The sequence below is a fragment of the Stigmatopora nigra genome, chromosome 9 (genome assembly GCF_051989575.1).
Source record: "Stigmatopora nigra isolate UIUO_SnigA chromosome 9, RoL_Snig_1.1, whole genome shotgun sequence".
Lineage (NCBI taxonomy): Eukaryota > Metazoa > Chordata > Actinopteri > Syngnathiformes > Syngnathidae > Stigmatopora > Stigmatopora nigra.
The window spans coordinates 2,346,135-2,461,134 of NC_135516.1; the positions used below are offsets into that span (position 1 = coordinate 2,346,135).

General features: G+C 42.1%; 2 protein-coding genes across 3 annotated transcripts; one reads left to right on the forward strand and one right to left on the reverse strand.

Moving 5' to 3' along the window:
• The first annotated feature begins 6,351 nt into the window (after positions 1-6,351).
• On the forward strand, positions 6,352-34,645 carry LOC144201987 (ras-related protein Rab-18-B-like). 2 transcript variants are annotated; one of them, XM_077724887.1, is made up of 7 exons: positions 6,357-6,560; positions 6,903-6,958; positions 8,246-8,307; positions 8,565-8,637; positions 16,295-16,413; positions 16,567-16,633; positions 33,668-34,645. In XM_077724887.1, exons 1-7 carry the CDS (start codon positions 6,493-6,495, stop codon positions 33,838-33,840), a joined length of 618 nt encoding a protein of 205 aa, XP_077581013.1. In that variant the 5' UTR covers positions 6,357-6,492; the 3' UTR covers positions 33,841-34,645. The 2 variants fall into 2 exon arrangements, with proteins under 2 accessions (XP_077581014.1, XP_077581013.1); XM_077724888.1 differs by lacking the exons at positions 8,246-8,307; positions 16,295-16,413 and having other exon boundaries at positions 6,352-6,560.
• A 12,841-nt stretch (positions 34,646-47,486) lies between these two features.
• On the reverse strand, positions 47,487-112,126 carry LOC144201947 (MAGUK p55 subfamily member 7-like). The gene is made up of 14 exons (XM_077724819.1): positions 111,996-112,126; positions 101,011-101,092; positions 97,345-97,430; positions 90,017-90,091; positions 88,320-88,516; positions 88,191-88,249; positions 85,073-85,126; positions 78,546-78,719; positions 77,923-78,003; positions 77,736-77,829; positions 77,471-77,579; positions 63,775-63,918; positions 49,509-49,700; positions 47,487-47,950 (listed from the first exon to the last, which is right to left on the reverse strand). Exons 2-14 carry the CDS (start codon positions 101,036-101,038, stop codon positions 47,897-47,899), a joined length of 1,347 nt encoding a protein of 448 aa, XP_077580945.1. The 5' UTR covers positions 101,039-101,092; positions 111,996-112,126; the 3' UTR covers positions 47,487-47,896.
• Positions 112,127-115,000: the final 2,874 nt, after the last annotated feature.

Sequence of the window (115,000 nt, forward strand, 5' to 3'; positions counted from 1 at the left end):
CAAAACATGTAAAGTGGTCGACTATGACGAGGATATATTCATATCCACCTTTACATCTATCAAGATGAAGAAAGTCAATGCAGACCAGCTCAAAGAGCTGTGTTGACACAATATTTGTCAATGGTACTCTCTCTTCCTGGCATGGTTTCTTTTGTTTTAGACAATGGCAGGTTTTAGTCAAATAATGTTCAATATCAGACTGCATATACGGCCAGAAGAAACGATCACGCACAAGGGATACTGTGCGGTCGACGCCCTGGTGCCCCATGTTATTATGCAACTCTTGCATTACTGTTCCTCGATATTGTTCTGGCAGGACTAACTGGTTACGGGTTGTTGTGGTTCTGTATAGAATCCCGTCACTGTCTATTATCAGTTTCTCCCACTGCCTGAGCAAGCATTTTGTCTTTGGGCTGAGCGACTTCAACTCCTCAGCTGATGGCTTACCACCTGACCGCTTATAATTCAAGACAGGACGAATGAACAGTTCCAATTGTTGTGTTTTTATGATCTCTTCTTTTGGCACAGGGTTGATTGACGCAGCAGCTGCCTCATCTACATTTGTCACTGAACAACAGATTTGAAATGAAGGCAGGATCAAAGGGGATATTTCCTGTACCTTGACTGCTTGGATTGTGGCAACGATAGCATCGGGTGGCAGTTCCTCAGAACATTCTTTCGTCGATGCCTCAACATCCAGCGGCATCCTTGACAAAGCATCAGCATCTTTGTTTTCCCTCCTCGTATCATATATTTTCTCTTTCAGTTTCAACAACTCAGACATACCTTTATCCTCTTCGTCTTCGAGTTCTTCCCTTTCCAGGTGCGTCACAATGTGAGCCATCAATGCCATATGACAGTGTTTTTCAACCTTTTTTGAGCCACGGCACATTTTTTTACATTGGAAAAATTTGTGGCACACCACTAACCAAAGATTTTACAAAATGACACTCTGTATAGTATATTTAATTACAATATAATTTCTCAATTTATTTATACTCAGTCAGTGTGAAACCTGGGCCTGTTTAGATGAACACAAAGCCGATATCCTGGCAGGAATAGTAGAAAGACACACACGAAGCTCTTCTTCAACAGCTCTCAGTCTCTCTCTGTTTTTAGTTTTTATAGCAGTTAGGCTTGAAAAGCTCAGCTCACACAGATATGTTGTGGAAAATGGGAGCAATGTCAGAACAGCTTTGTTGGCCAGAATGGGGAACTCCTTGGCAGCAGTCAACCAAAAACTGTCCAAAGGAAGATCAGCAAATCTTAGTTTTAAACCACGATCCTGTCTCAGTTCAGTTAGTTCCTCCTGCTCTTGTAAAGTCATGTCCTTTCGAACAACTGATGCCGAGCTGTATGGGTCCCTAACCCAGTCAAAGCATTCAGTGGAGGCTGAAGAGAAATAAAATGACAACTTCTCCTCAAGACTTTTCAAATGTTTACCTATTACCTCAGACAGTGCAGCAGTGTTGCTTTGCTGTTTGTCTGTGAGTGGGAACATCTCCAGGTTGGCACGTTGCACATGTTGTTGCCAGAGGTGCACCTTTAAACGGAATCCATTTATTTTATCTGTGCTTGTAAGCAGGTTTTCATTTCGGCCCTGCATCCTTGTGTTCAGTTCATTAAGATGATGAAATATATCAGCCAGGTATGCCAACTTTGCGCACCACTCATCACTTGCAAACTGATTTGAGTAATCAGACCTCTCATTTGTCAGAAACATTTTAAGTTCCTCTCGCAGCTCATACACACGGGTCAGCACCTTACCGCGCGACAACCATCGGACCTCCGTATGGAGCAATAAGGCTTTATGCTCCGCTCCCATTTCCTCACACAGAGATGCGAATATACGGCTTTTCAGAGGTCGTGTCTTCACAAAGTTCACCATGCGCACCACATTGTCCAACACAGGAACCAGTTCTACTGGTAAAGTCTTCGCAACGAGGGCCTCACGGTGCAAAAAACAGTGCGTAATAATCAGATCTGGGTTTCTTTCCTTCACTCTACTCACGAAGCCTTTGGTGCGCCCGACCATGGCTGCAGCTCCATCAGTGCACACACTTGTGCAGTTTTCCCACGTAAGTCCTCCCTGGTCAAGATATTCCGATGTGACCCGAAAAATTTCCTCTCCAGTTGTTTTTTCTGGCAGTGTCTTGCAAAATAGGAAGTTTTCTCTAATGGCATCACCATCCACAAAACGCACATTGGCCAAGAGCTGAGAATGTCCACTAATATCCGTAGACTCGTCAACTTGCAACGCAAATTTCCTACTGATGCGTATCTTTTCCAAAACATGGCTTTCGATGTCTGTAGACATGTCATCAATACGCCTGGCAATTGTGTTATCAGAGAGCGGGACTTTATCTATGTCTTTAGCCGCACCAGGGCCGAGCATCTCGTTGACAATGGCTTTACAGGCAGGTAGTATTAATGTCTCTGCCACAGTGTGCGGCTTTTTTGATTTAGCAACAAGTTCGGCGACTAGGTAACTAGCTTTGAGCGCTTTCTCATTTACCTTTGTGGTTTTTCTCATAAACGTTGCCTGTTTCTCTGTGTTTACATGCAGGCGAACAAAATAGTCTATCGGCTTGTTTTGAAGCTACGGGTGTTTCGTTTGGAGATGGCGTTTAAGCTTGCTTGGCACCATGGCGCTGTTGGATAGCTTCTCGCCACACACCAGGCATAACGGAATAGGTGTCGTCTCATCCCCGGTGAAAGTAAATCCAAACGAAAGATAGCTTTTACTATATTGCCTTGAGCTCACCGTCTTTGCTTTGTTTTCTCCACCACTCATACTAGGGCCTTTATCCGGGTCAGAATCTTGTCCAGGGCGCAGTTCGGAGTTTGCAGTTGTCCTTTTTAAAAACTTCTCCATGACTGTCACCACGGTGCATCACTAATTTTCTTGGCGGAACGTGTCAATCAACTACGTGTTGCCACACGGACAAATATTACATTACGCTGCCAGCCTTTGCAGCACGGACATTGGACAATGACATCATATTTGCAGAAATCTATTAATAAATGTTAATTTAAAAAAAAGGATATTGGATAATTTCTCACGGCACACCTGAGGATCTCTCACGGCACACTAGTGTGCCGCGGCACAGTGGTTGAAAATCACTGCCATATGAGTATAGCGTTTCACACTTCCTATTATTTTAAGAAAACAACATATTCCTATCAGGTCATTTACTGTCAGATCCTCCAACATTCCTTCCACCTCTTTGTATAACTGCTCCAGTTCCATTTCCATTTCCTCAACGGTGTAGAAGTTCGGTTTACTGTGCAAAAGTGAACTCTGAACTGGCACGTCTTTACCATCTCTCTGATGATCTCTGCTTGGCCTCAGATGATGAGTAGTCTGCCAACTTCAAGTTCCTCTTAACAGCGACACTTCTCCTCACTGCCTTCTTCCTGGTTTGTAGTGTAGACTTAGCTGGCTCAGAATTCAGTGAGCAGGTTGTGAACACTGGTCATCTAAGTAGCAATCCCAGCAGTGCCTCCAAATGTAGTACAGTGTTTCCTCGCTTATCGCAGTTAATGGGGACCGGGACCCCCCGCAATAATTGCATTTCCGCGAAGTAGGGGTGCCCCTTCAAAAATGCTGAAAGAAACGTCTAACACGTGCACAAAAGCACCACCAACCAAAAACATCATAGTAGTCCGTATTGAGGATCTTCTGCAGTTTTTTGCACATAAGAAACATCGTGATTAGGAGTTGTGAACATTGTTTTTTTGGGCGGTGAAGATGCACCTGTAAACAGCCATGACGTCATCAATGCAATTCCTGAACTCTCACCATGTTATTGACCATTTCTTTGATGCAATTACTAATTCTTATTGAATATTTTGTTTCCACCTCTTGTAAAATGATGTAATTTAGAATTTTAACTTAATATCTTTAAAAAAAAAAAAAATCCTGAAAAAAAATCTGCGAACCTCTGAGTCCGCGATAGCTGAAGCGCGAAATAGCGAGGGAACACTGTACCCCTGAATTCAGCAATTTATTTGCCTTTAAAACACAGGGGGAAATAATCAGACAGGTCAGTTGTTGTTATCTTCAAGCCAACTTTTACTGAAAATAATAATAATCAATTCACACAAAAACATAATATACAATAACATATTTACATATAAATATATTAACAACCCGTTATAACCCAAACAATGTACTTGTTGCATAAACGGTCATAACTTATGACTATTGTAACTTGTATTACCTTTTGTTTTCCAACTTAGCAAAGTCCTTAGCTAGTTAGCAGGGCAAACAAATGAATCTCAATAGCATAGCTTAGCTTCATTTGCTACGACCGTCATACACACATACACATCACAATGCTAACGCTAATGGCGGCCGAGGGGACGTTGCTAATGCTATTACATGTGTTCTAATCGAGGCTCGGCAAATCTCAATAGCATAGCTTCCTTTGCTACGACCGTCATATACTGCACACTCATGCTAACGCTATAATGGTGGCCGAAGGTAGCTTGCTAAAGGCTATACATGTCCTCCACCTGAGACTTGCACATTCACGCCCAAACATAAAAAGTAAACAAACCTTACTAAACATTATGTTCTTTCTCACATGCTAACTATTGTCTCTTGCAAACCCCACACTCAATCGGTCTCTACAACAAAACAACATACCTTTAAAACACAGGGGGAAATAATCAGACAGGTCAGTTGTTTTTATCTTCAAGCCAACTTTTACTGAAATGCCTGAAGATCTCCCCGCGTATCAACTACATGAGCCCAGACATAAAAAATCGAGTAGCGATCCATACCCTTGCTATTTGGCTGGAGGCATCAATAATCAAAGAATGATAAACACCGAATCCCAAAACTAGTTTTACATCTGTTGGGTTTATTCTGTATTACTATTATAAATATAGTTGTATTAAGTCATTTCTTTGTTAAATCATTCTCTTATTATTCTCAAAGTGTTGCAAGGTCATGAACTGCCGCCTAGTCCACTCTCACATGGACTTCTCCAAGGATTGTTGCTACATCCACATACCCAGTATCGGGCTGAGAGGGTTGTTGATCGGGCAATGACTGGATATCTGCCATTTCCAGCAATGGAGCCCATAACAAAGATATTGTTTCTGCCACGTCCATAACACCCGTGACGCACTTCGGGTTTTTCTTTATGTAATTATTATATGATTCTTAGGTCAAGGAAGGCATAATTGTTCTAATCTAAATGTTGTTTAGGTCTAGTCTCCTGTTTTTGTTATTGGTAAAATACTTTGATTGTTATTGTAGTCCCAGATGTTGTTTTTACTCATACGTGATGGAATGATCAAAAACTCTGTAAATTGTTTTGATTCATGACAATAAGAGTCGTACGAGAATGTCTATTCGGGGAGACGTTCCGAAGTTGTAAGCAGAACTTGCTGAAACTCTCCCCTTCGGAGGTTTTACCTGTTGTTATCCATTTCTACTTAATTAAATGTCAATAATTGAATAAGATGTCTGCCTGCAGTTATTGATAATTACGGACGAAGGTAATTATTAATGAACCTAACAACATCACATCAGCATGCACTCATTTATAATTTAACTCACTTTACCCTGTCACACGCGCATCCTCGATCTTTGCCGTTAAACTGCAAGGATGATGACAACTGAAAATGAACCGCGGCTGGCTTGACTCCGGAAAGAGAAACTGCCGCTCACTTGACCTATCTTCCCCCAACGAGGTAGCCCAACTTGTCAGTACAGCAGTTCAGTTTTATGAACTTTTGCAGTCATTTTGGAAAATGTATCACTACAAAAGAAATTTGAGGTTTTATATTAGGTATTTTCAGTAATTCCCTGATTACGTCTACATTTTTATGTGGAAATCAAACATCATCATAACACAGGTGTCAAAGTGGCAGCCCAGGGGCCAAATCTGTCTCGCTGCATCATTTTGTGCGGCCTGAGAAAGAAAATTATGATTGCTGATTTTCTGTTTTAAGATCAAATTCAAATGATTATAGATGTGCATTACATTTGCTGTTTTCCCCCTTTTTAAAATCAATCATTGCAATTTTTAATCTTTTTTTTTCTTTTGTGTTTTTATTTTAAATATACAAATATCTTCCGTTTTCCACTTTAAAAAATATTTTTTTTCTATTAGAAATAAAAAAAAACATGATAAAAAGACATTTTCCAATACTAAGGAAAAAAGCTAAAATAAATATTGCTTTAAATCTATTAAAAACGGACTATTTAGGGCTTTTGATCCAGTTCTTTTAATCTAATTTAGAAAAATCCCCCAAAAAATTAGATACTAGATCTAAAATGGTTAACGTTAATGTGGCCCGCAAACCAACCCGAGTTTGACACCCTTTATCCATAACTTTCATGCTGGGCGGAAGTTACGTACTCCACAGGCTCTCAAAAGTCGAGCAGCTCACAGGAACTTCAAAAAAGGAAACAATCAGCGTGTATGTTGTTTTTTAAAGCGTGACATTTGGCTAGATAACTTCTTACAACGGAATATGGATGACGACGTGCTAACAACTCTGAAATTGTTGATAATAGGCGAAAGTGGAGTGGGCAAATCAAGGTTTGTTTAACCCTCAACTTCGTGTGCTAGCTTAGCCAGTTTGGCATGTTGACAGTGGTTTGTTAGCACTGTTTTTCCCCACAGACGTTTCCACTGTCGCGGGCGGGCATTTTCAGATTCGTTTTCATTTAAAAATGTCAATTGTGTATTTAAAGTGTAATGATATCGAACATCTCTTCTAAGACCTTATTAGTATTATTGCTATTCTTTTTTAAGGGTTTGTTTTAAGCAATGTTTCCCCTTGTTTTCAATCGTCAACGTGTCAGAATACTTCTTGCTACTTTAGACATTTAAAGTTTTTGTCTATTTTTGTCATATTATCACAAATTTCCTTCCTAACAGCCTTCTGCTGAGATTCACAGAAGATACATTTGACCCAGAACAGTCAGCGACAATAGGTACAGTTTATACACCCACGCTCAAGTTCCCATATTTATTAATATTTTTGGCAGTGGCTCCTTAGCCGGTAACCGGTCAAATAGTCCCAGGGCCTATTTAGCTGTTAACCGGTCAAATAATCCCAGGGCCTATTTAGCTGTTAACCGGTCAAATAGCCTATATGACCCCATATGGCTATTTATCCAGTAAGAATTCTGTGTGGGGTAAATAGTAAGAAACCACAACTACGCAGCCACTGCCTAAATAATAGTCATTAACACCTCCACGTGTGTAGAAACAAATAGTCTACATGAGAGTAATACCTAATGTGTTAGTACAGTGTGAGTAGAAACAGCTATAGGCACAGTCAAATCCATTTTGGGAATTGGAATTTGGCAACAATTTTAATAATTCTTAACAAATACTCACAATATTTGGCAGTTATTTATTTTATTAGTAGTAAACTTCCTACCAAATCTGATAAAGACCAGATGGACAGTTAAAAAGCTTTCCTGTTTACCCAATTAGCATGCAATTGATAGATTTTAACATTAGGTGAGTAAATATTTAATGACTATTATTAAACAGAGTGAATAGGGGATTTTCTAAACCATTCAACCAATCTTATTGAAATGCATGTGTTATTGCCAATTGATAGATTTTAACATGAAGTGAATAGAGATTCAATAACTATTATTTCACATAGAGTGAATAGGAGATTCACGTAATGTTAAAATCTATCAATTGGCAATAACACATCAAATTTAAATAAGATTGGTTGAATGGTTTAGAAAATCCCCTTTTCACTCAATGTTAAATAATGATCACTAAATCCCCATTCCCCTAATGTTGAAATCTATCAATTGCATGCTAATTGGGTGAACGGGAATCTTTTTAAACTGTCCATCTGATCTTTATCAGATTTTGTCGGAAGTTTACCACTTATAAAATAAATTAAAACTGTCAAATATTGAGTATTTGTTAAGAATTATTGAAATTATTGCCAAATTACAATTCCCAAAATGGATGGACTTTGCCTAGAGCTGTTTTTACTCACACTGTACTAACACATTAGGTATTACTTTCATGTAGACTCTTTGCTTCTAAACACATGTAGGTGGCTCCGTAGCCATAATTTCTTACTATTTACCCCCCACAGAATTCTTACTGGCTAAATAGCCATATGGGGCCATATAGGCTATTTGACCGGTTACTGGCGAAGGAGCCACTGCCAATATTTTTGTAATTATATAAAGCCGTCTGGTTTCTCTCTCTTTTTTAAAAATCTATATTTCACAATGACCAAGGAGTGGATTTCAAAGTGAAGACACTAGCCATTGATGGGAATAGAGCTAAATTGGCCATATGGGTAAGCAGGACCCATCTTATTAAATATCTATTTAACATGTGCCCTCGTTAAAAACATGATGCATTGTTACACGTGTCCACTCAGTAGCGACATCGTACAATTAAGGACACATAAATAAAGCAAAATTTATCACTTAGAAATGAAGATATTCCGGCTACTAGTATTTTTTATTTTGTTAACACCCAAATTTAAACTTCACCATGTCACTCCTTCAATATAATAATGTAATCTCTTTGCCTTTATCTTTTTTTTTTAAGGACACAGCTGGACAGGAAAGGTTTCGTACACTAACACCCAGTTACTATCGTGGCGCCCAGGGAGTCATACTTGGTAAGTATTTTAGGTTTTACTTGGAACTTATCAACGCCTCTCCTTTATATTTGTTTCTTAAATTTAATATGCAGGTTCTGTCAATTCATCTTTTTTATCGCTTATCCTCACGAGGGTCGCGGGGATGCTGGAGCCTATCCCAGCTACCTTGGAGCAAGAGTTGGGGTACAATTGCAGGCCATATGTAGAAAAGCAACCTTTCACACTATCCATGGGTGATAAAACAATAAAGATAATTATCAAATATTTTTGTTAACAATGATAAAAACTTTTGATAAATAGAAGCTCTAATTATACCACTAAAACGACAAAAGAGTGGGGACGCTGATGCGACGTGAATGCTAGTGCCAGACCAACGTTCACAAGACGAAGATGGTGCGGAATAATCATTTGGCAGAGGTAGCAAAAGCGTGAGGCACACAGAGTAAGGTCGGAAAAAAAAAAAGGTCTGTAACACTGCCAAAATGAGTGATTATGAGATGCACGACAACACCAAGCCCACTTACTACAAGATCCGAGTGAAGTGCTGTGTAGTTTATCCTTATCAACACACGTGAGGCATACTGAGAGCCAACACAATTGACTGAACCTTGGCAGCACACCGCCTCATATCCTCTACTGAACAAAGACATGGATAGGGTTTCTGTCTTTTTTAAAAATGCTTCATAAATACCTGTCCATAAATACTGAACATTTCAGTAATCCATTTTACCCACTGTCCTCATTTGAGGAAAGTCTGTAATTCTTTTCTTACTTGATATCAATTTTATGTAAATGTTCTGAAAATGTTAAAAAAAATCTAAACTGTTAACTTGGATTAAAATGGGTTAAATTCATCCAACTTCATGTTTTTTTGTCTTTTTAAATGGCCTTGTATCAATTGACACACGGCAGTACATTGACATTCGAGTGCCCCAACATACAAGCAATTTGAGATATGAGTAAAATTTAGAGTAAATATTTGCGTTGAGATACGAGACAAATTTTGAGGTACGAGAAAACCATGTGGCCGAGATGTGAGAGGCTTCTTATGATCATTACACATCTCCCTTGTGTAAAGATATCTAAGAGCACTGGGTGGAGGGTTGCATTTTTTCCGCGTTTTTTGTTGTTGCTTTAGTAGGGTATAGAATAAAGGGAAAAACAATGGGTCCAAAGCAAGCAGGTGCAATGAAGGTTATTGCGAAGAAAAGGTGTATGATGACAATCGATGACAATTAAGCACAAAATGATCGTAAAACATGAGAATGGTGTACGTGTCACGGAGCTGCCTCGTCAATAAGAGAGGAGTACTTCCCAGACAAGTTGGCAAGTGGTCGTGGGTATCCTATTGTGTGTGTGCGCGTCATTTTCGTAATATTTTGAAGGAGAGACAAAAACAAATAACCCTAGATAGGTTCCTATTAAAAACTCTGGCTACAAGTGAAGGTCTAAGCGAGGCAAAAAGAGCCAAACCGGAAGAAAAAGAGAGTAAACTAGATTTTAAATGTCTTAATTTTAAAATTAGAATTAAGTTTAGTGTGAGGTAATATTAAAACTTATTTTTAAGTTTTTAGGGTAATTTAAGTTCATTTAAATTAAATTTGTTTATGTTATGAGCGCATTCTATTACTTGCAGAGACCGAGTGACCGTTTAAGTCAAGGATAAGTTCCATGGTTGTTGTAGACATTCAGCGCAATAAATAATCACTAAATAGTAATGATAGAGAAATAATAATGAAATAGTAATAGATTGAATAAGTGGTCAAAATAAAAAAAACAGTTGTTTAAGTAGTAGTAATAAGTCTTGATTAGGTGCAGAACTCGAGTTGAATATGGTGACAACTCTTGGGAAGAAATTGTCCTTGAGTCTATTTGTCTTTGCAGTTCTAGCTCTGTAGTGCCTTCCAGAGGGCAGCAGGTTGAAGTGGTGGAAGCCTGGATGCATATTGTCTTTTATAATGCTCTCTGCCCTTCTAAGGCACTGGGATTCGTAGACTCTGGACAGAGTGGGTAGGGAGCGGTTGATGATCATTTGTACTCACCCTCAAATGTAGCCTCTGCTGCGCTTGATGAGTGCCGTAGTGTTTGCCGCCCAAATGACATCAGTAGAAATGTGGACTTCTAGGAATTTGAAACTAATTGCTTAACACATTCGCCGTTAATATACATCAGCAATGGAGCAGCCTTGTTCCGTCAGAGGTCCAGGATGAGTTTTCTAAAGACCTCATCATCTCTGTAGCCCGTCTCATTCTTCTCTGTGATCAACCCCACTACCCTTTTAACGTCCACAACTTTCACAAAGATGTTCTCAGGGTGCGTGGGTCTGCAGTCGTGTGTGTAGAGCGAATAAAGTAGTGTACTCGGTACACCAGCCTGGGGGAGAGCCGGCGGTGAGCGTTCGGGTAGATGAGATGTGGGGTCGATTGACCTGGAAGGCATGTGGAAGTTGAGGCTCCCAGGTCGGCCGACTTGGCTCGCTCTTTTTTCAAGGTGCAGTGTGGAGTGCGGTGGTTATTGCATCTCCGGTGGATCTGTTCGGTCGATATGCAAACTGATGTGGGTCATGAGTGATGGGAAGATAGGTTTTGATGTGTTTCAGTTCCAATTTTTCAAAACACTTTGTGATGATTGGTGTGGGAGCTACTGGCGGGAGTCGCTGAGACTGTTAGCGGGTGACTTCTTGGGTACTGGAATGATTGTGGCCAATTTCAGGCAGGCTGGGACGAAGGCTTGTTCCAGTGAAAAGTTGACAATGTCAGCGAAGACTGGTCCTATTTGGTCAGCAGAGGCCTCAAGTACGTTGCCTGATATTCCATCTGGTCCTGTGGCCTTCCAGGGGTTGACTGCTCGAAGCACATCTTAAATTTACTACCTCCACAATGAGTGGGGCGGGTCCTGTCAACAGATCTGAAGGCTGCATCATGGAGTGATCAGACCTGGCTGGTCATCCACGGTTTCCGGTTTTTGTATACCTGTATGGTCTTCTCCACACTGACCGTAGCCATGCAATACTTGATTTAAAACAGCACGGTGTCTGTGAAGGTTCGCAGGTCCTCATGGTTGAAAGTTTCCCACTGTCTGTTATGGTTCCCAGTTCCTCATAGTTGAAAGTTTCCCACTGTGTCTGTTCAAAGCAGTCTTGGAGGGTGTCGTCAGGCCATGTGAGGATGTTTCGTCTTTGTGGCATTGACTGTCGGCTAAATGGAGTGCGTAAGTTGGGGTCATGAACAAAGAGGTTTGATCTGACTGTGTGCGAGGTATGGCTCTGTATGCTCCTTTGATGTTCGAGTAAACATCATCCAGAGGCTTTTTCCCTCACTTGTTGGACAATTCACATTGGAAAGGACCTAATTAAAGATTTTTTTTAATTCAAATTAATTTTGTTAACCACCTAAACAATGTTTTGATGTCATTAACAAGATTTCTCTAACTCTATATATGTATATATCCATATTCCATGCGTGACTTTCATTGTGCAGGTCACAAACTTAAAAGCAACAGCTGACACGTGAACCACGGAGGAGTTTGTTAGTCATGTGTACATCTTAGCACAGGCAAAAGTGACACAATTTCTAATAGTGGTTGCATGTTTTTTTGGAAATGAACGGAATATGATTTAACAAACTTCAAACCAACAGTCAAGACTTGACCATCTTTCAGCTTGTCCGAGCTGCTGACCTACGGAAGGAACGGAACCATCAATAAGTTGCAACCAAGTGTGATGGACAAAAGTGAAGAATTACCCATATCTGCTTCTTCGAGCTGCTAAAATATTGAAGGAAAACGAAACGTCAGTGCGTTGCAAGCAAGTGTGGTCGTGAATGGTAACATACTAAAGACAACTACGAGCTGAAAAATAGATGACATTAAAGAACTGAGAAATAAGCTACAAGTACAAATAGATGATAAACGGTTGCTAAATGAAGAATGTGAAATTTTGTCTAGACATGTATTAAAGGAACGAATTGAAAGCAATGAAAAACTGCGAACCGAACTTCAAGGTGAAATAGAGGAAGATGATCAAGGTGCAGAGATACTGCTAAATATGCCTTGTCATATAGAATGCCTTTCCAAACCTACGGAGAAAATGTAAGAATCTCAAGTGGAGGAAATAGATGAAAAGGAAGGGCGTTTCATGAGACTATATGAACAATGGAAAATTAAAATCAGAACAGCCAGAGAAACGTCAAAAAAAGACATTTCTGATTCAGAATTATCCTACATGGTAGATGACATGGAGAACATTGCTCCAGAGGTGACTGTGTAGTTCCCTTCAAAAAGAGTGCATTCAGACGAAGCAACTTATCTATCCGTGCCAAACATGTCTGGAACTCAATACCAATTACCATACTTGAACTCCCGCCTGGGCACAGTGGGAGTCCTGGGTTCAAATCCAAGTCGGTTCACCTGTGTTGAGTTTGCATGTTCTCCCTGGGGCCTGCGTGGGGTTTCTCCCACGTTCCAAAGACACACCTGGTAAACTGATTGGATACTATAAATTGCCCCTCGGTATGCGTGTGTGTGAATGGTTGTCCTTGTGCCTTTCAATCAGCTGGCGACAAATACAGGGTGTCCCCCTGCCTCTGGCCTGAAATCAGCTGGGCTAGGCTCCACTCCCCCCCCCCCCGCAACCCTAATGAAGATAAACCGGTCCGGAAAATGAAATGAGATGAAAGCCTCTTCGCCAAGTCTTACATTATTATATATTTGCTTGCAATGAAGAACGTTGCTTTACTTTGAATGTTAGGGTTATATTATATATCTGCTTGCAGCCGTGTAAATGCTCACTCCTTAGTTAGCCTAAACAACACCTCTTGGACCTTCATTTATTTTATCTTGTATTTTTTATCTCTCTGCCCTTCAAACCGGGATTCGTAGTCCCTGGACAGGGCAGGTAGGGGGCAGTTGATTATCTTTTGAGCTGTGTTATTAGCATTGTTCTTTTTCAACCTCGTACACATCCCTGCATGCTTGTTTTCTCTTCTGAACACTTGTTGGAAGATAGACAGAGACATACAAAACAGACCGAGACATTTTAGGTCAATTCTCTCACCAGCATGCGATATTGCAAGGATTACACCTTAATATCTTATACCCGGTTATATTCTTTTCCAGCAGGCAATAGTCGGCGTTTATTTGAATATCAGTGGGGATGTTGCAGTTTAGAAGGAACATCCGGATTTCAGGTTTATCCTCCTATGCCCTAGCTGGTCCGGGCAATTTGACCGTCCTCTTCACTTGGGGTCTAGAAGAATTTTATGATACCGGTCCCTACTAATAAAAACATTATAGAGCAAACACTCAGATTACATCCAGCTCGTCACGTGCAAACCGATCAACAATAGAAGCAAACACTTTGATCAGCGTGCATGAAACCAAATGGGCCAGATGCTTGCAGGAATGGACATTTTGAGTACTCAACAATCTTTTTCGGACATCTCATCTCATCATCCGCTTATCTGAGGCCAAGTTGCAGGAGCAGCAGCTTCATCAGTAAAGGCCAGACTTCCCTCTCCCCAGCCACTTCATCCACCTCCGGGAGGATCCTAAAGCATTGTCGGGCTAGCTGGAGGACATAGTCTCTCCTGGATCCAAGGTGGCGGTGCGCACAGCTCTATGCTCTCCAGTTTGCTGTTTTGTTTCACACAGACACTGCACAGACAAATAGACTTAAGGACAGTTTTTTTTCCACAGCCAACAGGACTCTGAACTTGCGTTAGGACGACACCCAATCTCTTCTGTGCAATAACTTTGTGGTGTGCAATAACAATATGCAATATCTTATACTGTGCAATATTTTTGAATTCACCTAGCCAGGATGTGACTTTTATAATACTTTTATGTTTTTTTTTTTTTTTTTTACTGGGAAAACGCACTTTGTGGAGTAGTACCACAAATTCCATTATATGCACCTGTGTATGATGACACTAAATGCTTTAGATATTTGATTTGATAGCAAGTCCGCCCCGTGGCCTCTTTCTGGTGGGACCTACCTCCCCAGGGAGGCATCCAGGGCACATCCTAATAAAATCAACGAGCCAACTCGTGTGTCTTATCTCTATCTGTAGGAGCAGCGGCTCTACTCCGAGTTCCTCCCTGATGACCAAGCTTCTTACCTTATCAATAAGATAGAGTCCAGACACCCGGCAGAGGATAATTTATCCTGTATCCGACTAAATCAGGGAGACCGTTCTTCCCAATTATGTCCCTCCAGAAGTCCCCCCAGCAGAACGAGGGAATACCCTGATAGAGCATTCTGCAGCACTCCTTCCAAGAACTCCGAAAAGGGTGGGTCCTCTTAACTGCCAGTTACACACAAACAAAAGTCATGTCCCACCCCAAGACGGAGGGATGCTCCCCTCTCGTCCTTCTGGGTTAAGCCCAACATACAGGAGGGCGCAGTGCTTAGAGATAAGCCCGACTAAATCGAGCCGGAATCTCTCAACCTCACGCACTAGCTCAGGCCTTTTCCCAACCATAGAAGTCAGATTCCATGTCCCAAGAGCCAGTTTCTGCATCCGGGGATCAGACCGCCAAGGATCCCTCCTGCTCTCGCCCGACTGTCTTCGCACCCGACCTCTCACAGGTGGAGAGCCGATGGGAAAGGAAACCCACAGTCTCTTCAGGCTCTGCCCGGCCAGGCCTCATGGGTTTAGGCCCGACACAGGCGCCACAATCGTGCTCCTCCTCCAGGCCTGGCTCCTGAATAGGGCCCTGGGGGCCCATGTATGGGTTAGTGAAAATGGTGTTCAACAGTGTTGCTTGTCATAAGAGGTCTTCTGAGCCATTTTTTGTCCAGTCCCTCACCCTTAGACCATTTTGCCATGGGTGACCGATCAGGGGCACAAGGCCCCAGACAACATAGCTCTAAGGATCAATGGGACACAAACCCCACCACCATGATAAGGTGATGACTCATCGGGGGCAATCGGAAGAAAAAAAACGTGATACCAGTAGAAAACCTATTCAGGCCAGGCATTTCCTCTGAATAGCTCTAATATGCTGTTTCTTTGAGTATTGGGAGTTTTTTTGTGTTACTCCCACTCCCATTCACACCTACATGCTGTCCTCAGTTCCGTCCCTAGTTTCACATCAGCGCATCAGCAAGAAATGTACCCTGGCAATTTAAGCGGTCAACGTCATACAGCGACATCGGGTTGCGCGGTACACTTTGCTCGAGGCGACGCACCCATGTAGGTGGATGGTCGGCTGAATATTCGTCTTTTTTCGTCTACGGTGAAATTCTTCTTCAGCACGTCATTCTTCTGGTGTGAAATTATTTTTCTTTGGCGCTGAGTGCAATCCAATTCAGCGCCAAAGAAGAAGCGGAGCCTGAAAGCCATTTTTCATCACTCGTCTGTCGGTGCCGATTTCAGCATGAATTTTGACATTTAATGAACTTTTTTAAAACATACTTAATACAAGCTCCAATGTACTGAATGACGGCTACTCTCAGTCGATCTACCAGTGGTGCCTTGTAGGTCGACTTGATGAATACCCCTGTGCTAACCACTCGACTCAATACCCCTGTGCTTACCACTCGACTCAAATCCTTTTAATCTCCTATAAATACTGTTACTTTATGTATCATAAAACATTTTAATAATTGGCAAAAACCTTTAACACAGATTTAATGGTATGAATATGCATCAACAGTTTATTTTCTTTCTGACAGTATATGACGTTACAAAGCATGACACCTTCACAAAGATGGAAATTTGGCTCAATGAACTGGAAACATACACGACTCGAAATGATATTATAAAAATGCTTGTCGGCAACAAGATTGACAGGGTGAGTACAAACAAAATTTACTTCGACTGTTGACTTGCATGCTAGATGCTAGCGAGCCAGCACGTTGTCAAGACGACTTTTATACCTGGAAATATTTTGGTGCTACAAACTTAATGGAAAAACTAATGTGGATTTTTTTTGTTTGGTTTGCAGGATGACCATGAAGTGGACAGAAATGAAGGCCTTAAATTTGCTAGGAAACACTCAATGCTTTTTATTGGTAAGTCCCAGTGGCGGTCCATGGATTTTCTCGTAGCGCCTTCAACGAATCAATCCAATTCTGAAAAACGTATTTTTGGGCTATCAAACCTCGACAGCAGTTACAGCTGCGACACATAAAAAATAGCCAATAAATCAATGCACAAAGTGGGCTAAAATCCACTTCCTAGCAGCATTTAATGATTAAATACAAATACTGGAGCTTTGCAGAGATTACCAGCAAACATTGCCCAAAAATGGGGTAAAATCCAGCCGAAAACAGCATTCTATTAGATACAAATACTGGAGCTTTTTAGACATCAGAATCAGCCACAGCACCGGAAAAGCTCTCCCTCTCCATGAAAGAGGCAGGAGCACTTACAATACTGGTCAAAGATCCGCCAGAAGGAGCTCCGATGGCTGAGACAGGACCTGAAGGACCTCATCCACTAAAGGCATCGAATACGTCGAGACCCTCAACAAAATAGGAAGGCATGGGTAGCACTCTGTCAACAGATCAAAGAGAAAAAACACTGAAGCGAAAAGAAACACATAGCACTTACACCTCGCCAAGATCGCCGAGACAAAATCTACGGGACAAGCCTGGTCTCTAGTTAAATCTCTCAGGCACAAAAACGCAACAATCTGGCGAGGCCTTGGTCTATAACAGTGCTTCTCAATTATTTTCTGTTAGGCCCCCCTAGCAAGAAGAAAATTATTCGGGGCCCCCCCACCCCCACTTCCCACCGTGACTATAAATAAAATCATTTTATAAAATTGTTAGAAGTACAACATTTTATCCTTATTAACATTAAAGAAAAGGAAAAAAAGAAAGAAATCTAGTCAAACTTACAAAGAATAACTTTATTACATCTTGTTTTAAGTCTGCAACAAAAAAGATTTTAAGTGCATCAATGCCTGAAATAAAAAATAAATGAGCGCCACTGCCAGCTACTGTAGTGGATGCGCTATTACACTTTATACTAGTACGGCCAAATAAAATCCTGTTCCCCAGGGTTACACGCGCCCCCCCAGGTATCGCACCACGCCCCCCCAGGGGGGCGTGCCCCACTATTTGAGAAGCACTGGTCTATAAGAACAAGGAGTACGTGAGCGACCGAGCCAAGGCAACAGCATTTATTAGGAAGTATGCCTCGGTCAGCGGTAGCAAGAGTGACAAGCAGAGCAGACGAGCAGTGAAATCTCTACGTACAGTTACCCGCAGACTATTTGTCTCACCGCGACGAGTCCTCGATCTCCCGTTCACCGATACTAAACTGCAGACAGCGCTGTCCCAACTTAAAGCGGGTAATGCGGCTAGACCCGACGACATAGCCCCGACCTTCTAAAAAATCTCCCGGCAAACATCTTCCCTGAACTACTCCATATCGTCAACACCAGCTGGCTAGAGGGCTGGTGTCCACAAGCTTGGCGAGTGGCCAACATCATCCCTTTCTTCAAAAAAAGGGAAGTCACCAAAGGACCTAGGGAACTACAGACCCATCGCCCTCACCTCTACGTTCAGCAAAACGATGTAAAGGCTCATCGTGAACCGTCTCGCCTGGTGATTGGAAGACAAACACCTCCTCAGCCATTGGCATGCCGGTTTTCGAAAGGGAAGTAGTACAGCGGACCAGACTCTGCGACTGTCTCAGTTTATCTCTGACGGCTTCCAGTCGACTCAACGACAACGCACGCTTGCAACTTTCTTCGACTTCAGCAAAGCATTCGACCAGGTATGTAGAACAGGTCTCTTACAAAAAATGGCAGACCTGGGGGTCCCCTATCGCTTCATCTGATAGATCGCAAACCAGCTCACAAATCGCACTGCCAGGGTCAAGATCAACAATACCTCCGGCAGGAGCAGAACCTTCAAAGAAGGGCTCCCCCAAGGCTCGGTTCTGTCGCCCCTCCTATTCATCATCTCTATTAATGACTTCCTCGACAAGTTCAACAATTCCACCCTGGTTTGCGCCTACGCAGACAATCTGGCTCTTGCTTGTCGGGGTGGGAATAAAGAGGAGGTGGTAAGCAGACTTCAAACGGAGTTTGGAAAAAGTCTGCAGGTGGAGTTCCAAGCCACACCTAACCCTCAACACCACAAAGTGTGAGGCATCATTTTTTAGCCTGAACTCGGCTGAGGCGAAATGGCAACCAAAGATCTGAATAAATGTCGCCGCCCTCAAGCATAACCCCAACCCCACTTTCCTTGGCGTATCCTTCGACCGACAACTCACATTTGCGGAGCAGGCAAAAAAAGTCAGCCAAAACATGTCCAAAAAAATAGATCTCCGCAAACTCAGTGGCACATTTTGGGGTTGGCAACCAAACAACCTTAAAAAGGTGTATAGTGCCACCCAAAGAAGTCTCGCAGAGTACGCAGCGCCGGAATGGGATCACCTGAAATCCCTCGAAACTGCCCAACTGGAAGCAGCCCGCGCCATAATCCACCACCTCAGGTCTACCCCCACCAAATCAGTCCTACATGAGGCGCATCTTACACCCCTCTCATCCCGCCTCAATCTACAAGCACTTCTTAAAGCTGATGCCTGGAACCAATTGCCTCTTTCTGATCCCCGACACCGCCTTCTCCATGAAAACATCAAAATGCTGTTACAAAAGAAGTCAGACTGGCGATCTTCGACCCTTCCCCGTCTTACAGCCCTTGAATTCCATACCCCTTCTACATACTCTACCCACCCCTGCCCACCTTGGCTATTATCCACCTATCCAAACAGCCTTTACTGCACTCTCTCAACAAATGCCGATCGTCATCCAAAGAGAAAAGGCTGAAGAGCTCATCAGAAGCTTGGGTGTACCGGACCTACCGATCTTCACAGATGGATCCAGCGAAGTAGGCACTGTGGACGGTGGTGCAGGTTTCATTGTCATCAAGGAGAATGCAATCATCCAAAAATGGCATGATGCCACTGGCGCCCGCAGCAGCTCCTACCACTCTGACAAAGTGCATTGACCGAGGCATTCAGCCGGCTGAATAAAATATAGCAGACTGGCAGAATTCAATCACCCTCAGTGACTGCAAATAGCTGGTCCAGGCTATGGAAAACCCCCAAACGCAAGACCCCGCCGTTAGGAGACATCAGTTTGACATCGCCCTTTTCCCTCCGCCTAAGCGACTACAGCTACTGTGGCCTGGGCCACTGCATCATACGTGGTAACGACCTGGCCAATGCGCTAGCTAAACTTGGCTCGTCAGATGACGCAGTCACAAGACACGGCATCATCCAACGTGACGATCGCTCTCCCCCTCTCCCACTTCCGCCTTTTGCAGACCTACACTACGAAAGTCACAGAGGAAGAACTTGCCCTACCGAAAGAAGACCGCACGGACCTGATTAGTTTCCGCAGTGTACCCCACCCCCCTGCTCCGCTGTTGGCAATGGCAAAATGGCAAAAAATGCATTAAAATGGGGTAAAATAATTTATTTACAATTGAAATATTATTTAGGAATAAAGCTATATTTTACTCACCAAAAATCCTTTTTAACTGTACAAAATATCCATCCTCCTTTCTTTCTTCTCTTATATTGTCATCCAAGCTAATGCTGAAATTTCGAGCCTATCCTGTTGTATATCTGGCATAGTCCATCTTGAAAATTGCTTTAAATCAACTGTTAGGTCTGTAAAAACAGCTTCAGGAGCATGTTAAGAAAGAGTGAGACCAATTTAAAGAAAATATGTTTATTACCAGACTGTAGAGAGTGAGCTCTAATAGTGGAGAACCGCTCAGCCTGGTGTCCTTTGCAACTCTCCCCATGAACAGCGGGTCAGTCTTTGTATAAGAAAACAGTAAAGTGTAGTCTCCATGACAATGACCAAACTTGGGGCAATGTCTGATGAATCGTTGTCAAGTTTCTAGGATGACGATGTTTCTATACTTACAAAACGGATACAATATTAACAAGTAATTACCATGTGTCTTTGTCATCTTATCTTACAATATTATCTAACAATTCCCTCCTGTTGTGAGTATAAATACTTCAGAACATCCTTTGTTAGTGACGCTACTTTTGAACAAAATACTTCACAAATTACCTTGAACTGGAGTTTGGACCAACCAGAAGGGGGCGAAAAACCATCACGCAGTTGAGGGAATAGGAAAGACGTATTACTCAGTGTCAGACAGTAGCACAACATCAGGGTCAGTTTGGGATATGGATTAATGCATGTGTATACGAGTAAGCATTAGCTGGGTTTCAACAATCATGGTACGTTTGATCAAAGCTGAGAAGCAGGGTAAACAATAGGTTAGGATAACAAACACGAGAGCAATAACAGTTACAAACGGTACTAGGGATTTCAAAAGAGTCTGTCCATGAGCCCGAGAGGAACCAGTCAAGCCATCCTCGTTGTGGAACCAGATCTTTGGTCATATTGTTCTGTATGTTCTTCATAGTTTGTAGGGCATCAAGGAATGAGTAGGATGCATTGGCAGGGATGAAGGTGCAGCATAAGTGTCCTACCATGGCAAACACCTCACTGCTAGGCGGTTATTCTGTGAAAAGCAAGGTGGTTCTGAATAATCATTTCGGTCATAGCGTTATAGTTGTTTGGACTTCTCGGTCTTGTTGGTATCGGATTGATGCGTTGAAATAGGCCTGGAATCAGTCGTCAATGGTTTCAAACATAGGCTGTTCTTTGCTGTTCCTACCCAGGTGAACAAAGCTATCAGGATTTTGGAGGAGATCGACCAGTGTTTGTGTTCAAGGGGGACATCCGAGCTCCACACTGGATCATGGAGGTGGAAATCGAGGCTCCGGTGTTGATGTGGGATGGCGTCAACTGTGGGGATTGAATCTGTTGTAAGGATGTATGTGGTCGGAGACAGATGTAGGGACACAGACGTCAGCTGAATTGGCGGGGATGATCATATACACTCGCCATCTGCAGAGTCTACATACTTGGTCCAGAACTGTCGATGATAGGGAAGGGACTTGTCTGATCTCGGCGCACCTGGGGATGTGAACGGGGTTGTGGTCTAACGGGGTCTTGGGATCTGGTCCACTGAATTTGAAACAGGATGGATAACAGTCTGTTCAATTTTGTGGAGTAGCACCACAAATTCCGTTATATTCTGTGTATGATGACACTAAATGCTTTTGATATTTGATTTGATAGCAAGTCCGCCCCGTGGCCTCTTTCTGGAGGGACCTACCTCTCCAGGGAGGCATCCAGGGCACATCCTAATCAAATGCACGAGTTCAATTGTTGCACCGGACATACTTTTCGGGATTGACTTTAGCTGTTAATGGCACCACGACCATGTTATGTATGTATGTGGTCGAACTTTGCCGGACAGTATTCTTTCCGTTGTAGGTGTAGTTGGCGAGTTCTTTGTTCTGGAGGTTGAAACAGCTGTGGTTGGCTACGGCAGTAGGCATGAGGAAACAGACATAACAATTCTCATTGGTTGTGGCGGGGCTGTGAGTGCGGTGTACAATGTTCCCTCTCTACTTCGCGGTTCAGCTATCGCGGACTAAGAGCTTCGCAGATTTTTTTCAAAAAAAAAAAATACAAATATTACATTGAAACAACATATTTTAGTTATTTTTGTTATATTATGAATTTCACTCTTTCTACCCATATTCTATATGGTGTACTGTATACAGGGGGGTAATTTAAAAAAAAAAACATTTTTTTTAAAAAACATTAAAAAAAATTTTTTGGAATCAAATTCAAATTAAGCATTTTTGAAGGGGAATCCCCACTTCGCGGAAATCCACTTATCGCGGGTGGTCCCGGTCCCCATTAACGTGATAAGCGAGGGAACACTATCTGTACCAACTGTTCCTCATCATCGGGTGTTAGTCGTTTTGGGTTTGGCCATGGGCGAGGATTGGGTGTGTCTCCTCAGGCTTAGGTGTTCCTGCCGGACGGGTTTCGAGTTGGCATATGCCTGATCTTCTTACGAAAGGGTTCACACAAATCACTTTGGGGACTGTGGCTGGACTAGTAGTGTGGATGGTGATAGTGTGGATATGGGTCGTGAGCTCCAACACTCTTCCCTTAGCTTTGATGGTGGTGGCAAACTTGGTGAAGCTAGCGGTTATGGTGGTAGCTTCTTTGGAAAGAAGCCATATGATGGTTCTGTAGCCTGTGTGGAGGGGGACCTGGTCCCAGGTGTCTGGTCAGACTCCTCGGACCCTGGGAGCTTGTAGGTACCAATAATAATAACTGAAGTCGGTCCCCTGTATCCCTAAGTGAGTAAACTGTAGGGTGATCAATGGGACTTGGACAACGTTGGGTGTTTGGTTAACGGGTTGCAGATCTGGAGGGCCCCTGATCGTTTCCGGAATCAGCTAGTGGGGAATTCTCCTCCAGTGGGATTGTTCCATGGTTCCGGTAGGTTCCCCCATGTGGTGGAGCACAGAGCGGTGATGATAAAAATAAATAAAATCAGACATAGGCATTGTCGTCATCATTGACTTGACAAAAAGCCCAATTGTGATCATACCCAGCCCTGTATGACGAAATTGGTAGTACTTCTCCACAAGTGCGTCCTCCCAGGCAAGGCACAATAAATGACATTTGATGATGACTAACCACTTCATTCTTCCACTTGTTTACAGTGAGACTGATGTATGTGTCCCTTCCTTCGATTTTGACGGCGGTGGGGGTGGCCAAAATAACACGGTGAGGTCCGCCCCAACGTGGAGAGGACCAGCACTTTCTTTTTATCACCTTGACGAGTACAAGGTCTCCTGGGGGCAGGACCTCCTGTGTGAGAGACAGAGAAAATGTCGGCAGATCATTTGCATTAATCACAGTTCTTTCTTAGAACATTTTGCATAACAAGTGAGTAAGGGGATCTGTTGATCCTTTCTCTTCTACCACCAGATCTTTTTCCCACATTGGTAAATGTAAGGGTCTGCCATTCACTGCCTCAAATGGTGTGCATCCCCGTGCTGTTGGAATGAATCTCATTTATGTTTCTACCAGGCTCAGGCATTCTGGCCATGGTTTTCCCGTGTCTTCCATGGTTTTTCTGAGTTTTAGTTTTACTGTTCCACTGGTTCTTTCAAGGAGTCCAGCACTTTTGGGGTGGTAGGCGCAATGATATTTCAGGTTGATTCCAAGATGTTGCCCTATAGTTTGGATCATGTGGTTAACGAAGTGAGTACCATTATCACCTCAAAGGACTTGTGCTATTCCATGGCTTGGAATGATCCTATTGCATATGGCTTTTGCGACTGCCATGGCGTCAACTTTCTTGGATGGGCATATCGCAACCCACTTTCTAAATGTGTCAATGATCAAAAACAGTACTTGTATGTGTCAATTTGTTTGAGTTTGATGAAATCCATGTTCAGAACCTCAACGGGATATGTCCCTGTTTGCCTTGTTCCACGCTTGGGTCTTGCCTTGAGAGTTGTGGTTGCAGTAGTGGAGACAGTTTCTGCAAACATTTTTAAAGTAGGTTTGGAGACCTCTGGGAACATGCATTGTTTGTTGTACTATACTGATCAGCCCCACTGTTGAGACATGGCCCCTCCCATGGCTCAATTTAGCAATTACAGACGCTCCCCTACTTACGAACATTCAACTTACGAACAACGGTACATACGAACATGTCTGCAAATTGCGCTTATGTTGAAAAATATTGGTAAGTTCGATTTTGTATTCTGCGCCTTTTTCCGAGTAGTGCTTCTTTCCACCGGTAATTCCGACACCTGACGCTGTGAGAGCTCAGCTCACCCAGCTTCCACCTTCCTCTGCCCAGTTTGTTGCAGTGCGGAAGTTGCCGAAGTGCGTGACGTATCTCAAGTGCGCAAAGAACCTTTTTTATTTTTATCCTTAAATATCTTGTGGATCCATTATTCAATGTGGTTGGTGAAAAGCGAAAGCCTTCTAGTGAGGGTGGGGCCAGGAAGAGGCTAGCCATTTCATTTGAAACAAAAGTGGCAATAAGAAGCCGGATGCGCGTGAAAATGTGAGCGTTGCACGGGAATACAACTTGAATCGTTCGACCGTCAGAACCATTCATAAACAAGGGTTAAGCAGCAGGACCCAAATATTGAACGTTGCACAAAGGTTGCAAATCAATTGAATGATGTCATACAGTGCTACCGCATTTATGATGAAAAAAAGAAAACTGCAATCGTCATTAGGTACTATATTTATTCTCTCCATTTTATTAAATGTTTTTTAAAAACCAATGCTGGTTACTTATACAAGCCTTAAACATAAATTATAATACAAAATATAGCACTGAATCAACTTCAATTTGAACAATTTCAACTTATGAACAACTCAACTTATGAACAACTTCAACTTATGAACAACTTCAACTTATGAACAACTTCAACTTGTGAACAACTTCAACTTGTGAACTACTTCAACTTGTGAACTACTTCAACTTATGAAGAACTTCAACTTATGAACAACTTCAACTTATGAACAATTTCAACTTATGAACAATTTCATTTTATGAACAAGAGCTCGGAACGTAACTCGTTTGTAAGCAGGGGAGCGTCTGTACTTCAAACTGATTGTGGGACGCATGGTTTGTCTTGCAATGCATAGAGGCCGTTCTTGTGTTGAGTGATTCCTTCTGTTTCCTATTGTAGTTTCTGTGTTTCTGTGGCGTGATTTTGCATGTCTCTTAGGATTTCGGCAGAGATTGGGCTGGATCTTTCCACCGTGGAGATTGCCGTCTGGATGTTTGCAGTGTGCAGCTTCTATTGCGGCTTTGTCTGCTCGCTTGTCCCCAATGAGACGTGGTCTTGTTCCATTGTGTGCTTTACATTTGCAGATGGCCAGCTTCATTGGTAGCTGTACCGCTTTGCGTGTTTGGAGATCTATTGGATGTTTTCATTCCTCGTTTGAACCACTGTCCAGCGAATAAATGAACTGTAGCGAATGCATATTGGCTTTCTGTCCAAACCATCACATCTCGTCCTTGGAATAGTTTACAGGCCTCTGTCAGGGCCACTATTACTGCAGGTTGTGCAGACCAGTTGCCAGGGAGTCGTCCTGCCTTCAGGGTCTTTTTGAGTCGCCACAGCATATCCAGGTTTTTTTTTTCCATCCAGGGTTTTTGATGATTATCCATCCATATAAACAATGTGGGCGGTGGGTTGTCCATTAGGTCAGCCCTTGGTTTGTAATTCTCTTCAATTCTTAGTTGACAAGTGTGTGGATCTCCATCTTCTTCGGTGGGAAACAGTGTGGCTTGCTTCAGTGTATTACATCTTTGAACTGTGAGATGTGGTTGTGTGAGCAATGTCACGGTGAGGAACAGGTGTCGAGCTGGAGATAGAAATGCCATTTTGGTCTGGGTTAATAACATGTCAACTGCATGATGGAAGAGTATGAGTTCAGTGGAACTTTGGAGGGCCATGGCTGCAGTACATGGCTTGCATGCATAGTGGAAGGGTTTGTGCTACCGCATCCAGTCGTTTTGAATAGAAAGCGACAGGGCATAGTTTAGCACCATGTTGTTGGAGAAGGGCAGATGTCATGAATCCTGATTTGCAGTCAACTGTTTGAACAGTGGCAGGCCCATGACAGATGAGTAGTATGGCCTGTTAAACAGTGTTGAAAGCTTCTTCAGCTGGAGTCCATTCTACTGGATCTTACAGGTTGAGTTCTTTGTCACTCATGAGGTCATAATGGCTGGGTGATTTGTGCGAAGTGAAGGATCCATCTTTGACAGTAATTGGCTAACCAGAGGAAAGCCATGAATTCTTAGTCTTTGGCCTGGGGGCATCTATGACGGCCTTCTTCCTGTTCTCTGTTAGCCTTCGCCCTTTTATGACAAGTGATTAACTTTGTTTCCAAAGCCGAACCATTCTTGTGCTGTCGCATCCAGTGGGTTTGAGAAAAACGCATTACTTTGATCAATGACCGGGAAGTATTTCTGTCGGTTTCAGTTTGTTCAGCAGCGTGTAGGGGTCTTGGACGTTGGGAGCACATTATTTCACTGCTTTATTGACTCGGCATAAATCTCGGACAATCGTCCATCCTCCCCCTGGTTTCTTTACGGGGAAGATTGGCGTGTTGCCTTCAGCACGATCACTTCCAATGAGTATGCCTGTGTCAAACATTTCCTGGATGACTGGGAGAATGCCTTCTTTTTGATCTAGCTTGAGTAGGTACTGCCGTTTCTGAGGGCGGTAAGAGGTTCTGGCTTTGCTGTGTTCATCCGTCCGACAACAGTTTTGGACTTGGACCATAGATTCTCTTGTACAGTGGGGAAATATTTCTCTCTGTAGAGTAGGTCCACGGGCTTGCCTAGTCATGCATACTTGTGCGTGGAGGGGATGGTTTCGATGACCCAGTCCAAGCTCTTTCTTGTCACTTGTCCAAATTCGGGGATCTCACACTACTGATCCCCTTCATTGGTGTCTTGCCACTCGGATTCTTTGGTTTGCAGCAAAACGTCGGTGAAAGGTACAAGATCCTTCCATTCAATGATGAACAACTTGTTCAGTCAGACATGAGGGCGGTATCCCGTTGAGCTCAGTGTTACTGATGCCGGTGGGAGGGTCACAGTGGCAAAACAGACTTTGGTCGGTTGCATATACGTGGTTAGTTATGATTCGTTCAGTGGGAAACTGTGAAAATTGGTTTAACCACTTGTCGTCCGGTCTCCCATGAACTTCAGGGTGACATGTGACAGCCATGTTTGTTGTTTCTGTCCTAGTTCTGCCGGGCAGATATCTATAGCCTGTTCTCTCAGACTTTCAGCTACCTTGACAGAATCTTTCTTGACAATGTCAAGAGAGTAGAAGGTGTTGGATGTGGTGGTGTGGAAGATGTTTCCGGTCTTTAATTTTCTGGGTTGGAGGCCATTTTGGGTGGCTACTAGGCTTAGCCTAAGCTGGACCATGATATCTCGTCCCAGTAGGTTGATCGGACATTCGGAGCATAGGATAAAGGGGGCAGTGACTCTGATTCAGTCCTCATCTTCTTCTGGCTTGGAAGTGGATTTTTTTTCTGTGGGACGTCCGCTACTCCTATAACCTGGAGGGACAGGGGTGGGGGTTTGACTTTCCACCGCAACTCACTCGTAGCAGAAGAAACAAATTGAAATTAACTTGGATAACATATACAGACACACTCAAACACGTTTAATATAACTTAACATAGAACTATAATTTTGTTTTACATTTTTATACCTTCTGGCCGGGTTATCTGTTTACGACGCTTCCACTCTCACGTTCGCAATCGATGGGCTATTTGCTGTTGTCTTCCCCTATCAAAATATTCCGAAAATGATGCACACAAATGTCCTCACAATAGGATAACGCTCGACCACTTGCCAACGCGAAGTAGTCTTGAATTAGATATTTCTCCGTTGACAGGAGCTAATAGGCTAAGGGGGGAAAATCACTGTCAAAATTAAATGCTCCGCTCAGTGCTCGCAGAGACATGACGTTGCAAAGAGGTATAATTGAGACCAGATATTACACGAGGAGTTAAGGAGAGAGAGAGCAGGTGCCCCTGATGTTCTTATGAGCAGCCAACAAGATGTAATATACTATACTGCTCGTATTAGCAATCTCTCCGGCATTCACGCTGACTGACGGAAAACAACACTGAAGAAAATGCGACGCTCCGTCCGCCCAGTGCTTGTAGATATTGGTTATACACAAGAGATGCGACAAGAAAGACAGCTACAATGATAAACAGCCTCATATTTTGGCCACCTTGCTTTCTCACATCTCAAATTTTTTCTCGTATCTAGAGATAAATATTTTCTCGAAATTTTCCTCGTATCTCGAGCTGCTCGTATGTAGAGGTACCACTGTACCGTGTTTTCACACATAAAACGCATCGTGATAGGACGCGGTGTCATTTGCAGGTATATTTTACATTTTTTTTTGTCAATACATTGGACGCCTCGTCCGATAGGGCACTAGCATGCCACTAAAATAACATGTTATGCTAGCTGCTAGCATATGTTATGTTAGCTGCTAGCATATGTTATGCTAGCTGCCAGGGTATGTTAGGCTTGGCACTAGGGTGTTTATTTAAAGACACCACGAGCAAAACTAAGAGTGATAATGCTTTGATGTAAAAGGTACACTTGGTCGTCATAGAAACTATACTATACTCTGTTTTCCAATATAAAGACTGACCTACTCTTCATCCGGGGAGAGTTGAAAAGGACACCAGGCTGAGCGGTTCTCCACTGTTAGAGCTCTCTCTCTCCACCTTGCAGTCTGGTAATAAACCTATTTCCTTCAAATTGGTCTCACTCTTTCTTAACCTTCTCTGAAGCTGTTTTTTACAGACCTATGATACTTTGGTGCCGAAACCCGGGACCCAACAGCCAACAATTGCCGGAGCGACGACGGAACACAACGACAGCATCCTCCATTGAAACGGTCAACCCGACGAACGTTCCCTCGCCGCTCCGGTGATCTGGTGAAGGGTCCCTCTGAACCAGGGAAGGTTTGGAATGAGAAAAATCATGAGTTCACCCTTTGATTTCTGTCTCCGTGAAGTGTGATAATTTGAGTATTGTTACTGTTAAACCCCGCTAAGATAATAGAGTCAGGGATTCCGCCAAGAATATGCCAGGCACTTATAGTCTTGGTGTGTCAATTGAGTCAGGGACTCTGCTAAGACAAAGTCAGGGACTTGTGGTCTTGGTGTATTCGGAGATTTTGGGTGAATCACAAAGTATTGAGATCAATTTTGCGAAATTTAGAACATAATTGTTGTATAAACTATTAAGTAAGTGATTAATATAGGTCAGAAAGTGACAAAAGGGGTGGGTTTGTTGCCGGACTGCAAAATTAAAATCGGAGTTACCGGATGTAAAATATACAGTGAACCCTCGCTACTTCGCGTTCCACTTATTGCTGCCTGCAGAGCTTAGCAGATTTTTTTCAGGAAAAAAAAAAAAATTAAAGATATTAAATTTAAATTATAAATTACATCGTCCTACAGGGTGTGGAAACAAAATCTTCAATTAGAATTAGTAATTTCATCATTTTATTAATTCTAAAACACAAAAATTCCACGTATGCGCAAAGCATCATGGGGGATCACGGCCGCGTCACTTCCGCATCACGGCGTTTCACTTCCGCATCACAGGCATAAACGCAAGCTGATTGGCCAGCTGAATGCTCACTGAATATACTCGACTCCCCATTGGCCCATTCACCACGGATGCCCATTCTCAGTCCACGCCTATCTCGTGCTATACAGTACGCTTGTCGCCAAGTTAAGCGTAAGTTTTGTGAAGCCCTTCGTGATGCCTCCCAAACACTCTCCATGCACTGGTTATTTGGATCCGTGATTGTAGGGCGAAGCAAATCAGCCTGGACGGAAACTTAATCCGAAGTAAGGCTAAATCTTTGTTTGATGCCATGGTGCATGCGAGTGGTGAGATGAGCAAGTCGGCGAGTGAGGAGGAAGAGGCGCCTGCTGCCGACGACGACGCTGACGAAGGTGGCCTTACTTTACATGATTTGCAAGACCTCTTTAATACAGCCAAAGACCTCCAAAGAAATGGACGATAACATGGTGAGGGCAGTCGAGTTCAGCAATCGCATCGATGAGGTCATGGCTGTTTACAAGCGCATCCTCACCGACCAAAAAAAACAACGTTCCCAACTCCCCATAACAATGTTTTTTATGCGCCAAAGAACTGCGGAAGATCCATCCTGACTACTAGTACGTATGATGTTTTTGAATTTCTGAGTTTTCTGAATAAAAGTTTACATTTATTACATTTGCAGTAATTTTTTGTATGCACTAACATAACACCTGCATTCTAATGTGGAATAAAACCTCTGAATGAACAGCATATTAGCCTGGTGGTGGTTTTGTTCACGTGTTATACGTTTCTATAAGCGTTTTTTTTTTTTTTTAATGGCGCCCGGCTACTTCGCGGTTTCACCCTTTTGCGGGGGTGTCCCGGTCCCCATTAACCGCGATAAGCGAGGGAACACTGTATACAAATGCAATTTATGAGGAGGTCTGTATCTGAAAAGATGGGTGAAGAAACTTGGTTTATGTCCCAATTTGAAGGATATAGAAGGTTTGATGAGCTTAGAAAGGGAATTATTGAAGGAAATGGAGCGAAAGGGAAAGAAAAGTGAGGGAGTTGAGAAACAGTTGTTGGTGTTGAAAATATGGAAAGAACAGAGTGTGAAACGTCTACACGACATCACAGTAAAGAAAAAGAAGAATGAGCGAAAACAAGGTCTCATCACCACGGTTCTCGGACGTTTGGTCGTCGGTCTTTTGGTCGCTGGTGCAACGGTGAAAGAGTTTACTGTTGAAACCAGCTCTCAACATTATATTCATGAGTTTAATATCTAAGAGAATTTAACATCTAAGTACTGTTTAAGATCCAAGTACTGTTTAAGATCCAAGTACTGTTTAAGATCCAAGTACTGTTTAAGATCCAAGTACTGTTTAAGATCCAAGTACTGTTTAATATCTAAGTACTGTTGAAAACATTATATATTTAAATATTAAACTCTCATGAATATAATTTCAAGACCTGGTTTCAACAGTACTTAAATATTAAACAGTACTTAGATATTAAACTCTCTCTCTTAGATATTAAACTCTCATCATGGATATAATTTTGAGAGCTGGTTTCAACAGTGAACTCTGTCACTATTTGACCAGCGACCAAAAGGGACCAAAAGACCGGCGACCAAACATCTGGTCACGCATTGCCACCATGAAAAGCAGCCCTGAAGAGGAAACCAACGTTTATCGAAGACTGACATAACCGGAAAACGCCCAACGACACCATTTCGTCACCAGCCCACACCAGACCCGGCAACTCCAACCGACCTCAAAACTCGGGAGACTATTGGAACGGAAGAGGAACCCCACAGTCCCCAACAAAAACAATGGAGGCAGAAAAGAGAAATGTCAAAACCTACCCAATGATGGCTGTGGCGAATTCAAGGTGGGGGGAAAAACAACAACCACCCACCCTATTGGTCCACCGACCCTGGACCGAGGCTGAATGCCTGGAAGCATGCAAGGAACTCCGAGATGTGGAAGAAAATGCGGAACAATGGGCCAGAAACTCCCGTGAGTTAGTGGCGTCCTATCACCTGAATGGAGCAAAAGTGGAGAAAGCGTTAAAGAACTCTCTGAAACATAGATTGGCAGAGTCAAAGATTCACACGGCGTGATGCAGGGGGAAACGTATTAGCCTACGACTCCCAAGCCCTAACCGGAGAAATAGAAAAGCTAGAAAAAACTCAGGACCCCAGAGACAACGGGAGTGCAGGGAACACCAATACAATGAACCAGTGACGCCAGAAGTCCGTCCAAGAGGACTCCCTCGCACCATCCACGAGGGGATGAGAGGACGAGGAAAACGAGGGGGAAGAAGAAATTAACCTAGGTAACAAGGAACCCCTCCCCTTCCCAGTTATGGACCTGTCAGGCAATACCGTGGACTCCATTTCTTGGAGAACCAACCCCGAGTACAACTCTTGATAGGACCTCATCGTACACCAGTTTGGTTCCTGGTGGATTCAGGGGCCGATCGGACCTTCCCGTCAGACAAGGTTCCAGAAGTCAAACCCCCACCCCTGTCCCTCCAGGTTATAGGAGTAGCGGGCGTCCCACAGAAAGAAAAACCTTCTCTTTATGTCCCTCCCTGTACCCTCCGCGAAATCTGTCTAATTGTAGTTCTATTAAACACAATTTATTACTATTTAAACACTAGTTGTGTGTTACTTTGTTAATAGATGGCAAATTAGAAAAATTAACAAAAAACATTAAAAAATATTTTTCCAATCAATTAACCTGTTTTTGGTGTTTTTTCAGAGGGTTGGAACAAAATAATTTGTTTTTAGTTCATTTCAATGGGAAGCGATCATTCGAGTTACGAGAAGATTGACATACGAGCTCGGTCCTGCAACAAATTTAGTGCGTATGTAGAGGTACCACAGTACTTTTTTTCCTACCTCAGCATATCAAGAATCTTAATTTTTTTCAGCAACGGTCATTGTTAGATTCATCAATAATTATACTTGAATATAGTTATAGAACACTGCAGGCAGACATCTGATTCAATTATTGACATTTTCTTAAATTGGTATCTGATAATCAGCTTGCAAGTGAGAACATTCCGACCTCGTCTCCGCCGCCAAATGGTTGTACCGTGCGGTCATTTCTCCTGCCCCTTTAAGGCCATAAATCAAAACAATTATAAGATTATTGATTAATCAACTACGTAACCAAAAGCAACATCTGCAACAATCATAGCATATCAGGTATTCAATAATAACAATCAAGGGTGGAACTCAAAAACAAACTCCATTGGAAATTAAACAAAAAAGCCTCAATTAGAGAAAACAATTACACAAAGACGCGGAAAGGGCGTCACGATTGCTGACAATATACGAAGTAAAGACGAAGGTTGCTTGGATAGGCTGCATAAACATCTTTAAGCGTCCTTCCAGATTTGTTTTCCCTGGATAAAAGTTCATTAATCAGTCCTTGGAACGAGGACTCGGTGACTTATGATCCCGAGTTCTCTTCAGACAATTTGAAGAAGCTTTCATACAAAAATGATTAAATGTACACATGTATATAACAGAATCCCAGAATAACCCCAACAGTCATCATCATCATCCGTTTTTGCTTCACATGCGATGAAGCCTTGGGTAGTCCTAGATGCTTGGGAGCCATTTTTCATAGTGTAATAGTAATTGTAAAATCAAAACAAAGAAAGCTGGAATTCCCTCTCCGTACGTGATGCTAAACGTTACAGGCGAGAAACAGGAAAGACCAACTCGCCTGTTTAGAGAGGCATTTATACTTAAGGTTTATTCTTCTGTGGTATGGTTAAAACCAATCATTGCTGCGCAGAAGAGGGGGCTGACCCTGACTTCCGCCATTTTCTGCCGCCGCAATTTTCATGTCTTCCTGTTGCAAACTTTTTAATTTAAAAAAAATATATAAATATATATATAATTAATGGCAGATACAACTGCCAATAGTCAATTCACGATAATTGAAGTCGCAATATTAGAGGGATTACTGTATAGGTCTCTTTTGATTTGACTTTTTTCTTGTTTACGTTCTTCCTTTTGTTTAGAGGCAAGTGCAAAGACTAAAGATGGCGTACAGTGTGCTTTTGAGGAGCTTGTGGAGAAGATCCTCCAAACTCCTGGCCTATGGGAAAGTGAAAGCCAGGGCCAGGCGCTACATCTTGGGGATCACGACAGAGGAGGCAGCAGGGCTTGTGGAGGATACTGCTCAATACCTTGAAAGTTCACAAAACAAAACTAAAAAAAGCTTGATAAAAATTGTTAAAAGTCCAGAATGGCATGGGAGATTGATAATGTGAGATGTTAATCCAAACAGATGGACTCTCTGCACAGTGCACTTCTTCCTGTTTAATTAATTGTAGTCTTTAAGCCCTATAAGTTTAAGATAAGTTAGTATGAAACATGTATGATGTAATTATACAACTGTGAAGATAATCGTGAAGCCAATGTGAAGCAACGTTAGGCCATTCAACTATCCTATGCGTCTAGGGGCACTGAATGTGACTTAATAACTTTGAATTTAACACTGGTCATTTTTTTTTAATATCACTGTGCATCCATACAATAGTTAGTTACACTGTTAATTAGGTCTGCTCATCTACCTTTAATGTCCTCAACATGAAATTGAGGGTTTCTGAATTGATTGATTGATTTCTGACCACCATACCCATACAATACAAGAATTGTAATAAAGGAATGTCATTTAACAGCTCAATTAAAATGGTAAGCTTGCGTTTTTTTCTCATTCACCTTTATCATTGTACATAATTTCATTCTATTTTACTGTTTGCATGTGATGTGGTTTAATCTCCAATCTGATGGTTTCATACATGATGCAAGATCCTTCCAGATTTTTATTTGTATTGTCATAATTAGTAATCTTGTTTCATGTATATACTTCTGTCATTTATCACTTTTGGGACATGTTGTCTCAGTTGTATTTGTTGAGTAACAACAGATAATATTCACTCTTGTTTGCAGTATTCTAACTATTTAAAACAGAAATAAACGAGTGTCAGGATCCATTCATGCTAGGCTGTTACTTTTTGTATGTAGTTTTCATCCACTCTTCAGGCCAACATAATGAACAGCAACTGGGAGACAGAATAGCTCTCCAGAGTCAAGTCAGTTGATAAATTGATGGTACAGCAATCACTCGAAAATTGTATACCAAACCAGGCTGTGCTAATCATAAAACCGCAATGTAGGATCACCCCTATTATTACATACCATACTACATTTTTGCGCCTATACAAAAACACAAGTACACAGATATTATATTTATTTAATATTACAGTTATAGGCTTATGAAGACTAATGTACATCTGTACTTCTACTTACAAAATTATTAGACTTTGTTGTAACGTGACAATTTTGGAAGTAGAGGTGTACTTTATATGTAAATTTTCTAATTCGTTCCACAGACCTCACAACTACCAACTAAACCCTTTAAAATTGGTCAGTGTCACAATTTTGCATGGAAGATGTGAAGAAACACAAAGAGAAATTATAAGGAAATGAGTTATCAATACGTGAAAATAAATAAAGCTTATGAAAATGTGCCCTGCTGAAATATCTCCCTCTGCGGCCATCATAGATGTAATACCCGTGTTTGTCCAAATGGCGGCAAACGCACATTGTACCCGTGCCGAAAGCCGACCACTCTAGTACATTTTAGACTTACTTGTGCCCTGTTTGTGTGTGAAGATACGTGCTAAGTTGCATTTGTAGTTTTTAATCACTTAATAAGGAGAATTCAAAATAAAATATTGGATAAGGACATGCATTAACTTTTTGGGGGATATTGTAACTTGTATAATTTTCATATTTCGAGTCATTCATTTATATATAAAAGGTTTGTTACCTGAAATTTCGTACCTAGAGGCATTCGGAAGTAGATGTATGACTGTTCACGTGGGCTCTCCACTTGAGAGGAGAGCCAAAGAGGTCGGGTGCGCCAACAGTTGGGCGGGAGCTAAGGAAGGATCATTGGCGGTTTGATCTCCAGCTGCAGAAACTAACTATTGGGACGTGGAATGTCACCTCTCTTGTTGGGAAAGAACATGAGCTAGTACATGAAGTTGAGAAATTCCAGTTCGACATAGGTGGACTCACCTCTACACACAGCTTGGGTTCCGGTACACCTCCTCAAGGGTGGGTGGACGGTCTTCCACTTTGGAGTTGCCCATGGTGAGAGGTGCCGAGCGGGTGTGGGCATACTTGTTGGCCTCTGGTCGGTATGTTGGGTTTACCCCGGTGGACGAGAGGGTGGCCGGGACCTGGTCGTTGTTTGTGTGTATGCATCAAACTGCAGTTCAGAGTTCCCACCCTTTTTGGAGTCTTTGGAGGGAGTGCTGGAGAGTTCTTCTTTCGGGTACTACCTCGTTTTCCTGCTTACGTGGGCAATGACAGTGAGACCTGGAGGGGAATGATGGGAAAACGGGACCCCGATCATAACCCGCACGTTCTATTGTTGGATTTCTGCGCTTGTCGTGGATTGACAACCTAGGCCGCGCTTCAATGATCGACTTTTTGGCTGTGTCATCGGACCTGCGGCCACATCTTGGACACTCGAGTGAAGAGAGAGGCGGAGCTATCAACCAATTACCCTGGCCCGGGAGACCCAAACGTTTCATGAGGGTCTGCTGGGTACGCCTGGTGGAGTCCCCTGTCAGAAGGAGTTTCAATTCCCGCTTCAGGGTCGAGGCGGGGTACATTAAGTCCGAGTGGACCATGTTCCGCGCTTCTATTGCTGATGCGGCAGTAAGGTACACTTTCGGGCTGAGAAAGGAGTCCTACCAGGCCCTTCTGGCCCTGGGGACTCCGAAGGTAACTAACGGGCACCAGGTGACCAAGCCGCACGCGGCTCTGGTCATCTCTGGGGCAAAAAACGGATGATGTGGTTCTGTTGGCTTCATCAGGCCGTGATCTCCAACTTTCGCTAGAACGATTCCCAACCAAGTGTGAAGTGGTCGGAATGAGTATCTGCATCTCCAAATCTGAGACCATTTTTCTCAGTCGGAAAAAGGTAGCTTGCCCTCTCTGGGTCAGGGACCAGGTCCTTCCTCCGGTGCAGGAGTATAAGTATCTTGGGGTGTTGTTCACGAGTATGGGAAGAATGGAGTGGGAGATCGATAGGCAGATCAGTGCGGGGTCTGCAGTGATGTGGACTTTGCACCGGTCCGTACTAGTGAAGAAGGAGCTGGGCCAAAAGGCGATGATCTCAATTTACCGGGCGTCTCCGTTCCCACCCTCATCTAAGAACGAGATCCTGGATACAAGCAGCTGGAATGAGTTTCCTCCGCAGGTTGTCCGCATTCTCCCTCAGAGATAAGATGAGAAGCTCGGTCATCCGGGAGGGGCTCGGAGTAGAGCCACTGCTCCTCCGGATTGGGAGGAGCCAGATGAGTTGGCCCGGGCATCTGATCAGGATGACCCCTGGACGCCTCCCTCGTGAGGTTTCCTGGGCAAGTCCCACCGGGAAGAGGCCACAGGGCCGACGTGGGACGCGCCTTGGGATACTCCCGGAAGAGCTGGATGAAGTTGCTGGGGAGAGTGGAGTCTAGTCTTTCCTGCTCAAGCTGATGCACCCATGACCCATCTTTGGATAAAGTGGAAGAAAATGAGATGAGGTATGACTATTAATATCTAAATATAATCTATCAATACGAATTATTTAAATAAAGTACTGTACCGACAGTGAAAGTCGTTTTTCCCTGCTTGATTGAAAAAACAGGTAATTGTGAGTTTTAATTCAAGTCCTCTTCATCAGATTTGAGAGGCACTGGACCACTGATGATATCTTCAGGGTGACCATAGGAGCAGTAGGGCAAGCTTTTGGGAGAGGTTTTTAGCACACAAGGAACATGGCAATTACCATTTTTTTACATGACACTGTCCAGACGATTGCCAAATTCAATGGCTTCTACCATGTTGTCATCAATTTCCTGGGACCTTTGTTGCAAACTGCATCATATTGAACATCTGCAAATTTCTTGAAGACCATGTTCTTCACCCTCATCTTTTTCCGCTGCCTCCTCCTCTGTACTCCATTGTTGACGTCCTCTTGTCATGCCAGCCTCACTTGTCTACCTAAATATAACGGTGACATAGTAAGCATAATCGACCGGAGGCGGTCGATCAGGTTTTTTTATTTTATTTTTGTGCCTATTTTCATCGTTTTTTTTTGGGGGGGGGGGGGGGGGGTCGCGTAGAGTTACGTAGACAAATATTTTTGTAACTCCTTTTTGTAAATCTGCAATACTAAAAATATATTTTTGTACTCCCGTGATTGAGTAAGATTCCAAATTCATAAAAAGAACCATAAACCACTAAAAATGGACCAATTGATAGAACCATTCATGCATTTTATGATGACGTGCGCAGACACTGAATCCTAGCAATGTGAGAGTTCTGTTGATCGTCAATGTGATACCGTAGTAACGCAGCAGGGGGTGCGGAGAATTTCGTGACATTCGTCATCTAGTGACCAGCCAGTCATGAAATTTACGACGCGCAGACACTTACCGAATCCTGACTATCAACAACATCCGGTTAAATAAGTTGGGAATTTAAATGTTAAATCTTGACCCCAAATAGATCAAAAATCCAAAGCCTGTATTGTCATGCTACACAGCTGTGTTTAACAAAATTGGTGGTGCTACTCCACAAAGTGCATTTTCCCAGTGAATAAACATAAATAGTAATATAAAAGTATATATAAGTCGGGATTCAAATGTTCTGTTAAATTTCAAAATTTAAATATTAAATCTTAACCCCAAATATAAGTCGGGAATTTAAATGTTATATCCAATTGTAAATTAAATGTTAACACTAAATCCTAAAAATGATAAATTATGAATGTTAAATTCAGCTGCCGGATGGTGCTGGCGACAGAATGAGTGCAGCCAGTGATGATCAAGTGGGGCACGTTACCGTGTATAGACCTGATGAGTCGATGTGTCTTGACGTCCGTGGCAGAGGCTCCACTGAACCCCTGAGACCAACTCACTGAACCCCTATGGTTTGATGGAACCCAGAGTAAGAACCACTGGTTTATATTCACACAAGTACTCCTTTGTCCTTTACATTTCACACTTTTTATGACTCAATTATTTCATGTTATCCCTCCAGGATGGCAGGAGATATTTCAACTATGTTCCTGCCATGGGCAGCCGGTGGGGCGAGTGGTTTGTGCGTTGGCTCCACAGCCCTGGGGTCCTGGGTTCAAGTTCAGGTCGGTCCACCTGTGTGGAGTTTGCATGTTCTCCCCAGGCCTCAGCAGCCACTGAGATTTAAATAATGCCCACTTTTGCCTGCTGTAAAAGGAAAAAGATTTGTGCAGTGCAGTGCAGTCAGTATCAGAAGTTGGTGCTCTTGTAAAAAAGGTTTGCAGATTATTTTAAGAACCGACCCCGGGTCTCAGTATGTCTTGTATGTTTCCGTCTGTCTTCCAAAAAACCCCTGAAAAGAAAACGATCAACCGGCGTTGTGGGTGTGAGGTCATAAAAAAGCAGAGGCGATATTGTGTATACAAATTTATACTTTTACTAGTCTTTTGACTTAACTTACTCTGACCATGTGTCTTGTTTGTATTATAAATCAAATCATGTATGTATTAGCACTTATAATCTTTGTAGCAGCAACACAGTGATCTTTCTGCAAATTCAACCTTGTATCGTAGGACTCATAATTCTTCTTTTGGACCTCGAGTTGTCTCAAGCTTGATATGGGGTGGAGCGTGGGCCGTTCCAACTCTGGCCTTGGTGCCCTATGTCAAACTTGTCCAAGAAAGATCCTAGCATTATTCTTAAGCACCTAAGCGATAAGATTTCAAACACTGATGTTAGCTGTGGAGAACAACTCCATATTTGGAAGTTCCTTCTAAACTGAAACACGGCCACTAAGATTCAAGCCTGCTGGGAATAATATATACTGAAATTACATGTCGAATCGTGTGCTTTCATTAAAAGCCTTGATGTGTCTGAATGGACCCTGACAATCTCAGTTTTCTTTGTTGTCGCCTTTTATCTATCAAGATTCATAAAAGCACACACACAGAAAAAAATAGGAAAGATCCCCTTTCACTTGCAAGGAGGACGGGCGTTGAGGACTGCTTGTCGCAATTCCCCAATGGCATTCTGACCTTTTTCTTTTATCTATTTTTTTATTACATTCAGAGGCCCTGATTGGATGGACATCCCAACTGTAAAGGTTAGATTACACAATTGGGATGCCTGAGTTTTCAAAACATGTTCACAATCTCATCACTGTGGTGACCCCTCACCACATCGTGGCTTCAGTACATTTTATTTTTTATATTACGAGCAGAGTGACTTAGTTTCAATTGTTGCGCTATTTGAAAAAAATATCTTGAAAAATGGACGTTTAACAAATTAAAGATAGTTTATACACTTCGAGAAGGTGAAGAAATTCAATTACTTAGCGAGAGAATCTTAACATGTACGCACCCTTCCATAAATCACAATTCATAGGGATTATAGAAGACCGCCGAGTATGCAAAAAATAATGTATAATATATACAGAAGCAGGAGTACAGGAAAGTAAGGAAAACTGACGGTCACTTTCAAAAGAAGGGCTGACATTTTTTTCCTATTTAAGTAATTTTTAGGTATTGTTTTGTTAAAACATTGTAAACCAAAGTGAAAATATGACAAAATGTAAAACTCACAATAGCAGCACTGTTGTGTAGTTCATGCAACTAACTTCAAGCGATAATGACTAAGCGTTGGCACTCCAGTGGGCACTGAGGAAAGTATGGGTTTTTGGAATATGCAGTGTCATGCTTAAAACTACCACATGAGAGCAGCAAGTTAACATATTTCTGGTCAGGCAAACACATCGATAATCCTTGCAAATGGTCAAAGCTTGATTTTACACTTAGAGAAGGTAAAGAAATTTAATAAATCGTCTATTATGATCTGATAGCCGTTTCTGGCGACCATCATGTCAACTTTCCATGTTGCAGTGAGAAACAACGTAGCAAGAGACTCTTAACATATACATGTGTGACAGGGTGAAGTGATTGATGTTAGACATGAGTGCAGGAGTTAAGTTAAAAAGGGACTCATGCCGCTAGTGTGACAGGGTTAATTAGTTGATGTTATATATGAGTGCAGGTGTTAAGTTGAAAGGGGACTCATGCCGCTAGCATGCGAAAAACAAGGGGCGATGACGTAATGACTAACCAATGGTCATAGACCTTGGTAGGGTATAATAACGGGCTATTCAGACAGTTATCCAAGTTGGTTTTGGAAAGACAACAAAGAGCCTGTCTGATTATTTCACCCGTCTGTTAAAGGGCGACCCACTACCACACTTCTACCCGTGAAAGAAAATCACGGGTACAACATTTTTGGAGGCACCGCTGGGATTTGCTGCTTTGATGTCCAGTATTCACAACCTGAGTACTGAATGCTGAGCCCGCAAAACCTAAACCACAACCAGGATCAAGACAGTGAGAAGAGGTGTTGCTGTTAAAAGGAACGTGAAGTTGGCAGAGTACTCGTCATCTGAGGCCAGTAGAGATCATCAGAGAGACGGTAAAAACGTGCCAGTTCAGTGTTCACTTTTGCATCATAAACCAAACTCCTACTGTGTTGAGAAAATGGAAATGGAACGGGAGCAGTTACGCCTGGAAGTAGAAGGAATGTTGTACAAGCTAACAGTTAATGACCTGTTAGAAATATGTGATTTCCTTAACATAGGGAGTCCGAAACGCCTATCAGAATTCAGATTGGGTAGTCACATTAATGAACACCTGGAAAGGAGCGAACTCAAAGATGAGGACCAAGGTATGTCTGAGTTGTTAAAATTAAAAGAGGGGATAAGGATGTTGTATGAAGACAGAAGACTGGGGTGGCAGAGACTTTTTGGGGTAAAGCAGGCAATAAATAGTGAACACTTGGCCTCTCTTGAGCGTGAAAAAATCCTCAAGAGGGACCTTGAAGCCATGAAACAAGAACAAGCTAGGCATAATGGAGAGAGCGATAAGCAAAGAAGAGATTTGTTGGAGCAGCTCTCTGCGAGAAATGAAGCTATAGAAAATCTGCAGTACGAAAATGTAGAGTTGAAGAACCAGCTTGACAAAACAGTTGGCCGTTTAGCAAAGGCAGCAACAGATGTGGAGGCAAAAGAATTGAAACTTTTATCTTATGAAGAGGAAATAGCCCAACAGAAAAAACTCTTGGCGCTAGAAAACTTGCATACTGATGAAATCGTTCAATCTAAAGATCACATCATCAAAAAACTGGAAGAGGACATATCGCAACAGAGAGAAGCCTTTCAGAAAAAGATTGACCATCTTGAACTTCAGTTTGAACAAGCTGAGCAGCAGAAAACTGATGAGATTAGCGTACTGCAAGAAGAGAAAATGGCTCTGGAGAAACAGGTGGACATGTTTGTTGTGGAGAAGGAGAAACTTTTTCAGACCAAGCAAGCAACAGAAAGAGAGATTATGGCATCTCTCCAGAGGGAGGGAGAACTGAAAGAGGAGCTTGAATTATTGAAGCTGGAAAAAGTTACATTCTTGAAAGAAAGGGAACAAGAACAGGCGAATGAGAGGTTAAAGATAGAATCAACTAGAGCTTTGACCCAATATGGTAGAGACACTGACAAGTCTCCCCTTGAATGTCAAAAATCTAGTGAATCAATTCCTACTCAACAGACAAAGACGAGTAGATTCCCAAAGGTCAAACCAAAACCAGACAACCTGACGCCAAGAGGAGGACCTGGGAAGCTCCGTGACTTCTGGGAAGATACAGTTCACACAGTGGAGAAGCAAATGGGATCTGACCTACCAATTTATGAAGTTAGGCCAGGAAGAGGTAAAGATCGTTCCAGAATTCTGTACAGAAATCTACTAATGTCTTGTGAACATTTGCCCGTTGAGATAACACCAGAAGAAGGGAAAATCGGCACGAGGACGCCGAGAAAGAAAAAGCAGCCGGCATCTCATCAGGAGTCAGAAAAAGAAGGCGATGACGAGGATGACTTCCACTGTGAGCTGCGCCAGCTAAATGAGAGAGGTGCCCAGGAGATGGAGCCGGAGCACAGGCCACTGCCTGTGGACCAGACACACGAAGTGAGGGGCCCTGCTTCCGGACCGGTACAAGTAGAAGAGGACCATCAGCTGGAGGACCTGCCTGGTGAGGGAGCAAACCCTCCTCTTGAAGGTCCTAGTGATGAGCAGTTCTCAGAGACTTCCCCGCCAACCGCCGTGACGGAACCTGAGGCGCTGACTGATGAACGGCCGAGAAGGGAGAGACACCCACCACGGCGTACGACCTATGACCATCTTGGAATCCCCTCCTGTTATAGTACACAGTCACCGCAGGAGCGGCTAACTGTTTACCCTGCACCAGGAGTGGCCCCATGGTTAGTACACCTGCATCCATATTACCTGCAGCCACCTTTTTTGTTTGGACTCCAACAAGCTTGAACATACAAGGACGACTGTCATGGACTGTCATGGACTGTCATGGACTGTTATGGACTGTCATGGACTGTTATGGACTGTTATGGACTGTTATGGACTGTGATTACTGTGCCATCCAGTAAAACGTGGACCGTACGAGTTGTGGATTATATTTGAACTATGGCCGTGTCGCCTGGACTGTAATGAGCATCGGCTCACCAAAGTGGAAATGTTTGGGAGCATATTAATGTCGGGACGACATTTGTTTTTGTGGGGGAGAGTGTGACAGGGTGAAGTGATTGATGTTAGACATGAGTGCAGGAGTTAAGTTAAAAAGGGACTCATGCCGCTAGTGTGACAGGGTTAATTAGTTGATGTTATATATGAGTGCAGGTGTTAAGTTGAAAGGGGACTCATGCCGCTAGCATGCGAAAAACAAGGGGCGATGACGTAATGACTAACCAATGGTCATAGACCTTGGTGGGGTATAATAACGGGCTATTCAGACAGTTATCCAAGTTGGTTTTGGAAAGACAACAAAGAGCCTGTCTGATTATTTCACCCGTCTGTTAAAGGGCGACCCACTACCACACTTCTACCCGTGAAAGAAAATCACGGGTACAACACATGCACACACACACACACACACATAAATCACACTTTATAAGGGTTATAGACAAAGTATAAAAAATGTTAATAAAAATTTTCAAATTCACGCTTAAACTCGCAAGCGGAAGACGAGATGTAAGAGCACCGCTTCTTCGGCACTGAAATGGGTGGCACTCAGTGCTTAAGAAGAATGGAAATTTCAGCAACGAATAATACAAACAACCGAGAACGTCGTCTTAGCTTTTCATATCTTCGGATTACATTTCACATCGTGCACAGAGATGTCGCTGAGCCTATTCCGGCATTGAATCATCGTTAAGATGGACAATGCCCTAAATTATAAATGAACCTATCAGTAACCAACACGGGGGAAAGCGGGCGGGTGGGGAAATGCAAAGTCCGCCCAGTGGTCGTAGAAATTTTGACTCACCAAATTTTAATTGTATCTCGGGCGAATTATTCGAAATGTTTGTTGTAAGACAAGATTGTCGTATGACGAGCGGTCGTATCACAATATTCGACTGTATGAATAATGCATTAGCTGATTAAAGGTATGATGTTGACTGGACCATGACTGTCTTGAAGGGTGCCATCCTCTTTGGGATTTTCTACTCTCCTCTCGCCTCTGTATCAGTTGGATTTGGGTGTCCACTCTGCTCGCCTAAGGAACCCGTAGGCCTTCGGTGAAACTGTCTGTAATCAACCTCAAAATAATACCTCATACTGAAAGCCTTTATTTATTTTGCAAGCAATAATATAAGTTCTGTTCGCGTGGTAATCAACCTGAAAACAAGTGTTTAATCATACAGTAGTAATATATACAAATAAAACCTTGTGTTTTATTGTAGTGAACCTCAAAAGAATATCTAATACTGAAAGCCTTTATTCATTGTGCAAGCATTAATATAAGGGAACATTCTGTTCGCGTGGTCATCAACCTGAAAACACGTGTTTAATCATATACCCCCCCCTCCCCCCCATCTATGTGGAGTAATTGGAATAACCCCTGAAATGATAAAAGCAACAGAATTGGCCGAATTGTGTGTGTAGTTAGAAATATTTTTTATATAGTTTACTTCTCAGTTGTATTCCAATGTTACATGTGCACCAAATGAGAGCAGAAAGCTTTTTTCTTGACAAATTTTCCTTTTTCAAGCAGTTTTTGTCTTTTAAACTGTCTACCTAGTAACAAAGCCCTTTTTATTTCAGTTTTCATTTTATTATTTTTACAAGCTATTATTCTCTATTGCAAGTTGCAAAACAAAACAATTAAAAAAAAACAGAAATGAGAGTGACCAAATATTATTTCACCGTTACCTATATAATGATTGGGGACTTATTTTCGCAGTGCCAATATGCTGAGGAGAAAGAGGATATGGCCTATTGAAGATAAAAAATCCTATATTCTTTCAACGGACAAGTTACAAAGGTTAATGCAATCAGTCCCATTCAGTGGCACCATTTTCAATTCATTTTTAATACCTTTGATTTATGTTTATTATTACAACAAATAAAATAGGTGGGCTATATGTCAGAAAGATGTTGCAAAGACAAATGATTTTCAAGATGCTGTTTTTGGAACATCCAGTTCAACTAAGTATAGGCATCCATACAAAAACTGTTAAGTTCATTTTTACTTATCTTTAATATAATAGAAAACAATGAAAGGAGACATCGAGCACATCTGGCATGGAGAATCCATTCTTAACATCGTCCCCGTCACAGATTATTCTAAAAGATCGAATTCATCTCCTGCCTATTGGAGACATCCAATCAAAACAATTACAAGGTTATCTATTCAATCCAATTGCATGAGCGTTGACCATAAGGTCAAAAAACAACTACAACAACAATTGCATATCATGTCTTCAAAACAACAAGGTCGGAAACTAAAAACAATTGCATAAGAATATACAAAACAATTTCCATATTAGATGAATATATCGACATATGAGCTCAGTCCCAGAACAAATTAAGCTCGTATCTCGAGGTACCACTGTCCTAGTCTTTAAATGACTAATCACTGGCTGAAATTATGGCTCGTTTGCTCTTTATTTTTGCGCTTTTTAAACATAAATGAAATATTTATAACAGTAGACCCCAACCTTTTTTGTCCAAAGAGATATTTTTCAAGTATCCAACCACCGCGCGATTTACCTGTCTAGTGTGAACATCGTAAACCTCTCGATCATGAACTGTCCGTTTTGCCATAATCATGCAAGTTACACAGTTTATTTTTCAGTCTTGGTGCATCCAAAGAAGATGGATCCCCAGGAAGAAAAAACTACGGTGATTCTAAATAACCCTGGCGTAAAAAGATGTTTTGGTTTTGTTTTTTTTAAGATGTGGAATCTTAATTTCTTAAATATAAGGAATTTTAGCTGGTTTTCTGTTCCTTAATATATAATACTGACATAATATATTAATGTTTTAAAGGCTGGTATTGTTAAACTTTATATGCTTGTGTACAGCAGTTAGTGCTATTTTAATTTGTGTAATTCCGTTTTTTTGCCATGTATCAAAACCAATAATTGACTGGGTCTTTCAGCATGACAATGATCCCAAGCACACAGCCAGGACATCAAAGGAGTGGCTTAGTAAGAAGCATTTCAAGGTCCTGGAGTGGCCCAATCATTCTCCAGACCCAATAGAAATCTGTGGAGGAAGTTGAAAGTCTGTGTTATCCAACGACAGCCCCAAAACTGCTCTAAAGGATATCTGCATGGAGAAATAGGCCAAAACACCAGCAACAGTGTGTGAAAAGCTTGTGAAGAGTTGCAGAAAACGTTTGGCTTCCGTTATTGCCAATAAAGGGTACATAACGAAGTATTGAGTTGAAATTTTGGTATTGACCAAATACTTATTTTCCACCATGATTTGCAAATACATTCTTTAAAAATCAAACAATGTAATTTTCTGTTTTTTCCCCCTACTTTCTGTCTCTCATTTGTTTACCCATGCTGACAATTATAGGCTTCTCTATTCTTTTCAAGTTGGATAACTTGCACAATTGGTGGTTGACTAAATACTTATTTGCCCCACTGCATGCATTCTTGTGATGGTCAATGGAATTGTATTGATACCTTTACCTTGATCTAACTGTCTTTAGCTAATGATACCAGATTCAATTGGTGCAGATAAAATTTTATGATTTTCTGAAATTTGGTTCACCATATGTCAGATCTTGCTCCGTGAGTAACCTTCTCTGAATAGCCTCCACTCTCAATCACTCGTAGTCTTCTTGACATTCCTTGTATATGCCGAGACCTATGTGAAACACTTGTAAAACTTGATGAAACAAACAGTTATAGTATCAATATACTACATACGTAATGATCAAACGTATCATTAGCAGTAGAGGGTGTATCAGTTTTGGTGGAAGATACTTGTGCACATTCATCAGGAGGAAAAAGTATGATTTGGCATGTTTCTCTGTGATATCAGCAACCTACAAATAATGAGTGTTAGGAATCGGCAAGCCGATTAAGGATGGATCCACAACAATTTCGGAAATGAAGGAATCAATTCAGAGAAACTAGGATTTATTGAACAGAAAGGGCATGCTAAAAACATGAGTGTCAAAAGGGATGTAGCAAAAGCAGCACGAGCCAGTCGGCAAATAAACTACGGGTCAAAAGTACAACGAAAACAACACGACCGATTTGACAAATAAACTATGGGCCAAAAGTACAACAAAAAACACCACGACCGAGGAAGCGTAAAACCATGGGTCAAAAGTGTAACGAAAACACCACGACCGAGTCGGCAAATAAACTACGGCTCAAAAGTACAACGAAAACAGCACGACTGAGTCGGCGGATAAACTGCAGGTCAAAAATACAACGAAAACACCACGACCGGGTCGGCGAATAAATTACGAGTCAAAAGTACAACAAAAACAGCACGACCGAGTCGGCGGATAAACTGCAGGTCAAAAGTACAACGAAAACATCACGACCGAGTAGGGGGATAAACTGCAGGTCAAAAGTACAACGAAAACACCACGGCCGAGTCGGCGAATAAACTACGGGTCAAAAGTACAACCAAAACAGCACGACCGACCCAGCAAAGAAAATAAGGTCTTTCAACGTACAAAATTACAAAATACCAACGAGAAGCTCTCAAGAAGTCTCAGTAAAGTGTTGGGCATGCAAGGCGGTAAGCAACGGAAATGCAATCAATAGTCCCATAATCAGCTGGTTGTATCTGGTGTTCTTAAATGCAGGATATGTCAAACAGCTGCAGCTCTTGTAATCCCGCATCCTCTCGTTGAGTTAATCAGCTGCTGAAATGACACGTCAATGTAAGAAACAGAGAGTCTGACGATTCCGTATTTGTACAGCAGAGAGCAAATAACATGCAGCTGCTTTGGCAGTGTCGCCATTACCCTTAGCTTCAAATTGAGTCATTTTTGAATAGCCAATGCATTTGTTGATTGCCGTAGATCTGGGGTTGTTCAAATCTTTGTCTGCCACAGATTTGCCAGTTGCCGTCAACCATCCATTAGATACCCAATTATGAAGAATAAACATAACCTCATTCATAAGAACAACATAAGAATAATCTGAATAGATTATTATTAAAATTTCACATGCTACGGGTAAAAAAAAAAAAAATCCGGTAATGAGCAGTTTGGGGATCAGAGTGTCCTGTATGATGGTATTTAAGGCTGAGCTGCAGTCACAGAAGAGGAATCTGGTATAATTGTTTTGGTGTTCCAGGTAGCTCTGTGGTGAGTGGTGACGTTGGTGTCGTCTGTTGATATGTTTGACTAGTGTGCAAATTGGTATGGATCCACAAATTGAGAGGGATCTTTTAATCATTTAAAATTAAAATTTAATGTTTTGTGGAAACAGACTATCGAGGCACTTTGTTATGATAGTGGTCAGATGCTGGTGCTTGTTAATTGTGAAAGTGCAGTGCTAACATTATCCAGTACAACCGAGACAGCAGTGAGGATAACAACAGTTAGCTCTCAACGTGAGAAAAAAAGGTCTTGTCGACATTTACTCCAGGCAGTGGATTTCAAAGAACATACGGTTTCTACACCTACATGCGTTCATGGACATTGATGCATTTTTTTATGTTCTGTCTGCCGTCTATGGCATTGATCAGACCTGATAACAATCCACATGGATCCCGCTGGTCATGCTATCTCTTCTGGGATGTTAAAAGCTCGGTAAAAGTTTCCAGAATTGGTCAGCTTGTGGAGGAATCCAATGTCGATTAAGTTTTTTTCCATCGTGCCATCTAATATTTTCTTGTTAATATAAAGTGTAGTCTATATGCCTGCTACTAATGATACATATTTATTTTGAGAGCTTTGCATTGTTTGTTCAAGTGTAGCAGCTTTCAGAATAATTCCAAGGTAATGTTTGCATCTTGGCAGGGATAAACTACACTCAAGCTTTACAACCCAATCCCGCCATACATGCATGCACGCACACACTCACGCACACACACGCACAGACAAATGCGCATACATGCACGCACGTGCACGCACACACACACCACATAAACCAAAAGCCCATGGCTTCCAACTTTTTTAAATTAAATAATTTTAATGGTTTGACCTGTTATTAGAGCTAAATATCGGGAAAAACTGGCACTGACAAAAAGGGAGTTGGACTCTGATTACCTTATTAACTTTACATTCAGCAAAAGCTCATCCTGCAGTAATCTGAGGCTTTCTTCAAGACAGTAAATAAATTTGAAAATATGACAAATGAACAGGGTTCCACCAGCATAGTATTTTTACTTGGCGGTGTATATATTACTGCGCATAATCGTCTTTAGTGTTCTAAAGTTCTAATCCAGCCGGTTAAAAGACCACAACTCCTTGCCTTTGTTGGTGAGGGGCAAAGCCAATCTGCAGGAATCCAGCGGACATGTGCCTCCTCAAGCTGTTGGAGGTCTGCTTTCAGCTCCCTGAAGGCCACTGCAACGTCTCCATTAACGATAACCTTGTCAAACATGTGACCGTGCTGTGCTTCCATGCTTTCAGCTGAATAAATCATATCTTCAAAATCTTCCTCCTGTCAAGCAAAAATTAAATAACTTGATCTTACACTTAGAGTTACTAGGGGCACTCGGTCGAGTTGCCTAAAGACGTTTAGGCGACACTGACGTCTGGACAAAGGCCTTCTCGCTGAGGCGGCATCTGGCCGAACGTAGAGTTAGCCGAAGGACTAGTTAGCCGACCGGAGTGCCAGCCGAAGGACGTTGCGCCGATGCGCTCGCCCTGCCCCCCATCGTGTGTGTGTACATTTTTTTTCAACTTCGGCCTGTGGGCCATATACAGCCTGTTACAGATAACAACATTCATTTAGAACAGGGGTTGGGAACATTTTTGACGAAGAGAGCCATAAACAATTCATATTTTCAAACATTATTCCTTGAGAGCCATACTCAGAATTTAAAAGTAAAAACAAATGAAAATCTGAGCATTTATTATTCATTTCACCACTTTGAAAGTGAGGAAAGTCTGATTTATTTTGAGAACATTATTTCACTGTTGCTAATCAATGAGTATCAATGAGAGGATGCATGCAGAAGAGTCTAATGAAGAAAAATTATGATCTAAAAAGGCGCTAGAGATAGTTTTGGTGCCACAGTGCCGGCGTGACACTCTCATTGGTGCGTCTGGGACATAGGTCTCTCACCAGCGGTTCCCATAATTTACCACACAGGTTCGCGGAGAGCCATGTGCACCCATCAAAAGAGCCACATATGGCTCCCGAGCAATAGGTTCCCTACCCCAGATTTAGAATAACAAGGGCATTTATTCACGACCAAACACACGCAGAACAGTATGTGACAGAAAAAAAAGAGTAGTTATAACAGGAAATTGTAATCCTACTTCAGTGCTAAAATCACGCGGAAAATGGCATTTAATGATTAAATGCAGATACTGGAGCTCTTTGGAAGCTTAAACCGAACCCAGGGTAGTGATTTCCCCGGTAAAAGACAGCCATGGGCGTCAATGGCGAAAAACCACAAAATGCGCAAAAATGTGCTAAAATCACATGGAAAACAGCATTTAATGATTGAATAAAAATACTGGAATTTTTCAGACAATCGAATCGAGCCCAGGGGAGTCATTTCCCCGTTTAAAACATTCATAGATGCACCAAAATACACTAAAATTGCTTTAAATCCGATCTAAAACAGCATTAAATGAATAAATACAAATACCGCAACATAAATAAAAATACTGGCTGATTTTTAGACACTATAACCGAGTCCAGGGTGCTTGCTTTCCTGGTAAAAAGTGCACTTTTAACCCGGTACCAGACCCAATTGCAGTAAAATTATTTGTCCAGCAGGTAGAAGAGTTCTGCCGATTCAAAACCAGTCTAGAGTGCGTACGGGTGTGTATTAAAAGTGGGTCCACTAGGTTCTGGTGTGCCATTTTGCACAGGGGAAATACAGACTAGAGGGCTTAGAGAACAATACCTGAAGATACTATTGAACACACTTCTTCTAGTGATGTGTGCCAATAAGAACAATATTTTAATGTGTGCCAATAAGAACAATATTTTAATTTTAAATAATTTCCCATTATTTTAGGAAATATATATTGAAAGATGGTTCAAAATTCAAAGATTAATCTCAATGTTTTCTATGCTGGTGTAAATTTTCTGGAGAAGGATTACAATTTCCTGTTATAACTACGTTTTTGATTCTGTCATTATAGTACTTACTAATGTAACTACTTTTTCCTTCTGTCACGTACTCTTCTGCATGTGTTTGACCGTGAATGAATGCCCTTGCTATGCTAAATGAACGTTGTTATCTGTAACGGGCTGTATATGGCCCGCGGGCCGAGGTTGAAAAACATGTACACACTCACGACCGGGGGCGGGGCGAGCGCGTAGGCGAAAACGTCCTTCGGCTGGCTATCCGGTCGGCTAACTAGTCGCTCGGCTAACTCTACGTTCGGCAAGATGCCCCCTCGGTGAGATGGCCCTCGCCCAGACGTTAGTCGGCTAAATGTCTTTAGGCATCTCGACCGGCCACGGTTACTAGGATAACATTTTTATTAATCAAGTATGTATATTTGTCTATTTAGCTTTGCACATGATAATTCCTGGTGCTGGAATAACAATGAAAAAAAATGTTGACTGATCATGGAAGCTGTAATGGATCCATACAGCACACCAGTGACACAACCAATAGAGCCAACCTCCCAAGAGAAGCCTCTGCAACATGGCAAGACATCAGGGACAGTGCCTCTGAATTGGCATCGGGTGGTTCCTCTTTTTAAAAGGGGCACTGGAGGGTGTGTTCAAATTGTAGGAAAATCACACTCAGCCTCCCCGGGGGGTTGATTCAGTGTAGTTTGCAATAATTGCGTCCCTTCTTTTTACAGATAATGCGGTTCCGTTGGCTTCACCAAGCCGTGATTTCCAACTCTTGTTCAAATGATTCGCAACTCGGAGCTAACCTTGTCCCATTTCCGGAGTTTTATGTTTTCGTCAGGAGTGAATGCGATTCGCGCAAAATCAATATAAAATGTAAAAAAAAATATCAGACAATTTTTACTCAAGGACAGTTTCTACTCAAGAGCTGTCATCATACTCAACTCGAGTTCTGCAACTAGAATCTAATAAAGTGTTATCACTACTCGACATACGAGCACCCTGACATACGAGCCTTTCGAAATACGAGTAAAATTTTGAGCAAATAATTATCTCTAGACACGAGACAAATTTCGAGATACGAAAAAGCCTGGTGGCCAAGACATGAGAGGCTGTTTATGATTTTAGCTTTTAGTCTTTTTTGACGCATCTCTTTCGTGTATAACAGATATCTACAAGCACTGGGCAGAACATTGCATTTGTGTGTTTTTTTTAACTGTCACGTAGTGCAAATGGCAGAGCGATCGCTAATACGAGGAGCATATATTAGTTCGTGTTGGCAAGTGGGCGTCCTATTGTGAGGACATTTGTGTGCATCATTTTCGGAATATTTTAAAGAGAATACAAAAGCAAACAGTCTATCGATAGTGAAAGTCAGGGTAGAGGCGGGGCAAATAGAGCCAACCCGGGAGAAGAAAGGTATCAAAATGTAATATAAAATTAGAATTAAGTTTAGTGTAAGGTTAGATTTAATTTATTTTTGAGTGTCTGCATCGTAATTATAGTTCATTTAAATTAGTTTGTTATGAAACAAGCATGTTGCCGTGCAAAAATCGTCCCCCTCTCCGTCAGGCCCGCTTTCTCTCCCCTTCAAAATCCGTATAATTTTATTGCTATTTATCTTGCAGTCTCGTTCACAAGTGAGGAAAAAATGGGAATGGGAGATTGACAGGCAGATCGGTTCAGCCTCTGCAGTGATTATACTGAGCAGGGATTTGTAGTATTGTGGAATAATGTGAATAATGTGATAATCTAGATGAGTCAGAACTTTTTTGACATAGAGTCGTAAACAATTCATATTTTCAAATATTATGCCTTTATCCATGCTAAGAATTTAAAACATGAAAAATGTAAACCTCTTTTACTCATTTCACCCCCTTTGAAAGTAGAAAAAGTTCAGAACTCCATATATTAACTGAAAGTTTAGCTAGGAGCCGTATAAGGCTCCCGAGTTCCCTACCCCTGGTCTAGATAACACCCATTGTGGAATTAGCAAGCGGCCGTGAGTCGGGGAGAATGTTAAATGCTGTTTGCTCCGCACACACCGTATTATTCTACAGCCGTAAAAAATATAAGATTTCTTACCATTTCACTGGCCAGACGGTGTATGTGTGAGTGGCTGGCATCAACGCTGAAGTTCTATTTATAATACCGTATTTTGTCACATATGAGTGCCCCAGCGTCTCAGCGGCACCCTTAAAATTGTTGAATTTAACAATTTCTTGTGGATAAGACGTCCCCAGTTTGATTTCGTGACAGAAAGTTTCGCCGAAGGATGTTTGGTTGACGGACGTTTGGGCGAAGGACAGTTCGTCTAATGGACGTTTGGTCGACCGGAAGTTTGGTCGAACGGACGTTTGGTAGAACGGAAATTTGGTCGAACGGACGTTTGGCCTGCGGGCCATATACAGGCCATTAGGATTTTTAATCCGGCCTGCCGTCGGCGTTATCCAATTTAAATTCCAATTTATAGTAAAAATCAATGAACTCATTCATTTCCCTAACCGCTATAAAAAGCCAGTAAAATGATTATCTTTGTACTGGCTCTTGACTAATTCGTCTGAACCATGTCTATTTACTCTCAAATCATCCATTATTAAACTTGCATCCAGGGGGTGGTACTCTTTGCCTGACGTGTTTTGTGTCAGTTGACTTATATAGTCTAATTCATATTGTTTACATCTGACTGTGAGCAGTGTTCAGTGAATTTGTTTTGTGATCCATTTGTCACCCAACTACGATAATCATTTTGGTGACCCTTGCTGACCTACAGGACTGGTAAAAACAACCTAAACCACTTGCCAAGATATGATTCAAATGTAATAGCCAAGAGCCAGTACAAATATAATCATTTTACTTGCGTTTTAATATTAAACTCTATCAATAAGCTGTCATTCTTAAAAAATATTTCATTAAAAAGACAAAGCAAATTCACAGATGGTGTTTTTATTAAAGCAGTAAAAAACTTACAAATTATGTACAAAAGTTAAAAATACAATACAAACTATTTACAAAAATTACAAATAATACAATATAAACTATTTACAAAAATTACAAATAATACAATACATACTTACAAGACTCCCAAATGTGTGGGAGTTTGGAAAATGTTTTTTTATTCTACAGCCTGTTCAAAATCAACAGTTATGGAACTAGGCTCCATAACACGGCCTTCTGTAATCTTAAAAAATATCAGATCATACAGACGCTCCCCTACTCACGAACATTCAAGTTACGAACAACAGTACTTACGAACATGTCTGCAAATTGCGTTTTTGTCGAAAAATGTTCGTAAGTTTGATTTTGTATTGTGTGCCTCTTTCCGAGTAGTGCTTCTTTCCGCCGCTAATACCGACGCCTGGCGCTGTGAGAGCTCCGCTCACCCAGCATCCACCTTCCTCTGCCCAGTTTGTTGCAGTACGGAAGTGCATGACCTATCTCCAGTGCGCAAAGAACCTTTTTCATTTTTATCATTAAATATCTTGTGCATCCCTTATTCAATAAGGTTGGTGAAAAGCGAAAGGCTTCTAGTGAAGGAGGTGCAAGGAAGAGGCAAGCCATTTCATTAGAAACAAAAGTGACAATAATAAAGAATCTTGATGCGCGTGAGAAAGTGGGTGAGTGTTGCACGGGAATACGACTTGAATCGTTCGACCGTCAGTACCATTTATAAAGAGAAAGCTCGAGCAGCAGACCCAAATATTGAACGTTGCACAAAGTTTGCAAATCAATTCAATGATGCCATACAGTGCTATCGCATTTATGATGAAAAAAGGAAGAAAACTGCAATCGTCATTAGATAGCTTCTTTTGGCCAGTTTCTTGTAAATCTCTCTCTTTCTCTCTCTAATGTATGTATACAGCGCTGTGTGTATTCTCTGCATTTTATTACATTTTTTCAGTACAAACCAATGCTGATTACTGATACAAGCCTTAAACATACATATGTACTTATATAAACCTTCAATATACTTATATAGACCTTAAACATAGATTATAATACAAAATATAGCACTGAATCAACTACAATTTGAACAATTTCAACCTATGAACAAGCGCTCGGAACATAACTCGTTCGTATGTAGGGGAGCGTCTGTATGTTCTTTGAGTTTTAGCTTTTGGGATGCAGTACTAAGACCTCCCACCCCCCTCCCCCCTGGACATATTTCTAAATATTAAGTGCTTTGGACCGACCGGAGGTGGCTAGAGAACAATAACATGCCACACTTTTACTTCAAGTTTAATTTTAAATAATTTCCCATTATTTTAGGAAATATATATTCTATTTCTGGAGTAGGATTTCTATGATTTATTCTGTTCTGAATGCCCCTATTATTCCTAAATGAATGTTATCTGTAACGGGTCGCATATGGCGAAGACCGAGGTTGAAAAACATGTACACACACAACCGGGGACGGGGCGAGCACGCGCCGCGCAACGTACGATCGGCTGTCTATCAGGTCAGCTAGATCTCTGTTCGGCTAATTATCTGTTCGGCCAAATGCCCCCGCGGCGAACTGTCCTTCGCTCAAATGTCCATCGGCAAAACTTATTTTGGTGCACAATTTGAAATTCCAAAGAACCATTAACAAAATAATTGGCTGGATTGACAAAGGTTTCTATATCTCGTTATGAAATCACCGCGCCTACAGTTCAACCAGACAACAACGTATGAAAATCGCCATTATTCACTGCACGATTGGAACTGGATTATGAGGCTAATCTCGCTGCCTACATAAAAGAAATCTTTAAGGAAATGCATTGAATTTGGGTTAGCAGAAAGAGACTGAGCTTCTCAACAGGAAACAGACTAGCGCTGGTGCCAGGAGCCTGGGTGCTCAACTTACAGTATAAAGAAGAACCACTAGCCCGGCCAAAAGGGGGAACGTCCATACTAAGTGTTTCCGACCAACCAGCAAACATGAAAATAGCCGAGAGGGGGATGTGGATCCACCTTTTGCACTGTAAGTAGGTTCTCTAGTTGAATCGTTTAAGGAGACAGGAAAGAACAGCTTTCTGATGTAATAAAATACCATCAACCATAGGGAATTCGTTTATATTGGTTTTATTGCCTCCATATGAAAAAAGGTGAAATCGTTTCAAATGAGACTAAACCTTCTTACAAAAGGTTAAAACAAAATACCAGACAAGGGAAAATACGATTATAATAACAACAACTCCCTCAATCATCATTCTTTGGGGAAAGTGTTTTTACAAAAGAAAAAAAAATATGTCCTGCTTGTAAAGAAAAGTAAATATATTTAAACAGTGTCTCCCCTGTTGCGAAAGCAGTGAATGGCAAGCCAATTTTTCAACTGTGCTAACTTTACCTGTTTAAACCTTACGTTTTGGCTTATGGTGGTGAAGTGGTGCAAATAAATTATATAACTCCTGTCAAAAGGAAACAGGACTACGTACTATCACTGTTTTTACCAGCATCTCTTTTACAGTTGAGGTGTTACCATTAGCGGCTCATGATCCGACTTATGGGTTGATTTGCCAAATTACAGCAGGAGTCTATTTTTCTTTGGTTTACGTCAAATAAAAGTATGAAAAGGGTGAACAACATCCATCACAATGTCCAAATAAAAGAAATTGGAAATTATGCTGGGCAGGGATTTTCTGCAATGAAGGAACAGCTGGCAGCCACCAGTCTCATGGCTTTCCAGGACCGCAAAGTTGTTGATATGCTTCTGATGGTTGATATGCTCTTGGTGGAGCAGGGGGTGTGTGCAATGTTTGGAAAACGGTGCACTCAACAGCACGTCACCCAACGGGTCCCTAGCCAGAGCCAATGAAGGACTGCAGACCCTGAACCAGAAACGAAGATGCACTCTGGGGTGGAACTGTCTGCCTGAGCTGAGTGGTTGGATAAGACCTTTGGCAAGTGTAAAAAAATGGCCTTCATCGAGTTGATATCAACGGCTGTTTTCTAATACTTTGACAATGTGTGGATGTTGTCTCATCCCCTGCTTACACTTTTTGCTAAACCGACTTATGGTTAGTGCAATTGCTCTAACAAATTCCAAATTGCGAGAATTGTATCTGCTTATTAGACAGCTTACAGGTGACAAGATTGATGTCCAGGATTATGCTAATTATGAAAATCAGTTGGACGAGAATGATTTTGTACTCCCTTTTTCAGACATGCAAGTGAGGCGAATTCGGGTAAAGATCGAGACAACGGACTTCCCCCGAGTGTATTTGTCAAAAAATTGAATTAATAGAATAAAGCCAAAAGGAAGTTTTATTAAGGAGCTCATGTGCAAATATTTAATAACGGGCGAATGTTAGGGTTTTTAGAAGAACGTTTTGCTTCACTTAGAATGTTAGGGTTATTAGTCTTACATTCTTATATATTTGCTTGCAATGAAGAACGCTTTGCTTCACTTAGAATGTTAGGGTTATTAGTCTTACATTCTTATATATTTGCTTGCAATGAAGAACACTTTGCTTCACTTGGAATGTAAGAGTTATTAGTCTTACATTCTTATATATTTGCTTGCAATGAAGAACGCTTTGCTTCACCTAGCTTATTAACATTAGAAAGGTATTATAGTACATGTGCCTGCAGCCATGTAAATGCTTTGCTCCTCAAAAGGAAGGTCAAATCCTCTCGGACAGCCGGAACGTGGAGAATATCTATCAGAACTACATGACCTTCTTGAGGATTGTTTCCTGTCTCTTTTATTTGTGTGCATTTGGGAATGCCGATTGGTGAATCTAACAGAAATGTAACTATATTTTTATTTGTAACTATTGAAAAATCATTCATTAAGAAAGTTTTACAGGAGACGCTAAACAAATTTACCGAAATGCTACTAAATTGGGATATTTTTATTTCAAACAACTGGTTTTAATATACAACGTGATGAACATTGTTGGATGAATTTGGAGTGCTTGATTTGCATGCATTTTATAGATTACACTGTTCCCTCACTGGGGACCGGGACCACCCGCGATAAGTGCATTTCCGCGAAGTAGGGATTCCCCTTCAAAAATGCTTAATTTGAATTTAATTCCAATTTTTTTTAATCTTTTTTTTTTACCCCCCTGTATACAGTACACCATATAGAATACGGGTAGAGAGAGTGAAATTCATGTTATAACAAAAAAAACTGTAAAATATGTTGTTTCAATGTAATATACGACTGAGGGAGGGTAAGTAAGAAGACTGTGAGAAGTAAGTGATCCATCTTATTCTTGTTGGCATCGGTGAGGGAACTAGCAATCGCCGGATTGATGGCGCTCAAGGAGGCGGAGAGCTAAAAGTATGAATATGTCATAAATAAATGTCAAAAAGGGGTCTTTGCCTGGGAAGACGAACTTGTGGAGTAGCACTATACAATTTCGTCATACGCTGCTGAGGGTATGATGACTCCTAGGCTTTTTGTCAAGTCAATGATGACGACAATGCCTATGTCTGATTTTCATTTTTTTTTTTTATATTTCTATTTTTATTTATTTTTTTCAAAAAAAATCTGCGAAGCTCTGAGTACGTGATAGCTGAACCGCGAAGTAGCGGGGGAACACTATGTGGCTTAATTGCCTTAAGGTGCACAGGCTCAAGATATCAATCCTTGCAAGCAGTGCCACTGCCAGTTTCAGCAGTTTCTTCTTGACATCCAGGCTGAATATGTAGATATTTTCCATCGCAAAAAGGTACGATGGCTCAGTCGGGGGTCTCCATTGCAGCGTTTCTTTGCTCTCGGGGAAGAAATTGGACAAAAAAGAGACAACTGATGCCATAATTTTTTGAACCTGTTTGGCTGGCTGATTTAGGATTTTTGGTTGCCATAACGAGACGTCTGAATGCGCTGAACACAAGTCTTCAACGGCAAAATGCAGTGGTAAACCAACTGTATTCACACATCAAGGCATTTCGGACCAAGCCACTACTTTTCCAAAGGCACCTGTCACAGGCGCAGGCCAATAGCACACATATCTCATCGCTGCGGGGAATTATGACCAGTCTCTAACAGAACAACTATAAGTGCGCAAACGGCAAAGTACGCAGCAGACATTTCATCTCAAGCTAATGAGTTTCAAAACCGTTTTCGGATCTTTGCAAAAGAGATCACACTTTTCTCCACTCCTTTTCTCTGTGGATCATGATGACCCTGCAGACGACCTGCATTGCTGCAGTGTGACGTCAAGTGTCGCAGTTGGCACTAACAGCTCCCTCTTGTCAACTTCTACCGCCAACTGGTTGTAGGCAGGTTCCAAGAAATGTGAACATTTGCTAAGAAAATGCTGAGCTTGCTTGGATCCACATACTTGTGCGAGAAGACATCTACCTATATAAACATTATTAAGAGCCGCGTGAAGACGAGACTAAGTGACTTCCACCTGTGTGAAGTCTTGCGCATCAAAACGATTGTTCTTGAGCCAGACCTAGACTACATACTGGAGTCGAGGTCCCAGTATCAACCTTCCCATAAGCGCAGGCAAGATATTTGTTTATTCCCGATTTGAATAAATAATAAATCAAATAAACAAATATTTTTCCCCAGACTGGCTTTTTGTTCGTTTTATTGTAGTCTGTGATTTTGTTAAAACTATTTTAAATGAAGTTTACGATTTTCAATAAATATATTCTTTCATTCATTTTCTTGACCCGTTTATTCTTTATTCCTGTGCCGCCCACAATGAATATATATAATCATAAAATAGTTAATTTGTATTTAATGTAAATGGTTCCAAGAATGCCAGTCTGAATAGTCGGCCCTCACACATTTTTAGCTTACCAAATCTGGTTCTCTTTTTAAAAAGTTTGGACACCCCTGCCTTAGAAGGATCAGAATCCCCCTTTCACACTCCCATTTTGCTAGTACATAAAATAAAATAAGTGATCTTTTGTTTCAAATTGTGACTGGGAATTCAAGGGGTCTAGAAAAAAAACTCCAGTGTTTTCTTTAACAGGACTAGGATCTCAGGAAGGGGCTCAAACAGCTCCAACATTCTGACGCATACCAGACCGAGCCGTGTTTGAGAAATGTTATTTATTCTGAGTCTCTTTGGGAAACACGAGGCTTCGTCATTGACTTTGCTTAAGAATTAGAAATTCAAGACACCTATTCGAAGAACAGTAAAAGCATATTCTATATGTCTCGGGTGACTGAACGGCCATTGCTGAAAATACTGCTTACAGACTTACACAGGGATTGGACAGTCTAAACCGTGAAAGACGCAAGTGCAAAAGGGGCAACAGGCTATCATTTGGACATTGAAGGTAATTATGCTGTAAAATAATTGCAGTTAATCATTTGTCTTACTACGAAAGGCTTCCTTAGTGGACAGGTAAAATATGTGTCGGGTGAATGTTTCTGAGTAAGTTGCAAGAGTAAGAATATGAAGGTGCTAAGAAGGCCCGTGTTGGCGACAGAATGTTCATGCCGGTTGTAAATGAAGTACTTTCCCACTGCCATTTTTTTGTCCCTTCATTCGGGGACTGAGGACATTCTGCTATCTTTGTCTTACTTTTTACTATTTTTAGTTAGACTGTTAGCTGGATTTGGTTTATGGTCGGTATTTTTTTTGTTATTTATTGGGCAATAAGAGCAATTGTTATGACTCTGGTGATGTTTCTGATTTGAGTTACAGGAAGTAAGGAGAAAGAAACTTTAGATTAGAGGAACATTAGCAGAAGGACTGAATTTATCAAACAGAATTTGGGATGAGGGAAATGCAGAGTGGGAAGCCAATAGTGGTTCTGGAGTTGGATTACATTCTGAGAGAAAGTGTGGTATGTCAACTTGACTTTTGTAATGTGACTAACTGTGTGATTTGAGGAGATCCAACAGATCAGGATTGATTGAGGTCATAGTTTCCGAGCCACAGCAAACTTAAGAGTCAGAGGAAGATAAACCCTATCCGGTGTTGGTACAGCTGGAACGAGGCAAGCACAAACGTGGAGCCGAAGCAGAAGGCCATCACAGATTGCCTTCTGTGTTTTATGAAAAGGCTGAAGTGAAAAAAACTATCAGAGTCATTTTAATGAAAAACAACCTGTTGCAGTGTCAAATAATCCTGATTAAGAAACAGGTTTACAAATGAAGTGCTCATGAGAATGACAGAAGCTGTGTCTTTAAGATCCCTAATGTTACAGGATATAACTTATAAAGAACTTAGTCAAAAAGTTGGTACAGAAACTGTCAGGCTCTGACCAGACTGGTGGCCGGTTGTGCCTGTCACCCAATCACAGACCCAGCCCCTAACGAGTGGAGTAATGCCAGGTGCAAGCCATCAGCCATTAAGCAATATTTAAAGCCTGACCATGCTGCTGGATCGTCTTATCAGTTTACTGTAAAGTACCCTCTCGCATTTCCTATTGCTTGCTTGTTGATCAACGACCTCTGTTTGTACTCAGGATTTCGACCACGCCAAGCCTCACAGACCAAGGAACGGAAAAAGGATCAACGAAACTAGGATTACGGAATAAGGACAACGGACCAAAATTACGGAACAAGGACAACGGACCACAGATTGACGGACTACGACCACGCAACCTAACCGGAACCCGCCAGTGCTCGCCAGCCACGTGGACGAGCCGAATAAAGATTTTGGAAGCAAACTAGTTCTACCCTCGCCTGCTTTGGGGTCCGCTCCCACGATCATAACAGAAGCACCCTGCTGATGAATATTTTGGATTAATGGAAGTTACTGGGGAAGATTTTACTGTCACTATTAAGTTTGAGTCAACCTGTACATATCAATAGTTGACCATAGATGACATGAAGGGTGAATCCCAGTGCTGAAACCAGGTTGGTTTAAACATTTGTGGTACCTGGGCGAGCAAGGAGGACCCAACCTATTGCAACACGGTCGCAGTACTTAGAGATGTTGGATCTATTATTTTGGTAAGTGAAGTCTTCTCTTTTACTCTATTTTAGCCTTCTTGAAAATATTGTTGTCCTTTTTATTTTGCAGTTAACCAACTTTTCATGCTTAGATTGCATACCTGTCAACCTCAGCCAATTGCTTGCCTTATTCGTTATTGCAATTCCCTTTATTAAGTTATAATAAACCGTACAAGCAGAACGCGGCACATATTTACTCACAAAATGTTCTCCAAAGTAGACTGGGTGCCCAAGCAGTCGGCGCCCCTTTTGTGTTACACTAAATTCAAGATTTTGTAGATGTCGCTGTGTGACGCTGACTGTTTGACTATCAGGTTACAATATTTGCTGACATGCACAGTGACTGAGACAATCTGGATTTAAGCCGTAATGGGTAAAACGAGAATGATCTTATAAAAAAAACTTACTTTTTACAAAATATTTTTCTCGTACAAAAGTTCTTAAATGGCGTACCAGGAAAAAGGCACAAGTTGAAATGTATGAGATTGGTTGATCGTTACTTAAAGTCGAGATCAAATGGGGGGACTCAAGGAAACCAATATTTAATAAGTAGAAGTAGTCAAATAACAAACATGAGCAGCCTTTTTCTGTCCAACAAGAAAACACTGGCCAAATCATTGACGCTTGTAGGAGAGGCCGTAAGAGGAGCGAGATAAGAAAGACGAACACACAAGGCCTGTTCACAACGTCTTAAACCAGGGGTCTCAAACTCGCCCCCGCGGGCCAAATGCAGCCCGCGGGACGATGATTTGCGGCCCGCGTCTTAATATGCAAGATTAATGTCCGTGCGGCCCGCAAGATTGAAATGAATGACACTGTGTTTGGAGCTGGATGAACCAATCACGGTGAAGTATACGGCTCTGGAGGGTGGGACATTGGCTGGGCTGTCCAGTGCCTCTCTCACTCCGCTCGGCTCGGAGAGCTGCCGTAATCCAATACAATCGGTGATCAAAAGTGCGCATGCGCCACAGACCCGCGCGACTGAAAGTTAAACGGTCAAATCGAAAGTGCGCATGCACCACAGAACCGCACGACTGAAAGTTAAAAATTCAATCCGAGACTCATTCCTAGTGTAAACATATTACAGCCCCAAAGATGTCTGTTTCAAAGCCTGCTGTGAAGAGAAAGGTCAGTGATGAGCACAGAGAGTTTCAAGAAAAGTGGGGAGTGCAATATTTCTTTTTTTGAATATGGGGATGTGCTCTACTTCACTGAGGTACGTTGGCTCAGCAGGGGAAATGTATTGAAGAGATTTTTTGAGTTGAGAGCAGAATTACAGGTAAATTGAGTTTGAGAACCTTGTCTTAAACTCTGTAAATGATCACAGGTGTCCTAAAGTACTCGCTTACGTTTCATTTAAAAAATAACAGGTGGAGTAAAATATATTGTGTAAATAATCTCACACGTAAGTCACACTAGTGTAAGTTGTACGCCCGGCCACACTATAAAAACAAAGCAGAACTGCAATTTATTGTCCGTAAAATACGGTAAATACAGTAGGTCTGTTTTGTTGTGCTTGGGTGGTGTAAATAAGTCAGGTTTTTGTGAAGTAATTTGTGTAAAGTACAGAGGAACAACAGTCCATTTGATGACAATAACAGCCATTCTTACTGTGAACATCCTGACTTGGTTTGCCTCCTCTTCATCACAGATGAATTTAGCTCTTCTCCTGGTGAGACGTAATTCTTCAATACGTGGGGGTTTCACAAAAATCACCATAGGTTTGAATTCAAGTGTGCAGACATGCTTTAGTTTCTAGTGTGGAAAAAAGCATATACTTTATATGAGACTATTGCTTTAAAAATGAAGCAAGGAAATAATGAAAAAAAGTTATAAGAATATCCTTGTAAAATGTTCACCAACTTGAAAGTTCCTACCAAATTGAAGTAATTCTGAAGGAGAAATTTTAAATGTGTAAGGGCATGGACAATACTCTAAATTTAACTCTCCGTGAGAACTTATGTGGGGAGGAGCAGAATTTTTCCAACTTTTTTTAAATACACTTGTCGTTGGCATGCTGCCGATCAACTTCTGAACCAAATACTAACTGATAACCGTCCACTCTTGCATTGTGAAGTATGAATGTATTTTATGCTTATTATTATTATGTCTTTTAGTTTACATAGTGTAGTCACTGGAATAGAATTTTGCACCATCTAGTGGTGACTCTCGTCACTACCTCTTTTAGTTAGTGGGGTGCTATCTCTTTCAAACCCCCATTCCTTTGTGTATTTCCACGCCTTACGTTTGTCTGTGTCACATGATCCTGTGCTAATAAAACCAGGTTGTTTGTAGGGAGTCGCCAGGAATTCCTAACGGTCATTCAGGAAGATAGACTATCTTTCTGCTCTGGCTACTCTGGCGTCCTCCTTAATATGAAGTGGTTTAAATTCTCATCACGACTGGCTGTGTGTTTCCTCTGCTCCGATATTATTGAATGTATATGGTCTTAAACCTGACATTTTCTGGTGCCGAAACCCGGGAGATTCATTTCTGAATTTCTCGGACCGCGGTGGACTGAAGGCCAAGAATTACTGACGTCAGCCCTCTTACTTTGAAAGAGGGGGTTTTTCGGTCGATCGCGGCCCGTTTGAAGAAAGGAACCGGGCCGGAGAAAAGAGGAGACAGACAGACGGTAAGTGCATTTAAAAATTTATATATAACAAGTCTGGCGAAAATCCCGTTTTTCCAATCGTGAAAAAGTCGAAGAAAAACGTTCCATAAATAGGAAATATTTGCATATCGTTGGGGAGTATGTATGTCAAAAAATAGAGGTAATACACAAGATATGCGGCGAATGCGCACTTCGGCCATAGGTGACGTTCGTAAGACGAGCTGGTGACGCGGCTTGGCTAGGGGGTGAAAAAATCCCTCGTAAAGGATTTTTGGAGATTGTTCAAAATAAGGGAAACCTTCCAAAAATAATGCACTCGATGAGTAAAAAGCGCTAAATAAAAAGTAATCATTATATCGAGATATAATAAAAACGGAAGTACGCCGTGACGCGCGCAGGCCTTGCGAAATAAAAGAATAACGGTTATAAAGTCGACATAGACGGATAAATAGGATAATAACGTTATTAAAAAAGATAATAAATTAGTTGGGACGTCCCTAAAAAATCCTAAAGAAATATATTAATAGAGTAACATTTGCCCATTGTTTGATCCAGAATGGGCTCTGGGAATAGTAAAGAATATCCAGCTGATGTGAAATTCATGCAGAGACATTTTCCTGACAATTGCGCCCATATAGAAGAATGGACCAAGAAGAACCAAGCACATGGTTGGGGGGGGAATTGTTAGTGGAACCTTTGCAAACTATTCAAAGGAATTTAGAAGTAAAAAAAGCTGTAAACAAAGGGAAAAAGCAAGAAAAAATATGTAAGCAGCTAGAAGATATTCAAGTTTGGATTGAACAAGCTACTAAACGAGAAGAACAAAGAACTGAAAAGAAAATCAAGAAGGCCACACAAAGAAATACAATGGCCGCCGTGGTTGTTAGGCCCTTGGATGAAACAACAGCAAGAAGCCCACTTTACGACCAGCCCCCCTACACAGATGCAGACACTCCTCACCCAACATTCCAAACACCCCTGGTACGGACAAAAAGAGGGGAGTCACCCAGTGTTCCTCCCACTCCTTTCACACCTCTCAAGGAACAAAGCATATGGCATGGAAAACTACCCCAAGATGGAGTCGGAGAAGAGGACCCTGAGCATGTAAATGCCACTACAGGTATGAACCAAAATCACTTGGGTTCGATTGTCTCCCCACAGATGCAGACGAGAGCACAAAGAGAAAGAAGGGAAGAAGGACAACTCTACCCTTCACTGGTGGCGTTCCAAGAGCCTCACTCCTACCCACCACAATGGGCACCACCAGGTCAGATATATCCTATGGTTGAAGTAGCAAATCCACATTTTCAGGTGAATGGAGATCAAAGTAGAACCATTCTCGTTCACCGTCCATGGACTGAGTCTGATTACACTGAAGCATGCAGAGGACTGGGAGACCCGATCAAGAACCCGACTGAGTGGTCTAACAATTTTGAACAACTGAGACAAACCTTCCACCTTAACGGAGCAGAGACAAAAAGAGCGTTCATCATAAGTCTGAGACACAACTTTTCCAGAGTGAGAGGAAATTTTGATGAAAGAGATAAACAAGGGAAAGTTCACCCACACGACTCAGATGACCTAACGCAGTCAGTAGAAGGAGTCCTGGCCCGAGTGCGAGAGACCTGGCGCCCAACGCCATGTTATGATAAAATCAGGGCCACAAGACAAGAACCAGGAGGAGTCCATAAATTTAGAGCAAGATTTGAGGAAGTTTTCAAAACCCATAGTGGGATTCCAGAAGACCAGAATGAGCAAGGGGTGTACCAAGCCCAACTAAGACAAACATTTCTGGAAGGGCTCCTGCCCGAAATCAAAGGTTTCGTACAAAAATACTGTATCACATACCGAACCTCGCCCATGAATCAACTCATGGAGTGGGTGATTCATGCTGAGGAGAGACACCGCCAAAAACAGGCAAGCTCAGGAGTTAATGCTTTGACCCAAGCCATGGCCTCGTTGGTGAACCAAGACTCATCACAAGTGTTTTACCAACGAGGACGTGGGAGGGGAAGAGGTCGAGGAGGACATGACCCACAAAAAAGAGCAAATGAAGAAGACAGGTGTTACAAGTGTGGAAAAAAAGGACACTTTATTCGAGACTGCAAAGCTCAACTCAAGGGAAGAAAAAGACCCCCACCGTACAACGTTGAAAGTGAATATCGAGAATGACGCCAGAAGAAAGAGGAACGGAAGCCTGACACTGAAGAGGAAACTGAAGAAAGCGATAGGGAGGACGAAGAAACCCCCTGCTCGCCAGCAGAAGTGTTAGACTTAACCGAAATCATGTCCACCCTATGGGAAAGAGATAGCAAACCATTCTACACCCTACTGGTAGGACAAACACAAATACCAGTAAAATTTTTGTGCGACACTGGAGCAGATAAATCAGTTATCAAAGACAAAGTACCCGGATTGATACCAGGAAAGGAGTGGATCACTGTGATAGGGGCAGGAGGACACACGGAGCTGTTGAGGAAGTCAAGAAAAATAAGTGTAACAGATGAAAATGGGCGAAACCATGAAGCAAAATTCGTCCTGAGTAAGAACTGTCCTGTGAACCTCTTGGGAAGAGATCTTCTCCGTAAATTAGAAATTAGCCTTATTCCCACAGACGATGGCATGAAACCAGTCCACAGGTGGGAGGAAGCAGGGATTCAAGTGGTTGAAGGTCAAGAGGAGCCTCATACGTTTTACTCCCTGGATTTAACAACACAAGAGCCCTCATCTGTAGTCAAACATTTGAAATCCAAAGTTGAACATGTGGATGGACAAGAACAAACTCACTGGCCATTACACATCACTGTGAAATTTGGGAAAGCTAGAATGGGATTTGTTAAACAATTCGAGCGACTGGGACCACAACCAGTTCGATTGGAGTACCTGTACTCAACAGCAGATGGAGACGCAGCCGCCACGGTGGACTTGCCACCTCAAGTAAAAAAGCTGCTACAGTTTGATATAACGCCCCATGTGTCCATAAAGAGGAAACCTCACAGGCCCTGGAAGGACCTGGGATGCATGGTGGAATTCTTGGAGAGCAGAAGTGAGGAGTTGTGGTCGCATCAGACTCCCACAATCAGCATACTAACAAACACCTCATATGGGACAGTCACAAGGCAGAAGTTGAAGTGGATGACTCGAGCGAATCCAAGAACACATTTGACTGCGTGACAATATTACATACTCTTACAAGCTGAAGACTTCCCTACAGTCCCAAGTACACTGTGGGCCAAATCAAAAGCAGACGTAGGAAAAATGAACACAGCAAATGAGGTAAAAATTCAACCCAAGACATCATTCCGACCAAGAGCCAAACAATATGCCCTCAAACCAGATGCTATAGATGGCATCAGACCAGTAATTAAAGAAATGCTCGAAGCAGGCATTATAATTGAAAGTCCAACAAGCGAATGCAACACTCCCATCTTTCCCGTGAAGAAAGCAGAGACGGGTAAATGGAGATTGGTTCAAGATTTAAGACAGGTCAATACAGCAGTGCAAACAAGAGCACCCTGTGTTCCAGACCCACATACACTCTTGAATGAGTTAAAACCACATCAAAAATTCTTTACAGTAATTGACCTGAGCAATGCATTTTTCTCTATTCCATTACACAAAACGGCCCAAGGCTGGTTTGGTTTCACGTTTGAGGGAATCAAATACACATACACAAGGCTGCCACAGGGGTTCTGTGACAGCCCTACAATATTCTCACAAGAGATCGCAGCATGCATCAGTCAACATGAACATAAAGACACCACACAGATCCTAGTATATGTAGACGATATACTGGTAGCCAGTCCCACAGAAGAGGAGAATAAAGAAGAATCCATCAGATTATTCAAGCATCTAGAGCGAACTGGCAACAAGGCGTCACTGACAAAACTGCAGTACTGCCAGGAGTCAGTCACCTTCCTGGGACATCGGGTCTCACAGGAAGGAAGACAGCTAACAGATGGAAGACGAGAAGCTATCCAACAATGTCCGAAACCGCAGACAAAAAAGCAAATGATGGCCTTCTTAGGCCTAACTAACTACTGTCGGAGCTGGATTCCAAATTATGCAGAGCTAACTCAGCCACTGCTAAGCATGATTTATGCTACTGAGATGACAATGAGGGATCCAGTAACATGGACTGAAGAAGGGAATCGAACATTCCTAGAAGTGAAACAGCAAATTTTGGAATCAGGAGTCCTAGCACTTCCTGACTACGAGAAACCATTCACCCAAACGGTGACTTGCAAAGAGACTTTCATGACATCAGTGTTATTACAACCATATGGAACAAAGATGAGACCAGTAGCGTTCTACTCAAAACGACTGGACCCAGTTGCAGCTGCTCTACCTTCGTGTGTACGAGCAGTGTGTGCAGCAGCGTTAGCCGTCCAGATGACAGCTGAACTTGTGCTGTTCCATCCACTCACACTCCTAGTCCCCCATGAAGTGGATCTACTGATAACACAAACTAAAATGTCATTTCTGTCACCAGCAAGACACCTAGCCATAACAGCTACACTGTTATCGCAACCCCATCTCACCATCAAGCGATGCAATACCTTGAACCCAGCAACGCTGATACCAACTGAAGAAGACGGAGATCCACACCAATGTGATGAAAGGACCAGCGAAAGCTGTAAACCTAGACCAGATCTTAAAGACACTCCTATTCCAGACAGCACCTATGTATATGTAGATGGATCAGCATCCAAATCAGAACAAGGAAAAAATCAAGTAGGATTCGCAGTCGTCACAGACAACGAAGTCTTATGTGCAGAAAAACTGCCATCTAATCTCTCAGCTCAAGCTGCAGAAATTATAGCGTTAACAAAAGCATGCACATTGTTTAAAAGTAAAAAGGTCACAATTTATACAGACAGCCAATACGCACACTCAACTCTACATGTATTTGCTGCACAATGGAAGAGGAGAGGGATGAAAACATCTACAGGCAAATCAGTAGAACATGCTGAACTACTAAAACAAATGCTTAATGCAGTACTACTTCCCAGCCATATAGCTGTATGCAAATGTAAGGCACATACTAGAGGCAACAACAGAATTAGTAAAGGGAATGCCAGAGCAGATACAGCAGCTAAAGAAGCAGCACAAACATTTACTGCACAGTACACACAACAACAAAAGAATGAGTCAATCCCAAAAACAGTATTAATTGATATGCAAAACATTGCACCACAAAAAGAAAAAGAGGCATGGATAGATGAAGGTGCAGAACAGTCTGCCGATGGTCTATACACAACAAAAGGCCTACCATGCTTACCAAAGAATTTATTCCAAATGGTAGCAAAACTGAGCCATGGGAAATCTCATGTCTCAACAGGGGGGATGATGGACATGGTACAGCGTGTGTTCCATGTGCCAACAGGTCTAAATACCTACTTTAAAATTTTTTGTAGGAACTGCTTAATTTGTTGCAGGCATAACGTGCAAGGTAACCTCAGACCTAAACGGGGCCAATGCCCAAAAGGTACGTACCCTTTTGAAATTATACACATGGATTTTATTGAATTATCCAAAAGCAACCACTATAAATACTGCTTAGTCTTGATTGACTCATTCTCTAAATGGACTGAGATAGTCCCAGCCAGATCACCAGATGCATTAACGGTGGCGAAAGCCATCTGTAAACACATAATCCCAGAACATGGGATCCCCAGAATTATCTGGAGCGATAATGGCGCTCATTTTGTTAACAGCATAGTCCAACAAATGGCAAAACATCTAGGAATAAGTTTAAAAAACCACTGCTCATACCATCCGCAGAGTGCAGGACTGGTAGAGAGAACAAATGGTACGATAAAATTAAGACTTAAGAAAACCATGGAAGAAACAAAAAAGCCATGGCCAGAATGCCTACCAATTGTTAAAACTTATATGCGGATAGTACCAACTAGCTCGGGATTAACACCTTTCGAAATAGTTCATGGAAGACCATTCCAACTCCCCCTATGGGAAGGTGAACCATGGCAAGAAGCAAAGGGCGAGGCGGATCCACTCACAGAGTGGATGGTAAAGATGTTTAGAGAGAAACTCATCCAAGATACATGTAAGCTGCCATTATCCCCTTTGTCCCCCTTGCAGGAGGTGGTGAAGCCTGGTGACCAAATCCTGATCCGAGCCATAAAAAGGAAATCCTGGTCTTCTGCGCGCTGGGAAGGTCCGTTTGTGGTCCAACTCACCACCCCTACAGCGGTAAAGATTGCTGAGAGGTCTACGTGGATTCACCAATCTCAGGTCAAGGTGGTTCGAAACATAGGGGACTGTGAGTAGACTGCAAGCCGGACGGTATCAAAACCCTTGACCCTATATTTGGGTTTGCCCACAGCATGGAATGTTCGCTGTGCAATGGTGCAGATGGTTCAAAATGCATTCCTTTTAAGGGGAGTGAAAATATCAGTAAGACATAAGAGATTTACACCTGTACAATTTAAACCACATGATTCAATTTGGGGTAGTGATGTCCCTGATGATCACAAATTATGGTCCACCTCCGAGAAAGTCATACTGTCACTACTTCCACAGATTGGAGTGGGTAAAGTTATGCTCCGTGTAGAAACATTGAATTATCGGATGGGACTGTTTATTAACCAAACTATCAAGGCTCTACAGGGCATAGCAGATGAATTACAAGCCCTTAGAGAAATGGAGCTCCAAGACCGTATGGTCTTGGATTTGATAACAGCCAAGGATGGAGGTGTGTGCGCCATAGTCGGAGAACACTGTTGTACTTTCATCCCAGATGAAACCGGTGACGAAGGTAACATTACTCATGCAATAGCGGAAATGAAAGCCTTGGCCAACGCCATGGCCCAGGATCACTCAGCCATAGGTGCATCACTTTGGTCATGGTTAATATCCGGGTCGTGGTTCGCGATTCTGCTTAAATTTTTAACACCATTACTTGCAATTATGTTACTCTTCTGTATTTTTTCAATGTGTATAATTCCTTGTATGAAAACTGTGGTTCGAAATACTATCCAGCATACGCTGGTAGCTTACAGCGACATACAGTATCACCGCATGACATGCCGCAATGAAGATTCTCCCACCATTTTGAAATACGAGGAGTAACGGTATGTTGAGTCATCCGGGAAATTGTACACGTTTTAACTTCAAAACTGTGTTCGCTCATAAAGAGGGACACAGAGGGATTTTCTTATATAACCTTAAAACTACCTCACGTTTTTCACCTGTGCCTTCACAAATGATTTTATTATTTTCTTATATAACCTTTAAACTACCTCACGTTTTTCATCTGTGCCTTCACAAATTATTTTATTGTTTTCTTATAGCTACCTCACGTTTTTCACAAGTGCCTTCACATATGACTTTATTGTTTTCCATACTCTTTGATAAGTAACTGTTAATGATGTTTATATTCTAGTGCCTTAGTAGGAGGGATATAAATTGATGTTAAATGAAAATTCTTTCAAAGTTACTAAAGGGGGGAAATGTGAAGTATGAATGTATTTTATGCTTATTATTATTGTCTTTTAGTTTACATAGTGTAGTCACTGGAATAGAATTTTGCACCATCTAGTGGTGACTCTCGTCACTACCTCTTTTAGTTAGTGGGGTGCTATCTCTTTCAAACCCCCATTCCTTTGTGTATTTCCACGCCTTACGTTTGTCTGTGTCACATGATCCTGTGCTAATAAAACCAGGTTGTTTGTAGGGAGTCGCCAGGAATTCCTAACGGTCATTCAGGAAGATAGACTAACTTTCTGCTCTGGCTACTCTGGCGTCCTCCTTCATATGAAGTGGTTTAAATTCTCATCACGACTGGCTGTGTGTTTCCTCTGCTCCGATATTATTGAATGTATATGGTCTTAAACCTGACATGCATAATCAATATTCGGAGTTTGTCAGAATCCATTTGTGGGTTTTTGATTGTCCACCTGCCTTTTGAGGATTCATCACAAATACCCGCATTCATTCTATCTTGATTCCAAGTCGTAATTATGTTGATGTGAGCTGAGGAGCTTGATTTTGATAGTTTACCAAGAACCCTTTAAATCAATTTGATGATTTAGGTGGTTGGCTAATATCAAATGTGAATGTAAAGTACATTTTAATAGAATCAATTTAGGGGTCACTTTTCCCACATTTTACCTCACTTTTGCATTTTTACCTCCAGTAAACGTAACTCTCTCTGACGTGAGTAGTCCCTATCCACTTTCACCTGAGAGTTTCCCTGGACTCCATGGTCCAGCCTCCACAAGTCTTGCTGCAGCCGCTGCACTTTGTCATTCATAAAACCTGTATTTGGCAGCCATACCAAAGTAATTTAATTTTCTGCATGACTAACACATGTCAGATTGGATTCACAAATTACTAGGTGCAGGTAAACACCACTGATCTCATCCCATTTTCTGAACCGCTTTATCCTCATAGGGGTCAAGGGGGGTGCTGGAGCCAATCCCTGCCATCACCGGGCCAGAGGCGGGGGACAATCTAAATCGGTGGCCAGACGATCGCAGGGCACAAGTAGACAGACAACCATACATACTCACATCCATACATAGGGACAATTTAGAGTGTCCAATTAGCCGACCATGCATGATTTTTGAATGTGTGAGGAAACCCACGCAGGGATACCCGGGGCGAACATGCAAACTCCACACAAGTGGACGTGACCTGGATTTGAACCCAGGACCCGACGCGCTAATCTCTCCACCATCGGGGCGGTGCGCTGGTAAATACATTTTGATGTCAATTTTAACAATCTGATAGTAAAAATTAGCATTTCAGCTTAATACTCACAGGTTATGTGTATATATAGTTTACCGGAAATTACTGTGATTTCTTGCCCACTCACCTTTCCTTACATCCCCTCAATCCAACCCTTGTTTTCTCTTCTAATCCTTGCTTTGGTAGCCCCTCATACATGGTACCCTCTTAAATCCAATCATCTTGCAATAGCACCACTATGTTAAATAAGTAGCATGTGTATTTATTGATGCATTTTCTTTTTTTGTGTTCTTTTATTTTTTCCTTCCTTCCGTTGTCCCACCAAAACCATTGTCTGTCCACTACTTTCTCTTTCAGCAATAGACTACTGCACGCTCATTGCGGGAAGGAGTGCTTCAGCAGATATTTCCTCCCATCAGCTATCAGGCTCTTTAACAAAACACATGGCTTAATGTTAAGACCAATCGTATGTATACATGTACATCTATGTACAATTGTGGTCAAAAGTTTGCTTACACTTGTGAAGAACATAATGTCATGGCTCTCTTGAGTTTCGAGTTATTTCTACAACTCTGATTTTACTCTGATAGAGTGATAGTGTTGGGGTTATTCTGGGATACTATTATAAATGTGAGCATTAATCATTATATCTATGTATTAATGTGCTTGCAACGGAGACAACTGCTCAGTATAACTGTTACCGAGGCACACTTTCCCCTGCAGCTGGTTCCGAGGACGTTTAATTGTTTTTGCCTATTCCGAGGAATTTTGACCTGACATCTCACCCCGACTCCGAAAACTGTTGATCTGGGTTTGCAATGAAGAGCCGTGAAGGACTCTTGATTCCAGCAGAAGGCTATCAATCTCCTCCAGAAATACTCGCATATTGTTTTTACGTTGTGACGCTCGGTTCGCCTGATATGGAATTGTTTTGCCGAATAGAGGCTTGTTTGTTTAATTTCTAATGGAGTTTGATTTTGAGTTCAAACCTTAATTGTTATTATTGAATACCTGATATGCAATTATCGTTACAGCTGTTGTTTTGCTTACATAATTGGATTAATCAATAACCGTGTAATTGTTTTGATTTGTGGCCTTAAATGGCAGGAGAAATTGCCACTTTCCAGAATCATTCGTGACGAGGAAGATGTCGGAATGTTTTGTCCCTTGAAAGTACATCATCAGCGATGCCAGTTTAATGAAATAAATATAATTGAATCAGATGTCCCCCCTGTGTTGTTTCATAATTATATTAAAGTATAATTATTGATGAACTTAACAGATAGGAACAGATACTTCTTTGTCACTAAAAACATTCATGAAGTCTGGTTCTTTTATGACTTTATTATGGGGGAAGAGAAAAAAGTGATCAAATCTGCTGGGTAAAAAATGTTATTACAGCAGCGCTAATATTTGGTAACATTTCCCTTGGCCATTTTCACTTCAATTGGGCGCTTTTGGTAGCCATCCTTAAGCTTCTGGTTGAATCTTTGACCACTCCTCTTGACAAATTTGGTGCAGTTCAGTTAAATTTGATGGCTTTCTGACATGGACTTGTTTCTTCAGCATTGTCCAAAAGTTCTCAATGGGCTTTAAGTCAGGACTTTGGGAAGGTCATTCGAAAATCTTAACTCTAGCCTGATTTAGCCATTCAATTACCATTTTTGAGGCGTGTTTGTGGTCATTGTCCTGCTGGAACACCCAACTGCACCCAAGACCCAATCTTCGGGCTGCTGACTTTAGGTTATCTTGAAGAATTTGAAGGTAATCCTCCTTCTTCATTATCCCATTTACTCTCTGAAAAGCACCAGTTCCAGTGGTTGCAAAACAGCCCCACAGCATATTTCTACCACCACCGTGCTTGACAGTAGGCAGAATGTACTTGGGGTTACCGGCCTCACCTTTTCTCCTCCAAACATATTGCTGTGCATTGTGGCCAAACAGCTATATTTTTCTTTCATCTGACCACATAATTTTCCTCCAGATGGTCTTATCTTTGTCCGTCTTGTCCGTCGGTCTGTCCGTCGGTCTGTCCGTCTTGTCCGTCGGTCTGTTCGTCGGTCTGTCCGTCGGTCTGTCCGTCTTGTCTGTCCGTCTGTCCGTCTTGTCCGTCGGTCTGTCCGTCGGTCTGTCCGTCTTGTCCGTCGGTCTGTCCGTCGGTCTGTCCGTCGGTCTGTCCGTCTTGTCTGTCCGTCTGTCCGTCTTGTCCGTCGGTCTGTCCGTCGGTCTGTCCGTCGGTCTGTCCGTCGGTCTGTCCGTCGGTCTGTCCGTCGGTCTGTCCGTCTTGTCCGTCTTGTCCGTCGATCTGTCCGTCGATCTGTCCGTCGGTCTGTCCGTCGGTCCGTCTGTCTTGTCCGTCGGTCTGTCCGTCTTGTCCGTCGGTCTGTCCGTCTTGTCTGACGGTCTGTCAGTCTTATCCGACGGTCTGTCCGTCTTGTCCGTCGGTCTGTCCGTCTTGTCTGGCGGTCTGTCCGTCTTGTCCGTCGGTCTGTCCGTCTTGTCCGTAAGTCTGTCCGTCTTGTCCGTCCGTCTGTCCTTTTTGTCCGTCCGTCTGTCTGTCTTGTCTGTCTTGTCCGTCTTGTCCGTCTTGTCCGTCTTGTCCGTCCGTCTGTCCGTCCGTCTGTCTGTCCGTCTGTCCGTCTGTCCGTCCGTCCGTCCGTCCGTCTGTCCGTCCATCCGTCCGTCCGTCCGTCTGTTCGTCTGTCCATCTGTCCGTCCGTCTGTCCGTCCGTCTGTCCGTCTGTCCGTCTGTCCGTCCGTCCATCTGTCCGTCCGTCTGTCCGTCTTGTCCGTCGGTCTGTCCGTCTTGTCCGTTGGTCTGTCCGTCGGTCTGTCCGTCGGTCTGTCCGTCGGTCTGTCCGTCGGTCTGTCCGTCGGTCTGTCCGTCGGTCTGTCCGTCGGTCTGTCCGTCGGTCTGTCCGTCGGTCTGTCCGTCGGTCTGTCCGTCGGTCTGTCCGTCGGTCTGTCCGTCGGTCTGTCCGTCGGTCTGTCCGTCTTGTCCGTCAGTCTGTCCGTCTTGTCCGTCGGTCTGTCCGTCTTTTCCGTCTTGTCTGTTGGTCTGTCCGTCTTGTCCGTCGGTCTGTCCCTCTTGTCCGTAAGTCTGTCCGTCTTGTCCGTTCGTCTGTCCGTCTTGTCCGTCCGTCTGTCCTTTTTGTCCGTCCGTCTGTCCGTCTTGTCCGTCCGTCCTGTCCGTCCGTCCTGTCCGTCCTGTCCGTCCGTCCTGTCCGTCCTGTCCGTCCGTCCTGTCCGTCCGTCCTGTCCGTCCGTCCTGTCCGTCCGTCTTGTCCGTCCGTCTTGTCCGTCCGTCTTGTCCGTCCGTCTTGTCCGTCCGTCTTGTCCGTCCGTCTTGTCCGTCCGTCTTGTCCGTCCGTCTTGTCCGTCCGTCTTGTCCGTCCGTCTTGTCCGTCCGTCTTGTCCGTCCGTCTTGTCCGTCCGTCTTGTCCGTCCGTATTGTCCGTCCGTCTTGTCCGTCCGTCTTGTCCGTCCGTCTTGTCCGTCCGTCTTGTCCGTCCGTCTTGTCCGTCCGTCTTGTCCGTCCCTCTTGTCCGTCCCTCTTGTCCGTCCCTCTTGTCCGTCCGTCCGTCCTCCCGCCCTTTATCAGTTCACTGTAAAATGCCCTTTCGCGTTTCCTCCTTGTTTCTGCCTTCTCTGATGTTCGACCCCTAGTTTTTGCCCAAGGACCACGAGTATGATCTCGACCACGACCCTGTATCTCGCCTTATGGATTCTGTAGCTCTGCCTTGGACCATTCCCACGGACGTCACGGCTCTCGACCCTCGCATCATCCTCCCTGGCACGCCTACACTACTCCCTTGTGCCTTCACTCTGTCAGGGTGAATTGCAATGAATAGACATCATCACCATTAAAGGTGTATTTATGGCTGATTCGGGGTCTTTTGACTAAAATCCATAACAATGCTCCAGTTCTCATTTGCTTTCAGTTTGTGTGAACATGAAAATGATTTTTACTTCTTTACTTACATAAGGATGTACATCCAGTAAACACACTTTGCCCTCAGCCAACACGTGGTGAACAGAGTCCAGACTTGTTCCATAGTAGTGTCCCCTATACCTCGCATAATCTATAAACCTGAAGGCCAACATAACACATTAAAGATAGCAGATAAAATAATGATTAACGAAAAAAATCACCTTCCATTTCAAAACAAAGATGAGTGGTATAGAATGTCCAGAATGCAAGTCAGACTATAATTTAATGAGTCTGGAGAGGAAATGTTTTATGTACCTGTGGTTGAGGATGTCCTCTTCAAATCTCTGGACAGATACAAAATGGTAATCTATCCCGTCAATTTCTTGGTTTTTCTTCTCGCGTGTGGTGTCTGAAAGAGAAGATGTTGGCAAGCTGACGGCAAGACCCCCAATAAAAATAGTTTATGGGAAGAAATAGTGAGTAGATTTATTTTTTGCTTTACATGGTACAGTTACACCATAGAGGTCAGGATCTGAGATCAGAAGTCTTTTCTTCAATTCGGTGACACCAACACCGCTTGGCCCTCAAAAAATTAAAAAAAACAAATAAATAAATAATATAAATAAATATATATTTAACATTGTTTGTGGTCAAAACTAACAAAATTGACGAGTCGAACAAAACTCGAATAGCGCACATGAATAGTTACCATTAGTCAGTAACTTTTGTGGCTATTATACCATCGTATAATTTTCTTTCATTTAGAACGAGTGAACCAAATACTGTCATCCTTCAGCACTTCATGGTTTCAACATTCACAGGTTCAGTAATTAGCATTTTTTTATATTAAGTATAAAAAAAGTTAATAAAATGTAAAAATTCACACTGAAACTCGCAAGTGAAACACACACATATACATTATATATATATATATATATATATATATATATATATATATATATATATATATATATATATATATATATATATATATATATATATATATATATATATATATATATATATATATATATATATATATATATATATATATATACTTGATACAGAAACACACTTTTGAAGAAAAAAAAAACTTCCTCTGTTGCAAGATTATTTCATACTTACCAACAAAGACCACAAGACAGATTCTTTCTTTCGGATATTTATTGTAAGGGATGACTTGTATGTAAGGAGGTAGACAAATGCAGTCATAAGCTCCTGAGCTCCACCTTCTGGACCGAGATGCTTTTTTGGCCCAATTGCACTTTTTTCCCAGTCGAAAACTCCTCCTCAGACCAGCTGAAATAAATAGAGAGTGAGAGAGTCATATTAATAAAGATATGTTTTGGGAGTCAACTGTTAACTGATAGTGTTGATCAACAATAGCGACCAAGATGGATTGTTAGGGTTATTAGTCTTACATTATTATATATGCTCGCAATGAAGAACGCTTTGCTTTACTTAGCTTATTCACATTAGAAAAGTCATTTTATAACATCTCTTTGCAATCATGTAAATTGATAGATCTGAAAATACAACTTCAGGAGCAGGTTAAGAAAGAGTGAGATCAATTTAAATAGGAAAAAGGTTTATTGCCGTCTGTAGGATGGTTGGAGAAGGCTCAGACAGCTGTGAACCTCTCAGAGTCTGTCGTCTTCGCAATTCTCTTTGAATGAATACTGGGTCAGTCTTTATTTAGGAAAACAGGGTAATATTTTTAAGACAGTGATGTAGGACAGAGTTTATGCAAACAAAACTTTGGGTTTAGATGATTAGACATTTGCAGGTTTAAGTTGTACGCAAACACGATATTTTTATAGCTCACACAAACTGCAGCAGCCTATCTTATATTGCGCGTTTCGAACAAACAATTCCAAAGCGATTTGGCCACATTCCACAATACAAGAAAAACAATTGCAAACCCTGTTAGCCAGCCTATGTATTTCGTCAGGCGAACAAACAATTGCAAGACCAGCTAGTTAGCTATCTTACAATTCGTGGTGCGGACAAACAATTGCAAGGCCAGCTAGTTGGCCTATCCTACATTCCACTGTCTTAACAAACAATTGTAAAACCAGTTTGGCCACATGGTTCGACATGAACCAACAATTATTAAGCCAGTCGGCAGGTCTACCCCACATAAATGCACGCTCCTTAGTTAGACCAAACAAATGAAGGTCAAATCATCTTCATGTCCATTGTAACTAGGCTCTTTGAAGTTAATAAACGGTGAAAAGATGTGTTTAATGCCAAAATGAACTTGAACGAAGACCCCTCAGTCCGATTTTCTCTTGCAAGAAAACTACAGATGTGTCTCCTGTCTCTTTTATTTGTGCGTGCATTTGGGAGAAAAAAACTAGGCCTACTCGGCATGAAAAGCCGGCAGGCCTGCTTAAAATGTGATGAACGAAGACTTTAAATAGGAGTTGAGCTAAATTTAGCGGAAATACTGGCATTTAATACGATTAAACCATAGATCGCATTGTTCGTGAATGGGATACGATAAAAAAAGTACGTGTGATACTGGAGCTTATAAAACTGCAATTAAAATAGATATTCCAGGTATTAGGTATACAAAATGGAGGGTCTTATTGACGGTTAGATGTCTGTGTTAGTGGTACCTGAATGTCCTGTTATTTTACTGGGATGAGATGGCCTATTGAAGCTTGGCCTGGCTTTGATCCGGTCCGCTTGCGGGAAGATGGTGGTTAAAATACGAAAATAAATTCATAACGGCCAATTAAATGTTTTGCTGGGTTGCTAACCTGCTTTCTTTAATTACACTCTAAACTTCCCAAATAATACACTGACTGTGGTGGGAAGTGCCCTGTTACTGCAACTGCTGATTTGATAGAGACGAGGCAGAGTATTGAAAATATGAACTCTCTCCATGTGAAAATTTGGTGCAAAATGACTGAGGGCCTGATAAGGCCAATGAGGAAAAAAAAGCACAGGTCACTCAGGCCGACTTTGTACATGGGGCCCGCGGGGCTACCGATTGGACGGAGTTAGAAACAGATCTTGATTATATGCAGTCATTGAACGTGCACCTTGTGTGGCCGAACAGCACACGTGACTAAAAATTTTGGACCCCATCTGTGAAGACATTACATCAACTGGCCCTTGGGGTTTCTCAAACAAATGTGTGTGCAAAAATGTTTTTTGATCTGGGGTTTTGATCTGTGATTGCAGCATATTTTGGGATTATTTGGTCTTGGAATTTTTTTTTAGATATGGTTGGTTACCGGATAAGGAATTAATTTAGCTTATTATGGACTAATGGTAGTCTTCTCCAAAATGCAATATTCACAGCTAAAAAGCGACATTTCAAACATACCTCGCTGGGGAGGCATTTGTAAAAAATGCAAAACAAGGAATTTGTGACAGACAAGATGTGTTTGAGAGGAGAAATCCTGCTTTTGCAGTCTATAGCTCACAGTTAGCGGCTAAGAGCGTGCTTCCGTTAAACATTTCAGAATAAGAGCAAAACATGGTCTGCAGGAAATGCAGTGTTCTAAGGTTACTTTCGCATTTTTTGAATTTTAAACAAAAATGTTTTTCAAGGTGATAGTCAATCTGTTTTTAAAAAAGAAAAGATTTGTTTGGCTTCGAAATTGGGAATAGAGCAAAATAGACATTTTTGACTAATTTGTTGATTTCGAAGGACTCTTTATGAAAGAAAACTAGCTTTTGGAAAGTAAAAGTTTATTATTTTTTTTTAATACTGTTTTTGAATAGTTGGTTTGTTCAAAATACTTTATAACGTTAGAGATCAGCTGGTTCGAGTAAAAAAGGATGAGAAAATTTACAGTATTATGACATATTGGTGAAAATTTGTAAGGAAACGCCTATTAGAAGGTTAGTTTCTCTGATTTAATTCTAATTTCATTGATGATGATAGGCAGAATGCCAAATTACAAGTCCATAACTATCACTTATTTAGGTATTTTGCCGAGTAAATGCACCTTATGGAAAAGCACTACCAATTTCGTCACGCGCAGTTTCTGGGTGTGATGACAAGTAGGCTTTTGCTGTTGATGATGATGACAGGGCCTATGTCCGATTATTATTATGTCCGATTATTATATTATGTCTGATTATTATTATGTCTGATTATTATTAACATTATGTCTGATTATTATATTATGTCTGATTATTATATTATGTCTGATTATTATTAACATTATGTCGGATTATTATTATGTCCGATTATTATTATGTCCGATTATTATTATGTCCGATTATTATTATGTCCGATTATTATTATGTCCGATTATTATTATGTCCGATTATTATTATGTCCGATTATTATTATGTCTGGTTATTATTATGTCCGATTATTATGTCCAATTATTATGTCCAATTATTATTATGTTCCATTATTATTATTATGTCCGATTATTATGTCCAATTATTATTATGTCCAATTATTATTATGTCCGATTATTATTATTATGTCCGATTATTATTATTATGTCCGATTATTATTATAAACCTTATGGTTCTAAGATCTACTAATGAAAGCCAGAGTGTGGAGAATTCCTGGCTTCCTCAAGAATTTGTGGGTTTTCTCCAAGTACTCCAGTTTTATCCCACAAACCAAAATTATGGATGCTAGACTGGTTGAACACTCTAAATTCCCTTTATTAGGAGTGAATGGTTGTCTGTCTTCGTGTGTTTTTGATTGGCTGGCCACCAAGATATCAATCAATCAGGTATCAAGGTGGAAAAGGATTCGGAAATTTGAAATAATTTTTTCTAAAATTGCCAATAAGCCGTTTTTCAGGGATGGCGGCGACAAAGAAAAAAACTTTTCTTCAAATGAAGTTTTTGATGAGAATACAGCAGCAGTACTTCAAATGTGAAACTTGGCGTGGAGGAATTATAATCTCCTCTATAAAATGGGAAATTTGGGACCAAAAAAATAATAATAAATTGGTACATCAACTTACTTGGGTGAGCTGCTTTTAACAAAGCTGGCTTGAGTCATGGGAAGTCCTATGTCTCCACATGGGTGATGGTGGCCTTGGCACGGTGCCGCTACACAATTTATAAGGGTTAAATCAGTTGAAGAGCATGCTTAACCTGTGCTCGGCATATAAATGGACAATTTGAAATTCCATAGAACCATTGATTTATACTGATAAAGGCACCCAGATTGTGTTACAAAATAATTGGCTGGATTGACAAAAGGTTCCATATCTTGTTATGAAATCACGGCGTCTAAATAACGAGTTCAACCGGACAACAACTTATGAAAATCCTATTTGGTAGACCATACAAAACGTCCTTATTCGCTGCACGATTGGAACTGGATGATGAGGCTAATCGGGCTGACTACATAATAAGAATCTTTAAGGAACTGCATTGAATTTGGGTTAGAAGAAGGAGACTCATCCCCCATGTAGAAGGAGACTGGCAAGCAGCCAGTCCTCGATGTCGGCCCCACGCTTGTCGCTTGGCTGGTTGTAGTCCCAGAGGCCGGAGTGGGCGTTTAGGTCACCGCCGATGATCACGTCGGTGTTCGCCCCGATCCAGGTGAGGTCCAGTTCGGAGTTTCGTCCCGGATCTCGGCATGGGGGTGCGTAGAGGTTGTGCACCGTCAGCCAGCGGTGCCGGGTCACACGTACCTTGATCGTGGACGACTCCAGGAGGCCCCGCAGGGAGGCGCCCAGGTTCATGAAGGAGAGGTCGTCTTTGATCAGGGTCATGAGTCCGCCCCCGGGTTGGTCTTTGGGGCGGTCGGCACGGACGACAGCATACCCCGGGAAGGTCGGGGTGGAGTCTTTGGCCCACAGCTTGCTTTCCTGGATCAAGCAGATGTCGTACTTGCCTTCGACCATCCGCTTTTCCAGCTCGGCAGACTTTGTCTTCACGCCGTCAGCATTCCACTGCAAGATGCGCAGCGTGGATCTCTTGGCTATGTTGCGGATGTCCGTCTTTGGTTTTGGGAAGGGTAGGAGGGGGTTTGGAGGATTGGGTTGGGGTTGGGAGGTAGCCGGTGTCGGGGTGGTGGCACATTGTGGGCAGGACCAGCTGTCAGATGGCCTCATAGTTGCCGCAGCATCACGGGTAGTGCCTGAGCAGGACTGGTGGTAGGGGGCTCTGCAGGCTCGACAGGTGAGGGGCTGAGTCGTCTTGGCGATGGTACGCTGGCAGCCGGTGCATTTCACTTTGTGCTGGGAGTCAGACGGGGGTCGAGCTGCAAGGTCGGCCGCAACGCGGCCGGCGACTGTCTCGATTCGGGGCCTGTGCAGTGGGCATCTCCATAGGGACACAACAAATCCGCCCTCCTGAAGGGGGAGGGCCGGGAGGTTGGCCTCCGTGGGCCACGCACCTCCAAGGGCCGGTCTGGAAATGCCGGGAGAGGCCACTGCAGGCCGACTGTTTGTGGCATAGGGCGGGGCAGGTAGGGGCGGAGCAATGGAGCGGAGGTTGGCCGCGACGGATCGGACGGCGGCAGTGGTGGCAATCTCCGTCAGGTCCCGGGTTCATTTCAACATCTCCGGCAAGGAGGAGGAGGCGGGAGGCCAGTACCGGATACCAGGCCCCCCATCTTAAAAAGGGGAGGGGGGGAGACTCCAGGGTCTCGGTGGCGCCAGCTCCCTGACCGGGCCGATGGTCCGAGTCGTGGGGTGCGCGCCTGACGAAGCACATTCGCCCAGGGGTCTGGTTGAATGGAAGGGGCCACGAAGAGGCTGTGCTTGTTCCCTTCCCTGTACTTTGGCGAGGTTGTTGGTAGGCAGGTTGTGTTAGTATGCAACCATCAGATAACGGGAACCCAGCTTTGCGTTTTTGACAGGCAGTGGATTTACTCGTCCGGCGGACGAGTTGCCTTTTCTTGGGCAGCATTGTTGGTCGACTGATGAATCAAGTAGCAAGATGTGGGTGGGACAGGGAAATTGTAGCGACAGGCGGCAATAAATAATGGATTTGGTATTTTTCATTTTTTGGATTATATTGGCTGTCAAGAGACCCATGTTCCTGATACTCCGGATTAACGCTTATGATGGGAGTTTATAAACGTGTTGAATTTGGTGTGAATCAGACAATGTTTTTGAAAACCCGAAATTTTTTTGATTATCAATTTTATACTCTATAATTAAGTGGTTTGACGCAAAACCTAACCTTAATCACTCGCAAATGCCTAAAGTATTAATGTAAGAATTCTCATGAAAATCGGTTCAGCCGTTTCTGAGCCCATAGGGAAAGAACAGATGCACACACAGACATACACACACACAAAGTTCCATTATAGTAGCATTGTAGCATGGCATCATGGCGGAATGGCACAGTGGCGGCATGGCGGTATGATAGCATGGTAGCATGGTAGATATATATATACAGATAATGTCTCACAAGCAAACATAACATTTAGCACAAGCATATTTGCCATCCTTGAGCTGAAAACAGGTGGAAAACTTCTGGACTCAAAACATTTGCTGTTCCAGTGCTTTCATTTAAAGATTAAACCTATGAATTATTCAAATGATTAGTGTGTTTGAGAATTTGTATTTGTTTTCCTGGTAGCTGTTGTTGTGACTTTTCATGTATCGCTCTGATTTGTATTTTGTTTTATATCACAAGTCCTATTTTCATTATCTTTTCATCATCTTTCATTATAAGATTTCTGTGAAGTAAAAATATCTTACCAACATGGACTCCAGTTACAGCTCTGTAGTCAGCATCTTCCTCAACTGAAAGAACTAGAGTCATTAATATAAACCTCAGTAATTCTTCCAACAAAGAAGAGGAGTGATAGCACATTTTCTAATTCCAATATACAGCTCTGTTCCTTTGTAAATTCTGATATTTAGATAGTTAGATTGAGAGATGCCACCAAGAAATTAGAAATATCAGAGATCATGTAAGGTTAATTACCATAATGGAGATTTTCAATATAACGCGTGATCTTCCGTGATCCTTCACCACTTCCCATTGTAAAATTTTCGCGACTTCAGAACATCACATTTGTTTTATATTAAGTATAAAAAAATTATAAAAACTTCAAAAATCACGCTCAAACTGGGAGCCTATGTGATCATTAATGTTTTTCAGAAAAAAAAGAAAAAAATCAGACAGGCATTGTCGTCATCATTGACTTGACAAAAATCCTAAATGTCATCATACCCATCTGCGTATGACGAAATTGGTAAAAATGTGAGCCCCGTGTGACCTTGCGGCGGACGCAGTTGCACTTATTTGAAAATAGAGCTCGCTCAGTGGAATCCGAGAGCCTCGGGCTCAACGTACTGATGATGGTGCAAACTCTGGGCAACGTGACGACGAACACCATCGATCTTGACTGAAAATAGAGCCCTTTGGGCAGTTAAGATTGCTGAACCGTGCGGGGGAGCGAAGTGGAAGTTTAATTCCCCCAATACACTGACAGCAATAAAGATGAAGAATGTGGTCTTAGTACTATTAGCTACTAGTGCTTGACAGTTTCAGGTCCTGGTAAAAAAAGCATATTTTTACCAAAAAAGAAACTGCAATCACAACTTCCCATCAAAATCTTAAAGCACAGAAACCCTCTTGCACAAGCTCGTCCTGAAAAGCGCCCCTACAGCGCCCTCTGAAGATTTCGTCATTTATTCAATGCCTCTCAAATATGACGAAAAACATTTGGACTAATGCTGCCAATAACCTGTTTTATTCTATTTTTAAGTGGAGAGGACCTATTTTCACTGCAAGTAGAGTAGTTGTACATTGTTTTTATTTAGAGATTATACATACTTAGATATTAATACATTAATTTGTATTTATTTCTATGGGAAACGGTGATGTGAGATAAGCTTAAACAAATGGGCTCAGTCCCAGAACGCATGAAGCTCGTATCTCAAGTTATAACTGTAGGCGCAAGTATTATTTATTAAATGTAAAAAATAATAAATAATTAAAAAACATGTAGTAGTATTAATAATAGGGGTGATCCTAATTTGCATTTTTTTTAATTATCGTGGCCATGTCTGGTTGACATGATATGCGTTATTTGAAAGATTACTATCATAGCAAACGACTGTATTCACGAATCACCTAAGAATTACAAGCTTCACAAACGATACAGCAATATATGGAAGATGACACTGCAAGGTCAACTTGATGATTTTCTTGAAATCTATTTAAAAATAAGTGCTGAAAACACGGATGCTGTTAGGGCCTCTGAGACTCCCTCCTAAAGTCTGACCTACCTTAGGCAGGTGAAGGAGTGTCTTATCTGATTATAGGTTGGAAGAAGAAAAGGTGAGTTTCCACTGCTGCAGGCAATCGCATTATAGGCTGATCGGACACTCTGAATTGCTCCTAGGTATGGGTGTGTTCCCTGTGATCGTCTGGCTACCGATTCAGGGTGTCCGCCACCTCTGGCCCGGAGTCAGCTGGGATAAGCTCCAGCACCCCCTGCCACCCTAATGAAGATAAAGCGGTTCAGAAAGTGAGATGAGGTAAATGTATCTTTGGTGTGAATGACTAGTTGTTGAAAGATGGATCCAAACACAAACTCAGGCACAGTGAATCAAAACGCGTAATAATATTTATTAACAAGAGAAACCCGCAAAAATGGGAATATCTTGAAGTGAAGACAAAAGCAAACAACACTCGATAGGTCGATATGTTCTGTTGATGCCAATCTAGCGGCTGGAGTTCTTTTGTCAAATTAGTGTGTTCGCCGTAATACTGGGTGTATTGACAAAAGAACTACTTATCCCAGCATGAACCATGCACGGGCGAAAATGAAGTCGAGGCTGCTTACCGTAGTTGCGAGACCTGTAGAGGGAGGTGTACCCTATCGACTGATTTATATTATTTTATCGTGATAATTTTAATATTGGTCCATATATAAGGCACACTGAATAATAAGGCACACCGTCTATTTTGGAGAAAATGTAAGACTTTTAAGTGCACCTTATGGTTGTGAAAATACAGTATATGTTTCTTGAGTTAACCTAATTGACCACTTAGGGAAAATTCTGAAGACACACGAAGGGGGTTATTTTCCCTCCAATATAATGACAATAAAACAGGTCATTCTTGACTAAAACAAAAACAAATGTTGTTCTCTCTCAGAAGCCAGATTAAATTAAATAAGTACATTAATTAAATAGACTAGACTGTATTAGATTAGACTATCAGCTTTTGTTATGGGGTGTAATATTTACTTTTGCGTCAACCAATTTTCATAGAACTGTTAGTTTTGTATTTTAGGTGCTAACCACAACATAGGTTTTCTGGTATGAGTCAAGTGATTGGGTGTTGTGGAGACATTTTTTTTATTTTTATTTAAAGGCAGAAGCCTCCTAAATGAGACATGAAAACCCAGGGCTGCAGGATCCATATACATTTATTTATTCATTTTCTGAACCGCCTATCCTGACAACGGGGGATGAACCTTGATGATTGCATCAATTTCAAGGTCTTCTGTCGTTAGGAGTAAAGCGCTTGCCATTATTTTCTCCATTACTTCTCATGTGTCTTTTAATAAATTTAACAAGCATTAAAACCAGATTGTGTCGACCTTAAACGTCCAAATGTATTTTGGTCAACATAGTTTCTAAAAAGGTGTATGCAGACAAAAAATTTCAACCTTTGTTGTCATCTATAGCATTTGTGGAGGAAAACAACTAAGAATATAACAGAACAAGGGGAGTTTCTGAAAATACCCCAGTCCGACCCCTCAACCATAGCACACACATTTATAGATGGCTGAATTTTTGAAAGTGTTTCTATTATTACTGCATTGTTGTGGAAAGAAAGAAATTGTCAGCTGATCACCTTCTTTCTTGATGCGTTGTTGCTTGAACAAGATTTGAGGTCGCTGTAGTACAATTCTCCTGTATATCGTTAATTGGTGGTTAAAAACTGATTAAAATGAGACAAACAAAACAACAAAATGAGAATCACCTTTCCTGCAGCTGCTGTGAGGGGATAAGTCCTGCTTGTGTGTTACCACCAATAACATGGCAGGCTTGCCACCAGGTGTCATCCTCCATGGAAACTATCTTGAGAATGTCACTTCTCTTAAACGTAATTGCTGCATCCTTGCAAGGGACAGCAGGGTCTGCACTAGGTGTATAGTCAAAGAGAGCTCTTACAAACATCTAGGAAAGGGAAATTTATTTGTATAATGTTATCGCACTGTGATGCAGATGTATCAGTTTGTTGTAATTGAAACATTCATAATTGTCTTTGGAAAAAGTAGACTCATCGAAATGTGTTAAGATATCAATGACCATTCTGGATATACTGTCGGGAACATTTTTAAGAAGACAAATTCAAAACTCAATACTTTAATAATCATTCTCCTTTAGACAGGTGCTTGCCCATTGCTACACCCTTTTTAATGCACTGCATACATATTTGTCAACAGCGGAGCTACAGAGAGGAATCCGACAGAGGGGAAGAAGTTCCTCTTTGTTAATCTGCCTGAGTCCAGTGGAGATAACAGTATGCCATACGGTAAGACTGGGGGTGGAGAGTACGTTTTGCCCGCTATCATGCTGTCATGCCACCCAGCAGCCCCTGTTAAACAGGTTCTTCTTCTGTATGGCTAAGGCCTTGGTCAGACTAACGCGCTTGGTGTAACGAAATAATCTGTGGGAGCACTTATTAGAAAATAGAAGACATCCAAGACTGTAAGATAACATTAAGAGAAAATGACGCCGCTTGGCACTTGCGTGTTCATATTGTATCAGTTTTTGTAAGTATAGAAACATCGTTGTCATAAGTAACTTGCCCAGAGTTTGGTCGTTGTCATGGAGACTTGACACTGATTAATCAGAATTCGCCCAAAGTTTGGTCGTTTTCAGGGTAACTTGTCACTGATTAGTCAGAATTCGCCCATAGTTTGGTCATTGTCACGGAGACCTGCCACTGATTAATCAGACTTTGCCCAGAGTTTGGTCGTCCTCATAGAAACCATACTATGGCCTGTGTTCCTATATAAAGACTGACCCACTGTTCATTCAGAGAGTTGCAAGGACAATAGACTGTGAGCGTGTTCGCAGCTGTTTGAGCTCTCTCCCCATCTGCAGTCTGGTAATAAACTTATTTCCTATTAAATTGATCTCACTCTTTCTTAACCTGCTCCTGAAGTTGTATTTTCAGATCTATCAAAGACCACTGATAATTTCCCTTGATCTGGGGCTCCATGAAAGATTTCACCACGTGGCGTCAAAATGATAACAGGAACATTGAGCAAAAATCCCAGAACCACATGGGGGTGACCTAGTGAAAAAGCTTGTGAAGAGTACAGAAAATGTTTGGCCTCCGTTATTGCCAACAAAGGGTACCTACAGTTTTGAGATGAACTTTTGATATTGACCAAATACTTATTTTCCCACAATGATTTGCAAACAAATTCTTAAAAATCAAAATGTGTTTTTCATTTTTTTTCCCCACATTCTGTCTCTCATGGTTGAGGTTTACTCGTGTCGAATATTACACGCCTCTGCAGTCTTTTCAGCACTTAACTTGCACAATTGGTGGTTGACAAAATACTTATTTGCCCCACAGTATTTACCATATGAAGACGTATTCAAATCAAACCAAAATGGAGTGAACAATAAAAATACCAAAATAGAATAGTTCATTCACTGTACCTTCTCATTGGATGTCACTTCTTGCTTTGATGAGGCCGGAATAATCGTCAAAGTAACGCCGCTCTTAGTGTGTGCCTGCACATCATTCGTGACATGTCAACGGAATATGTTAAAAATTCGAAAACGGTGATCTTTATTTACACAAGTTGACTTATCGTAAAAGTTTGAATCTGGAGGAAGGATTAGTGTTGTGCAATACAGGGAGTGCAGAATTACTAAGCAAATGAGTATTTTGACTACACCAGGGGTGGGAAAACTTTTTGGCCCAGGGACCACATTGACTTTAAAAATTTGACGGATGGGCCGGGTCAGCACAAGATACGATACATTTAAAAGACTGCATCCGTTAACAGTACATATGAAACATAAACAGAAAAAAAAGACTAAAGTATTAACATACTTATCACTTATCATTGAAGTAAAAAGTACAAAGTAAAGTAAAAAGAAATGTATAGAGAAATGTTAAAATGTTATTTAAAAAAGATAGAGGGGCTGTAAAACACGAAAAACAAATAAGAGTGGACAGAGCTACTGCCACTGACCTTCCACGTGACGCACCATCTTGGGAAAAATAAATAAATAAATAACATTATTTGGACATCGGCGGGCCGGATTAAAAAGCCTAACGAGCCGTATGTGGCCCGCGGGCCATAGTTTGCCCATATCTGGACTACACCATCCTCTTGGTGCTTATTTTTTCCCTCTGTATTACGTTTTATAGCAGGGGTCTCAAACTTGCGGCCCGCGGGCCAACTTCGGCCCCAGAGATGTCTGTTTCAAAGCCTGCCGTGAAGAGAAAGGTCAGTGATGAGCACAGACAGTTTCAAGAAAAGTGGGGAGTGCAATATTTCTTTGTTGAGCACAGAGGCACCCCGACGTGTCCCATTTGCACTGAAAAGGTTGAGGTGTACAAGGAATACAATTTGAAACGTCATTAGACTACGAGACATGCTGAGGAGTACGAAAAATACCAGGGAGATGAGACAGCCAACCAGGTTGCCAGTCTTAAAACACGTCTTTTGAGGCAACAGGATTTCTTCAAGAAGGCTACCGAGGAAAGTAATGCAGCAGTCGAAGCTAGCTACGCCGTTTGTGAGCTGATTGCTAAAGCAGGAGAGACATTCACAGAAGTAAAAGACTTCATGGAGATAGACGGGATTGCTGTTCCTGTGCTACGTGATCCAAAATGGCTCATGGACTTAGCTTTTCTTGTTGATATCACACATGAGCTTAATGTACTGAACAAGAAGCTACAAGGCCAGGGGCAACTTGTCAGTGTGGCCTATGACAATGTGAGAGCATTCTGCACTAAACTTGTGTTATGGAAAGCCCAGCTCTCTCAGTCAAACCTTTGCCATTTCCCAGCATGCAAGGCTCTTCTGGATGCAGGCACACCATTTCAATCTGTCAATCCTCTCCGTGTGCGGACCGGGTGAGGTTTCCCGTGTTGAGTCAAATTAAGCCGCAGGCTCCACTCCTGGTGGTGCCCTTCCGTCAATTCCTTTAAGTTTCGGCATACTCCAGCCGGAATCCAAAGACTCATGGTTTCCCGGGTGAGAAATATGTTGAGGCCATTTCGAAGCTGCAGGAGGAATTTGATCACAGATTTGCAGACTTCAAGACACACAAAGCCACATTTCAAATTTTTGCGGACCCCTTCTCCTTTGATGTGCAAGATGCCTCTCCTGAGCTTCAAATGGAGCTCATTGACCTGCAGTGCAACTCTGCACCCAAAGCCAAGTTCAGGGAGGTGAGTGGAGAAGCAGACAAGCTTGGGCAATTTATGAGAGAGTTGACCCCCAGCTTCCCTGAACTTTCCCGAATGTTGCCTTTTTAGGAGCACATATGGGGGTTTTATGCATCCATCCATAAATCGCGCTTTATCTATTTTATAATCCTAATAAAGCATGATATATGGATGGATGTGTGTGTGTGCACCTGGAACTCAACACAGATGGACATTACCTGGATTTGAATCCAGGACCCCAGAGCTGTGAGGAGCCTAGAAGAGAATATTAAATATGATTTCAAAAGTATTTTTGTTCTGTTGTGCAGAAAAAAAGTGTCCGCCCACTTTTTACCAATTATGCCAAAAATTATCGAGTTGGGAAAGGCTTAAACAATTGAAGCGCACTAAGATGGCAGCACAAAGTGGTGCCAAACCTTTGACCACGGCGGTTATCTGTAATCCTTATAAAGCGTGATTTATGGACTGGTGTGTGTGTGTGAGAGTATGTTAAGAATCTATGGCTATATTTGTCCAAACTGTGCAACATAGAGAGTTGATTTTTTTTTAATGGTGGCCAGAATTGGCTGTCAGATCCTAATAGAGAGGTGATTGCATTTCTCCACTTCTCTAAGGGTAAAAACTCAATCTATTATTTGTTAAACACCCATTTTTTCAAAAGAGATTATTTTTCAAAAGAGATTATTTTTCAAAAGAGACTATTTTTAAATAGCGCAACAACTGTCTTTTGGTTCTAAACAAGCTAAACTAAACTGCTTATTTCTAATAGAGTAAGTGTGTAGCGCTGGGCGATAAAATGATAACGATGATTATCGAGAAATAATTTTTATCATCAATAATAATAAAAACCTTCAGTAAAAAATTCATAATTTTAAACTGCAATTCCCGCACCATCCGACCACAACAAAGAACTGGGGCGCTGTTGTGGCATGAATGCTAGTTCCAGACCAACGCTCAGGAGAAGAAGAGGATGATAAGGAATTGTTTTTAGCTTGTATGGTAATAAAGGATAACAGGGAACATGATCACAAAATGACAACAAAAGAGCCAAAATGAGCGATTATTAGATGCAGGACAACACAGATCCCATCCGATAAAAGATCTAAGGGAAATGTTCTTGCTGTTTTCTTTCTTTTTTAAAATGCCTTGAAAATACCTGTGCAAAAGAGCAGACTTATTGAAAATGTTCTTAACCCACTCTCCTCATTTGAGGACTGTGAGATAGACTGGCCAACTTGCTTTATAATTGTTTGTTCATGTCGAGCCATGTGGCCAAACTGGTTTAACAATTGTTTGTTAAGACAGTGGAATGTAGTGTAGGCTAACTAGCTGGCCTTGCAATTGTTTGTTCGCATCGCGAAATGTAAGATAGGATAACTAGCTGGCCTTGCAATTGTTCGCCTCGCGAAATGTAAGATAGGCTGGCTAATAGGGTTTGCAATTGTTTGTTTGTATTGTGCAATGTGACCAACTCGCTTTGTAACTGTTTGTTAGAATCGTGCAACATATGATAGGCTGGGGCAGTTTGTGTGAGCTATAGCATACAACTTTGCCATGCAAATGTCTAACCATATTAGCCCAAAGTTTTGTTTACATAAACTCTGTTCTACATCCGCTGTCTTAGAAATATTACCCTGTCTGCCTATATAAAGACTTACCCACTGTTCATTCCGAGAGAGAGTTGCGAGGACGACAGACTGTAAGCGTGTTCGCAGCTGTCTGGGCTCTCTCCCCATCAATAAACCTATTTCCTTTAAATTGGCATTAACTCACTCTTTCTTAACCTGTTCCTGAAGTTGTATTTTCAGACCTATCAAGGACAGCCTGTAATATTTTTCTTACTTAATATCAAGGTATTTCCCCTTTTTTATGTAAGTGGTCTGAAAATGTTGCAAAAATCTAAAACTTGTTATTTTGGCTTAAAACGGGGTAATTTCATCCAACTTTTTTATTTAATTTGTTTTGTAAATGGCCACGCGAGTATGTTTCCTTTTGCAAGGCTGAAAATAGTCTGCTTGCCAATGGTGATGACTTCGGTTGATTATTTTATTTATTTAAAAATGCACCGCAACTTTTGGTTTGAAGGGAAATTTAGAAAAAATAAAAACACCTGTCAAGACTTCTGCAGATTTTATTCTTTACTTTCATAGTTTAAGGAGGGAGATATCTTATCTTTATTGTTTGTTGGATTAATTTTGTGATACTAATATATGTGTGCATTTATTATTTTTTTGTATGAAAGCTTCTTCAAATTGTCTGGAGAGAACTCGGGATCGTAACAAGTCCTCGTTCCAAGGACTTTACTGGACTTCGACCCAGGGAAAGCAAATCTAGGAGGACGCTTAAGAAGATGCTTATGCAGCTTGATTGCTATCCAAACAACCTTTGGGATTTCTGGCATAGTGTCGTAAATCGTGACGCTCTTTTCGCATATTTATGGAATTGTTTTGTCGAATGAAGGCTTGTTTGTTAAAATTCCAATAGGGTTTCTTTTAGTTCCCCCCAATTGTTATTATTGAATACCTGACATGTTATGATTGTTGCAGATGTTGTTTTTACTTACGCAGTTGGATTAATCAATAACAAGTGTTTTTATTTATGGCTTTACGGGGCAGGAGAAATGACTGCACAGGAGAATAATCCAGGACGGAGACGAGGTCGGGATGTATTCTCAGATGTCTGCCTACAGTGTTTTATAATTATATTAAAGTATAATTATTGATGTGTCTAACATTGTTCGACAGAACAACAAAATACTTTTTAAAATAATCATATTTCATATCATCTTCTGATAAGGAAAGGTAATAGTTACTTTCATATTTGAATGAGAAAAATTCTTTATTTACTTATAGACAGAAGTTCGAAAAAAGATGTAGTTATCGTGATAATTATTGATAAACTGATATTTTTTTATTGTGATAAAAATGTTTGTCTTATCGCTAAGCTCTAGTTCCATTACACGCATTCAAGTATTCCTAAGTGTGGCTGGCAAAAAAGTGCCCAAAGGAAGAAAAACTAATGACATAATGTCCTTGTTCACCTGATCTTGTGGTCACTCATCAAATGTAACATTTACAAGGGGGAAACAGTACTGTCTTCCTTCACCTTTTGAGGGAATCATTCCAAGATGGCGCCGTTCAAGCGGGAGCCTGTGGCAGTAGCTCTGCACCAAGGGTGTCAGACTCTTATGTTTTTCATGTTTTACAGCCCTTCTATCTTTTTTTAAATGACATTTTAATATTTCCTAATACATTCTTTTTTACTTTACTTTGTACTTTCTACTTTTTACTTTAATGTTTTTACAACTTTCCTTGTTCTGTTAGCCTGGCATCTTTCGACCACTTCTTTTTTTTGGGGGGGGGGGGGGGGGCAGCCAGCAATGCCTACGCTGTCACACACATGGAACTATCTGTTACAATACGCAGCAGAAGGAGCAACACCTCGGTACCGCCGGAGGTCTGGAGCTGGACAAAAGTGCTGGGAGAAGAGGCAACGCTTCTGACCAACCATTCCATCGTGGGATGGGATGGAAGAGCTGTTGGCCCCTACCAGCAACCGAGTCGAGGTTTTCTGCCCTGCTGCTGTTTCCTTCATCTTCAGACTACTGAGTAACTGTGCGGACAAGCTTGCAAGAGCGACTCTGCGTATTCTCCACCTTGGTCACAGTCTGCAGCAGTTCCCCATCTCGTGGAAGACTTCCTGTGTGTGGTTCCAGTTTTCGTCCAACTTTACAATGTCTTTTTGAGTCCGATTCAGTTACCGCAACCAAAATGGCGCTGTTTAAGCGGCAGCCGGCGGCCACGGTAGCTTTGTCCACTCTTGTTCGTTTTGTGTTTTGCGGCTTTTATGTTTTAATGATTTGATGATTCCATTTACTTTGATTTGCTTTGTACTTTGTGCTTTTGCTTTGCCGTTTATTCTGTCTAATCACCCTCTTGCTACTGCCACAATGTAATTTCCCGAATACGGGATGAATAAAGTAATCCAATCCAATCCAATCCAATCCAATTGCAGTATTTTAGTCTCAGGGTAGCTGAGGTCGATTGTCCAAAGTGCGAGCCCCGGGGGATCTCACAGCAGATGCTGTCGCCCATATAAAAAAAAAAAAGAGCGCTCTGGGAGGACTGGGTGGTTGGGAGCCTGAGTAGGAGTAAAACACTCAATAACCTACATGCTGAATCATTTTCAATTCACCTAAATCATACTGCACAGATGTCTCATTTTTGGGTAATTAAGATTAAAAATACAGAAGAGCTATTGTCAGAGGTAAATATAATATGATATATGCATTTGTTACATTTACATTCCATTCATAAATATTAATACATTACAGTACCCCTGATGAGTGATCACCTAGTGGTGGGGTTTGTGTGTCCCAGTGATCCTCAGAGCTATGTTGTCTGGGGCCTTGTGCCCCTGGTACGGTCACGCATGGCTAGCTGGTCTGAGGTGAGAAACCAGACAAAGCATGGCTAAGAGAGGCGCCCCTCGGCTCGGTGCCTGTATTGCGGTAGACGAGAGGGTAGCATCCTTCCGTCTTTGGGTGGGGGCACGGGACCTTTTTTGTGTATGCACCAAACAGCTGTTCAAAGTACCCCCTTTTTTAGTCCTTGGAAGGGGTGCTGGAGAGTGCTTAGGACTTCAATAATCATGTGGGCAACGAAAGTGAAACCTGGAGGGGAGTGATTGGGAAGAAGACCCCCATATTCGAAACCTGTGGTGTTCTATTGTTAGATCTCTGTGCCTTTCATTGATTGACAATAATGAACACCATGGTCAAGCATAAGGGTGCCCATATGTGCACTTGGGAACAGGACACCCTAAGGTGCAGTTCCATGATCGACTTTGTGGTCGTATTATCGGACAGGTGGCCGCATGTCTTGGACACTCGGGTAAAGCGAGGAGCGGAGCTGTCACCTGATCACCACCTGGTGGTGAGTTGGCTCCGATGGTGCGGGCGGACGCCCGTGTGGCCGAGAGACTCAAACGTTTCATGAGGCTCTGCTGGGAATGCTTGGCGGAGTCACCTGCCAGAAGGACTTTCAACTCCTACCTCCAACAGAGATTTGCACATGTCTGGGAAAAGGCGGAGGACATTGAGTCTGAGGGAACTGGCTGAGCCGCAGGACGAAGCTGCGGCCACAAGGTGGTCGGTTTCTTCTGTCATGGCAGGAATCCCAAAACCCACTGGTGGACACTTGCGATAAAGGAAGAAGGCCTTTTTGGCTCGCAGGACTGTATGCACCTGACGGGTACAAGGCAGCCAAGTGGCACGCGGCTCTGGTTGTCTCTGAGGCAAAAACCATGGGAGGAGTTTGCTGAAGCCATGGAGAACGGCTTTTTGTGTCTGTCCTGAGCCAGTATCATCAGTTTATGCAACACAACTTTGGAGAGTACTATCTGTATTTGCTGAACTGAGAAATAAAATTTCCGGAATAAAGGAAAATGCTCACCGGTGGTACCCAATGAGCCATTGTGAATTTGAGATATGATGGCATCAACAAATACCCAAACCCCCCCTCAATATTTATTTTAAGTAAACAGTGCAGCGTTTAAGGGACTGAAAAGAAGTATGACTAACCAGGAGAGGAAGAATTTCTTTTGGCTTCTTGTGCTCCATTGAGATGCCATTTACTTCTTTTAGTTCATCTCCTTCATGAATCAGGCCTTAAGAGTGAAACACGTATTCATTAACTGAAGTATAATCATAAGATCCAAATGTTGTCCTTTTTTTGACCACATAAAAATGCCTTAGATATCATTGGAATATTTTGAAGTTAAAGCATTAAAATACTTCAATCTGACATTTAGGAATTTTGCTCTTCCCTTCTGAACAATGTGAGTAAAGAACTTGTTTTCTGAGGTCACCGGAAGATTGTTCTCCTTAATTTTCCTTTGAGGAAAGAGGCTCTGAAGTTTTGAATATATATTGTTTCATGCTTGACACTGTAGGCCGATATGGGAATGTGCCATGTTTGAAGTATGTTATCTGTGTAGTTATCTTATTTGATCGCTATCCCATTTTTGCTATTGTTTAGGGCTATGAAATCATAGTGAAGTCTTGCCTCCTGCAATTTTTATGGATAATCTTTTCTCCTCAGAAATATATGTAGCAAAGTTTGACAAATTTAATTAAAATATTCACAACTGTATATGTTGTGAATGTAAATTTTGACTGCTAAATAAATACAGTAATCCCACGAAAATCATGGTTAATGGAGACCAGACAAAAAGCCACTATAACTACTCAGTGGTGTGCCGTCAGAGCCTTCAAGGCCATCTCTGCTAAGAAATGTCAGAATCACAGACTGATGTTAATTATATTTTTTCTATGAAGTCTTATTAAACAATTCCAAAGTGTCTGTCAGCTTCCTTTTATTGCTTTTCTCCCTGGTCGCAATGCTTCCATGTGTGTTTTCATATTAAAGGGTTTAACCAATCACATTTCAGCCATTATTTGTTGCCAGGGTCGAGTATCTCCCCTTAAGGCCTTCACAATCAGTTCTGCAGGCTCTGCTTCATTCAACAAGCGTCGACAAAACCGTTGCATTAACCAATCAGAATTCAATTGGATGACACCAAGGCATTCTCGCAGGCATAAGGATACGTCATTGCCTCCTCGCAGGCGTAGGGATATGTCACCGCTTTCACCAACTATGATTGGTTAGTGTTAGAGTGGAATAGCCAGAGTTGTGTTGATTTAATAGCGGTTTTGTCAGCCCTCAATGGCTGAAGGAGGAGAAGAAATTGATTCATTTGCAGATTTACTGTCAAGGCCATTTTCAAGACGGTCTTTTCAAGGAAAAAAGCTGGACATCATTAAGAAAAGTCGCACAACACTAAAGCAAGCAAGTCTGTCACAATCGGGAACGAACATTTTCAGCACTAAATCGAATAAAAATGTTCGCCAGAAATACGACAGGATAGGCTTGACTTTCAACATTAGCTTCGATGGCGATAGAAAAAGAGGAAAGAAAGCAGGAATTGAATATTTCAATTGTATGAGGTTATTATTGATGATTTTTGATGTGTAGCAAGCTTTACCTGCAGTAGAGGTTTTATAGCCATAAAATAGTTTTTGAGGGCTGGATTAGTTCGTGTATTTTCAGTTTTTTACTCAGACAAGGTGCTCTGGCCTAAAGGGCACTAGCTATTACTAATTAGATCCTCTTCATTCAGCATTTATGACATCAAAGGAGTGCCATTTTCACACCTAGAAAACGTGCCGCTTGACGGGTGCAGTTTTAGTTGCATGTGTATTTTTTTTTTTTTTTTTGCTAATTGAAAAGGCGCATTGGCCTAAAGGGTGCTAGCACCACACTGGCCTAGGTTATGTTATGCTATTGTATGTTCTGCTAGCAAGTTGTCTTTTTTTCTTATTTTAAAAAAGACAACATGAGCCAAGTTTGACTGTGCTATATTGAAGGAAAAGAGACTCGCGTTGAAATGAGTTATAGCAGTTAATTGCCCACAAACCCATCAAAGTCCTCATCTTCTTTGTGAAGAGATCAGCTAAGTGGGCGAGTTTGCCATCTTCCGTGTCACTGTCAGAGTCCGAGTTGTCGCCGGGGTACTGTGGGAATTTGATGCCAGGTTTGGCAAAAGCTCAAACTACAGTTCTGGCCGACACTTGAGCCCAGGCATCCACAATTCATTGACATATTGTCACCTAACTCACCTGAGCCTGCATGGCAGTCTTTGTATAACTTTGTATATCATCGGATATCCATTGCTCCCAAGCCGTTAGCAACTTTGTATTAAATGCTCTATCTATGGCAATGTCCAGCGATTGTAGTTCCTTTATCAAACCTTGCGGAATGATGGCAAGCTTGTATGCCGGACTTGGTGTTTAACTTCAGCCGTGAGATGGGCGCGCATGGAGTCGCAGGTCAGCATTGACTGTGATGTGCGTAAAAAGCTATCTGGTGTCCTCACATACACGTCGTTGAGCCACTCTTTCAATTTGTCTTCTTCCATTCATCCCTTCTGGTTGGCTTTGACGATTACACCGGCTGGAAAGTTTTCTTTCGGCAACGTCTTTTTCTTAAAAATCACCATTCCTGACTGTTCCCATGGCAAAAGCACAACCGGGAAAGCTGCCCTTTTTGTAGCTTGTTGTGCGTAGCGCGACTGTGCTGGTTCCCTTCTTGTCGACAGTGTGGTTCGCCCAAATGTTGAAATTGAGCGACACCTTGTCCATATTGGTGATGTGAGTGGGCTGGATATGCTTGTTGACAATTATTTAGCTTTGTACTTCAGTGAGTCAGCATGAAATGCACCCATACAATCAAGCGGTCAACGTCATACAGATCTACACTTAATCTTGACATAAAAAAGGCGCACCGACCAATTGGGCGCCCGAATCACGTTGAAGAACATTTTAGACTTTTAAGTGTGCCCTTTAGGTGTGAAAATACTAATATATGGTATAGCTCAAAACCCTGAATCAAAATGACAAGAAACAGGTGCAGTTCTAGCTGTGCACCATCATTCCTGTTCTGGGCAACGAATGGTTCTCTCTCTATCTCTCATTTTCTATCCCAGGTGACTCCGGGCCAGAGACGGGGCCTGCCGATCGCAGGGCACAAAGAGACGGACAACCATGCACACTCACACCCATACCTCGGGACAATTTTACAGTGTCCAATCAGCCTACCATGCATGTTTTTGGAATGTGGGAGGAGACCTGAGTACCCAGAGGAAACCCACGCAGGCTCTGGAAGAATTAGCATACTCTACACAGGTGGACCTGACATGGATTTGAACCAATAGCTGTGAGGCTGACGCGCTAACCACTCGCGCCACTGGGCCGCCCGCAACAAATAGTTTATTTGATCATTTTGGTTGACCAAAGCCCCTGTGCAACACCTTTTACAGCCCTTAAAATAGATTGCACCCTTGGCGCTCGCCCACATTGCTCATAGAAAACTCAGGTTATCAGAAGCTATGAACCTCAATGTTGTTTCTATATAAGCTCACAGTTTCCCTGACTTTTTCTATTACTTCTACTCTGACCCTATCTTCTCTTAGCAGCAGGTATGTCATATTGCATTATATCACTTACAATATGTCAGTCTAACTGGCTATAGGAGGAGTAGTAAGAGAACTCGTGTCATTCCGACTCATGCTGGGCGTCACAAACACAGTGTCTTTGGAACTTAACTCACAACTGAGTAGATATACAAATTTTGAGGCTCCAATGTAAAACATATTTACACTTTTTGAAACTTAAAGTGCTTGGGCTTACCACTCTTGTGGGCAGGTCCTCCTCGCATGACCCTTGCCACAACAATCGCCCCTGTAGATTGATCCCTTTTAATTGTGGCACCCTAGGATTTTGACAAGTGAAGAATCAGATACAGTAAGTACAACAATGGATCGTGAAAATATTTGTTGAGGTTCTGGAAAGTGACTTATTTCCATTGAAGGGTGTATACATCAAAATGTGCCTATTTTGACGATTCCACAATTCCACAATGAGCCAAGGGTGCAGGATTAAATTCTAACTGAAGTAGCATTGACAGTTTGATCAATGACGTTTAGGCTTAGCAGCACCTAACTGCAATCAACTGATTTTGCCTGTAAAAAGGCTGGTTCTTCATTGATTGGAATTTTTATATTATTATTCATGTATTTTATTTATTAACTTACTTATTACCTATCTGTATATGTCTAAAATGTCTTCCTATATCTGCATTCTCACCCTCTTGCTACTGTGACAACGAAATTTCCCAAATACGGGATGAATAAAGTTACCCAATCCAATCTAAAAAATCCAGCAACCACTTGGTCCTTTGTGGAAAATGTTTGACACCTATGGTTTCAAATCTGGGTACATGCAAGTTCATGCCAGGAGATATAGTGCCCCAGCATGTCCCGGGTCTGCCCCATGGCATCCTACCATTGGGATTTGCCCAGTTCACCACAAAAAAGAGGCGTCCAGAAAGGATCCTAATCCGATGTTCAAACCACCTAATCTGGCAAATATGAATATTGTTGTGCCGAAATTTTACCAGCACATGAAATGTCCAACTAGAGAAGATAAAATTATGGATCATGTTTACTCTAACATCAAAGTTGCATACAGAGCCATACCACTGTTGTTCTTGATCGCAGCATACACCCCCCTCAGCTGGCAAGCAAAGCCCCAAAGGCAAACCATTACTACTTGGCCTGACAACACGCTACCCGACTCCGAGACTGCTTTGAAGAGACACAAAATAGCAACGGCCAGCAAAACACTGTCTGAGGACGAGTTTTTGAAAAAAAATGTATAAAGCAGGTATTTTATGCCCGGAGACCAAAGACAAATTTGAGAAAATCAGTTTATCACCGTGGACAGTGACTTAGCATGTAGAACTAATAGATGAAGATATCAAGAGCATCCTCTACAAAAAGATGCAGTCATTCACATTGTATCCTTTAGCGCTGAATGAAAGCAATGATGTTAATGACACTGATCAGCTCCTCATTTTCATCTGACGTATCAATGACAATTTTACGTCTTTGTAATAGATGGATACAATAATGGTGGGCGTAACCCTTGCCACCTGATGGGCAATACGTATTACGAGTAACCCGGATGTTGATGATTTAAAAGTCTGTATCAATAAACTAGCCTCCGGCACGCATGCAAGTTGGCTCCGTCGTCCATACGGCAAAGTTATTACAGTGGCGATGAGGATGGGATACCTTTTCAAGCTAGTAGGGATTTCCAGATTCGGTATGCGGAACTAAGACGTAACGGCGGCGGGGCACCATGGCGAGGTTCATTGGAAACCTCGGCGAATACAAAGAAGGTAAAGAAGACCGAGTCCTACGTGGAGAGGTTTGAACAATGGATGATTGTAAATGAGGTGGAGGACGGTACAAGCCAACGTTTTCCTGGCAATAATAGGTGCCGAATCTTACGGTCTGCTAAAAAACTTATGCATTCCAGAGAAGCAAGGTAGCTTCTCGTATGAGGTTTTAACCAAAAAATTATCATTCCTCTACAACTCGAAACAGCAATTCAAATTTCAAAAAAGGAATCAGAAGGAAAACGAGTGTGTGAGATTATGTTGTGGCATTAAAGCAGTTAGATGAAGCACTGAGAGACATATTCGTTAGTGGATTGAGAGTGGAGGCTATTCGGAGAAAGTTACTTGCAGAGCAAGATCTGACATTTAAAAAACATGCGAACTCTCGCAATCGATGGAAATGGAATCAAGAAATACATTGGAGTTTGCCAGCAAAATGGAAGGACCTGCCACAGTGAATAGGATCGACAAGGAGAAAACGGGCAAAGGTGCATGGAAATACCAACCAACCACCAGCAAATGGAAGGGTAAAATCCCATGTGGAAATTTCAGACCAAAGAGAGCAGAAAATCACCAACCCTGTTACCGATGTAGCGGTAGCCACCACAAAGCTAAAGTATGCCGACTTAAAACATAGACATGCTACACGTGTTCCAAAGTAGGGCACATAGCAAGGATGTATAAAACAAAATATAGGCAAGGACACATACAGTATGTAACTGAATATATAAGTCGGACAACAGGAAATGTTGATGATGAATTTGTTGGGTCATATACCTTGAATGCCGTCTATCCCACAAATACGGTTGGAAGTTGGAAGGAAATGACAGTACAGTTAAAAATTAGAAGCAACACCTCCAGAAATGCAACTCGACACAGGAGCTGCTGTAACAATTGTTTCTGAAAGAATAGATAGGAGGCATCTCTCGCATTTGCCATTAAAAAGTAAGGGTAATAATAGGTGCAGCTGTCGAACTCTCCCGGGGAGAACATTCCTTTGATGGGACAAGTGACTGTTAAGGTAGAATATGGGAACCAGAGTGGTGAACTACCACTGGTAATCATGAGAGTTGACAGACCAGCCTTCCTTGGCCTTAATTGGCTCAAAATTTTCAAAATAGACTGGGCAAACATCTTCTTAGTCAGATCAGCAAGGGGCTGTGACAATTCAGATGTGGAGGCAGTATTGTGGAGACACAAAGCAGTGTCTTCTTAGGAGCTAGGCACGATTCGTGATTTGAAGGCCAAAATGACAGTAAATATACCAAACCGATCTTCAGGAAGGCCAGTACTGTATGCACTGAAGAATGCAGTGGGGCATGAGTTCAATCGCCTAGAAAAAGCGGGCACTATCTCAAGGAAAGAACGTAGTCAGTGGGCTGCGCCCATAGTGGATGTGCCCAAAGCAGACAAGTCAATTCGTATCTGCGGGGACTATAAGGTCACAGTGAATCAGAGTGTGGAAGAAGAGACCTACCCACTACCAACTGTTGAAGACGTTTTTTCCACCCTAGTTGGGGGCACTCTTTTCAGCAAATTGGACTTGTCACACGCTTACCAGCAGCTGGAGTTGGAAAAACAGTATTCAACGATAAATACTCACCAAGGACTTTATGTGTACCGTAGACTTCCATTCGGAGTGTCCAGTGCACCTTCTATATTTCAGAATGTGATGGACCAGATACACCAAGGTTTGGAGCATGTGACCTGTTTCCTGGATGACATATTGGTCACAGGGAAAACAAGAGCAGAGCACCTAAGGAATCTGGAGGAGTTACTGAGCCGTCTGGAAAGCTACGGGGTGAGAGTGAAAAGAGCCAAATGTGAATTCATGCGAGAGAAAGTGGAATACCTGGGGCATCTGATAGATAGGGAGGGATTCCACCCCACTAAAACGAAAATTGCAATCATCGTTGATGCACAAAGCTGCGGTCTTTTCTAGGAATTTTGAACTATTATGGTCAGTTCATGAAGGATCGGTCGACACTGCTGCAGCCGCTACATAAACTGCTAAGGAAAGAAGTTAAGTGGAAATGGACAGTTGCATGTGCAGCGGCATTCAAAAATGCAAAGGAACAGTTAGTAAAAAACTCTGTAGTCGTTCATTATGACACCAAGAAACCCCCGAGACTAGCATCAGATGCATCTTCTTATGGAATAGGGGCAATCATGTCTCACATAATGGAAGATGGGGAGGAGAAGCCGATCGCGTTTGCGTCACGTACATTGTCGGAGGCAGAAAGACAATAAAGCCAGATAAAGAAAGAGGCTTTGGCCATAATTTTTGGTGTGGCCAAATTTCATAAATATTTGTATGGCCGGAAGTTCAGTTTAATAACTGACCAGCCACTTCTGGCCATTTTGGGACCAAAGTCGGGAATCCCCACTTTAGCTGCTCTTCGAATGCAGCGTTGGGCGCTGAGACTGATGGCTTACGTTTACAATATCGAGTACAGAACGTCAGCGGAAAACGCCAATGCAGATGCCTTATCTAGACTGCCGGGGAAGGATAACACGGGAAGAAAACAGCATCTTCTACTTCGCAGTAGTGGATGAGCTTCCCGTGCAGGCTACGGAGATTGCAAATAGCACTCTAAAGGACCCAGTTCTGTGTAAAGTACTGAGGTTGACTCGGTCTGGATGGCCAAGTCATAACCAGGACGAGAGACTTAACCCATACTTTTCCCGGAAAAATGAACTGTCTGTGGAACAAGGATGCATATTATGGGGAATTCGAGTTATCATTCCACCAGCACACCAAGAGCGACTACTGCAGGATCTTCACCAAGGACACCTGGGAGGATGCAGGATGAAGGCCTTGGCCAGGAGCTACTTGTGGTGGCTGCAGCTGGACAGTGACATAGAATACTTCTTTATAGGACTAGGTGTTAAATATCCCTAATATTCAGCACATCAATTGACAGAGATTGGAGATATCGTCTTACATGGGGTGGGATTTGGCTAGGATCACGTGGTGCCACCTGCACGCCACATCATCAGTTGTTTGCCCCACACGTCATTGGGTGTTTCGGCCACTTATAACAAGACACCCTCTGCAGAGGTTGGCCCACCACAGGATGATCAGCCCCGGGTGTGTGGCGCAAGGTGGAACCACGCGATCAATTGGCAGCCCATGTTGCATCCTTACGTTTCAGCCACAGCCAGTGACTGCTCCGTTCCGCTGCAGTGGAAAGTTCTTTAATTGCCTTCCGTTGGGCCTGCCCCCTAATCCCTACTTCCTTCAGGAGCCTTGTGGTGGACTTGGCAACAAAGCCTCGACAGCCCACCTCCACCGGCCACACCTTTACGCTCCAGCCCCGCCCCTCTGCTTCAGCTGCTAAGTTGGTATATCGCAGCCTCTTCCGCTCAAATGCTTCATCGATGGCCTCTTCCCATGGGACAGTGAGCTCAACAATGAAGACACGCCGGCAGGATTTGGACCAGAGGACCAGATCGGGGCGCAGGTTGGTTGTTGCAATTTCTGGTGGGAAGGTGAGTCTCTGGGTGAGGTCCACCCGCATTTCCCAGTCCCGGGCAGCGTTCAGTGGGCCTGGATCCGGAGGAGATGTCTTGGTTCCTCTCTTCTCCCCTTCCCGAACAAAAGTTGTTTTCTGTGGGACTGTAGTCTGGAGAGGCAAGGCATTGGTGGTTACCCTCCTGCTCTCGAGTTCAGCAGCCAGGCACTTCAACACCTGGTTGTGGCGCCAGGAGTATCTTCCCTGCGTTAGGCTGGTCTTGCAACCCACCAAGATGTGTTTGAGGGTTGCCGGGGCTGCACACTGGAGGCAGGCTGGGTCCTCTCCATACCAGACATGTAGATTGGTTGGAGAGGGCAGGACATCATATGTGGCTCCAATGATGAAGCTTAGCCTATTGGCCTCCATGCTCCACAGATCGCCCCACGTGATTTTCCTCCTCTCCACACCTTCCCACTTCATCCAGCGGCCTTGCTGAGCCTGGGAGACCGCTGTGGCACATCTGGCTGCTTCCTCCTGGTGGCGCACTTCCTCCACCACCATGTGCCGCCGTTCAGCTGGGGCAGCCCTATGCCAGGTGGGTGTTGCTGTCTCCAACCCAAGGCCACCTCTGCCATGTTGGACATGACCCACTATATCCCGGTGTCGGAGGGCGGTCTTTGCCCCCGGAACTGCTGCAGATGGCCTCCATTTCCTCCCCGTTGCTAGGGTTGGAGCGGCACCTCTGACGAATGGATCCCGGGATTCATTGAGAGTCATCTCCAGTCTTGACTTGGCACATTTGTACTCCTCCGTCAGGCCTGAGATTGGTAGGGAGAGAACTCCAATATACTGTGCAACAATGTGAGGCCTATCAGAGTGTGAGGAAGCTACCAGCAGCAGCACCTCTACACTGCTGGCAGTGGCCGATTAGAGTTTGGCAACAAATACATATTGACTTTGCCACTAAAGATCAACACAATATTTTAGTAACAGTAGACAGTCATTCCAAATGGCTTGAGGTCATTGCCATGGCAACAACCACCTCAGACAAAGTAATTGAGGTGTTGCGGAACATCTTTTCGTCTTACGGTCTTCCTGAGGAGATTGTTTCCGACAACGGTCCTCAATTCATGTCACAGGAGTACAAAACCTTCTTGCTGAGCAATGGAATAAAACAAATTTTAGTACAATAGAGCTTCAGAGCGGGCAGTTAAGACAGTGAAAGCATCACTGCTGAAACAAGTGCTTGATGAAAGGAAACAAAATGTCACCATAACAATATGGTATATGGCAAGGTAAATAACGCAGACGATCCAACCAGTGACAAAATAATCAGTGGGGTTTAACTAAACCAAACAGGAACTAATTTGAAATGATGTGCAGCTGCGCAAACGCAACGGCAAGGCAGGAGTGACAAAAAAAGAGTAGGAACACGAACACCAGAACACAGGGAGAAAGCAATGGAAAAACACTAACAAGCAATCCTAACAGACAATTTTGAAATAACAGGAGTTTTTAAAAATTGAAGCTCCGAAAGGACAAACATGGGGAGAGGACTTGTTTGACCATGTGTCTGCTGTCATCGAAAATGTGAAGTTTCCTTGGATTAAGCTTGTCAACGTCACCACAGATGGTTGCCCAAATTTAACGGGGAAAACCGTTGGCCTGCTGAGGAGAATTCAGAATAGAGTGAAAGATGAAAAACCTGACCAGGATGTCATTTTCCTCCACTGCATAATCCACCAGGAATCTATGTAAATCGGTATTACAGCTGAATCATGTTGTAAATCCTATCATGAAACTTGTCAACTTCATACATGCAAGAGAACTTCAGCACCGTCAGTTTATTGTGTTCCTGGACAAACTGATGCGTAACACCAGGACCTCCTTTATCACTCCCGTGTGCGCTGGTTGAGTTTGGGTAAAGTCTTCCATTGTGTGTGGGAGCTCAAAGAGGTGATTGGCATGTTTTTGGAGCAACTGGAAAGGCTGATGAATTTGAGCAAAGAGAGTTGGTTTTGTGATTTTACGTTCGCTATGGACGTATTTTCACACTTGAATGAGCTCAACAAAAAACTGCAGGGCAAGGATCTGTTTGTGCAAGACATGTACTCAACTGTCAAATCCAAGCTGGCTTTATTCTCTAAGCAAATTTGAATAGGGCATTGACTAAATATCCTACACTAGTCACAATGAAAAAGGCCGGAGCAAGAGTGAAGAAATACAGAGTTCTTGGATGGCCTGCACAGAGAATTCTGCCGTCGGTTCTCGTATTTTGGCAAAATTGACAAGTCACTTCAGTTGGTGGCCTGTCTTCTGTCATAAGACCCCAAAAGTGCCCCAGAGGAGCTGCAGTTCGAACTGATCGACTTACAGTCTGACTCTGTCTTAAAAGAGAAGTTAAATTCTCTAAAACTCATTTACTTTTATGCTTCACTCAGCAAAGCAGCATTTCCAAGGCTGCAAAGGACTGCACAGACGAAGCTGGCATTGTTCAGCACCTACGTGTGTGAACAGCACCATGAACATCAAAAAAGTCAGGCGCAGATCCAAGTTAACAGACCAACACCTCAGATCCATTCTGAGGATCGTGTGAAGTTGCGTAAAACAATAGCAAGTGCATATCAAAGGACATACATATTTCCTATTGGCTCTATGACAAATCCGCAGCCAAAAGTGACACTTAGTGACACCTATGATGGTGGTGACACTGATGATTGTAATATTGATTGAAGGTCCCTATGACATTTAACCGTGACACGGATTGAAAGATTATATGCAAAGGATTCGTGACATACAAATTCCCTACGACAAAGAACAACCTGTCAAAAATCATAATGATGTCTTTAACATGTCTCAGTGACTGTTGTACCTTTTTCATGACATCAATGCTGAAACTAAATAAAAGTGCGACTTGGGACTTGGGGAATGGGAGAAGGTCCGCAGAGCCGAGCGCATGTCCATAATGGACTCGCGCCTCCAACCTTCCCAGCCGCGCGGTTGCTTTAAAATACAACACAATCTCATGCCTCGTTTTTCCTTGGTGCATGGTTGGTAAGTATGGGATCTGTAACTTCAGACCCAACATTTAACTGGTGTTGAGACCTCTGGGACATGGAACACATGCTCTGCCATGTCCATCCTTTGGGTCTGAAGTTACAGATCCCATACTGATCGCCACACTAAAACTAAATCCAGACTTTGATGTGCTGGCTAAAAAAAGAGACTAACAACACTGTTCCCATTAAAATTACAAGTGTCTCTGTGATGCGTACATTCTCAAAATAAACAGTTCGCACTGATAAAAAAAAATATTCCGCCCCATAGACTGACTTTCTGCCACTATTTTGTCTGAAGGACAACCAAACTTTCCGTTCATTAAAATAGAAATTGATAGTAATTTAAAAAAGGAAAATTTTATTCCTTTGATTTTCCTTGTTTTAAGACTCCTTCCAAAGACAGATGTTTTTTAATGCCTATTTTCATTTTCATTTGAAACTAAAGCACACGTTTACTCTATACCCTAAGATGTGTATTTCTTTTCTTTAATAAGGTGGGGTTACCATAGCAATCCATCCATCTGCTCCTGACCTGGCCCCTTTGTCAAATGTTAGACCCCATTGTGGCCTACGGATTAAAAAGATTGCCCAGCCCTGTCCTAAATCAAGGTCAGCAGTGCCTCATCCCCATTATAAGCAGTGTTGATGGTGAAGCACTTTTTCCTCCTGAGACATCGAATGGTGGACTACAATTTCCGTTACGTTGGCAGGCAAGCATTCTTCATGGCCTTGCTGAACCCTTCCATGTCCAGATTTTTGCCCCAGAAATCACCCAAGCCGTGTATTTTTTGGTGGACAACACACTAGACTAGTCGGCAATCAGCCGCAGGGAAGAGAAACAGACAGCCATTTGCACCCACCATCATACCACAACCAAGCAGATATTGATCCCCGCTTTCTCACACCGAAGTCAGACGTCTGTACCACTACACCATCAGGAGGCCCGATTTGGTTTCATTGTGAAAATATTTGTCGGCAGCCCGACAGATGAGTGGTTAGCATGTCGCCCTCAGAGCTCTGGAGTGGAGGGTTTGATCCCAGGTGGGTCCTCACTGTATGACATCTTCATGTTCTATCCGGGCTTGTGTGAGTTTTCTCCGGGTACTCTGGTTTCCTCTCATATTACAAAAACATGCAAGGTAGACTGGTTGAACACTGTAAATTGGCCATAGGTATGAGTGTGAGCATGAATGCTTGTCCGTCTTCTTGTACACTGCGATTGGCTGGCCACCAATTCAGGATGTCCCCCCCTGGATCCCTGAGTCAGCTGGGATAGACTCCAGTAACCCCTGCTACCCTTTTGAGTGGTAAGTGGTTCAGAAAAAAGAAAGAATGAAAATATTTTATCCCCAAGAAAATAATAATGTTCTTGGGAGATGTGATATAAAAAGAAATGCTTTTATATTTAAAATCTAGAGCTGGGCGTTATGAAAAAAATGTTAGCACAATAAAAAATATTAAAGTAACTCTGTTACCTTACTTTATAAGAAAAAACTATATGATATATGATTTTAAATAGTATTTTTGTTGTTCTGTTGTGAAAAGGTAATAATGAAATCTGCAGATGCCGGTCTTTTGGTCGCCGGTCTTTTGGTCGCCGGTCTTTTGGTCGCCGGTCTTTTGGTCGCCGGTCTTTTGGTCGTCGGTCTTTTGGTCGCCGGTCTTTTGGTCGCCGGGCTTTTGGTCGCCGGTCTTTTGGCCGCCGGTCTTTTGGTCGCCGGTCTTTTGGTCGCCGGTCTTTTGGTCGCCGGTCTTTTGGTCGCCGGTCTTTTGGTCGCCGGTCTTTTGGTCGCCGGTCTTTTGGTCGCCGGTCTTTTGGTCGCCGGTCTTTTGGTCGCCGGTCAAATGGTGACAGAGAGTTTATTGTTGAAGCCAGCTCTCAAAATTATATTCATGAGACAGTTTAATATCTAAGAGAGAGAGTTTAAAATCTAAGAGAGAGAGTATAATATCTAAGAGAGGGAGTTTAATATCTAAGAGAGAGAGTTTAATATCTAAGAGAGAGAGTTTAAAAAAAACGGCGACCAAAAGACCGGCGACCAAAAGACCGGCGACCAAAAGGCCGGCGACCAAAAGACCGGCGACCAAAGGTCCGGAGACCAAACGTCCGGAGACCAAACGCCTGGTCACGGAAAAATGACTTGAAAAATCCCAAATACACTTAAATACTACTTCTCAGAAAGTGACAAAGAACAGTGACTCCAATGTTTTTGTCCAAAGAAAAACAATCAATTTGGTCCAAGAATTTAAATAACTAGGAATCAATCTTGACTTCCAACTTGCCTTTAAACTACAGATGAAAAACATGCTAAATAAAATTAAACTCAATTTGTCCAATTTTGAGAGCGAGAGATTACCTGGTTGATCACTTACAACAGTAAACTCTCTCATGATTTTAATTTTGAGAGCGAGCGAATCCGGTGACCAAACGTCTATTCAACGAAACATCCGGGGACCAAGTGTCCGTCGACCAAACGTCTATTCAACGAAACGTCCCGGGACCAAGTGTCCGTCGACCAAACGTCTGGTCACGGTAGTATACAGCATAATCAGGCGTTTAATGGGTTGCTCAGAGAGGAGGAGGATTATTTCTTCCCCAGACGACAAAAATTGTGTTTTTTTCCTGACTCTTCTTCTGAGCGACAGAATACGGGATTTGGAGGATTTGATCTTCATCCTGGCCCATAGCGTCAACTCACCCATCCTCTTCAGCTTTCGCACTCATAACTAGGAGAAACTTAAGAGTGTTAAACCAGCCTACCCTGCATGTTTTTGTGATGTGGGAGGAAACCAGAGTACCCTGAGAAAAACCCACACAACACACAATACAAACTCCACACCCTAGAAATGTAAGGCCGATGCGCTATCCACTCCACCACTGCAAAATCTCAATAATAGCTGATGTATGTTACTGACCAGTGGCTCTTTGCTTTTAAGCAGACTGACAATCTTTATTGAATCCTCTTCATCATCTATTATGCCATCAGGTACTTCTGGCAGAAGAGGCTCATAATTACTCTGAGCGACTGCATCATGAACATGCAAAAGGCACTGAATAAAAAAAAGACAAACAGTACAGTCAGCACGTGGAAGATAATCCTTAATAATTATTATGTGATTGAAAGCAAGGAATGTAGTAATTTTGACCTATGTCCTGCATAAGAAGATATAGATACACAGACATACATACACACACATGCACACACACACACACACACACCTACATATATATAAGGTGTCTTTAGCTAAACGTAATAAATGGAAACTGCACCTTGAAATGAGCTTTGGAAAAAACGGTAAACAATTCTTTGACTTTGTGTCTCCATATATGGTGGATAAGATCTTCAAATAACTAGAAATCAGGGTTGGGGAGGGAAAGGGAGAAAAAATATTTTAGCGGCTGAAGATCACTTTATTATGTCAACATTATTGAGCGTGCATTTATATTAGTGCGACACAACAGCAGTTTTTTTTAAAAGCCATGTTCAATTGACATGATGCAAATGCTCCCCCCAACATTCATTTTGATCCTAGTTCTTCAATCTTTGAGACTCCGATGGTAAAATCTATGGCAGGGAAGCATATACCGGGGTATGTCATGGATTTGTTTTGCAGCAGAACCAAAGCATTATTCCTCAGATTGAGGCTGAACTGTTTCCAGTATGCGGTGTTTGATTGACAATATAAACATTTGTACTAAAGAGGAAACCACAGCAATCACACCAGGAACATAAAGTTGCCAGCTATACTAGTTTCATAATACTTGCATAACCACCTTCGTAGTTGTGGCTAGTACAGCATTGTGGACCAGTCATTCTTTTGTACTGCCAGATAAGTTTACTTTTATTTATTTGTCGAGTAAGAGGCCAAATATGTACAGCCTGATCTAGCCATTACATTACCACTTTTGATGTGAATTTGGGGTCATTGTCCTGTTGGAACACCCAACTGCGCCCAAGACCCAATCTTTGAGCTGATAACTTTAGGTTATCTTGAAGAATTTGAAGGTAATCCTCCTTCTTCATTATCCCATTTACTCTCTGTAAAGCACCAGTTCCATTGGCACAAAAACAGCCCCACAACATAATACTACCACTACTGTGCTTGATGGTAGGCAGGTGTACCTAGGGTTAAAGGCCTCACTTTTTCTTCCCCAAACATAATGGTGGGCATTGTGGCCAAACAGCTCGATTTTGGTTTCGTTTGATCACAGAACTTTCCTCCAGAAGGTCTTATCTTTGTCCATGTGATCAGCAGAAAACTTCAGTTGAGCCGTAAGATGCTGCTCTTGGAGATCACACTGTCAATTTGCTGAAAGACATTTAGCCGACTGACGTCTGGCCGAGGGCCAACTCACCGAGGGGGCATCTGCCCGAACGTGGAATTAGCCGAACGACTAATAAGCCGACCGAATATCCAGCTGCAGGACATTTTGGCGAAGTGCTCTAGCAGATTTTATCACTTTTTTGTTAACCCATAATAAAGTCATAAAAGTACCAAACTTCATTAAAAATGTACGTGACAAAGAAGTATTTGTTCCAATCACTATCAGCGAAAAATCAGACTTGTAGAAATAACTGGAAACATAAGACTCTCTGTTCTTCACAAGTGTATGTAAACTTTTGACCACATCTGTATATGATGCAGATACAGATTAAAAATGATTTATCTGCTTCTAGATACAATTCATAGAGTTCAGGGATATAATTTCCTTTGAACTGCTTGCCCCCCAGGTATTGCTTCTGTGTGACTCTAACAGCTTCAGAGGAGCAAACTATTTAAACCGTGACAAATCTTTCCCATTATCTGTGCATTCATCTAGATGAAGTATGACAGTCTGCAAAAAAATGTTTTGGAAGAGTTGCTTACATGTGATGCGAGACTGGATGCACGATCTTGAACAGGTTCAGGTGTTCGCCTCACAAAATGTCTTAGTTGCTCATGGATCTGTGAAGTCATATCAATGAATTGTCAAATTCACCATGCATAAAAAGACAATCGAGTGCAACATTGCTATTGCTTGTGAATTTATATACTTTTTCAACGTAACTTGTTCACGTCTTAGACATAAGATGGTAAATCTGTCTTTATTAGCTAGAACAGTTTTCATGTGCCTGCCTCATAAGAGTTGTGTACTTTCAGTATGGTTTTGTACATTGTTTTTCTCTTGAAATAATGTAGCATGACAGTAAAATTTTGAGAGAATAGTGATACAAAAACAATTTAATATGCTCCCTGATGCAAAAATCATGTCATCATGATTTGAATAATTTATGGAGATTGAATACCAAACAGGAAGAAGTCAGATAAAAGCGGGGGGGGGGGGGGGGGGGGGGGGGTGTTGTCATGGCGACAGCAAAGAAAGAACGGGTGTGTAAAATGGCTTAAATGAGAGGATGGGAAGTACAATTCCCAAGCACCATTTTTCATGTTGCACTAGAAATATAATTGTTTTTCTTCTTCCTCATTTCAAGTAGAATGACAGGATTTAAACAACATTGATAGTTTAAGCAAAAACGTTGTTTGAAAATAGATAACAATTAACCGACATTCAAACTAACTGAGTGTCGAGGAGAAATATTTCTTATAATCACATGAATTCTTTCATTTCTTTAAAATTATGTTTATCTATATGTAGCTTCTTGATATCTTTTAGTTTGGGGACAGAATGTCTGTAGAAATTCCCCTTTTACAGAACTAATTCAGTTACCCAAGCAGCAAGGCCCAAAAGGGGACACAATGGTTGCTCTGTTCCTGGCTATTGTGATGAGCAAGGAGAGTTCACACCTTATTGTTCTCAACTCATCTCCTTGGGATGGGACATGACTTGAGTTACACCCACTTGTTCTTTTGCATCTAGTCTGAAAAGTGGACGTGCCTTGACAGCGGATCTTTCTCTCTCTCAGCAACCCAAAAGCCAC

What these genes read in the sequence shown, in the direction of transcription:
- LOC144201987 (XM_077724887.1), top strand. Translation starts at nt 6,493, where the DNA reads ATGGATGACGACGTGCTAACAACTCTGAAATTGTTGATAATAGGCGAA. An exon ending in CGCCCAGGGAGTCATACTTG is followed by an intron (nt 8,638 to 16,294) that starts GTAAGTATTTTA and finishes TCTTTCTGACAG; the next exon opens with TATATGACGTTACAAAGCAT. An exon ending in TCGGCAACAAGATTGACAGG is followed by an intron (nt 16,414 to 16,566) that starts GTGAGTACAAAC and finishes TTTGGTTTGCAG; the next exon opens with GATGACCATGAAGTGGACAG.
- LOC144201947 (XM_077724819.1), bottom strand. Translation starts at nt 101,038, where the DNA reads ATGCGAGGAGGACCTGCCCACAAGAGTG. An exon ending in TGTAACTGGAGTCCATGTTG is followed by an intron (nt 78,720 to 85,072) that starts GTAAGATATTTT and finishes TATTTATTTCAG; the next exon opens with CTGGTCTGAGGAGGAGTTTT. An exon ending in TTTGCCCCTCACCAACAAAG is followed by an intron (nt 47,951 to 49,508) that starts GCAAGGAGTTGT and finishes GTGTCATTTCAG; the next exon opens with CAGCTGATTAACTCAACGAG.